The sequence below is a fragment of the Rattus norvegicus genome, chromosome 18, assembly GCF_021556685.1.
Source record: "Rattus norvegicus strain SHRSP/BbbUtx chromosome 18, alternate assembly SHRSP_T2T, whole genome shotgun sequence".
NCBI classification, from domain to species: domain Eukaryota; kingdom Metazoa; phylum Chordata; class Mammalia; order Rodentia; family Muridae; genus Rattus; species Rattus norvegicus.
The window spans coordinates 16,078,196-16,221,378 of NC_141551.1; the positions used below are offsets into that span (position 1 = coordinate 16,078,196).

Consider the following 143,183-nt stretch of genomic DNA (forward strand, 5'->3'; position numbering starts at 1 on the left):
GTTTTTTGCACTTGACAAAGCTGCTGCACACATGAGGTCAAAGAGGCCGTGACTGCATCCACAGGGCAAATGCAAAATCAAGACAGTCAAAATCCCAGCAGGGGTCGGGGAAGGGGTTACAAAGTTACAAACTTACTTATCAAAAGGGGTGTGTGTGTGTGTGTGTGTGTGTGTGTGATAGTTGGGCTGTATATATCATTTCTTAGTCATTTTATCAGTTTATAAAAATCCAAAGTTTAAATTGTACAAACTCTCTACCAGGACATACTCAGGTCCATGCTTAAACTATTATAAATTATATAATTAGATCAAGAGACAAACATACCCCATCATTTTGTTTTGCTTTCTCAGACAGGGTTTCACTATGGACCAGGCTGGCCTCAAACTCACAGAGATGTGCTTGCCCCCTTTCCTGAGTGCCGGTATCAAGGCGTGCATCACCAAGCCCAGGTACCACATCCTTTTGGTTTTTTGAAACCGTGTTTCACTATGTGGCCTTGACTGTCTTGGAACTTACTCTGCAGACCAGGCTGGACTCACACTCAGAGATCCACTTGTCTCTGCCTTCTGAGTGCTGGGATTAAAGGTGTCTGCCACATCCAGTTTTATAAATTTTATAAAGTTTTTTAGTAGTTTTTTAAATGTGTATGTTTGTCTGTGAGTTTGTGTGTACCGGCTGCATGCAGAGACTGTGGATGACAGGAAAGGGTGTTGGATGTAATTGTGATGGTTTGTATATGCTTGGCCCAGGGAGTGGCACTATTAGGAAGTGTGACCTTGTTGGAGTAGGTGCGTCACTGTGGGCGAAGGCTTTAATACCCTTGTCCTAGGTGCCTGGAGGCTAGTCTTTTCCTAGCAGCCCTCAGGGGAAGATGTAGAATTCTCAGCTCCTGTACCAAGCCTGCCTGGATGCTGCTGTGCTCCCACCTTGATGATAATTGACTGGACCTCAAAACCTGTAAGCCAGCCCCAATGAAATGTTCTTCTAAGAGTTGCATTGGTCATAGTGTCTGTCCACAGCAGTAAAACCTTAGGACAGTAATAAAAATTTAATAAAAAAAAACTAGAAACAAGTCAAAAAACACTAAACTTCACAAGAACACTAAACTTCACAAGAACATTACCAAGATGTCAAAGCCTGATAAGGGGCTTCAGAGAATGGATGTTATAGATGGTTATGAATCATCATGTAGGTTCTGGGAACTAAATCTGGGTCCTTTGTGAGTGCAATAAGTGTCCCTATTCATGAAGTCACCTCTCTAGTGCCCTTTACTTATATTGTTCATTTTTAAATTTATATATCTCTATATGTACACACTTGGATCCAGGTGCCCACAGAGGCCAGATCCCCTGCAACTGCAGTTACAGGCAGTCGTGAACTCTTTGACAAAGGTGAGGGGATCTGGACTCTGTCTTCTGCAGTAGCACCAAGCATTATTAACCTCGGAGTCATCTCTCCAGACTCTCTACCTTTCTCTTTCTCCCTTACTCTCTCCCTCCATTCCCCTCTCTGTCTCCTCTCTTTTTGTAGAAAAAACACTTTATAGGGATTTTTTTCTGCAGTAGATTACTTGATCCACATACAGATTTGTGCGATTATCACCCAAATTGCTGTGGATGGCTCCATCACTCCCAAACTCTATGTTGCTACTTCATGGCCTCATACAGTTTCACAGTAACTCTGGAAACCCCTGCTTTGCCCTCCTGATCAGGTATCGTTTCTAGACAATTATGTGACTGAAAACCTGCAAAACCAGCCCTCCTGAGTGACATCCCCACAGACTGCTTTTATTATTATTATTTGAGAATCTTACATTGTGTACGCTGATAGCACTCACCTTCCAGTATTCCCATGTCTGCCCCCCTCCTTTGTGCCTCCCCTGCCCCCTGGCCCCCAAAGGAAAAAGCAAGTCCATTTTGTGTCCTAGTAGCCAGCACCACCCAGTCCCTAAGAGAGGATGAGTCTTTGTCTGCATCTACATCACAAGCCAACAACTGAGGACAGCCATGCCCGGTAGAGCCTACTTCACCTCGAGGGGCAGAGCCAGCTCCCCAACACACTGTCAGCCCCTACAGGCTGTTTTATGCATCGACAGTTGCTTTGAAGAGAGTCCTATTGCACTGCACGAACACCATAGTACTATTGTACGAAGCTGATGGACACACATATGGGTTCTTTCTACTTTCCAGTGGTTATGAACAAAACACATTTTTGTGTAAATGTGAGTTTTAATGACTCCAGGTAAATACACAGGAGAGGAGTCGCTGGGTCGTCATGTAGATAGCTGTTTATGCTTGTCAGAATGCAGCAAATAGCTTTTCACTCTAGCTGAACTGTGCTGCATCACCAGCAGCCATCTGAGAAGTTTGTTCTCAAGTGTGACTATCTCATACGTCATTTTCTCGGATTATACTCAGGAATGGCACCTGTAAATCAAACTTTATTTTAAATTTCAGCTTCCAATTGCCCTATTGTCAATAAATACAGATCTGATGTATTTCTGTGTGTGCCATCACTGGAGCCTGAGTAATAGATGGGTTAAGAATCACTTAAGAGGTTAAGATTACAGATGTGTCTGTGACGGCATTTCCAGATGGAATAATGGAATAGTGGGGGGAGGCCTACCCTGAACCTGAGCTCTGCCATCCCCATGGGATGGGGGCATAGACAGAGGAAAAGGAGCAACAGAATAAAGTTGGTGTCCTCTTTCTCTCCCATTCCTGCCCAGTCGTGATGCGGTCCGCCTCATGCTCCTGCTGCTATGCTTCTCTCTCTCTCTCTCTCTCTCTCTCTCTCTCTCTCTCTCTCTCTCTCTCTCTCTGTGTGTGTGTGTGTGTGTGTGTGTGTGTGTGTGTAGCAGGCCCTCATAGATGGAACATGATTAAAACTGAGCCAAAGGGAATCCTTGTTTCTTTCAGGTATTTTGGTCATTGCTGTCCCCAAATGTAACTGATACATTTCAGTTACAGGTAAACACACAGGAGAGGAATTGCTGGGTCACCATGTAGAGAGCTGTTTATGCTTTGTTGTGACAAAGTAACTGATACAATTCCACATCCCAGTATTGGAGGGGGGTTTGGGGTTTGCTTGTTTTTTTGTACCTTTTGTTGAAACCTTGGGACTGACTTTCTTCCGTGACCTTGAGAATTGAACTCAGGGCCTTGTGCATGATCTCCAGCCCCTATCCTTGGGGTTTTCTATGTGTATGTTTATGCTGTCTGTGAATAGCAACACCTTTACCCTTTCAAACCTACATGCAATCTATTTTCCTAACTGAGATCTAGGAGTTCCTGAGAAAGCAATACGCTAGGCTTACACTCTTGCCTTATTTTCCCGGGACTAATACTTCTCAGACTCTATGTTAGCTTGTAGTTTTCTGTCATGGCTTATTTCCATCTAAGGATCGTGTTACCTTGATTTGTAGTTTAGTTTCTTCACATTGTTCTTATCAGAGTTTTTCCCTGTAAGATTTATATTTTTTTAATTAAGTGTACACGTGTTGATATGGTAACATGAGGGCAGTACCTGCATAGGCCAGAAGAGGGAGTCAGATTGCCTTGAGCAAGAGTTACAGAAAATTTTAAGTACATTTCTCTTTTTTCCTGTGCACATGCACATGCACATGCCCTGATCTGAGTGTAGAGGTGAGAAGACATCCTGTGGGTATCAGCTCTCTTTTCATCACGTGGTGTCAGGGACTGACCTGGGTAATTAGGTTTGGCTGTGTTTATGTGCTGAGCAGTCTTTCTGGCCCTATTCTTATTCCTAAGTGGTTACATACTGTTGTCATTACTATATTTACATATTAGCTCAAGTTTGCCAGTGAAATCATCTCAGTCTGGAACTCGTTCTTTCAGGAGTATTAACAATGAATCCTGTTTTCCTGATAAGTACAGTATACTTGATATTAGTCAAAAGGCCAAGAGGTCATAGTTCACAGCCAGCACTATGGATGTGGCTTATTGGTATTGGGGAAGTTTTAGTAATTCTTGTTTTTTTTTGTTTTTTTTTTTGTTTTTTTGCTTTTTTTATGAACTTGTTCCATCTCGTCTAACTTGCTGGATTTACTTAAGTACAGTATTCCTCTATCCTATTAGCTTTAAACTGAACAAAAATTAAAATATATTAATTTTTGAGATCAGTTAGACAAGTACTGTGGAGGAAACCATACTGTGAAACTGTATCAGAGGGAAGGGACAGTCACTTCCTTCAGTGGTCTCGCCACTGGTAGGTAATCAGTCACTTGAACATCGACTTTGGCCTCTTCTATGTTCCTGGTTTTCCTTTCTGCTTTACACAGAAACACAAGAACTAATTGCTTCAATGCTCCACACATGCTAACATGTTCAAACTGGATGGGAACTGCGGAGGGGTCCTGTTGTTCCCATGGGCCAGGCTCACATGCTCTCTCTCTCTGAGTCTCAGAATAGACAAGGGACATTTCCAGTTAGGACAAGACCCCTTCTCCTTGCACAGCTACAGTAGGAACAGCACAGGTCACCTGTGGCTCTGTGGAGCAGAAAGGTCAGCTAGTCAAGACAGCACTTTTCTCTTTCCAGCAGGTTCCCTAACAAGTAATTCTGTTACCCATAACCCTTTGCAATAGGAAAAAGAAATGATGGTTTTACAGTCTGACAACAGTAGGAGGTGGGGTATTGCTCACTTGTTCTGATTCTATTTAGAATGTAGCTAATAATACTTTGAACACTCCTCCATCTTTAGGCACCGTTTCTTTTTTTGTTTGTTTGTTTGTTTCAAAGTTAGGGACAGCTGGGGTTGGGGGATTGCTCAGTAGGCAATGTGCACCACAGAAGCATGAGGACCTGAGTTGGGATCCCCAGTAACATGTGAGAAGCCAGATGTGGGGATGCTCACCTGTAGTCTCAGTGCTAGCAGGATGGAGACGCAACCTCTGCAGCCAGCTAGCCTTGCTGAACCCAAGATTCCAGGTTCAGTTAGAAAACCTCTCTCAAAAAGTACAGTGATGACTTTGGAAGCCACCCAAGGTGACCTCCTGGCCCCACATGTGTATGCACAGAGCTGTGTGTATAACCATATGCTCAGGTGTACCCACCTACCTTCCCCTTCAAAGTTAGAGAAAGCTGGGGTCAAACTACGGCTCACAGTTCTTTAAAACGTCCTTTGAAATCAAGAATTCAGAAACTGAGTAAAGTTATACAGTTGAGCAATATATAAGTGAACTGGCTGGTATATTTTACTCTAGATTATTACATCAAAGAATGATATCTTACTTTTCTGTTGTGATAAAATACCCTAAAAAGAAGCAGCAATCTAATGAAGGAAGGGGTGATTTTGGCTGAGTGTCAAATGGATGGAGTCTATCATGGAGGCCTGGGGGACATGGTAAGAGGCAGGGAAGGTTTGGTGACAGAAGCTGGAGGCTGGGTGTCACACTTTGTCAGTCACACTGCATCTGCACTCAGAAAGCAGAGAGCAAACAGGAAGTGGGGTTAATACAAAGCCTCAATGTTAACCTTGAGTACCCCACTTCCTTCACAGTCATTCCAAAAGGCATCACCAGCCATTCAAACACATCACTATGTGTTCAAACATGCATCCCATTCACACCACAACTACTAGACATTGTAATTTTTGGCGTGTCTGCACATGTGTAGGTAAACATGCACACCCACGTGCACGTAGAGGCCTGTATGAGTCTCTTACTGGACTTCTGTTTGGGCAAGGCTGGTGGCCAGCAAACCCCAGTAATCTTGCTGTCTTTGGCCCTTGCACTTCTGGGGTTACACAAGAGTACACTGCCATGCCTGCCTTTTCATATGGTGCTGGGGCTGTGACTCCTCCTACCGTGCTTACAGTAAGGGCTCCTACCCTCAGATTCATCTCCCCAGTCCTCAGACACTTCAACTTTATAGAAATGAAGTAGAATAGTTACCAGGTGGGTAGGAGGAGATGGGGAGAAGTTTTGTATCAAAATAGGGTCTTACTATGTAGTCCTGGCTAGCCCTGTATTTACAGGGATCCCTGCCTCTGCCTCCCAAGTGATGAGATTAATGGCACGTGCCACTATGTCAGGCTGCAAGTTTTTAATGGGTCTAGTTTTCATCTTGCAAGATGAACGAGTTCTGAAGACGGTGCTAACAGACTCAGGACTCCTCAGCTGCATGCTTAAAGATGGAAAGAAGAACGAGAACAAAGCCTGACACTGAGTGGACACTTTAATTTTTTAAGAAAGAAACATCTAGACAGTGCTACAGACAGTCCTAATGTATCTACAGTGTCATACATAAAAGGACAGCTGTTCACAATGACATTTTAAAGCACTGAGAGAGGAGGGGAGGGAGGACAGAGGGGGAGGGGGGGAGGAGGAGGGAGACTGAGAGCGTGAGAGCCAAGTGCTTTCTGAATCCAAGAAGTCAAAATATTTTCAGAACAGGTCTTAATGTCCTCTCACAGATCAAGGCTTTAATATTCGCCATCTGGGAGCCTAGAAACCAGAACCTTCCCATCCCCACACTCTTCGAGTGTAACTTACCTTGGTGAAAACCATGTCTTCTGGTGACACACACTACTTACTCATCTGGCCCATGGCCACACACCGATTTAAACTCCCCATTTCTCAGCCAAGTGACACACTGCTTGGATTAATATATTTAGACTTCTCTATTACACAAATGTACAACCAGAGGAAGTGTATCAAAAGTGCTCACTTGTTTTACAGGAACATTAACAATCCGACAGATGTTCATGAAGTACGCTGAACTAAACACGCCCCTTTAAAACAAATCTACATTATAACCAATCTTGTGATTTTTCGAAGCAATACACACCTCCCCAATCCTTTCCTTCCGTTTCTTGGCTACACTGTGTGAACTGTTGGTGTCTTGGGTTTTGTGGTCATTCTTGCTCACCATGAGCAGGGGCCCAACTCCAGCAGGGAACCAATGCTAAAGCTGTACAAAGGAGCATAAAAGACACTTTCTCTAAAACATACAGAACATGGCATGCCCAGACACACAGTAAACCGGGCAATACTGGTGGATCGCACATGTAATTTACATTTCCAAAACAGAATAACTTAAATATTAACACGTACCGCTATGTTACCCAACGGAGCTGACTTGATAAGCATAACAAATGGCAACATTTGATAGAGAAATCGCAAAGCCCACTAGTTTTAACTGCTCTGTCACAGCGTGCGAACGCATTTCTACCATCTATCCAACTACAGACAACAATACTTCTATAAGCTGCTCCAGGGTTTAGAACCTAATTAGAAATTTATACGAAACACAATTTTATGCTCAAATATGGAAATGAGTAACATAATTCCAAAACCCAGAAGTATCCCAGCATTCTGCAGGAAGAAATATCCCCAGCGGCTGCATCCGTGATCACTGGCATCATTGTGCAGCATCTCGGGTACCTGAGGGAGGAAGCAACCGTTTAGCTTTCAGAACAGAGCTCAGAGCGTCTGAAGGACAGTGTGGCTCGGGCTGGATAACGTGTTGGTCAGTGTCCTGAACTTGATGGCGACACTCTGATCGGGACCAAGCATGTCCCAGCAGCTGACTAGGACAATGACGGCTATGTTCCACGCAGGTAAACATTCACCCACTGTTCAGGAAGAGCGATGCTGGCTTCCCTGCTTCAGGTCCTGCAGGCAGGTCTGAGGGTCACTTCTGATGCAGAGGTGACTCTCATACCACACAATGCAAGCGTAGCAGGAAGACTGACTGCTTTAGGAGTATTGTGTGGACAAGGGAATTTCACTTTGTCAATAAGGGCATTTTAAGTATAGCAACATGTGGTTTGGGCTGGGCTCACTGTGAGTTTATAGACAATTAAGGGCTTGAGTCTACAAAGGGAGGAGTTTTCATGTGCTTCCTGGTAACCCTGGGAAGGAGAACGGTGTATAAACGGCTGCTGACATGGGCTCAGAGGGCACCCAGTGTTAACCACCATCTCTCTGGCTCCACAATCCTGTCTCACCACTGGAATTAACACCAGTTTTGCGATGATTTTTTTTTTTTTTTGTTCTTTTTTTCGGAGCTGGGGACCGAACCCAGGGCCTTGCGCTTCCTAGGTAAGCACTCTAACCACTGAGCTAAATCCCCAGCCCCGCGATGATTTTTTAATAAAAAAAGATTAATTTTACTTGTGTGTATGTGGGTTTGTGTTTGTGCATTGCCTACAGAGGGAAGACATGGAGGGGGTGAGATCCCTGAGATGGAGCTCCCTGGGTTGAGTCATAGGATGTGGGTGGGTGCTAGGAACTAAACCCATGTCCTCTGGAAGAGTAGCTCTTAACAGCCAAGCCATTCCCCGGCCCCTGCAATGACTTTTTACGGCACACTTCTCTTTAGTCAATGTCCTCTGACTCCCTGGAAACTTACCATGTCGACCAGAGCGACATACATGAACAAGCCAGCAGTGAGGGCAAATATCCACATGGAAACATTTTCTGCATAATGCCCGATGAATATCCCTGTTGCCATTCCAAGATAGGCCAGCATGGCTGACAGGGCATTGTAGAGCACTGCCTGCTTGACGGTCATGCCAGCCTTTAGCAAAACAGCAAAGTCACCTTTAACAGAAAACAAAAGAGGAGGCAAAGTCACTGAAGACAATTTTGACACATCTAAAAGATTTTTCAGATATAAGAAAGTTTGATTTTTCTCCAGGGGAATAAAAAGAAAGAAAATATCCAGGGCTAGAACAGCATGAGCAGGCCCACCAGTTTCACAAACTTAACGACTGCTTCGTGCAGCAGTGTCTGAAGGCTTCTGTGTCAGTGATGGCGTGTGCGTGCACATGTCCCCTGCTGTGTTCTCGTACTGTCTTTAAGGGGGTTGACACTGCAGCTGCAGGCAGGAGCAGCAGTAGATCTGTTATCCTAAGGCTCTCCTGGGCTCTATGAGACCCACTCTGAGAAACACTAAAACACACAATAACACACCGGGAGACAGACGGGGATGGCGTGGACTCACATGCAATGGTCAGCCACTGACCAACACCTAAGGGCCACTGAGTCATGGAATGGAAGAGTCTCACAGGGCAGGAAGTACTGAGAATGGGGAAAAAAGGGAGACACAGGCTTACATAGCATGCGCCAGGTAGACAGACAGGAGGCCTGCTGAATGGCGGGGCGTGTGCCAAGGAACAGAAGTGAAAACTGTCTGATTGTTTATGAGTAAACGTGTACCCATGAGAAGAAACAGGAACTGGGGTCCAAAGATGGAGGAAGGTTTCAAATTGTAGTAAAACGAGAAGTGCCAGTCACCAACTCCTTTCCTTCAGCTCCAAGACTTCCTGCTGTCATTTCCCCCTTTACCCCTGAGGCAGTCCCTTCTTGAACCCTGAGCTAACCTGGCAGTCAGCAAGCCCCAGTCACCTTCCTGTCTCCATTCTCCAAAGCACCGGGGTTCCGAACTCAGGTCTTCAGGCTGGCACACAAGTGCTCTTACCCACTGAGTGTCGACTCACTCGGTCTCTTAGGTCAGGCAATGTAGGCAAGTGCCCTACCGTGGAGCGAATACCACATAAGCTGGAGGTTCTTTTCTAACATCCTGATGTAATTTAAGAGATATCCCTGTATATGCTGTAACTCTGGTTTATTCGGGTTTTGGGGGTTGAGAAGCAGGGTCTTACTTAGCCTGAGCTGGCCTCAAACTATGTGGATGAGGATGACCTTGAACTCCTGATCCTTCTGCTTTTACCTCCCAAGTGGTGGGATGACAGTCACGCACTTGTAGGACCCCAGCTATTCATGTCCCCAGTGTGCCAGCACAGAAAGGAAGAATACAGAAGGGACTCAGGTATACGGGGACCCACACAGGTATTATGCACTCGTAGGGTCAGAATTCTGGCTGGAAACAAATTTGTGCCCAGCGAGAAAGAAGGGCAGTTTGGTGAGCAGACGACAAGAAGGAAGGCCTTGGCGATGAGGGACCACCAGTGACAGCAGCATGGTCCATTCTCACAACAAAGGCTGTGTACGCTTCTCTTACCGAGTTCATGAGGCAGCTCATGACAGAACACAGCGACAGAGGTGCTTAGCCCGCTGGACAAACCCTCAGTGAAAGCAGCACCTGTGTAAATGAAGTCAGCAAAGGTTAGCCAGAAGTTCCGAAAGCTTGTGAGGACACAGAATCGACGAGAACACGGTGACATTACGTTGTGCACAACACCATCTTTCTAGCTCAACCTCCACCTCATTACTTAAAGAAACAAGGTGGGCATGGTGGCCCACACGTTTAATTATAGTATCCAGGAGGCAGAGGCAGAAGGATCTCTGTGAGTTCTAGGCTGGCCTGGTCTACACAGGGACCTCCAAGTAAACCAGAGCTACACAGAGAAAAACCCTGTACCTAAAATAAATACAAATAAAAGGTTATTTTACTTGTGTGTGACCACGGCACTTGTGAGGTCAGAGGACGGCTTGTGGGGTGCTCTCCTTCCCCATGTGGATTCTAGGGACTGCGCTCAGGCATGCGGTTTTGTGAGCAGCGTCCCCCTCCCCGCCCCCAGTCATCTGGGCCTCAACCCTATCTTCATTAGGAGGAATCTCAGGGCACATCTCCCTGGGCCTAGATGCCCCAGGAAGCACAGACATATTCAACAGGGAAGGAAAGCTTCTGCTGTCTAGCAATGAGCTGCCATCTACAAACCTGAGAAGAGACTGCTACCATACAAAACCCTGAGCTGAGAATATAAATTACATCAGCAGAAAGCCCTCTGCAGTCAGAGGTACGTAAGCATTACACTGGACTCAGAAGAATTCATGAGGTCATCAGACTTGTGGACCTTTCCACGAGGAGACTCAAGACAGAACCCCTCCCATTTAAAAAGCTAAGTCTGCTGACCGGTCATCTACCAGCTGCACACGGCAGCTTTCCTCCTGTCAGCCTAGGCAGACGCCAGCGGGCCAAGGCCTGGCTGAAAGGCAGCACTGCCTCTCTGCCCTCTGCTAGTCTCTGCCACCTGCTTCCCAGTACTTTCACATTTGGAGTGTGGAACCCAGGCATTCACGCATGCTAGGCAAGACCTAACACTCAGGTTTAAACCATGATCTCAAGAACTCATGGACAAAGAAGGACTTCTGTGTGTGTGATGCAGGGCTCACACCCAGGGCTTATGCACGCACACTATGTAAGGGCTCTACCACAGAGCTAGAGCCCCAGGTAAGCACGGCCATTGATAAGTGCGTAGGCAACACCTGGGGCGCAGACCTGAGACTGATTTGTAGGCCATGTTTACTAATGTAACGTAGCACTTCATCGTCACAAAGTAGACAAAAAAGTATTGTGATAATTTTAAAGTCAGCATCCTCACATAAACCAACCTATGCTTTTGTTAAGTTTGAGAGAACATTTAATGTCCTATTTCCAGGCTGATCAGCAAGGACCAGCCACGTAGTGGCATACCGATGGCAAGGCCGTCGCTGAAATTGTGCAGCCCATCGCCCATGATCACCATCCAGGCCAACGTGGCAATGCCAGCATCCTTCAGCTCCTCCCGAGAGTAGCGCTGGCTGTGGCTGTGGGGGTGGTGGTTCTGGTGGTGGTGGTGGTGCAGAATGTGGTGGTAGTCGTGGTGGTGGTGAATGAGGTCGTCGGACTGGCCCAGCGTGTCGTGGAAGTGTGAGTGGCACTTGTTCTTGCAGCCCCTGGGCACGTATTCGTTGTAGACTTCTTGTGGGTGTGCGTGGGCTATCATGACCTCTTCCTCTTCCAACAGCGTGGGCTGCTGGGAATCAAAGGGGGAGGGCTCTTGGGAGTCCGCTTGCAGATAGCTTTCAGGTCCTGGGGGTAAACACAGAGAAGGCTGAGACCGAATGAACATTCGCTGGTGTTCCTGAACAGTTCAGGCGTTCCCACTGATGAGCAATCACCCCAGAGCCCGGTGGTCCTCAGGCCTGCAGATGTAGGCTGCAGAGTAGTGTAGATGAGGCACGCCAACGGGCTCTAGTGAGCTCCTCAGATGTGAAATACGTCATGTTTCCAGGACGGGTTTCAAGTGCATAACTGTAGCACTAAAGCCGAGGGAGGGTTACTCGAGCTCAGAGCTCCAGGCAACACAGTGATAGTGAGATCCCAGCTCATAAAATGAAAGGGTTTATTTCAAAGTTTAATTTTTAATTACACTTATTTATCCATCCATTCATTCATTTGGTGTGTGCGGCTTTGACACATGGTCACAGCATGTATGTGGGGGTCAGAAGACAACTGTTTGGGGCCATCTTCCCTTCCATCGAGTGGGCCACCAACTGAACTCAGATGACCAGACGCCCAGCACCCTTGTGCACTGGGCCCTCCGTCTCACTGGTCCTACTTCCTCTTAGTCCCTCTCTCTTTCTCCAGTTAGTTTTATTAATGACCCATTTAAGAAATGATTTATTCATTTATTCTATGTGTATTGTTGTTTAGCCTGCACGCTTGTCTGTGAAAGGGAGTCAGATCCCCTGGAACTGGAGTTGTGGACAGTTGTGAGCTGCCATGTGGGTGCTGGGAACTGAACCCGGATTCTCTGGAAGAGCAGCCAATGCTCTTAACCACTGAGCCATCTCTCCAGTCCATTAATGACTCATTTTTTTTAAATACAGGAAAATTTTCAGAATTGTTAATGCATTTTGATTTAAAACTCATTAGAGTTTTCTTTTTTTTTTTTCATTAGAGTTTTCAAAATGGTAAAAAGCTAGTGGGGTTTTTCTTTTTTTTGTTTTTTTTGTTTATTTATTCACTTTCTCTGAAGTATTTGTTCAATAGTAACAGTAGATGTATGGCACTTTTACAAATTGGAACTGAAAGAAACTGTCTCCTGAGAGTCTCTACTAGACCTGACAAATACAGAGGCAGATGCTCCTATCCTGTGCTAAGTATTCTGGGTCGTTTGCTTTAGATTTGTTATGTGGCCCAGGCCTCACCCTCCTGCCTGGAGATCCTAATGCTGGGATTATTGGCCTCTGACCCCAGGCCTGACTGGACCTTCTGTTCTCACAGGCCCCAGGGATATGTGACTCATTAGAAAACAGCTGCCTTCAACAAGTTTAAGTTGAGTCTAGTGATAGAGTATGGATTTGTGAAAATCCCTAAAACTATACTTAAAACTGTGACCCTCAGTGAGTGGAAAGCAAAGAAACACAAGTCTCTTCATCAGCTAAGAGGAAGTTTGCTTGTCTGTGTGTAACAAGGGTACTTCCCCCCTGAAAACTCTCGACCCATTAAGATTTCCCCAGAACGCGACATGGAGCAAAGCAGCACTCACATGGCCGCAGGACCTCATTTCAGAAGGAAGTGAGCACCGTGTCACTGGGTTCATGCCCAGTTCCTGGAGGCATAGCTCTGGGAACTAGCACTGTGGCTTTAAGCTAAGACCCTCCATACTGAGCTGGTTGGTAACTGACAGCAGGAGGCACTGGAGTGCGCTGGTCTCTCCCTGAGATGCCAGCCATGGGTGTGCTACTCTGCCTTAACTGCATCTGTCTAGCCTACGGTCTGGAGCTGCTGGAGTAAATGGAGGTGGAAAGTGAACTGAAGGAGGATTCCATCTGTGTAGCTAAGGGGAGACCATCACTCACACGGGCTGGGACTCTCGGGTGGGATGGCTGCCTTGGGGCTACCCGTGCTCCTATAAGAAGCTCACTGATTCTCCAAGTTAGGCTCTGGTGAAATCCCTGCTTGGGTCTGTCGTTGATGCCCGGTCCTGGGTAGGTGGGGAAAGCGAGCATTTGTTTCTGTTTCCCCGGGGAAAGAATCCATTGAACAGATAACCACACAGGTACCCTCCAGCAGTGACTCCTTGCGGCAGTTCCTCATGACTCAGTGAGAGGGAGACATAGTGACCCATATTCTTTGGCTTACAGCCAGCACCTGCTCACATGAATTCAGTTCTGAATAAACAAATAAACAGTCCCACATGCACGGAGTGTCTTTAGGAGACTGTCATGCCCGAAGCCTCGTACAGGAGTACCCACACCCCGAGGACCCGGGATCTCTGCTGCATGCGCGTGCCCTCCACTCCCTCCTCATTTCCAAAGTTTACAGTGTCTTCTCTACTCCATGCTCCTTTGCCACCCGTGATCCCAAGCCTGCTAGAGAAAGCCACTCCTTAGACACTAGAGTCCTGCCTCTCAGGTGGCTCCCAGCACACACTGCAGATTCTCTCTGAGCATTCTGGAGATAATTTTTAAAACCACGAGATTCTTTAGGAAACGAACAAATGAAAATGTCACCAAATGACCCCAGATGCCCTGTGTCCCAGCATCATCCAGTCAGAGTTGTGGACACTTACGTTCACCTGTGTCCACCTTCTCTTCGTTTGTGGAAAGCTGAGATTCGTATTTGGACAGCTGCTTCTTGCTCTCCACATCCTCATCATTTTCAGGTTTCTTCTGATTCTGAAACAGCCAACAAAAACAACATTTTGAAATAGCTGATTTGCTTCTGTGGAGAGCTCTGTCTGTGGAGAGCTCTCAGTGCAGCTGGGCCTGAGGCTCAGTGCTAAAGCACTTGCCTAACGTAGGTGGGACCTTGGGTCCCAGTCCTGACCATCACAACCAATCAAAACCCAGTAAGCAAAAGACACAGAAAAGGCAACCTAGACTGAAACAAGAGCCACCCAGGATGGGGCCTCTGTTTGTTGAGCACAGTATGGAACTTTGGCCATAACAGCTGTCAAGAAGGCAACGAACACCCGAGTCAGATTAACCAGTTACTCTCCCCGTGTAACCTCACTCCAGCTACTGTAGTATGGAGTCACGTGGTCAGGGTCAGACACACACACCTTGGGGCACGTGGGGCCTGGCGATGCTGTGGACTTTAATTGGATGCTGGGGTGATTCATCCACAGACTCCACCGGTTATGACTGAGGGACAGTTACAGCCATTTCCTTCAGGTGTGCTTCCCTGGGGCCACTTCTCCGGCTCTGAAACCCACCTTTTTCATACGTTTTTGTTATGCAGACTAAAGTACTTATCCCCAATAAAACACCATTAACATAAAAAAGGTTTACTTTTATTATGTCTGCGTGCCCAGAGAAGCCAGGTAAAGACACTGGAGCTGCCTGACACAGGTGCCGAGGCTTAACCACCAGGTCCTCTGTAAGAGCGACAAAGTGCTCTTAACCACTGGGCCATCTCTCTACTCCTCATGTTTTACTTGAAATTATCATTTAAAAAAAAACTTTGATCCTTAAAAAAAAATCTTAATCTATTTTAACCATCTTCTTTTCGTGTACATTTTTGTGCGGCGATGGGGATGGAACCCAGGTTTTGGAGCATTCCATCAGAATTCCCTTTCCTTCTTTCGTTCTCCCCCACCCCACCCCACCCCGGCTTTGAGACAGGGTTTCCATCAGCAGCTAAGGCCGCACTGCGCTCTGTCTACCTCACCCTCCGTGTCCTGCGATTGGGCGTGGGCCTCAGGGACTGACTCTGGCTGAGCTTTGTGGCCACTCCCAAGGTGAGGCTCCCTGTGTGAGTCTGAGTGACAGTTATTTATTCCGTGAGGGAGACACGCCAAGTCACTACTCCTGCGTAGTGCAGCTGTTACCAGAGGACCAGAGCTTCACTCCGGATGAGGATTATGCAATTCTTCACTTGTAATCATTGATACGTTATATGAGTAAAGCCCACAGGGTGCTATTAGAGTGTGCAACAACAGGACCTGAAGAAGTTTCAGGACGGGCTCTTTAAAAATGCAGCAGTTAGGCTGGGGATTTAGGTCAGTGGTAGAGCGCTTACCTAGGAAGCGCAAGGCCCTGGGTTCGGTCCCCAGCTCCGAAAAAAAGAACCAAAAAAAAAAAAAATGCAGCAGTTAAACCAAAACCTAAGGGTGAGCAGGACTTTGTAGTGAAAGATGGAGAGGTGGTAATCTAGGTGGTTTCTTACGTGTGAGAGAGGGTCCTCAAACAGCAAAGAGCCAGCTCTCTTCTGGAACTAAAAGACACTCACGATAGCCCGAGAGGCCGTTCTCTCTCTCAGGGTGGCTGGGTGAGAAGACTGGAAGCTGCAGCTGAAGGAAGCCAGGCACCACTGAGCATGCTGGGGTGGTCTGTCTAGATAGCACTGGGAAGTCACTGGAGGACGCGGAGCAGAGCTGCAGAGCGCTGCTGCTGTGTAAGTAGAGCAGGTGGAAGAATGGAAATTATGTGAACGGGCTGGGTAGGAGGTGACTTTCCCACTCCAGGAGGGAGATAACTAGGCCTGGACTACACAGCAGCAAAAATGGAAGGGTGGAGGGGGATAGAGAGATTGTGGACATAGTGTCCTGGCTGGATCTAGAGGAATGATGGGTGTCACAATGGTTCTCTGGTTCCCAGCGAGAGCCACACCTACTTAAGGAAAATGCCCTGTCAGTCATCATAGATACTGAACTTTTACTTTTTTACTTTATCTTTATGAGGGAGAAAAGAAATTAAGACATCACACTAAGACCTGAACGCTCTTAAAAATAAACGCAACACTGAAACCTAACACGGGGCAGAACAGCTAATGCTTCCTTCCAGACTTGGTGAGGCTGTCTGGGGTAGTTTCTGCGGTTCCGTGCTGTTTCAGGTTTCCCCTGTTCCAAAAGCATTTATCCTCGTCTGCCATGTGCCAAACCCAACCCGGACAGAGGGAACTGCACAGGACACCGCCACACCGGATCTTCCATGTTTATATTACATTCTACTGCGTGTCTTAAAATAGAGACACTCAGCTGCCCTGTGGCAATCCACAGCTGCACTCTAAGATACTTACTGGCACAGCGCACATTCATAGTTCACTAGTGACCTACAGTTGGTAAGTAAACTGCTATATTTTCACAACAGCCTGCCTGTCAGAAGCTCAGGGTATGGAGTGCCAGGTTAGGTAAAAGTCAGGTGAAGACTGAAACCAGGGCTGATGAGGTATCGCAGTGGAAGACACTTTCTGCCATGCCTGATGACCTGAGTTCTAGCCCTGGGACCCACATGGCATACGGCTACTGCAAGCTCTCCTCTTTCCTCTGTGTGTGTCCTGGCATTCATGTGCCCTCCCCCACATAAGCATAATTAAGAAATTGAAATTAATTGAAATAAAGATATTAACAAATTAGGGTGTTTGGAAAAAAAAAAAAACACTCCGTGGCCAGGGCAGAGGTGAAGCACACCTTTATTCCCAGCACTCAGGAGGCAGAGGCGGAGGCGGAGGCGGAGGCGGAGGCGGAGGCGGAGGCGGAGGCGGAGGCGGAGGCTCTCAGAGGCAGGCAAATCTCTGAGTTCAAGGCCAGTCTGGTCTACAGAGAGAGTAGACAGCCAGGTGCTACACAAAGAAATTCTGTCTCAAAAAAGTAAGTAAATAAACAAACAAACAGGCACAGTAAAAATGAACCAAAATCACACAGGGCAAATTCCGAGTTCCACTAAGTAAAACAATGAACACATTTTAAAATATTCTTATTTTCACTTTTCCAGTTACGTGTCTGTGTAGGCATGTGTTCGTGAGCCTGCAGACACCCGAGGAGGGTGTGGGATTCCCTGGAAGCTGTAGTTACAGGAAGCTGCCTACATGGACGATGGAAGGCAAACGTGGGCCTCAAGACAGTATGCACTCTTAATGTGCCCTCTGGCCCCACGGTCTTACTTTTAAAGCTAAGAATAATTCCAAAGGATAAAAGAGAAAGGGCATGTCTTCGAACCAGTATAGCAATGGAAACAAGCACATCGAACATGACTTTGGACATTAAAATGAAATGGCTGAGCTGGAGAGTTGGCGCAGTGGTTAAAGCATTTGTTCCTCTTGCAGAGAACCCGGGTTCCATTCCCAGTATCTGTATGGGTGCTCACAGCAACCTGTAACTCTAGGCCTGGGGAATCTGATGCCCTCTTCTGATTTCCACTGGCACCAAGCACACATATAGTACACATACATACATGCAGGCAAAGCATTCATACACATAAAATAATAAAATAAATTACATATTTAAAAAATTTTTAAAAAAAGCAAGAAGCTCTTCTTTGTGCTGCTCTTTGAGACCCACATGGCCCAGGCTGGCTTCAACCTTGCTATGCAGACGATGACCCTAAGATCTTAACCTCTCTGCCTGCACCTTCCAGGAGCTAAGAGCACAGGCATGTGACACCATGCCCAGCTCAGGAACAAGTTATTTTTATTTACGTTCCTCTCCTGATAGGGACATTAAACAGAGGGTTCACATTTGTAGTGTATAATTTTTTTAATCTGTTTTTTGAAACAAGAGTCTCCCTGTATTGTCAGACTGCCATGAAATTCATTATGTAGTCCAAGCTGGTCTTGAACTCACGATACTCCTTCCTCCAAGCCCTAAGCATGGGTTTACAGGTGTGTGTCACCCTGCCCAGCTTAGCACAGGACATTTTCCTGAGTGTAAAATCCCCAAGACTGAACACTCATAGGATCGACGCGGCCCTTCTGCTCACACGTGTGCTTGTCTGCCACTGTGAGCCTGACAGTCAGGCAGAGCCAGCTACACTTAATGTTTAGACTTTCTGTGCCAGCTACGCCGGTTGTGTAATTGCACAACTTAATTACAGGTTGCTCAAACTCAAAATGACGGTGAGCATAGTTTCTTCTGTGAGCACAGAAGCTGAATGCCTTTAAAAGACGCAAAGGCAAGTTCTGACCAAAAAAAAAAAAAAAAAAAAAAAAAAAGGCTAATTTACGTAAGGTGTCCATGCAATGTTTTCAAAATGCAGCACCTATGTTCAGAGTAGCTCTAAAAGTATGCAGACTCTTGTTCAAGTCAAGAAACCATACGAATCCAAATCGGAGACGCAGATGAGCTGCAGCACAGGCATGAAGAAAACAGGTCTTGAAAGCATCACCCCACCCCGCTCCACAAAACTCTGAATCGGGTGACGAGCATTTATCTGGCTTTGATTTAAACTGTTTTTGAGACAGGTCTCACAGCCCATCTGGTCTCCAACTGACTCTGGCAGCTGAGCTGGCCCTGAAGTGCTGGGTTACAGTCAGGCGGCCCCATGCTCTTCTGAGAGCCCTTCTGTCAGCCTTCTGACTGAGCTGCCCACGTCCATCAGGTTACAGGGACAGCACTTCATGTCTGGAAGGTATTATTATTTATCAGAAAGAAAGGGCCTCTACTTGGCCCTGGGCTATTTTATAGCACAGTTTGCAAAGGATAAGCAAAGAAGTCATGTTTCCTTTGAAACACAACGGAACCACAGCAATAGACCAATTAACCTAAAACCAACAACATTTCCTGATCATAGCCCCGACACACGCTGATGCTATAGCCACAGCATTTGTGCTCACACCTGCTTTTGCTCTGGTTGTGTGCATGTGTACACAAGAAAATAGCAAGTATATGGGAAAAGAGCAGATTGGAAACTATGGTTGAAGCTTGGTTGGTGGCTGAGTTGACAAAGTGAATGCTGTGCACCTAGGAGGACGTCCCGGACCCCAAACTGAGTGTGGTGATGTGAGCCTGTGGTCCTAGTCTAGGGAGATGGAGCTACGAGGATCTCCAGGGTTTCCTAGCCAAGCTCGGCAAAGTCCAGGCTCAGCATACACTTGTCTCAAATAATAAGTGGAGTGGGACTGAGGAAGACACTGATGCTAACCTCTGGTCTCCATTCAAACCCATGTGCACAGCAGGCAGGCAGGCAGGCAGGGAAGGAGGGAAGGAGGGAAGGAGGCAGGGAAAGAGGGAGGGAAGAAGGGAGGGGAGGGAGGGAGCCAGAGAGGGAGAGAGGGAGAGAGGGAGAGAGGGAGGCAGGCTTCTCCTTCAGGGTTATCAAGATGCAGAAGTTCTACGTGAATACCTCTGGGGTCCAAAGCACCTTAAAGGTACCAAATGCCTCCCACAAAGGTTACAGAGTCTGGGCGGGCTGTCCTAATGACAGCCAGAGTGCCACTCGAAGTGCGTGCCTGACGCATAGCAGGTCCCCAGCTACTGGGTAGTCTTACCTTCTTCTTCTTATCTTTAAATTGCTTGATCAGCGTGAGGACGTGTTCCACAAGAAACATGAAATATAAGCCCCCTAGAGCCGTCAGACCTTTCCACGTGGAATCAAAATAGGAGCTTTCTTCTAGGTTCTGAGCCGACAGGTGGCTGAACAGGGGACCTCTTTTCATTTCCATTGCTGGTTCTTCATGGCTATGACTGTGGTGATGACTTGCATGAGACTAAAGGGAAATGATACACAGCTTTTAACTCGCTGGTTTCTTCTGTCAGAATATGACAACATTTAGATGTTAGCATAGGACATAATTCAGAATTAAGCTATTGGTGGAATACTTTAGTATCAAGGAGGCATTGAAAAAATAAAGAGGACAATGGGCAGCTAACTACCTAGAGCTTAGTGAATGCTATCTGCTATGCACTTAACAGGGTGGGTCTGTTCAGTGTAAGGGCAGATACACTCCAAATTGAATACCATAACTTAGAAATAGATAGTCTCAATGTCTGCCAAGTTACCATGGCCACAATGAACAGAGACTTAACATGCGCAATATCTATGACTTAAGGTCTAAGGTCCCACCTGAAAGGCCCACATCAGGTTCATCGGATCAGCCTTGTGAGCAGCTCAGTCAGCACCCAGGGGTGGGCTCTGCAGGGATCTGAGAACCTGCACACCACATCTGCAGCCTGCAGCAGACTGTCACAGTAACAAGCTGATGCTACTGGACAGGAAACGAGTCGGGCGTGCAGCACCCTCACAAAAGCATGGTGTACCGGCTATGTCCAGGCTACTTCCTGCATCCTGCAGATGGTATGTCTAAACACCTGTCATTTGGTAGTCAGGGAGACTGCCACTCAGAATAGTTTTCATTTTGAATCCAACATGAGATTGCCAGTGTTCTAGAAAGGAATAACTTCCCCTTTCTACCAAACTGAAAAATCTGTAGGCTAATTTTTCTTTTTTTAGTATTGTGTATTGAAGCCAGGGCTTTATTCATTTCCAGAAAATGCTCTATCAATAAGCTACATCCCTCTAAGAGAAATAAAAAAGGGACCCCCAGGGGCTGGGGATTTAGCTCAGTGGTAGAGCGCTTACCTAGGAAGCGCAAGGCCCTGGGTTCGGTCCCCAGCTCCGAAAAAAAGAACCAAAAAAAAAAAAAAAAAAAAAAGGGACCCCCCAAACACTTCCTGCCTGGGATTTATCAAGCCTGTTTATTGAAATAGCCATCAGGTCATGAAGAATGAATTTCTAAACACACAAATTCAACTCTGAAGAAAACCTCTAAGTTTTGTGGTACTTGAAGAGGCATCCACACTTCTGGTCTGTGGCAACAACAGGTAAGCAAGCAGCTCCCACTGTGGCAGCTGTCACAGTGCTTTAGCCAAGCAGCATTTCTTTCTCTCCTTTATGAGTTCAAAAAGCTTAGTCTAACTTGGTAGTGTATAACAGACACAGGCAATAGGGCAAAACAACGAAGGCAAAAGTCCCCCAACACGTACTAGAGTCTTGCGTGTCACCAGATGTCACCAGATATACTGTAAGATCGACTCCAGAATTTCCAGCCTCTGATCAGTACCAACAGCAGGTGTACAAAGGCGGTGCTCACACTGTCAACTGGTAATGATAAGTCACAGCAGGGTGGACCAGACACGGAACTTACATGTGGGAGAAGATGTAACAGAGCGTCACCACTCAGAGTCCCCACGGCCAGCGCCACGAGGAAGCTCAGCAGGAACTTGAAGAACACTCGGTTCATGAGTGGCACCAAGATGACTCCCAGCAGAGACAGGAAACTGATGATGGAAATGGCTATGAAGCCACCGAGCCAGGCTGGCAAACCAATCAGAGCAGAGGAAAGCCATGTAAGTGGTACCTGAGAGGCTGCCCACAGTGGCATTATACATCATGCAAGCCAAGCAGCTGAATCTGGGGCGCCTAGGACCATGTTGCCCTCACCTAATCCTGCTGCAGGCACAGATGGAGACCCTCACACACAAATGGAGAGGCTTCAAGATCAGGGTAAACCTAGTCTACATAGGGTCTCAATACGTAGATCAGGCTGGCCTGGAACTCAAAGATCCACCTGTTTCTGCTTCCAGAGGGCTGGGATTAAAGATGTACGCTTCCATGCCTGGCTATGGTGGAAAAATCTTCAAATGGGGGTTAAAGGAAGAGAAAAACTTACAAGGATGAACTCTCTCTTACTTGGGACCCAATATGTGCTTTCATTCCTAAAACAGCTAAGCTATGAAACAGGAGAGGGAAGCAAACTAGGAACTCACTAATTTCCTTGAAAATAATTTTTAAAAAGTATTTCTTTCTCTCTTCCTTAGCATAGTGTTTTTCATCCCCACTCCGTTTCCCTTCTTTGAGACAGTCATCTCTTTATCATTCATATATATATATGAATGATAGGCAGACAGACAGACAGACAAGGCTAGTTTTGAACTCACAATCCACCCATCTCAGCTTTCCCAAGGCGGGGATTACAGATGCTAACATCCAAGGCTTTATTTACTTAAAAATGTATTTATCTTATGCATATGTGTGTATGTCTGTGCACCACATGTATGCAGAAGCCCTCTGAGGTCAGAAGAGAGCATTGGATTCCCAGGAACTGGAGCTACAGATGGTTGTGAGGCAACAGGAGGGTGCTAGGAGCTGAACCGGCACTTTGCAAGAGCAGTCAGTGCTCTTCACCTGAGCCATCTCTCCAGTGCCAAGACAACCCCCCCAACCCCTTAAAAGAGGCAAACAACTTTTAAAATTTATATTCAGAACATTCAGGTCACAGAACAGCTAAGATGTTATTTCTAGAGTTACACTGAACAATATAAAGAGAAGTACAAGGTAAGTGTAGCTATTAGAAACTGTGCTTATAGAACAGAAGCAACTGTACCTATTTGTAAAGAATAGGTCTTTGGAGGGATTTCCGCCTTCTTCTCACTTGCTGTGTGAATCAGACAAGACCGAGCATCAATTTGATTGATAATGGCTGGACAGAGATAGTTAAACTCTGTTGCATTCAACAGAGCCTGGACGCTCATGCCATGGGATGTCAGCAGTTTTGTTGCATTGAAGCACTGAAGGAAACAGGAGGAAGAAAAAAAAATCACAGACAGAAATTCCCACTGGAAGACTGGAAAATGTAGTCTGACTCATCACCCTTACTCTCCCAACGCTACTTTGTTGATAAAATTAATGCCAGTTAAAATCAGCTCCACTTTCAACACTGTGGAATTTGCTTCTGGTAGTCCGAAGACCATTCGATGTCACTATGATGTATGTCATTCTCCAAGGGAGAAGCCTCCTGGGGAACAAGCTTGGGGGTAAGTGGAGATTCACAAGCCTGTTAACTCATTGTATAAAGTTATTAAGGAAATGAGCTTTAATTTCGAAATGGGGTTCATTAGAGATTGAGAAATAGGTTTTGGGACTAATGCTCTCTGAGTTGGTCTAAACAAGCCCAAGGCATGTTGTTCCTCCTGTTATGACACTGCTCGCAAAAACTCAGCTCTGTTCTGTCTACGTGCCTGGCGGAATGATTCCCTGCAAAGAGAGATTATTAAAGCATACAGATGACTCTTGTAGAGGGCAATGCTGGTTAATGAAACAAACCTGCCCCAGCAGGCAGATGCGTTCAACAGTTTAATTGGATGGCAAGCTTAGTTTGAAGAGAAACTCCTCTGTGCAATTTAGCACCCCCCTCCCAAAAAAAGCTCACCTGGTTAAAAAGTATCTATTTCTCATCTGCAAGCACATTTCCGACTCTCACAATTTTTCACCAACACTACAGTGTTGCCAGGGCTATGACCAGTCCTACAATTACTCCAAGCTTTATGGTCATATACTGACGTAGCTACATTTTGATCATTAAAGACTAACAACTAATACTTTTGCTGTTATTATTGCCTGATTTTGACCAGCCCAAGTGACTTATGTAGCGTTGGAAAGTCTAGTCTAGGAAAGTCACACGATCTGGGACTCTCACTACCTGACATTCGTGGTCCAACTTGTTCTAAGTTCAATCACTTCACAAGTCACCTTTGGCTGTTTCTGCCAAGGAGAGACAGAGAGTGGCTCTTGTTGTTTTCAGCACCTTAACTGTGCTTGTCCCTAAAACTTCTTCAGATCCCCCACTCTTATTACTCATCCTTAAAGACTTTCTCCACAATTAACCTTGGCATCTTCCTATAGTTATAATAAACCCTGTATTAAGAAAACCCAGGGGTTGGGGATTTAGCTCAATGGTAGAGTGCTTGCCTAGCAAGCGCAAGGCCCTGGGTTCAGTCCCCAGCTCCGGAAAAAAGAAAAGAAAAGAAAAGAAAAGAGAAGAAAAGAGAAGAAAAGAAAAGAAAAGAAAACCCAGCAGGCAGCATTATTCTCCTGCAGAGCTGGTCCTCAAGGATGTTTACAACACAGTACAACCCAGGACTTTTCTTCTGAGCTCGTCTTCAAGGATGTTTACAACACAGCCTGCACACAGTGAGCCAATGCCTTGCTGAGAGGGAAGAAAAGCTCCCCTTTTTATAACTACCATTTTATTTTTATCTCACACTCACCCCTGGAGGGGACGAACAGGCGCATTAAAGACTGCACAGCATTGATCTTACCTCCTGGATATTGTCATTTGAGGTTCTGGAATACATGAAGCTCTTCCTGGGCTCACTCACAGAATCGTTGCCTTTCCTCCTAGCTAGTCGGCTCAGCCGGCCCACTCGGCTCTTCTCTGTGATGCTGGGTGGGGTAGAAGGGTTTATATCTTTGGTGCGTCTCCCGGGTTTTGGAGTCTCTATTGTCTCTAGAAAGTGAGTTCCTTCAGAGACAGTGTTGTAAACTGCCGAGGTCACTTCACTAGAGCTTGCACTCTCCTTGCCATTCCTCCTGCCATTCACATGCTCTGCTGGGCGAGATCCTTTACCTTGGCTGGTGTTCGGATTTTTACCTGAATTATCAGAGTCAAGGTCTGGGCAAAAGGCTTTCCGACTGTTTTTCCCAGCGGCAGCATGACCTCGGTGGGAGTGGCGCTCGTGGTCAGAGTGGCGCTCGTGGTCAGAGTGGCGCTCGTGGTCATGGTGTATGTGGACTCTTTTAATCTTATCTATGCCTATGTTCTGAAGTAATTTTCTGAAGCCTTCAACTGACAAGGAGTCATTCTCTCCATAGCGGTAGAAAAGCTGTTGCAGATGATGTCGCTGCATGGTAACTGCCACGTCAACATTAATGCCAGATTCCCAATTTGAATTAATTTTCTCAGTGGTCTGAGAGAAAGCAGCTGTTGATTGTAGTTCATGAAGGGGATTTGTAACCCAAAGGGCAAAGGTCAAGATCATGATTACAGATAAATTTGTGGCCATTGCACCTTCCTAGAAAAGATAGGGCGGGAAAGCCTTTACCATACTTCTAGAACAATTTAAGAAACCTCACGCTGAAGACTGATGCCTAATTATACCGTCATCATCTAAACAGCACTCTCAGTTCTGACAAGGATAGCATGAGGTACTGTGGAGACACGGGGAACAACAGGTTTGGGGCGTTCTGAAGCAGATGCAGCAGAGTTAACGCTGCAAAAGCTACAGGAGGAGGAAGAGAGAACCATGTGCTCACTGCCACACCATCAGCTTCTTCCTGAGAACCATGGCTCAAAGCCACTTCCCCTGCCACCATCGTTATACACATAGAAAAAATAGAAACAACAGTCTCAACTGACAATCCGAATTTTTTTTTTTTTTGGTTCTTTTTTTTCCGGAGCTGGGGACCGAACCCAGGGCCTTGCGCTTCCTAGGTAAGCACTCTACCACTGAGCTAAATCCCCAGCCCCCGAATTTTTAAAAAATGGTTTCATTCTTTTTTGGACACATATCATGTCCCGTATTCCCTACATAATTTTATTAAGTTTGTTGTTGTGTGAATCAGGTAATTTCCAATCCGTCTTCAAACAGACTACACACACACACACACACACACACACACACACACACACACGCACACAGGAGATCTCCACACCCACATTAAGCACTGAATCAGACCTGATTTCCTGACAGTTCATCCAGATTTCCCAATTCTTCTGAGTGACCGCAAATAGTTCTTTGAACAAGTAAATTAAGCTTCTTGAAAACACAGCATTGTTCTTCAGTTGCTACACATTGGCTAGAGAATGTTTTCTCAGATAATGTTTGGAACTCAAGGCCTGACCTCCTTTTCAAGCGAACTTGAAAAGCAGAATTCAGTTGAGCAGAGGCAGTCTAGTCTAGTCTAGTCAGATTTTTGGATGGATGTTCAACACGTCTCTGGTAAATGATACCGAAGGATTTTGAACTGTACAGGAGCACTGGGAAACAGACCACCGTATTCCGAGCTGTTCCCCGGCACACTTTCACATTCATGACCTCATCTGAAAAGCCGGTAATATGTATTTGCAAGGATGAATACAGGGTGGAAGTGCTTGTTAAACTACTCTGTTGCCCAAGTGCTCATTATCATACTAGGTGCACAGGTAAATGGAGGTACACCCAACCATATAGGATCAGAATCCTGCCAACAATCTTTGGGCCCTCACATTTGGAGAATTCACGTTATAGCGAAAAAGAAATCCTTCCCAGGGGGAGAAGAAGTGAGTCACCAGATGGGTGGGGCAGATCTGGCCTTGAGCCAGGATAAGATGCTGAGGCTGGAGACCCGGTCCCCGGATCTCCTCACAGACCAAGTCTGTGTGGAAGAAACAAGCAAGCCACATGAAGAGGCCTTAAAAGAGAGGAGAAACGGAAAACCGCACAAAGCTTGCTTATGAAGGCTCCTGTAATGAGATACGTTAGTAAGCTTCCTTGAGAGCGAAAAGTTAAACCATCGCAGAAAGTTCTTAGTTTGGGGCTCCCAAACCTATATGGGGCCCCCAAGTTGGGAGGGGCAGCTATCCAGGGCGAGTGGGGCGTGAGGCGGGGCCCTCGCAGCATCCCTTCTCCGTCGCCCGGCTGGGTCCCAGCACCCGGTCTATATGGATCCAGCCCTGCGGGGCTCCGTCCTGCCGCCCCGCTGCAGTCTTGCGGAACTCACCTTTCCTGGTGTCCCGCCGCCCGGCCCCGCGCGCAGGTTCGGTTCCCCGCGGGCGGTCCGAGGGGGCTGGGAACCCGCGCAGCTCTGGTCTCTGAGAAGCCTTTACGAGGCGTGGAGCAGCGGCAGAATCATGAGCCCGGCTACCCCTCGGCCGCGGGTTGCCGCGCCTCTTCCAAGCAGGACAATCGGTAATTACCGCCGCCTCCCGCTGCTAGCACCGTGGCGCACGCGCAGTGCAGCTCCGAAGCCCGGTCTGCTAAGACCGATCCGCTTTTCCGCGTGTTCTCAGACGCCACGGGCTCGCCGCGATGGAGGGGCGGGCGCGGGTCCTTTCCTCGCGCCCTTCCGCTCCACGCCAGGACCGCGGCCCAGTCCGGTTCTCTGTGGGCAGCCGGGCGGGATGGAACCGTCCGGGACCACGAGCTCCTTCGAGAGCGCCCTACATACAGTGGTCAGGCCTGGCTCACGCGCGGAGCAGCGGTCAGAGAGATGCGCGTGGCAAGCAAAAGATAAGGGAGAGAACCACGCCAGCGGACGGGGGCGTGACCGGGAGGCGTGGTCTGCGGAGGGGCGTTTTAGCCCCGCCCCGGCCCCTTCGAAATACGGACCGGCTGGCGAATGCCGGAGTTTCCGCGGCTAGCTAGAGTAGTTCCGCTCTGGGGCGGAAGTGCGCGGGAGTGTCTGGGCCAGTGACCATCTGGCATCATGGTTTCTTCTGTGTTGGAGGTGTCTTATGTGTTTTGCTGCCCGAACCGGGCTCGAGGAGCTTTGAGTTGGAATTCCGGGCCCGGAGGGCTCCTGGCCTTCGGCACATCCTGCTCCGTTGTTCTCTATGACCCTCAGGTACGAGGGATTAGGTGGACTTCAAACCTCTAGGATGCGCGCGTACGGGCCCTGCTTGCAGGCCAAGTGCGCGAATCTGCACACTCCAGGGGGTCGAGGAGGAGAGCCCTTCTAGACACCTGGACTCCGCTCTATCCTGCGCCTCGCAGGGTCAATCTAGGGTGACCGTGGCTTGTGATCCCCAAGCTGAAATCCCAATGGTGACACCCTTCTCAATACCTTTTAGAATTGAAATTTAGACGTGGGTTAAAGCATTTGAATTCTTTATTTACCCCTCTGTATAGTTAAGGAACTTATATTGAATTGCAAAGAAATGTTACGGATATTTTAGGTATGTGAATGCAGCTTTTAAGGAACTATGGGGTAAAGAAGAGGATGGGAATCTTAACCCCTGGTTATAAGGCAGGACTTAGCCCATTTTTTTGAACGTCAGCCAGATGATTATTACTTGGCCGTTTTCCTGTTCAACTTCTCAAGTGAGTAATGCACAGTATCAGGTTAGAACCGTTTTCCCCGGTTACTTTAGGATGGTGCAGTTAAGTGTTGCATGGGTCCTTGTGTCTGTTGAAACGCTGAAAACTATATAGAGTTGACTTTCTCACAGTGCTGCATTGTTAAAATTTGATTTGAAATCCTGTTTTCTTCAACTTTGCAGATGTGAAGTTCTATATGAAAAAAATTATTTCCTCTTATCTATTAACATGCTGGTCTTATTATCAACTTGAGATATATATATATATATATATATATATATATATATTCATTTTTGATTGGCAAGAAGAAGCACATCAAACCAAAGGTTAACTTTACATTGACCTTCAGCCAGTGGTTAACTAAGCGTGTAGAAGCCCATCTTTGGGCAGAAATCAGTGGATTCAGTGGATTTGTTCCCGAATAGCTTCCATCATTTTTAAAATGTTTTTAAGGTTTAGTGTTTCACTTTGTAGCCCAGGCTGACTTGCCTTTGAATCCAGTGTTGGTTGAGGTTACCCTCAAACTCACCATCCTCTTGCCTTAGCCTCCCAGGTGCTGAGACTACAGACCTGAGCCACCATGTCCACTTCTGTTATATTTTGTAATGATAACCTGATAGTCATGTTAGAGGATTTTAAACGTATATTTTAACATATTATAGAACCCCCAAAATGCTTCGTTAAGTATTTTTCTGGTTGGGTATTTAATTAAAGGAGTAGGAACACTTGAAATGTGGGGCTGGAGAAATGGCTTCTAATGGGTAAAGTGCTTGCTGAACAAGCAAGATCTAAATTCAGATTCCCCAGCACCCATGTAAAAGCCAGGCATGTCTGTATGTAACTCCAGAGCTCACTGGCTACCCATCTAACTGAAACACATCTCAGGTTCAGAAAATAAGGTGGAGAATTAATGAAGAAAGATGTCAGCCTATGGCACGTGCATGCACACACATGCACACAAATGCACACACAGGTGTGCACACGAGCACACAGGAAATGCTACAATACAGATTTGAAGACGATGTTTATTCAACGTGTTGAGCCTCCCCACCCCCCAAGCTTTCTGTAGGGGTTGCGACGCCACAAAGTTAATGAGTAATTACTTCTCAGCATAGAGGGAGAGACAACGAACTCCATCCAGCCCCAGAGGGCTCATTCGTTAAATATATTAGTGTATGTGTATTTACCTGTTCTTTTATCCAGACCATGAGAAATTCTGGCACACAAGCTGGCAGCAAGTCAGTACTGTTGATAACGAACATGGGAAGGGCTCCAAAGAAGTCAAGTGAGCACATCTTAGCTGTGGGTGAAGTAAGGCTGCCCAAGGGTGGCTGAGGATCTGCTGGGAATCTGTCGGTAGAACTCGCAGGGATCAGATTTAGAAGGACTATGATAGTTGTGGCCTCATGACCTTGTGTCACTGGTCACTCAGGCTAAAGAACCTACCACTTGACTAGCCACAACTTTGAATACATTGACTGCAGATTTTTCTTTCTTTAAGCCATTAACTCGGGCTGGAGAGATGGCTCAGCAGTTATGAGCACTGGCTCCTCTTTCAGAGGATCTGGGTTCAATTTCCAACACCCAGCAGCCTTACTTCACCCACAGCTAAGATTTGCTCACTTGACTTCTTTAATTCCAATTCCAGGGGATCCAACACCCTTATACAGACATGCATACAGGCAAAACACCAATGCACATGAAATAAAAATAAATGAACTAAATATTCAATGTAATGCATTTTGATAGTATTTTGCTAAGGACTGTGACCCACAAGGAAGGGACTACTTGCTTATCTTGGAGAGACAAGACAGGCTTGCTGACAAGGTGGGTTGTATGAGCAGAGCGATGTAGATGAAGATCCAGGGAGCTGAGATCTTCAGTTATTAATAGGATTCTGGGTGTGATGTGTGGAAGACCGGAAAGCTGTCTGGTGAATGGTGGCTGTAGTTAGAGGTGTACGGCTTGAAACGCAGCTCTATTGATTTTGTTGATAGGATTCTGCTGTTTTTATTGCGTCAACAAATGATAACTGATTTTTGCTTCCCGATTTCTTTGTAGGCTACGTTCCTCTAATTGTTTTTTTTTTTCCTCTCTCTAAAGAAAAAGGTAGTTATTACCAATCTGAATGGTCATACCGCTCGAGTCAACTGCCTACACTGGATACGTACAGAGGATGGCTGTAAGTATTAAGCTGAGAGGGTTGATCTCAAATGCTTTTCGATAAAGTATGGTTGGTAGTTTTTCTTTCATTGTTTTTTCATAATTTTGCATTTCCTTCACTGATGTTATATGTTTGGGGAAAAAATTTAAAAGTCTACCCAGTGAAATGGCTGAATAGTGTTCTTACTTGACCTCAGGTAAAGCATGGGTATACCCTGTGCCTTGGCTTTTGATTGAGAAACCTGTGAGCAGGGCATGGGTGCAGTCGACCCATGTCTGTTTCTGCCATAGATAAACTATTGCTTTATTTGATAAGACCTTGTTTCTCCGTTGCACTTGATGGCAAAAGTAAGGGACTGTACTGGATCAAAGGACCCTAGGTGATCCTGAGATGTGTGAGGCCCATGTTGTTTTCATAATACTAAGAAGTGAATTCATTCACAGGCTGTCATGAGTATGCTGTGTGGTTTCCTATCAACCACATGACGTGTGATACTTAACAAACTAAACAAAGAGGCAGATAGGAAATTCAGCTTTTTTTTTTTTTAATTTATTATATATAAGTACACTGTAGCTGTCTTCAGACACACCAGAAGAGGGCATCAGATCTCATTACAGATGGTTGTGAGCCACCATGTGGTTGCTGGGATTTGAACTCAGGACCTCTGGAAGAGCAGTCTGTGCTCTTAACCGCTGAGCCATCCCTCCAGCCCCTTCAGCTGTTTTTTAACATAGCCAGACATTAAAGAGCCTTGTAGACATTCAACATTGTGCTTTTGTTCTTACTAATTTTTTATGGTTCTAGCATTAGAATTCTTTAGCTCCCATGAAAATTTGTGTTAACCTTTGTCTGAGTTAGGGCTTCTATTGCTGCAATGAAACACCATGTCCAAAAGCAAGTTGAAGAAGAAAGGGTTTATTCAACTTCCAAAGTACTATTCACTATTGAAGGAATTCAGGACAAGAACCCAAAACAGGGCAGGATCCTAGAAGCAGGAGCTGATGTAGAGGTCACAGAAGGGTGCTGCTTACTGGCTTGCATCGCCAGTTTGCTTAGCCTGCTTTCTAATAGAACCCTGGTCCACCAGCCCAGGGATGACACCACCCATGAGCTGACACCCTCCCCCATTGATCACTAATTGAGAAAATGCCTTACAGCTGGATCTTACAGAGGCATTTCCTCAACTGAGGTTCCTTCTTCTCCAATGCCTAGTTTGTGCCAAATTGACACAAAACCAGCCAACGCAACATATTTTGTACATCAGTAATTAAATTACTATTGTCAGTGGGGTTACAGTACATGCCACACACAGTGCATGTGGAAAAAGTCCATCCACTTTTGAGGCTTTGGGGATTAAACTCAAGCGATAGGTTTAGTTTAGTGAAAGGATAGCAGGTGCCTTTACCTAATGAGCTATCTTGATTGTGTAATTATTATTATTATTGTTTTTTAAAGACTCAGTTTTACTGTGTAGCCTTGGCTGGCCTAGAACTCACTATGTAGACCATACTGGCCTCAAGTCCCTAGCCCTCCCCCTGCCTCTTTCCTGCATTCTGGGGCTAAAGGTGTGTGTTCCCAGACCCAGCATCATTGTAGTTTTTAGGGGAACTACTAAGCAGTATTAAGCAGTATTTGACTTCTAATGCTGACATACATGGCCCACATTCAGAGCTTCTTAGGGTTGTAAGAGTGTGAAGTAGAACACCGGTTTAGAGTGCTTGACTGCCTTGGATTATCCCCCTCATTCTGACTCCAGGGCTTTCTGTTCTTCTTTTCTTTTCTTTTTTTTTTTTTTTAAGATTTTTATTTATTTATTTAATGTATATGAGTACACTGTCGCTGTCTTCAGATACACCGGAAGAAGGCATCAGATCCCATTACAGATGGTTGTGAGCCACCATGTGGCTGCTAGGAACTGAACTCAGGACCTCTGGAAGAGTGGAGTGCTCTTAACTGCTGAGTCATCTCTCCAGCTCCAGGATTTTCCACTACCCTATTGGTTGCTGTAAACTCTCAAGCCAGTGGAATCCCCCTGTTGTGTTTCTGTATCTACTGTACTGCTGTCCTGTACTCTGAGTTCAGTTCCTTTCCATTCTGCATTATGATCCAGGCACAAATGCAGAATTTGCTTTAATTGTGAGACTTTTCTATGAAAAGAAGCTTAATATACACTACCTATCTCAATTGCCAAATCAGAGTAAGTCTTACATCAAGTCAGTAAAAGCTACTATGTAATACAGAGGACAGCTCTTACCATATGTGCAGAAACACAGCTATAACTATATTAATTGCCACCACTTGACATCAAAGACTACTCAGATGACCTCATAGGATGTTGCTGTGACATATTTATTTTACCTTCCATTTTAAAATGATGTTACATAAAATTGTGATCCTCTAATAAAGTTCTCTCACCAGATAGTTTAGATTTTCTAAAAACTTGATTATTTAAGAAAAGGTGGTAGCTCATACCTTTAGTCCTAGCACTCAGGAGGCAGAGCCAGGGGGATCTTGGTGAGTTCAGGGCCAGCTTGGAGGGAGCAGACAGCCAGAGGCTACACCTGGAAACCCTGTCTGGAGGAACCAAAAAAAAAAAAAAAAAAAAAAAAACCAAAACAAAAAAACCCCAAAAAACAAAACCAAGAAGAAAGGAAATAGCTAGGTAAAGAAAAGGTGTGAATGCAAATATTTACTGAGATACAACTTTTCCAGCCCCGTCCACAGAGCTGGTGTCTGGAGCTTCTGACAATCGGGTGATTCACTGGGAACTGGAGAACAATCAGGTCAGTGGCTGTGTCCTAAGAAACAATGTTTACTTCTCACGACTGAGCTCTCTTTCCCGGTGTGTTGTTTTCTTTATATGAAGTGCCCTCATCTCTTTCTTATTTATGAGCTTCCTTTATTTGCTTAACTGTAACCCATATACTTAATTTTTTTTTTTAAATCTTAAGATAAAATCCAGCACTAAGTCCCACGTGTGACCAAGAAGCTATTTGCAACTGCTACCTGCTGGGAAAGAGAAAATCGATTTTCAATGGGATTTCACTGGATTTTTCGTATATACCCTCAACACAAAACAGACGTATGCACAGATACCCACAAACAGCATACACAGACACACCCTCTGGGGCAGTGTCACTGTGTGTCCTAATACAGCCTTATGAGGCTGGGACCACAGCTGTGTGTAGTCGCCCAGCTGAGATTAGTTATCCTGTGCACTCGGGTCCTGTACCCTTCCTCCAACTTCCTCGTCCATGTACATGAGTTCCTGTGGATTCTCTCCTTCAGACTGGGCTCGTGCGAGCTGTTCTGTCTTTAATAATGACAGACTTTCTGGTGTGTTCATGGGCAGTTGCTGCCAGGTGAATACAGATCTGTAGCTGTAAGTGATGTTCCTTCCGCACACTGTGGGATGACACACACATGGGCCTCTTGATGGACAGATGGACTGTTCCTAGTTTTAGGCAAAGGTTAATAAAAGTGAAGCGAGTCATTGTGCTGGTTTTGAACGTTACCCTGCAGAGAACTTACAAGAGTCTTCCTGCTGTGAGTCAAGGACATGTCCTGAGGGCAGACAGTACTTGAAACTTGAAATCCAAAGTGGTCTCAGCTCTGGCGTGGGAACTACACCACGAACCAGCTTTTTAGTTGCAAAGTGGAGGGTCATTGTCTTGGGAAAACTTTAGGGGTGAGGAGTCCAAGTAGGAAAAGCATTACAGAATGAAGCTGCCATTCCCATCTAAAATCTCCCAGCATCCTGTTGAATTTGCAGGAGGCAGTTTTGGAAGTGTTACTGATAATACATGTGTGCAGGAGAAGGAGAGAAAATCATATTTGAGCATTAGCCTTAGGAGTTTGCGATTAGACTGGTCATGTGGTGCAGGCTGTATTCTCAGCACTTAACAGGCTGAGGCAGGAGAATTATGAGTTCAAGGTCAGTATAGGCTATATAGCACAACATTGTCTCAAATATTTTTGTTTTGGTTGGGCTGGGTTACAGATGAGTGGCAGAACAGCTGCCTGGTGTGAATGAGTAAGGATTCAATCCTTAGCTTTGGGGCAGGGTATCTTTTTCAGCAGGCATTTGGAAGTCAGCGAAGGGAGTTCATCAAGTTACTGTGACAGCAGTGCTAACTAAGCATCGGAGAAACAGCAAGAAAGAAGGGGTCTAAAAAAGGCTCTTAGCACTGACAGGTTAGTTACAAAGTAAATTGGGACTATGATGGACAGGAGGTGAGTAAGTAAAACTTCAGTTCTTTCTTAGGGCCCTGGGAGAAAGGTGCTTCTGCAGAGAAAAATAGGCAAGTAGGAAGATACAGAGCCAAGTGCAGTCATGTCATGGGAGAGCTGCTAGTTGTATGACCAGACTTACTGCTCTATGCCCCCATCATGAGATACAGGAATTGAGAGCCAAGTGGAGATGGGTTTTGGAGCCACCTGCATTTGAATGAGAGCAGAATGCTGCCCCCACTGGGCTCAGTCTTAGCAGAAGAATCCAGGGAGGAGAAGTGAACTCTTAGTTTTGAGACCTGAAGAGACAGACTTGCCAGACTTTTCCTCATTGCTTCCCTAAGCTCCCAGTGGTGAGACAGTCAAGTCGAGGGGAGAGTGAGGCTAGACTGAGTGGGCTCTGGGTGTGAAAGACCTAAAAGAAGGGTGAAAGATGTCTTAGTTAGGTCTTTAGTGCTGTGAACAGACACCATGGCCAAGGCAAGTCTTATAAAGGACATTTAGTTGGGGCTGGCTTACAGGTTCAGAGGTTCAGTCCATTATCATCAAGGTGGGAGCATGACAACATCTAGACAGGTATGATACAGGCAGAGCTGAGAGTTCTACATCTTCATCTAAAGGCTGCTTGTGGAAGACTAACTTCCAGGCAGCTAGGATGGATGAGAGTCTTATATAGCCCACACCCACAGTGACACACCTACTCCAAAAGGGCCACAACTTCTAATAGTGCTACTCACTGGACTGAACATATATAAACCATCATATTCTACTCCCTGGCCCCATGATTCTTTGGGGACCATACCTAAACATAGCAAAAATAATGCAAAATACATTTAGTCTAACTTCAAAAGTCCCCATAGTCTTCCATTTCATTTCCTGGGCCCATTTAATACTTGAACTATACATTTTTTTTTCTAAGCTTGCTATGCTTGTTCAAAACACTCTTCATAACTGGAGAACAAAGTCTCCATTGGGCTTTTTTGAGACTTTCTTTGTCAATATAATTTGTATAAATCTGTTTACCTTAGACTCAGGTAGACTCTTCAGACAAGGGCAAAAAGCAGCCACATTCTTCACCAAAATACCACAAAATAGTTTAGGTCATATACTGAAATTCTTATCCACTGAAACTTCTGAGGCCAGGTCTGCACAGTTCAAATCATACTCAGCAACAAAGTCTTCCGTATTCCTACTAGGATAGTCCATTAAGCCCAACTTAAAGCATTCCACTACTTTCCAAATCCAAAGTCCTAAAATCCACATTCTTCTAAAAAAAAGCAAGGTCAGACCTATCACAGAAATACTCCACTCCTGGTACCAACTTGTGTCTTAGTGAGAGTTTTACTGCTGTGAACAGGCACCATGACCAAGGCAACTCTTATAAGGACAACATCTAATGGGGGCTGGTTTACAGGTTCAGAGGTTTAGTCCATTATCATCAAGGTGGGAGCATGGCAGCATCCAGACAGGCATGGTGCAGGAGGAGCTGAGAGTTCTACATCTTCATCTGAAGGCTGCTAGTGGAAGACTCTATTCCAGACAACTAGGGTGAGGGTCTGATAGCCCAAACCCACAGTGACACACCTAATCCAACAGGGCCACTTCTAATACTTCTAATAGTGCCACTCACTGAGCCGAGCACATACAAGCCATCACAAAAGGAATTGGTGTTCAAGGGAAGGGCAGAGCATCTTAGGGATTGGGTACCCCCATGCATTTCTTTGTGCACAGTTCTCAGTGTACCTCTCAGTTTGTGTAGCATGTGGACTAATGATCTTCCTGTCTCTACCTCCCAAGTGCTGGGATTAGGAATGTACAGCTATCATGTTCTATCTATAGCCTCCTGATCTTGATTTTTCGAGACAGTCAGCCTCAGACTTTATCAGCCTCCTGAGTTCTGGATCAAAGACATGAGCCACATGCCCAGTTTTATAATTCCTTTGTTCTCATAACACATGTGTCATTCCTGATTCAGGTTTTAAAATCAGTCCGTCTCCAAGGCCATGAAGGACCGGTTTATGCTGTGCATGGTATTTACCAGAGCGGGCCATCCGATGGCGAGCAGCATGCCCTGATAGCTTCTGCAGCTTCCGATTCCACAGTTCGACTCTGGTCTAAAAAGGGGTCTGAAGGTAGGTTTGGAGGCTCTAATCTGGGGGAGAGATGAACATTGTGAGATGAGTAGCAGCTCCAAGAGCACACGTGTTCACATTGCCAGCAATTTTAGAATGTTACCATTCTAATATGAATGTGTTCTCTTTGGCTTTTTTCAAAATACCCCTTAACCAAACTGTTTGACTAAGTAAATTCCTCCTAATTTTTAGATGAGCTATTTTGTTCTCTCTAACTTTGTTGAAATTTAACAACTTAATTTCTCCAAATCTCTGAGGCTTGGGGTTGACTTCTGTCCATCTGTCTACTGACACCCTGACTAGTGATACCACAGCTTCCTTAGATAAGCTGAGAGGCAGTTGCTCATGGTGAGTTTTGTTTTTCAGTGAAATGCCTTCAGATCTTGAAATTCGGGGATGGATTCGTTCTGACTGTCTGCCTGTCCACTTTGCCTGATACTGATGGTGAGTGTCCTGCCATTTATCAAAAGAATGCCTAAGGAAGTGTTTGGAGCCTGGACTTTGTATCTGTTACATCTTTTCTCTTGTGTTGGTGATCCAGCCGGTAGCCCTCACACAGGCTAAACTATTCTCTAGCACTGCGATCCCAGCCCTTTATCCAAATGCGCTTATGAAGTAAACTGGGCATTGAGATAAAAGTCTATAACCTCAGCATTAGGGGACGGAGACGGGAGGAGGATCAGGAGGTCAAGGCCAGCCTAGGCTACATGAGAGTGTCTCAGAAACAACAATAACTGAGATGTTGGTAACGTAACAGTTACTACAGTATTTAACATGCAAGTCTACATCACAAAGTTAAGGACAGCTGTCAGGAACTTTGCTAGCTGAGATTTTATTGATTTAATATATGCTCCAAATTGATATGGATGCTTATGGAATTTATCATAGATGTATCTAAGCCCGACTTTGAGAAAGTTCTTTGAAGGTTGGACTGAGTGGAAAAGTGCTTAACTGTGGGAGCTTCTCAAGATGGCAGCTCTTCATGCCCTCATGATGAGTTGACTTTCCTGCCTGTTTTATTTACAGAAATGGCAGTTGGTGTAAGACTGATATTCTCTTTACCCCCTCCTTTACCTGGAGGACAGGCCCACTTGCCAGAGACCTGTCTGGGAAACCCTAGCCTCTTCTGCTCTCTGCCCGTTGGGAGTCCTTCTGTCTGTCTACTCAGTTTCTAAGGCAGGATCTCTCTTTACATCCTGTATTCTAGGACAGATGGCCTGCAAACTTTCTGCCAATTCTGTCTGTCTCTTATCTTGCCAAGGAGTGCTGGGATCATAGATGCATATCACCACATCTGACTTTTTTATGTGGGTTCCACGGATTGAACTCAGGGATTAACGTCAAGCTTATGTGGCAAGCAATTAGCCTGTGCTTTCTCCCACCCCCTCCTTGTTTGTCACATCCCTTTCTCTCCCCTTCATCATAATGCAGAGTGGAGACACTCACTGTCTTAGAGTTTGTCAACAACCACTGACTAGAACCATGGAGAATGTCCAGTTATTCCTGGAGACCTTGTATTGATTGCGATGGTATGGGGAGCAGGAGGCAGTTTCTGGGCCTGTGACAGTAGCTGCAGTATTCTCAGCCTTGCCTGTTTTCCTTCCCAGCGCCAGTGTTAGCATGTGGTGATGATGGCGGCAGAATTCACCTGTTTGTTCAGCAGGATGACTGGGTAACCAGTGTTTGTACTTGACTTTATTAATGTATTCTGTCATGTATTACATCCTCCCTCCCTCTGCCCCACCTTCCTCCATCCACACACTCCTCCATCTTCCTCCCCATCCACTCCTCCTCCTTTTCCCTTCAGAAAAGGGCAGACCTCCCAGGGATATCAACCAAACACGGTATAGCCAGTTGCAGTTAAGAAGCTAGAGTTAGGTTTTGCTTAGTGGTATGTCTTAATTAGTCTACTTCTCAATGAGAACATTTTAGGGATGTTACAGTTCAAACCCGAGCAATCCTCAGGGTGGTCTTCTCGACAGTTCTGCTGGGTGCTCTCTCACATTATGAACACCTCATAACTACTACTGTGGTCATCCGGCCCAGAGTTATTAGAGGAAAACTGATAACTAAAACCCATAAAAATGCCACATGGGGGAGGGAGAGAAGAAAGATGCCATGCTGGTGTTTCCCCTTAGATCTCTGGGTGCCTATGGTACACCTGCTGCAGTACCCTGCGGTCCTGTTTGTCCTCTACACAGAGTGTGTGCATTTTCTGAGCTAAAGGAGAGCGTCCCAGGACTAGGCTTGGTTAGTTCTAGGTCCTTGTTTCCTTTGATTCTGTAAGACATTTTGAAATAGTTATAAAGTCCAGGTAGCCAGCATTGTCAGGGCTGTAGCCAAGGCACACCTTACTGACTGGTATCTTCCTAGTTTCAGAAAATGCTTTCTCTGTGCGGACACGAGGACTGGATAAGAGGCGTGGAATGGGCAACCTTCGGTCAGTATGAGATTTTATGAGGAGTGAACATAGTGAGACAAGTTTATGTTATTTCTGTAACACAGCCTTTCCGGCTTTAGCTTCTAAGTGTTCTTTGTGTGTTACATTGTCTGCTCTCCCAGATAGACAGGGGTCTTAAAAGGAGCAAACACACACACATCTGGAGACTGAAAGACAGCATTCAGAGTGGGAGCAGGTTTTCTTTTCACCTTTGAGTCCTAAGATCAAAGCCACAGGGGCTTGGCTGAGTCCCTTTGTCCACTGAGCCATCTCACTGGCCCAGAAAAGGGATTTCTTAACCTATTTGCTAACTGCTGATTGGGTGGCAAAGGATGAAATAAGTTGATGTCTGCAGAGTGACAACAGTTGTCTTATTAATATGTATATGTTCTTGGAGAGTTCTTTGTAGAACCTCATGGCCTAGCCATGGAGAACCACTGTTATTTGCATATTTATTAACATTGTGTGTATGTTTACCAGTGGCATTAAAAATGAATGCCAGTCAAATAAATGAAGGGTAGGGAAACAAAGTCCAATGTTTTCAGATCTAGAAATATATATATATCATAGACGAAAAGTTTTACACCTAAATTTACTGTTTTAAAAAGTAGTGTAATATTTATTTCCTAATTAGGTAGAGACCTTTTCCTGGCAAGCTGTTCACAGGATTGCCTCATAAGAATATGGAGACTGTATATGAAACCGACATCTTTAGAAACTGAGGACGGTAGCATAAGACTGAAGGAAAATACATTCACTATAAAAGATGGCGGTGAGTAACAGTGAAGGGTGTGATGTAGCAGAACCTCACTCTGCTAGCGCTTCCGTCTCTCTGTCGCCACACATCTGTTTATATAAGATCTGTTATTTTTCATGTTTAAAAGATTTTTATAAACTGTATTAGTCCAGTCTTTTTAATTACTGAAAGGTATGCTTAATGTTTGTCAGTGAGTTAATTTGTGAAATGTTGCAAGCATAGCATAAGAAGACCTAAAGGAAGAGTATGAGCTCTGGTCCTGTTGGTGTACATTCATAAGGGACAAGCTAAGTTATTTGCATTTGAGTGGCATATGTAATTCAGATTTTCTTGCAGTAGATGTAGTAGACTGTTACATAATTACGGTAATAGACTGACTTCTCCACCCACAGATCTATTGGATGATGGAGATATATTCTGATTTGTCGGTCCACATTAGACCTCACTGTCTAGGTGTGCTGTTCTTGGTTAGTCTTGATTACAAAGCTGTTAGAGTTGTGACTTTCCTAGTAGTTAGATAGGGAAAACCAACAAATGATATAGCCAACATAAGTAGCTATGCCAAAATATGAAAATTTTCATGTATTTGTTTTTAAAGTCTACAATAGGAATTTAGTTTTCCTTATTTTTTCATTTATGTTGTTTTTAAAAAACTGATAAATTATTAAGTAGGGAAATAAGGAGGCTGGCTTACCTGTTTTGCTATCAGTCTGTCTGTTTGTCTATCTATGAATGAATGACAGGGTTTCATACATCCCAGGCTAGCCTTAATTCCTGAACGTCCTCCTTCTACCTTCTGAATGCTGTTAGAGGCCGTGCCACACTGCCCTGCCAGTGTCCAATGGGCTGGAGGCCAGGGCTGTTGCAGTGCAGGCTTGCACTCCCTCCCTCCTGAGCTACAGCCCTAGCTTTGCTTTATTTTAATGCGATTAGTAGTTGCTGCTGTTGTTGTTGCTGTTGTTGTTGTTGCTGCTGCTGCTGTTGTTGTTGTTGTTGTTGCTGCTGTTGTTACTGTTGCTGTTGCTGCTGTTGCTATTGTTGTTGTTGTTGTTGCTGCTGTTGCTGTTATTGTTGTTGCTGTTGTTGTTGTTGTTGTTGCTGTTGTTGTTGTTGCTGTTGTTGTTGCTGTTGTTACTGTTGCTGTTGCTGCTGTTGCTATTGTTGTTGTTGTTGCTGCTGTTGCTGTTATTGTTGTTGCTGTTGTTGTTGTTGTTGCTGTTGTTGTTGCTGTTGTTGTTGCTGCTGCTGTTGTTGTTACTGTTGTTGCTGCTGTTGTTGCTGTTATTGTTGTTGTTATTGTTGTTGCTGTTGTTGTTGTTGCTGTTGTTGTTGCTGCTGTTATTGTTGTTGCTGTTGTTGCTGTTGTTGTTGTTGTGCTGGAGATTAATTCAATCCAGGGCTTTGCACATGCTAGGCAGAACACAGCTGATCTACACTCCAGCCCTGGTTCTGAGCTGACACATAAGAGTTGTACCATGTGATGGTTCAAAATGTAATGATGTGTGATTTTGCTCTTTAATTGTGTGTGACAGCCTTTTTTAGGAATATTTTAAAGAGTAAAAATATTCTTCAATATCAATGCCCAGATAGAAAAAAATGTATGAGAAAATGTATTTTTAGTTCTTTTTATCTAATTGGGAAGGTTAATGAAGTTTAGGGGTTTGTTTGTTCTTTTTGTTGAATTTGGATTATTATGTTTTGTTCTAATTTCTTGACATAATTACACAAGACTGGATTTTACAAATGTTCTTTGGACGAGCCATGAAGAAAGGGTCCCTGAGTTGCTTCTGTTTTAGGTGTTAGCACGACGGTTGCAGTTATCCTGGAGACAGTGCTGGCTGGACATGAAAACTGGGTGAATGCCATTCACTGGCAGCCTTCGTTTTACAAAGGTAGGAGGACACTGGGGGATTGCTTTGAGTGTAACTAAAGTTCGTAACTGTGAGGCGTGCTGACCTGTGTAGTCAGTGTGCTGACAGCAACTCTGTGAGAGTCAGTCGGGCTGGCTGGCTGCTGGGAGCTGACTCTGCCATCCTCCTGCTAACTGTGTTTCTTTGTGATATATCTGACACCCTCTTTGGACTTTAAGGGCACTGGCACTCACAAACATAGATGCATAATTAATAGGTTTTTTATAGTTAAAATATTCAAAAGAGGACTGGACGTAGTTCAGGGACTAAGATCCAGCTTTGCTCTTGCAGAGGACCCAGGTCACTTCCCAGCAGCCATGTCAGGTGGCTCGCAATTTAAATCACAACTCCAGGGGATTAAACACCTCTGCACATGCCAACATGGAGATGAGCTACAGACACATTATTAAAAGTAGTTTTAAAATACTGAAAAAAAGAAAACCTTATAAAATTTATTTAAAATTATATGTATTATTTTAAAAGTAGGCATTAGATTTTCTGTAGTTCAAGAGCCCATGTCCCTTTGAAGCTTTTCCTCCGTTGTATGGAGACACAGTGCTAGGTCAATGAGTGTCAGCCCTAGCATGTGATTGGGCCTGAATTCCATGTTTATATAGTCGTGGACAGGAGTGCTGTCATTGACATAACTTGGCACTGGTAAGTACTTAACCTTCTGCGTCACACTGTTGTATGTGCTTGGAGATGCAGCCATATTGGTCCCTGTAGCTCTGGTTCATTACCCTATAAGATTCCATTGTCTGAGTATATCACAATTTGTTTGTCTTAGGGGTAGATCTTATGGCTGTTTGTACAGCCTCACAGTGTAGCCCAGGCTGGCCTTGAGCTTGAAGCAGTTGTCCTGCCTCAGCTTCCTGCTGCTGGGCTACAGGTGTGAGCATCACTCCTGGCTTCGCAGCCCTCCCTGTTCTGGTCAGTGTGCTGCCTACCCTTCTGCGTTGTCCTGACAGTCTCGGGCTCTGCTTCTGGATCATCTAAACACAGCTTTTCTCTTCAGATGGCGTTCTGCACCAGCCAGTGAGATTGCTGTCTGCCTCCATGGACAAAACCATGATTCTTTGGGCTCCAGATGAAGAGTCAGGGGTTTGGTTAGAGCAGGTAAGATATGGGTATTTAAGAAATAAAAATTTTTAGAGTCAGTATATATATACCCCAGCTCTATATTCCAAGAGCTGTAAATGTTCACGCTTTGTGTACGTTGCACATTAAATGAACTGTAACTTACTCTCTATAGACTCCTTTTCCAGTGTGAGAAATGGACCTATTGGTTGATAACTGTTTTTCTGTCTTTGTGTAGGTCCGAGTAGGTGAAGTAGGTGGAAATACCCTGGGGTTCTATGGTTGCCAGTTCGGTGAAAATGGCTCCATGATCATCGCTCATGCCTTCCACGGAGCAATGCACCTTTGGAAACAAAGCACAGTAAATCCAGTACGAGCCTCTTGTGCCTTGTGCTTTCCTAGGAGGCACGTCTAAGCAGAAATGGCATTCATTTCTAAAGATGGTCTGTGGTACTTACGCTAGGTTAGAAGTTTGGGCTTTTCTAGGAAGAAGAATGCAGAGTTGTATAGCAGTGTGAGAGCATTGAATAATGCTATTTATGTGAGTCTGCAGTGTGGCTCAGTGACATTGGCCCAGTTTATGTGAGGCCCTGGATTGTCTGTCCTCTCCCCTCCCCCAATCATGTGCACATGAAAGTCAGGGTCTGGATGCTATATAAGGGATTTTTAAATTTAACAAACGGAAGAAATAAGGATATTTGGTGAATTGTGACTTGTCATATTTTGGACACATATCTCATACCTTCCTATTTTAATATATTTTGCAAATTTTTGTGTGTATGTTGATGTGTAAGTGCAAGTGTGTTGGTGTGCAGGGGCAAAGGTTAGAAGATGAGCTGCAGAACGTGTGCCCTCCTAATACTCTGGGGTGGAACTTAGGTCAGCTGTCAGCAGGCTTGGTGGCTGGTTGCTTTATTTGCTGAGCCAGCTCACTAGCCCAGTAGCTCCCTTTACAGAGTACAGATTCATATATTCATCAGTTTTAGTTTGTGGCCTTTGTACTAATCCCCTCTGAAATTTTAAGTTTTTGTTTTATTGGAGAATTAGTCTTCCAGGCATGTAAATACAGGTGCCAGTGGAAGCCAAAAGAGGGTGTTGGATTTGTTGGAACTGGTGGACATGGGTGTTGGGTACTGAACTTGGTGGTCTGGAAGAACGGTACACACTCTTAACCATTGAGCCATCTTTCTACCCCTTCAAGATTGAGATTCCTTATTTTTCAAATATTTACTTTGTGTGCATGTACGTTTGTGTGAGTGTGTGCTGAGATATATGTGTAGGTGTTCATGCCTGCCTATGCACAGGAACCAGGAGAGCCCTTGAAAGCTGGAGTTATGGACATTTTCAGCATGCTTGGCTTGCTCCATGGCTGCTGAGATCTACGCTCGCCTTCGTGATTGCTCAGCAAGCACGCTTAACCACTGAGCTGTCTCTCCAGCCCAGGGCTGATTTTTATGAACAAGTAGGGAGCTATTCTTGGAAGACTGTACTGATAATCCCAAAGTTCTGTCTATAACACTCAGAACCTGTTATAAACACCATTAGAGCTTAACTGTACAACACATACTTGTATAGTAGGGGAATTAATATAATTTCTTTGCCATATGTCCTTACAAGATATAACTTAGTTTAATTATTGAGCCAGTGCTAGAACACAGTTGGATGTTACAGTCTAATGTAAGTGGTGGGAAACAGCTCCTTTTTTATAGGATCTGGTCTTGAGCGTTTAGCCTTGCAGCTTTCAGCTGGCAGTCCCTGCTTACTGTGCTTACGTGTATGATCATTTTCATTGCAGCGGCAGTGGGCTCCAGAGATCGTCATTTCAGGACACTTCGATGGTGTCCAAGACCTAATTTGGGATCCAGAGGGAGAGTTCATCATCACCACCAGCACCGATCAGACAACTCGCCTTTTTGCCCCGTGGAAGAAGAAGAACCAATCTCAGGTAAGACGTCTTCCTCGTTAACTCAGGGCCTTCCTTCCACTTGATGTTTCCCAGTGCGTAGCCTGCATTAGGAGCATTCACGCTGAGCCATCATGCAACATAACTGCACACCACTGGATCGCTGGCAATGGGAACTACTTGGCAGCAAGTTTTGCATCCTGTATTTCGCTTGTTGAAAAGGACTGGTTTTTGGAGTGTGCACCCGTTTTCATTGTGCTGTGATTTAACCCCAGGTGACGTGGCATGAGATCGCAAGGCCTCAGATACATGGGTACAACCTCAAGTGTTTGGCGATGATTGATCGGTTTCAGTTCGTGTCTGGAGCAGATGAAAAAGTTCTCCGTGTTTTTTCTGCTCCTCGGAATTTTGTGGAAAATTTTAGTGTCATTTCTCGACAGTCGCTGAGTCACATGCTCTATGATGTGAGTATTTCTCTAATTTAGATATAGCACGCAGTAGAGAAGAAGTTAAATCATGCTTCAGGTTTCATAGACTTTTATGGGAGCCACAGCATGGAGTGGTTTAAATGTTAACGTGGGCTGAAGAGATGGCTCGGCAATGAAGAGCATTTGCTGCTCTTGCAGAGGACCTGAGTTTCGTCTTCAGCACCTGTGTGGTGGCTCACAGCCTTCCTTAACTCCAGTTGCAGGGGATCTGGTGCTTTCTTCTGACCTCCACAGGCATCAGGCTCATGTATGGTGCACATGTATACATGTGGGCTAAACACTCTCGCACATAGAAAATAACTCTAAGATAAATAAACAAACAAACAGATCTGTGTGTAACAAAGAGTTTGAGACTCTGAAGCAGCAATATCATGTTCATTGATATGATGAGAACGTGGATGTCATATGTTGTCTCTACAGTAGGTGACTGGATTGAGTGATGGACGAATCCTATCTTAATAAAGATTCCAGTCTTTCTGTAGGGCAGAAGTGGAGAGCTGAACTCATGGGATAGGAAGAGTTAATTGCTGCATCTTTTTTTCTTTTTTAAAAAGATTTCTTGAAGCAGTATCTCATTATGTAGACTTGACTAGGCTTTAATTTGCTGTGTAGACCAGGCTAACCTCAAACTTGTAGAGATCCACCTGCCTCTTCCTCCCAAGTGCTGGGATTAAAGATATGTGCCACCACTTCTGGCCTAATAAGTATATCATATGACAGGAAAATAAGTTGTGGAAGAAAGAGCTCACCAATTAGAATAATGAGTAATTTTTTTTAAATTAAAGTTACTATGATTTGTGTGTATGAGTGTGTCATATGAAGACATTTTATATTTTTGTTTATTTATGTCTGCTTTTTACATAAGATTTGGGGTACTTAGAAAAATATTTGAATTTGGATTTAAAATACAGCTTGGGTTACTTAGCATGTACATGGCCCATGGTTCTAGTGCTGAAGAAAACAAATAACATGAATTATAAGATTATGAAATAGGTAGTGTGTGCCTTTAATACCTGTCTTAGTTAGGGTTTTACTGCTGTGAATAGACATCATGACCAAGGAAAGTCTTATAAAAGACAACATTTAATTGGGGCTGGCTCACAGGTTCAGAAGTTCAGTCCAGTATCATCAAGGTAGGAGCAGGGCAGCATCCAGACAGGCCTGGTGCAGGCAGAGCTGAGAGTTCTGCATCTTCATCTGAGAAGGCTGCTTATGGAAGACTCCATTCCAGACACATAGGAGTAGGGTCTTAAAGCCCACACCCACAGTGACACACCTACTCCATCAAGGCCACACCCGCTCCAAGGCCACACCTCCAAATAGTGCCACTCCTGGGCCAGGCATATACAAGTCATCACAGTGCCCACACTTGGAAAGAAAAGGCTGGCAGATGTGTATGAGTTCAAGGTCAACCTGGTCTTCATAGTGAGTGTTAGGTCAGCCAAGGCTATGTAGTAAGACCTGTCTCCAAAAAAGCCAAACGAAGAAAAAAATAGAACAAAAAAGTAATGGAAATTGAGTGGGAAGACTGTTGGCTTTAGAGGATGGTTCTCTTGTACATAAGTGCCTGTTTGTACTTTATTACTAAGAGTTGGGTCACAGGTAAAAGGGAGGGGTAGGGGGAGGGAGCCAGAGCTGTGGGGGCTGTTGAAGAGGTAACTGGAGACTTGAAGGAAAGTGCTGGAGCGCTTTAGGTGGTAATAATAGCTCATATTGGTTCCATTGGAAGAATGGGGTGGAAAGCATTGTGGGAAAAGAGGATTATGTGGGAGCCGGGAGTGTAAAGGGAAACCAGCAGCGGTGTGGGAAAGGAAGGAGTGAGCAGAGTCATGGGGAACTTCCTGCCTCAGCTTTCTCAGTTGCTGAAGGCAGCTGCTGAGGGGTCCAGAGGGAGCTCTGTGGGTCGAGGGAGAGCAGGGTCAGGGCCTGTCGAGTTCTAGGAAATGAAGTAGGGTTTTCTGGGATTCCAGGAAAGGTTTAGCTCTGGTTCTGTGTGCTAGAATGCAGACTTTGTCCACATGATGAGTGCTAGATTGCCTCTCACTGCCCTTTTCCACAGTGTGTAGGATAGCATGCAGCACCCCTGTCCAGGTCACCATTCTCAGTCCTTTGGAGTCCTCATAGCACTCGTGTCCACTTCCAGCATGTGTGTAAAGCTGAGCCAGTAAACACTCAGCATATGGTTGTCAGCATATGGCTATATGCCATTTCTGATGGTCAGCATATGGCTATATGCCATTTCTGATGGTCAGCATATGGCTATATGCCATTTCTGATGGTCAGCATATGGCTATATGCCATTTCTGATGGTCAGCATATGGCTATATGCCATTTCTGATGGTCCGCATATGGCTCACATGTGAGTGCACGGTCTAGGCAGAGTTGCCTTTTCAGATCATAGTTCACTGAGTTGTAAAAGTAGCTTTAAGTTATTTACATATATATTTAAAATGTCATGGCTACACCTTTTTGGGCTACTTCTCTGTCTTGGCATCCCTTGAGGCTTTTGGGGGGACAGTCCTTCGCCTTACATTTCAGCCTACTGTACCAGTTAGGACCTGCAGCCCACTGCACTGTGGAGGTGGAAGAGCTTACGGAGAGAGCTTTAGAAATGTCTGATGGGGTGGTGGGCAGGACCTGTCTGTTGGGGAGGGATTGCTTGGAGAGCCATCTGCCAGTTCGGGAGTTGGAACGATGGCAGCCACACACAACAGGCTGGAATTGTTCTCTGCATCATAAATGTTACTTTTTTGTGATCCTTGGCCTATCAGTAACTTGGTGTCTGAAATGTACGTATTGTGCTTTTCATTCTAGGAAGACAATGATCTTCCAGAAGGAGCCACTGTTCCTGCATTAGGACTATCAAATAAAGCTGTCTTTGAGGGTAAGGATTTAGTCTTCAAAATTATTGAATGGCTCTAGTACTTAAAACTTAGTTACAGACTTGTGTAATAAACACCCGGGGTTGCCGTGTGACTGTTTTAACTTTTTTCTTTTCTTTTCTTTTCTTTTTTTTTTCGGAGCTGGGGATTGAACCTAGGGCCTTGCGCTTGCTAGGCAAGTGCTCTACCGCTGAGCTAAATCCCCAACCTGTGTGACTGTTTTAAACCCCATATTTTGTGATAACTGCCCTGTTCACATGTTGCCGCTAACACAGGAGTTAGCTAACACAGGAGAACTGCTAACACAGTTCTCACAGAGCTGTCCAGTCACCAGGGAGATTGTGAGCAACTTGAAAGATCAGTTATATATCCCCCCTCCCCCCACCCTTGCAAATAGCTAGGTAAAAAAAAAAAAAATGGATAGAATCTTTATGGAGCTAGTTTGGAAAATACTAGAGTAGAAGTACATTTGTGTAAACACAGCTCTGAAATAACGATTGGGAAGACTGGTGGCGCTCTGATACGCAGCTTTGAGACATTGTCATGGCACCTCTATTCACGTATCCGTGTTTCTCTAAACTAGGAGACATGACCTACCTGACTTCTGAAGAGGAGGAGCTCTTAAGCCCTGCCTTCGGGTATCCCCAGGTGATCTTTCAGCCTGCCGTCCTCAGTGGTAAGACGTGACAAAAAGACAAGTTAATTAAATCCTTAGCACACAGTCTACGCTGGCTGTGGACCTAAAGTAGACCTATGACTTTCACTTTCTATTTGACTAAAGATAGAAAAAAAAATCTGTGGTGTTCAGAATTTATTATAGAAGTAAAAATGTCTTGTAGAACCCCCCACTGAGGACCACCTTCTGCAGAACACCCTGTGGCCTGAGGTTCAGAAACTGTAAGTTGAACTGTCTTTTTGGAGCTGGTCGTGGCTGGAGGGTCCCCTCTTAACTTGACTTTGGCCTTCCCCTTCTTCCTACATACGTTGTCCTCCCTCCCAGTAGAGCTTCAGAGGGGTGAGAGACCCTCACGGGGGTGGGGTGGGCGGGAGGTTATTTTGTGTTTGTTTTACATTGTTGTTCATTACGTAGGTTGGGTAGTTGGTGTGTATTTTCCAGATGGAAAGGTGTAATATAGTTTCTGTTTCTGTTCTTTGCTCAGCTGGACATTCTTATTTTGTTGGTTCCCAGCAACATGTTTCCATGGTGGTTTCTCTGACTGGCGGGCTTTAGGCATGAAAACCCATGTCGAGTGACATGACCCTTAGAAGCTATTGTTTTTCTCTGGTTCCCTGGTTTTTCCCCCTATTTAGTTACCTAGGCATAGTGTGATATCCTTTAAGGAATTGTGTGTTAGGTAGAGGGAATGATCCTTTTCCCTTCAATTTTTTTGCAGTGTAAAAGCAAATATATTAGTAATAAAGAGGACATATGCTTTCTCTTTAAATTTTAGGTATGGACATGGCTATGAGATATTTTGTGTTACTTGTAACAATTCAAAGACTCTACTTGCCTCTGCATGCAAGGTACGGTGTTTGTGGGGTGTGTGCATTTAATTTTACTTGGTTACAGAAATTACTGTCATTGGGCTTGTGTAAATTCAGCAGATATGGGCAGACTCCACATGAAATGACCCTTTTAGGTACCATTGCCTGAGTCTTTTTCTTATATTTTCTTCTCATCTGTCTTTAAAACCGTATTACATTTTAAATCAATTTTAGAACTCATTCATTCTTAGAGTTTATCTTTGAACAGTTTGGGTTTGGGAGTACTGATCCCTGTGCACACACACACACACAAACAATATGCACATGGCATTTCCAGTGCTCACATCACTGAAGAGAATGGCCTTGGCTTCTGGGTAGGTTGCCCAGGTCTTTTCCTTACAGGGGTGTGCAGCGGCCGCAGCAGCAGCTCCGTTGGAGAGTGCAGCCTGTTGCTTGTGTTGTCGTAAGGGGCCTTGGAGACAGTTGGCTGGTATATGTGCGTGTTTGGGATCTCATGTTGTCCCCAGTCTAGGCTTCAGACAGATATGGGAGTGCCTTTGAGAAGCTCCAGAGCACAGTGGCCTGGTCATTATGTCTGTCTACACCAAGCTGCGGAGTAAAGAACATGGGGTTGAGACCCTGTGCAGGACCAAGGTCAAGTTCCTGGCAGATGAATGCCGGAAAGAACTTTGGCTTTCCCACTGTAATGAGGATGAACTTGAACATGTAGTGGAGACGTGGCCCATCCCTGAAGGCTGTGCTGAGAGCTCCTGCTATGCAAACCTGCCCCCACCCTCCTGTCACATTCCGTAGTAAATGGCTTATCCTGCTCCCTTGAAGGAAAGAAATTCCTCATCTGCCATCCCAGGCCTATAGCTCCTAGGAGGGGAGAGGTCTTGTGAGCTTCTCCTGACAAGTGTTACTTTTATAAAATATCTTTAAGTTAGGAGAGTAATTGTTCAACTGGATTTTCTGGTTTATTTTATTTTGTGTGATTTTAGAATTAGCTTGACAGTTTCTACAGTCTCTAGGGATGGCAGTCAATCTGTAGATCAGTTTGTAGAGAATTTTAACAATATCCGAATAATGCCCCTTTTTTTTTTTTTTGGTTTTTTTTTTTTTTTTTTTTTTTTTTTTCCGGAGCTGGGGACCGAACCCAGGGCCTTGCGCTTCCTAGGCAAGCGCTCTACACTGAGCTAAATCCCCAGCCCCATGCCCCTTCTTTTTTTTTTTTTTTTTGGTTCTTTTTTTCAGAGCTGGGGACCGAACCCAGGGCCTTGCGCTTCCTAGGCAAGTGCTCTACCACTGAGCTAAATCCCCAACCCCCCCATGTCCCTTCTTTATACAAGTCTTCACTTTCCCCTAGGGATGACCTTTTAGAGTAATGTTAGATTCCAGGAAAATAGCTGCCGTTGTCTAAACTGCCAGTCCACCTCCAGCAGTGCTGTGAGAGTAATTTTTTTGTATGTTTTGTATGTTCTTTTTGAGACAAGAAAATTTACTTTGTACATCAGGCTGGCATTGAACTTAGAGTTCTGCCTGCCTTTACTTCCCAATTACTGAGACTAAAAGGATGAGCCACCATACCTGACACATTGTGTGATTTTTTTTTTTTAATTCCTAGAACCAACATATTGGTGGTTCATTTCTCCACATATTATTTATCTCAGGTCAATACAAGTTTGTTAAGAACTTATCAAGGACTGGTGCTGTGCATACCGTTAGAACTGAGTCTGGTCACTAGTCTCCACCTGGTGGAAGGAGAACCGACTCTTGGAGTTACCATCTGACCTCCACAAATAACTCCCTCTCCCTGTACCAACACTCACACCCGAGAAACAGATAAAGGTAAAGGGCCTTTTAAAATGATAGGGAACACCTGCAATCTCTGTACTTGGGAGGTAGAGGCAGGAGGAGCAGGACACTAAGGTCAGATTCGGCTACAGCCATAAGATTTGAGGCCAGTTAGGGCTCCCCGAGACCCTGTGTCAGAAAACTGAGAGCAGCAGCAGCAGCCGCCGCCGCCGCCGCCGCCCAATGTAGTTGTCTTTGGTTTTAAGGCATGAGCAATTTGCGCCTCATGGAAGTACTTCCTTCTCTACAATTTTCCTGGATTTATTCTTTTAAGTTTTGTGTATGTGAGTGTTTGCCTGAGTGTGTGTATATGTGCCATATTCATGCATGCCTGTGGAGGCCAGAAGAGGGCAGTGGAGCTCTTGGTTCTGGAGTTAGAATCGGTTGTCAGCCATCCTTGAATTCTGGGAACTGAGTCAGACGGAGCAGCCAGTGTTCTTGACCACTGAGCCATCTCTCCAAGCCCCTCCAATAGATTCTCTAGGTAAGACAACTGATGAAAGTATTTTAACTTAGTTTTAAACCTTATTTTAACTTAGTTTTAAGTAAAAACTAAGGTTTTAACTTAGTATTCAATTGCTATGAAGAGACTAAGGCAGCTCTTACTGGGTTGGCTTACAGTTTCAGAGGGTCATTCCATTTTCATCATGGTGGCAGCGTGGCAGCATACAGGCAGGCATGGTGCTGGAGGGGAAGTTAGAATTCTGCATCTGGATCCATAGGCAGCAGGAAGGGAAAGACTGGGAAGGGTTTGGGCCCTTGACACCTCAAAGCTCACTCCCAGTAACACACTTTCTCCAAGGAAACAAGGCCACAACTCTTAAACCTATCACTGACCAAGTATTCAAATCTATGAGCCTTTGGGGGCCATTGTCATTCAGTCCACCATACCATATGTGAATCCTTTAATGGGTGCTAACCATTTCAGTAGCTGCAGAGTCACTAGTGATGCTGGTTTTATTGTTGTGGTACAACCCATGACTAAGGCAACTAAGAAGGAAGCATTTATGTGGGTTCTAGAGGGACAAGAGTCTGTCACCAGCACAGTGGGGAATGTGTTGGCAGGCATCTATGGCTGCAGAACAACTAGGAGCTGAGCGTTCACATACCGAACCACAAGTGGAAAACAGAGAAATTGAGTCTCTTGACCTGAGCACCCTCCACCGGTGGCATGCTTCCTTCAGCAAAGCTGTACCTCCTCTGTCTCCCCAACAGTCATGAGCTAAGGACCACGTAGTCAGATGCCCAGAATATGGGGGACGTCTCGTGTAAACTACCGGATGCAGTCCTTTCATGGTGTGTGTGTGTGTGTGTGTGTGTGTGTGTGTGTGTGTGTGTGTGTCTGTGTGTGTGTCTGTGTGTCTGTGTGTCTGTGTCCGTGTCCGGGTCCATTCATGCGTTCATAAATGTCTCTGCCTTCTGTCAGTGCAACAGAGTATTCCTGAATGTGTTCATTTTCTTCTGTCTCACAGCACCGTGACCAGTTCTTAGAACCTTGGAACTAGCGGTTCCAGAACAAGGCATTCATTCCACAAATTTTAATATGTTGTGTTTTTATTCGGTTAAAAATACTTTGCAAACTTTTGATCACTTTTGGCCTTTCAACTATTTTTAAATGTATTATTTAGTGTCCATAAACAAAATGTTTTCTAAGTAGTTTCTGTTGCTGATTTTTGTTTGATTAAGTTTGAGATCACATTATGATTTGAATCCTTTGAAATGTGGTGTGGTAAAATCTCATGTTCAGTGGCAAAGAAGGTTTGGTGTGTTTCTTTTGCATAGGCGTGTGGTGGCTGTCAGTCGCGGTCGGTTAAGGATACTGTTAAGGCGTTTGTGCTCATTGCTGTCCTGAGTGGAGTTTGTGGTCTCGGACGACACTTGGGCTATTTACCTTTCCATCTCGATTCCTTCTTCCTGGGTCTTGAGAGTTTGTAATAGGTGATGTCCTCTGTGTTAGTCTGTCGTGGAGTGACTGACTCTCTGTTCAGTGACACTCACTCCTTTGTTCACCAGAGTAGAGACTTCTAAACTGGTCAGCACATAATTAACACACACATGACTTTTGTTATAAAACGCTCAGACATCCTCACTGTGCCTGGGTCCCTGAGGAGCTGTCTTTTCTAGTCCCACTCTTCTCCCACTTCCCTAGAAGTTCATCTCTGTGGATGTGTGGCTCCCCCTGGAGGTTTTGGATGATGTTGTTGGAGGTGTATAATAGACTCACAGAGACACCACACGATTGTACATGTGTTCTTTGGTTTATTTCTGCTCCCATGGTGCCCGGTCTCATCTCTGCCCTGCAGGCGGCTCAGAAGGAACACGCAGCTATCATTCTTTGGAGCACGACATCTTGGAAACAAGTGCAGAGTCTTGCTTACCACACTCTGACCGTCACACAGATGGCCTTCTCGCCTGATGACAAGTTCTTACTGGCTGTTTCCAGAGATCGAACCTGGTCTTTGTGGAAGAGACAGGATGTGACCTCAGCGGAGTTTGGTAAAGCAGCCTGTGTAGGGAAGGTTGTCAGTCAGGCAGTCACTTCTTTCTGTCCACGTTTAGCAGCTGCGAAATGAAGGGAAAGGTAACAGTGTGGGGACAGCCTGTGATGGGCTGTAAGGGCTCAGTGCTCTTGGGCAACTGGAGAGCCCTTGGCTTTATTTAAACCTTTTTCTTTTTTAAGATTTAATTATTATTTGTAGAGGGTTGGCATGGTCAGACACAGATCATTCCTTACAGTGATGTGAAAGTGACAGGCCCACAGTCAGACCACATTTCAGGTTTTGAATCTTGATCTTCTGATTAGCCATGTGGTGTGTACGTGGGTGGTGGACCCACAGCTGTCATGGTGACAGCCACTACTCCACAGCAGACTGTGTGTAAGCTGGGACGTCCAGCGGACTGGGTATTTTTTTTTTCTTTTCTTTTTTTAGGAGCTGGGGATCGAACCCAGGGCCTTGCGCTTGCTAGGCAAGCGCTCTACCACTGAGCTAAATCCCCAACCCCCTGGACTGGGTATTTTTGACTCAATACTATTTCAATTCATTATCCACTCATCAGGATAGAGCACACTGTGCGCTTGCCATCTCTAGTGACTTCCTGATTCGCAGCGCTTCATGTTACAGCCTGAAGTGCTGGAGCAGGACTTCTCAGCGGGTAAAGGCACCGAGAGTGCACACATGGAAGGAGAGAGCAAGTCCTAAGCTGTTCTCTGACAAGTACTCACGCATGCATGAGGGTGCACACACCCACTAAACAAACAAACAAATAAGCACATGTTAAAAATAAATGCAAAAAGAAAAGGTTGAAGTACTATAAATGATAAAGGTGTTAATTTCTCGTATCTTTTTGGATTATAGATTAATAAATTTATTCTCTTCTCCATAGCGGTTACATAGTCCATATGTAGGTTAGATGTTAGCTTTAAACCGTCTGCTTATATATTATGAGAAAAATATGTCTTCCATCCTCTCTTGGTAGTATTTTTTTCCCATAATATGCAACTGGCTGTTTCTGGAATACAGTTAAATCATCCCAGCCTTGTTTTAGAGCCATAAATGAGCCTTTAGTTAATGTGTCAGAGACGCTTGTTGTCAGTCACTAGAGAGTGGAGGGAACTGTCTGCACTCAGGCTTGTGGGGGTGGGGGGTTCCGGCTCTGCTGCAGACTGGGCGTGGCTAGGCGAAGTGGCCACTGAGTTATGTTGGTGCCCAGCGGACCTTGCTGCAGGTTAGAAGGGGAGCTGCCTCTCCTGCTTCGTGAGCAGTGTATATATGGTTTGTTTTTTTTTCAATTTACAGATCCGTTTTTTAGTCTTTTTGCATTCACCAACAAAATCACTTCTGTGCATAGTAGAATCATTTGGTCTTGTGACTGGAGTCCTGATAGCAAGTACTTCTTCACTGGAAGTCGAGACAAGAAGGTAATTTTTTCCCAACCAAAGATAAAATTTAGTATTTTTACAAATGTGAGATAATGTTTTTGCAGTTATATTTAAGAGCACATTATTCTGCCTTACTCGTGATGTTTACACAGTAGTTCATGACTTCCCCATTATATATGTACATTAAAAGGGTTTTCTTTTTAAGCTCTATAAATATATTCTCTGAACATGAAGAGAACTCTTGGTCAGTGTGTGTTATCAGGTGGTTCCAGTGCACAATGAAGCAGCGTTTGGTTAAGAGGGAACCCAGGAGAGCAGGCGGGGCTGGAGACTGCACATCTGGTTTTCTGGGTGATAACACTCAGGAATGAGCTTTATTTGTGCTGTGGAGCCAGGACCTCATCAGTGCTGGGTTCGGGTACAGCACCTTGCTTGGGATTTGTTTATTTTGGTTTGGGTTTTATTTTAACACAGGTCCTGGGAATCAAACAGGTTTTCGTGTTTGCGTGACAAGTCTTTAAAGACTCAGCCATCTTCTAGCTCCCATTTTTTTGGTAATAAAGGTTATGACCTTTTAATTCAGTGAAAGAAGAGGAGCAGAACAAGACTGAAGCTTGAGAAACTCAAGAAATTAGGCGCCCTCTGTGCTTGGACTCACCCTTCCCTTTGTTGCCTGAGGGCTGCCCTCCGCTCCTGTTGCTCCCTCTGCTTTCACACTCTTGTCTTTTCTGAGTGTCCTAGTCCAGGGCTGGTAGGACTAGTGTTTCTTTTCATCACCCTTCCCTTTGTGAAAACAATCTAGATAACCGGAACAGAGTTGGCTTGGGCCTGGTGCAACCAGATTAAGAACAGCAGCATTGGCCTGCCAGTGTCCTTCTCCCAGTCTGGCTGCTTGTTCCCTCCCTGGGGAGCACAGATCCCGGGCTGGGTGCTGAGGAAGCAGGTCCTGTCTGCCTAGCTCACAGGGATATGCTGGCTAAAACAGACCAAGTGCGTTTGCTGCAGTTTTAGAAATGTGTGCTTCTCAGAGCCTATTCAGAACCATGCTTTGGTCCTGCCTTTTTTTTTTTTTTTTTTTTTGGAGCTGGGGACCAAACCCAGGGCCTTGCGCTTGCTAGGCAAGCGCTCTACCACTGAGCTAAATCCCCAACCCTGGTCCTGCCTTTGTAACACTGTCCATTTTTCTTCCTTCTCTGTTTCTGTGTTCTAGTCAGATACCCTTGAGCCCTGCTGGGGCTCACAGGGAAGCCTTATGCAGGATATATTGCCAGCATTCTGTCCTCCTGATAGCCAAGTTGACTGCCTAAGAATTAGGTAGTGTAGAAGAGGAGACCCACTTCCTCTCCAACAAATATGTAGCAAGTCATGAGGGCAGCAACTGTAGGCAGGACATGCTGGGTGGGATTTCACTGCATTGGAACCATATTATGTATTAGAACATAAGACAACACTCTATGCTCTCTGGTACACTTCTGTATCTGAGATCTCAACCTGCGTCTGCCACGCTGTGGCTTCTATGACCCCAGAGTGATCATTGTCTCCTGGGACCAGAATACAGGACTAGAAACCTTGCAGAGAGTGCCTCACAGTGTGATTTGTGCTCTAGGTGGTGGTCTGGGGCGAGTGTAACTCCAGCTATAACCCCATGGAGCACCCCATTAATCCCTGCTCCTCGATCCTGGATGTGGGCAGTTGTGTGACAGCTGTCAGTGTCTGCCCTGTGCTTAACCCAGCCCAAAGGTCAGTTCTGTGGGGCCTGGTCGTTCAGTTGCATCTCACGTTCTGTTTGTTTTGGTGTGTGGACTTCAGAGTCGCTGCTGCTTTCAAGGTGCTTGTGCTTCTTATAAGAAGTTTTAAGTCTTAGAATTGTGTGATTGTGGTCAAATGGGAATAGGAACGAAGGTTCTTACTTCAGATTGTGTACTGCCTTGCTTTCTGTCACAAGCAGCCTAGGGGAGGAGGAGTCCGTGCACAGCTAGGAAACCCTAGCTTGTCGGCTTTGGCAGCTCAGTTCAGGTGGACCTCCATGCATCTTCCGCAGAGAGGAGCTGCAGACAGCAGAGCAGCTCGGGGTGGGTGTGAGGGTGGAGAAGCACTCAAGAGCAGGGAGAGATGAGAGAAATTCATGCTAAACCAACCTCTGCCATCTCCCTGCTTGAAAACAGATACATTGTGGCAGTTGGATTGGAGAGTGGGAAGATTTGTATATACTCCTGGAGCAAGACCAATCAAGAAACCAAAGACTGGACTAGCTGTATAGAAACAACTCCAAGGTATTTTCTTTCTACTTTGTTTCCATCTGATTAGATAGAAACGGGTGTTCTTTGGTGGCAAATTTTATGAACATTTTCACATAGTGGGACAGGAATTTCTGTCCCTGGTACTAAAGCCAAGTTGTACCTCCTAAAATGACATTTGCTAGTGTGTGGGACTCAGTTTTGATATTCTCAACTAGACCGCTGGGTTTTGTCACACTGCAATTACAGACATTATCCATTGCTTTCCTGTTTCCTCTTCTTTCCTTTCCAAGATGGGGCCTGGGAGCTCTTCTATGTCCTCAGTTCTGGGATCACAGGCCGCACCATCACACCTATTTTTTAACGTGGTGCTTAGACTGGAACCTAGAGCTTCATGTGTGGTGGGTAAGCCTTCCACCAGCTGAGCAGTACCCCCATCCTAGCAGAGGCCACTCTAATCTGCCTCATAGCACACGTCACTGCCTCAGAGCACACGTCACTGCCTCAGAGCACACATCACTGTTCTAATGCCTGAGCTCTCAGTAAGTCATCGATATCTTTCTGGGTCTCATTTTCTTGGGCTTTTCAGTCCTCTGGGCCTGTACTGTTTAAACATAGTTTCAAATGCTGTCCTACTTGAGTGTCCGCTGCTGGGGAGATTAGAGAGAGCAGGCCTTCCACAGCCATTAGTGCTCACTGGAACTGCTTGTTAAACTTGTGTCAGCCTTGTTGTTGCAGTTGAAGTAGCTCATGCTTGGCCTCCTACAAAAGGAAGCAGCCGGGGGCATCCCATCCTCAGCACGGACACTCCTGCCCTGCCTCTTTCCTTACTTCCTTCTGCCTTGTTGTACACAGGGTTCTGCCTTTGGCTTGGAACTCAGACTTCTACCATGGCTCCAGTGTGGAAAGCCAGTTAGCACGGCAAGATGTAGAGTTCAGGGTTTTCATTTGGTGATTATTTCCTTGTGGTTGTAATGATAGGCAGGGTTTGCAACATGAAAGTAATTCTAGACTTAATATGCTGTGTTAGTTGGGTAGCTGGTATTCTAATTACTAAATGCTAGCTTTTGTTAGTAGTGCACTCACAGAAATAAAAGCAGGACGTTCAGATTGGCTTCCCAGGGGCCATGTCCTGTAATTAACTGATGAGTTTTCCGGTGCTGGAGTTTCCACCCAGGGTCTTAGGCATGTTAGGAAAGCACTCTACCACTGAATACCATCCACAGCCCCCAAAATCTCTTATCTTCCATTTTTCTTCCTTACCTACCTCTCCCCCCCTGCTCTTTGTGTGTGTGTGTGTGTGTGTGTGAGTGTGTTTGAACATGTCCCCATCTCCTTGTACAGAAGTCTGAACAGGACCTCTGGGAACAGCAGGAGTCCTGTTCTATTCCTCTCTGCCATATTCAGTTGAGATAGGGGTCTCTCACTGAATCTAGAGCTGGGCTTGTGGCTAGCAAACCCTGCAGTCTTCCTGTCTCCAGTCTACACAGCCCTGGGCTTATGGGTGTATGCAGCTAGTCTGGCTTTTCCATGGCTCTTGGGGATGTCAACTCAGGTGATCCTGTTTGCATACTGATCCATTTCTCCATGTCCCTCCCTGTCTTTTAAATGTGATGTGTCAACATGCTAGGTTTAAAGAAATACAACAACTCCCTCAAAAGCAAAAACCCATCACTTTATGTAAATAAGTTCTGACCTTCAGAACAACCCCCATGGGAGAAATGCACGATTTTAATTGATCACCACTTCCAAAAGTTTGTTTAATAGGATGAGAACCGTGTCCAGTAGGTGTTGTCAGTGAGTAGTAGAGGGGCTGGGGCCTTTCTTGGTGTTGAGGTTGTTATCACTGCTTTTGGAGCTCCTCTTTCAAAGCAGTGTCCCAAACCTTGATAACATGACATGAGAAAAATTAATAATGGTCTTTTCAGTGTTGCTCATTTATATTTTGCCTTTTTAAAACTCAGCACCCGGGGTTGGGGATTTAGCTCAGTGGTAGAGCACTTGTCTAGCAAGCGCAAGGCCCTGGGTTCGGTCCCCAGCTCTGAAAAAAAACAAAAAACCAAAAAACTCAGCACCCATCTTTATAGACCTCACTAGTTATAGCAGATTTACTCGTGTCCAAGTGACTCATGGCTGCTTTAATAGTCAGGTACTCAGTCATGGTCTGCATAACACGGAAGGAAGCGTCTTTTCTAGAAAGTTCTCAGAAGGCATGGCACACAGCAGCGTAGTTTCTGTAAGTTACGCCGTCTTAGGTGTCCTCGGGATTGGACGTGACTCCCTGCTCTGAAGCAGATCAGCCTATTGACCTGCTCCTGTATGGGGGCACCTGAAGTCCGAGGGAGCCTTAGGAGGCTCTTGGTCCCTGAAATTGTCCGAGGTGAACAGTTGCTAGGTGGGTGGTTGCCTGTCCGTCTCCCATGCTCTTTTGAGTAACCCCAATAAACTCTGGCTCACTGCGCCTGACTGGGCTGAGTCCTGTCTGGGAGCTCTGTCCTTGTGTCTTCTGCACTGCAAGGACCTATCCGCACTCGGGCTGTTTCTTCAAGCCCCGTTCTTCAGACTTGCACCTCATTCATGCCTGCTGACCCCCTGGCGTCTCCAAAGGTGAGATCTGTGTCCTGTGCTCTTTCACTGTTTCTGCCTCCTCCATAGGAGTCTTGCTCTTGACTTTATCCATTTTGAGCGTGTGTTTACAAGTTCGACACAGAAAGTATCGTACTTTTTCCAAGTCGGCCTTTTGGGAGACGCTAGGGAACAAGGATCTCTAGTACAGTTTATGACCCTGCCTGACTCCCTGCAGTTCGATCACCTGAGATCATGACTCTCACTGTGTTCATCAAGGGGTGCAGAACATCTTTCTTTACCCGGTGGTAAAAAATGTTAAAGTTCATTCACCTCTTAGCAATGTAAGCAGAAGAAAATAACCTGAAATATATTTTAAAATTAAAATAGATTCAATAATCTTGAAATTATTGAATTAAATCTTGAGATTAAAATGTTATCTTGAAAGACTAGCTTTTAGGAAACTTTACATTTACGTATGTAAGGCTGTGCCTATGAGCATGTGCATGTAGTAATATGAACAGAGGTCAGAGGTCAGCTTGCAGAAGTTGGGTTGTCACAGGCATTGAACTAAGGTGGATGGCCTAGTGGAAATACCTTTACATACTTAGCTGTCTTGCTGGCCTCTGAAAGGATCACCTTAATAATCACTTCAGTCATTCTACTGATGAGTAAAACATTAGACAGAAATGTACCATTTTTGTTCCTTGTGCATTGTCATTGGCCATAAGGTATTAGTCTGTTTTGAAAGTAAATAGAGTAAGATATTTTCAATACAGGATACAATTCCTGGAGTATTAGCCTTCCACCCATGTTATAACCACTGCGTGGGCACCCTGGTTACATCACTGTGTAGGCAAACAGTGGCGTGTTCTATAATCATGACTTGTGTTGACCCTTATGATCTCTGTCTTGGTTGCAGCCAAAGTCACACGCTGGGTATCAGAAGGTTATGCTGGAAGAGCTGCAGCGGCAGCACTGAGCAGAGTGAAGAGGGGACCGAGTGGTTGGATTTTGCAAGCTGTGGCGAGGACCATACTGTGAAGATTTATAGGGTTAACAGATGTGCACTGTGAAAACTTGACCTCACCCTGCCTGTCTTGATTGTCTTAAACGTTTGTTATGTAAATAGATCGCCCTTTCCTTACCTTAGTGATTGAATGAGTTTCCCTGTCTACTATCTGATATAGGTCACGGGCTCTTTCCCTTGTTTTATCGCATGTATGTAACCTCCCAGAACCTTACCCATGCTGTCAGAGACGCTTGGGTCTACCTCTGTGTGTTTCAGATTAAGAACACTTTTAATTTGTGCCCAAATGTGTCTGATTTTTGCATTATATTGAGTCTTTAGCTCTGTCCGTGTCTGCTTTGTGTTGTGACTAATTGTAGAGAATGGGCACCTGGTAAAGAACCAGATTGAAGAGCATGGCCCTGGACTCTGCTTGTTCTGGTGAGGGCCTTGTGGGTGGGATGTCAGTAGTGGGGACACCTGTGGAATAGGGTGAGTACCCGATGCAACAGCAAGTCGCAGAGATTGACGGAGGTTCCAGACTTACTTAAACCCTCTCGGAGAGCACCCTCCCTGTTAAAGGCCTGAGGAGCAGTCATTAGACTCTGCCTCTTAAAGGTTCCCCTAACTGTCAACATCACCATGCTAGGCAGTAGCCTTCAGCGTGTGCACTTTTAGAGTCTAAACTCAGAGTCCAAAGCACTTGGGATGCTCTTGTTATTGCCTCCTTCTGAGACTGAAGATAGAGATAACAGAGAAGCCCGAAGGGTTTGACTTTTATTTTACACTCCCTGTAAATAAGCACACCACACACAGTATGCTGTCTTGGCCTCTCTTCCTACTAGCTGCCAAGTACTCCAGAACTTGGCAAGCAGTTGCAGGCTTGAGCTGTAACCATTCCATTCCTTTACTTAAAGGCACTGAGATTCTCCTTTTGAAGGGCTTCGGGTATCATTTTCGGATATAAAGTAATAAGTTAGGGGTTGGACAATAAGAGCCATCTGAGTTTAGGTGACAGCTGATGTCATGAGAGTGAAGGATGTGCGTCATCAGGGTGTCCTCAGGAGGAAAGGAAGGGCTGGAGACATTATGATGAGGAAGGCTGGTAACGGTGGGACTTTGGGAGAGATGTGGGAGCCTGCTGCAGGCCCGGCAGTCCACGGCGTCCTGAACAGAGGTCGTCTGGCGAATGGAATGAGCAGAAGGAAGAACATCCCGGACTATCCTTCCCCTTACCTTCCCTACACGCCCAGCTCCCAGCACGGATCAGTGTCCAGCACCAGCGAATGAAATGGATGGTTTTGTCTTGACATCTGTCCCAGGCAGAGGAGAGGTGATTGTCCCTCCAAGTACACACGTACCTTGGACACCAGGAGTCCTGCATGTCCCTGCCGTCTGTCTTGGGTCTCATCATAAGAAAATGGCTCTGTTACTCATTCCGAAGGGAGAGCAGGAAGATAGGACTTTGCACCCGAGGACTGAGTCTCCTTGGCAGTGTTGGGAAGTCCTGGCTGGGCTGCTGTCAGCAGCTCTCAGTTGGGCGGGTGTCGGTATCCCCTGTCCAGCTGGTTGTACACTGATACATCACTGGCCATGTGTGGTTCCGTGTTCCGGCTCACGGCTGGGGTGTGTGAACTCTGCTGGACAAACAAAATGGGCACTAGGCTATGAACAGCCTAGGATGGGGCCCTAGCTCAGATGAGAAACAAGGCAGGCTGAGGCTGAGGAGACCGGTTACCAAGCTCCAGGGCTTGTCATTGGGAACAAGAGGGCAGGGGAACTCCAGCTTAGTTAGTTCGGGTGAATGTCAGGAGACTCACAGGAGAAGTACAGAAAATGGGAGGAGTTGGGGTGGGTTGTTAAGGGAAGGAGGTCAGCTGCATATTGGATGTACTGTAGCCAGGAAAGGGTGGCTTGGAGTTCCTTCTGAGACTGATTTTCCCGTTAAAGAAAATATCAACATGGGTAAAGACTGATTTGGAGGCAGGGATGAGCTCGCGGGAGACGTGGAGGTCAGCCATGGGGTATTTGGCATAGCCATTAAGGTAAACTTCAGCCATGACTCCTAATGTTCAGCCCATGGATCGCTGATGGAAAGCTGAAAATGAGTTTTAAGGTTGATGAGCACAGTGCCGCCTCAGCTGGTGGATTCCATTCTGCAGCTCCACTCTCTGCAACCTGCATGTGTGGAGACCTCCTGCACACATTCGCCTGTGTTTCCTTAAGGAAAGCAGAGGGAAGGGCAGGGGGAGTGGAGATGGAATGTGGGTGTCGGGGCGTCTCAATCCTGGTATGACATCCTTTAAGTGGACAATCCTGGGTTCCTATGACTTTGCTTACTTTGTTGTGTCTGTTGTAAGTCTCCCTAGTGAAGAATCTCCAGGGGTAGGTGTTGGGAAGGCTAGAGAGAGACTGGGCCATAGCAGAGTTAATATGAAGAACGACAGAGCCAAGAGAATAGAGGAGGGGAGGTTATGGGGGCACATGGCCTGGCAGCAGTCACCAGGTCACGGATGTCCTTCCAGGAGATCTTGTTCCCATGGGTGTGGTGCTTCCTCTTCCTCTGTCCCTGATCTGCCAGTGAGAGAACCATCTTCTTGGTTGGGTAGGGGTGGTGTCAGACCTGGCAGGAACCCAGATAGGCTTAGGCTGTTCTTGTGGGAAACCACAAGCAAAACTCTTCCCAGTTGTAAGGAGAGGGTCGGGTCCCTTCCAAATTCCATTCAAAGGATCACGCCATTGTACTAGGACGGGGGCGGGGTAGTCAAAGCCTTCAAGAGTTGTGCATTAGGGGGTAGGTGGTTGCCTTTTGTTCTAGGAGTTGGGCTATTAGGGTTCGATGTGTTCTTTCTATTATTCCTTGGCCCTGAGGGTTGTGGGGAATCCCTGTATGGTGGGCAATTTCCCAATGTGTGCAGAAGGTTTTGATTGAGAGCTAGTGAAGGCCATTATCAGTGTTTATCTGTGGAGGAATGCCCATGACGGCAAAGGTGGGGGGCGTGTGGTGAATTAACCTTTAGAGTGTTCACCTGTTTGGGCTGTGGCCCATGTAAAATGTGAGTACGTGTCTATAGTGACAGAAACATTTCTGCCTACCAAATTGGGGGATATGGGTGACATGGATTTGCCATAAAGCATTGGATTTGAGACCTCAGGGGTTGGTGCCCATCGTTTGTAAGGCTGGGGTGGTAATGAGGGATGCACAAGAGGAGCGCGTTTTTATTATCCTTTGAAGTTGAACAAGAGGGATGTGGGGGAGGTGGGCATGAAGCTCCTTTATATTTGTGTGTATGTGTGCATGAGTGGAATTGGTCTGCCTGCTCAGTGGAGGCCATGAATGTCCCTGTTAAGGCAGTTTGGTCATCAAGAACAGGCCTCAGATATCAGGCCTGGCAAGGGACTGTGAGATGGGACATGCTGGATGTAGACGGGGGAGGCCCTTTCCTGCTGGAGGGTGGAATCCTGTGTGATAGCGGGGAGAGTGGGTTGACATCTAGTTTGACAGCTAGGGGAGCAGACTGACAGCATAGACACTGTCTGAAAGGAGGTTAAGGGGGCCCTTCTTTTAGATAGGTAGCATATAACTCTTTATATTGGGGGAGTGATGGGGCAGCTCTCTGAATCAGAGAATAGGGGTTCACCCTCAGGGGAGTAGTGTATTACTGCTGCAGCTCCCCTCTTCCCCTCATTGGTGAATATTGAGGGGACTTCAACTATGGGCTTTTTTGAAAATAGTTTAGGGGGGGCAGCCATCACAACAGAGGGAGGGCAGAGGTCCATTTTTCGTCAGGATACAGTTGTTAATTTGTCTTGGGAATCCTATAAGCAAAGCAGGATTTTTGATTAGCCATTGAGCCTTAGGAAAGGGAAAAGGGGGTGACAAGAATGTCAGGTTCTTATCCTAGGGTTTATAGGTCTCTGTCCATGGGGCGTCATGGTCACGTGATCCAGGACAGGAACTGGGTTGGGAGGAGATGAAATGACTGTTGGTCTCACATGTGAGAATACCAGAGTTTCTGAATCTGTTTAACATTCCCAGTTTTTGTCTGGCGGCATGTTTCCACTTGCCCCATAACCGTGGTCTCAGACCTTTGCATTTGTATGAAGCTGGGAGCCTTCAACTGTACGTGACAAACTCCAAGGAACACAAGTCCCTGTGTTGATGGCTCCTGTCATACTGTAGCCTTGGCCCTCAGCTCTCTTAACCTCCCGCACCACACATCCATACTCGCCGGGCGTCAGTCCTAGGGATGCTAAGCCCAGAAACGGAATCTGCTTCAAATCTCCAGGTGACAGTGAAACAGCCGCTAGCTTCAGAAGCCCCGTGACACAACTGGACATTGACTTGAGCACACAATCACAATACCATCAATACCATGTTTTGATGTCTTCCTGGTGTCTTTAAACTCTTTCAAGTGTCTCTGTGGACCAGCCCTGTCTACACAACAATGAGAGTTCAGTATTTGAGTTTTCAAGGCTACTTTGAAAAGCCTGTGGAATGGGTAGTGAGGCTCTAAGAGTGGGCGTGGTGATTCACACCTGTAATCCCAGCGCTTGGGAAGCCTTTATTCCTGTATTCAATAACTGTGACCTCAGAGATCACATGGCAAAAGGCCTCATGTGGATACACAGAGAGCGGTTGGAGCAGGAAGTTGGTCTGTTGCTGGTGGTATCCTGATCCGAGAAAGGAGATTCTCAGAATAAGGATCACAAGTAGTTATGGGGACACCAAAATCAGTGTTTGAATAACAAGGGTGATCTTCACACAGTGCACAATAACATTATGCCTACATCTTGGTGTTGGTTGCTTTGTTTGTTTTTTCCAGTGTATATTTCTGGCTTCAGGTGATCGTAGGAATGTGGATTTTTGTCTGGGTCTTCAATTCTATTGATCAATGTGTCTATTTTTATGCCAATATCATGCTGTTTTTATAACTATAGCTCTATAGTACAACTAGAAATCAGGGATGGTGATATCCCCAACAGTTCTTTTATTACTCAGTTGTGCATTGCTTTTAATATGGTAGCCATTTCTACTATATTAATCCTACTGACTCATGAGCATGGGAGATCTTTCCACCCCCTGATATCTTCTTCAATTTCTTTAATGTCTTAAAGTTTTTATTATGCAAATCTTTCACTTGCTTGGTTAAAGGTATCCCAAGATTTTTTTCTTTTGAGGTTATTATGAAAGGTATTATTTCTCTGATTTCTTCCTCAGTCCGTTTGTCATTTGTGTATAGGAGGGCTACTGCTTTTGTGTGTTGATTTTGTATCCTGATGCTTTGCTGAATGTTTATCAGCTGCAGAAGCTTCCTGGTGGCGTTTTTTTAGGGACTCTTGTGCATAAAATCATGTTGTCTGCAAACAAAGATACTTGGACTTTTCCCTTTGTTCTTTGCGGTCTCTCACTCTTCTTCCAGGACTAGGCCTAGGTTAGCAGACAGAAGCAGCAAGCCTCCGAGACGACAATTATTTCAGGCGAATAAAAGTTACCTTTACAGTTCTTAGCCATTAGCCATCTCCAGCACTTCGTGTGCCTTAAAAAAATAGATTTCGATTCTGTGTATGAGGATAGGTGCAAGTGACTGCAGGCGTGTCAGAGGTGTCAGATCTCCCCAGGAACCGAAGTTACAGGTGGCTGTGAGCTGCCATGGGTACTGGGGATGGAATTCAGGTCCTCTGTAAGATCAGTCAGTATGCGCTTCTAACCTTAGAGCAATCTCTCCAGCTCTGTACGTGCCGTCTCTTGGTTTTCCCCCCACCTCCGCCTCTGAACTGCTGAGATTTCAGATGTGAACCCCCATCCAAGCTCCTTATGTGTGTGTCTGGGGCCCACATTACCCAATCTTTTAGCTTTTCAAAATGACTTTGAAAACTCAAATACTTAAACCTTAGTCATTGGTGTATGGACTACTACTATCTAGGGAAGTGAAAACATTTCATTATACTTTATTAATTTTGTGTGCCCGTGTGAGCATGTTAGTGGAGTTTAGAGGGCAGTCTTCTGTAGTCAGTTCTCTCCTTCCACCGCCTGGATTCTAAGGCTCAGACTTGGTAATCAGGGTTGGTTCCAAGTGCCTTTCCAGATGAGCCATCTTGCTAGCCTTAAATTTAGGGGCATTTTACGGAGGTAGGAAATTTAGCTTTAAATACATAAAATACAACTGATGGATGTTGGGATTCAGACCGGGGACAAAATATCCTGAGTTGCATATTTTAGATACTAAAGAGGACCTGGCCTCCAGATTCTCCCAGCATCCCTCAGTCCCTATCTGTTACAGGGAATGGGCTGGCATACCCTGCCCGCAGGGGCTGGGCTTCCCCTCCCCCTTTCTTTCTTTCTTTTCTTTTTTTTTCTTTTTTTTTTTTTTTTTGGTTCTTTTTTTTTTTTCCGGAGCTGGGGATTGAACCCAGGGCCTTGCGCTTCCTAGGCAAGCGCTCTACCACTGAGCTAAATCCCCAACCCCTCAGAAACTCTTTCTTATATCACCCAGATGTTTTGGTCCCCCTCCCTCCCTCCTTCCCTCCCTCCCTCCCTCCCTCCCTCCCTCCCTCCCTCCCTCCCTCCCTCTCCTTTTTCTCTCTCCCTGCATGTGTATGCTCTTTCTTTCTCTTCCCTCTCCCCTTGGTCTCACTCCCTGGAACCAATGAACCCGCCCAGGAGCAGCTTCCCAACAAACCTTCCTTTATAGACTCTAACTTGACTTGAATTGGTTCATTACCCTGGCAGAGTTAACTTAGCAGTGGGCAGAGTAGATGGAGTAAACATTGTACCAGAATGTTGAAGAGCCCACGAAGCCATGCGTACATAGCATCCGCCACCATTGCCAAGAGAGGGAGCGTTGTGTTAGGTGGTTGGACGAACAGGTTTACATTACAGGAGTAGTAACCAGCCTTTAAAAGGACAGGCTCTCCCACTGCAATATGGGTAAAACCTGAGGAATCATGCAAAGTGAAACAAACCAGCCACAAAGACAGATACTATGTGACACTTATTACAGCTCCAGAAAAAGTGTACATAGAGACAGAGTGCTGTGAGCAGACCCTGAGGGAGGAGAGCTGTTTGCTGGGCACAGTGTCACAGGTGAGAAGGTTCCAGAGATTATTGTACAGTGAGTATACAGAAGTATACTACAGTTGGTGCGTGTAATGACCGGTATTATATTTAACCATAGTTTTAGAGAATGTTCATAGACACATCTCTTTCCTGGGTGTTAAATGGTATGCCTTAAAAGAAAAAACCCTGGGCTGGAGAGATGGCTCAGCGGTTAAGAGCACCCGACTGCTCTTCCAGAGGTCATGAGTTCAATTCCCAGCAACCACATGGTGGCTCACAACCATCTGTAAAGAGATCCGATGCCCTCTTCTGGTGTGTCTGAAGACAGCTACAGTGTACTTATATATAATAAATAAATAAATCTTTAAAAAAAAAAGAAAAAACCCTAAATAAAATATATCTGGACACTACGCTAAACAGATGTCTTCATTCTGGGCATTGAGGTCATTGTACTACCTTTATTCAGTATGTCCGAGTGAGTTTAGTTTGCGGCTTCTGTCTTTCCACAGCAGACTCAGGAGTCTCATTAGACATGTTTTGGGGGCTGGGGAGTATGCATTTGTTGTCTGTATAAAGTTAACTGGCACCCCTTTACATAACTACGTTTGCTTATGTACTGTTATCTGGGCTCTCAGACATTTACACACTCGTGTGTGATGGCTGTCAGGGCACACCTGAGTTCTCAGCTATGCAAGGCTCCTGAGGGCAATAGATCTGTTGTCTCTAAGTCGCGCGTCAGAGGATTCTGATTTATATATTTAAAAATCCCCCACATAGTCATCTACATGTGAAAAGTATGAACAGGCAAGTCCATAGATGGACTGAATACCAAAGGGTATATTTTGTTACGCCTTCCCCTTCTGACAAATAGTGGATGGCCCTGATGGAACCCCCGATATGGCAAACAAGAAACCTTCGTGACAGTGACCATGAGGCTGGAAAGGGGAGAGAGAATGGATGCCATGCCGCGGAAGGTCTAGAGAACTCTGAACCCCACAGTCAGGTAGACCCAGAGTTTTGGAACCATGGCAAAGGCATCCTCCAGAGATGCCTAATTCTGGGGGTTCTCTCAAGGGCTCCCTGTATGGAGTGGCCACTGACTATTCGCTGTGTATTCTTGACAGTCACTTGGGTGACCTCTGCTTGAGCATCAGTGGATGCACTGGGCTCACCCTGGCTCCCCCCCACCGTGGGCGAGCTTTCCCTCATCTCTGTTAGTGAAAGGAATATTAGGATATCAATCTGGTTTTCACTTCAACTGTATCTGAAAGAAAATGCAAAAGGTATTTTTCCTTTATACAAGATAGACTATTTCTCAAATAAAAGGAGTCAATTTAGGCAGCCCAGAATGGGTAGGATATTTCTTAACTCTACCAGATACCCAGGCTTAAAGAGTTTCCACTTTCTTTCTCTTCACTTCCCTCCCCCTACTCCCTGCCCTGTTGAGATTCTAATCCAGGGCTCCCAAAGGGGCTTTACTGCTGCGCCTCTGTCCAAGAACCTAGCAGGGCACATTGTCACCCACTGATAGAATTAGGGGATCTATTTGCTTAGGCAAATAGCCCAGCAGGAAGCATCCTCGAATGTTACCGGGTCAGTCGCTTTGCAGAATGATTAATGCCCTTTCCCCTTCTTGGTGGCAGAGTTCAGATGCAAAGAGCCCAGTGAGAGGCAAAGAGGTGAGGTGTCCTAGCACAGAAGGAAGAGAGGAGGGGTGGATAAGTAAGGGGAAATCCAGTGCCTGGAGGAGCTAATCTGGTGCACCCATGTTGGCTATGGTCTGCTAGTACACTTAGGTTTTGTTTTGAACACTACGTCGGTATAAATTTAGATATAATGGACCCTTGTTCCCAATCTCTTCATGGTCCAAGCTGCCCTTTCAGCTTCTGCCCACAGAAAAGGTCTTTCCAGTGCCTCTGGGGAGGGAGCTTCCTGGTTTGGTTTGGTTTTTCTTTTGATTGTTGTTTAGTTCATTCTACTACAGCAAACTGCTGGGCTTTGGACAGAAGCTACTACATTGCTCAACTGGCCCCTTTTGATTGCCTAACTACCCCAACACCTACCTGGGCAGCTTCTCTTTTAGGGCGGCACATGCTACCTAGGTGGACATACAGAATTACTTTCATAATCTAGAGTGAACTTGCTCTTATAGGGAGCACCCACCCAAACCTCAGATAACCTGTTTGGAGGTTTGCTTCCTGAGGATAGGCCTTGACCTCCAGCTTCCTCCAAGGCAAAGGCCTTCTGGGTATGCTGGTGAGTGGGGAGACCTCTATCCTGCTTCTCCCTCTGAGTTGGCTCTTACAAAGCAGCTCTGTTCTCAGTGACAACTGTCCTCACTAGGTCACCATGAACCAGGTAACTAAGTTACACTCACCCTCACAGGCCCAGAGCCCCAGTGGCCTTGTCCTACAGTTTCCACTTTATACCAACTCTCTTGGTGCCTGTGTTGTTGCTCCGCTCTCTTCCCCAAGCTCCTGAGGTGCCCTCCACAAGCCCGCCATGTATCTTGTGTCTCCAGCCTATCTTTTTGAGACCTGATTGGGAATCTCCACTTAAATGGCTTTAATAGAAGCCCATATTGTTTCTCTGTGCCTGAGCCCAGCAACACTCCCTCCCTTCCCCACCCTTTCTATTCTGTCTCCCAATCCCACAGAGCTGAGTCATCCTGAGCAAGTCTTCAGGACCCCATTCGTCCCTGAACCCCATTACTTTTGCATTGTCTGGACCTCATAACCTCACAGTTCTGGACACTCCTGTCCAACCTTTGAGGTAGCCCTAGGCCAGGAGTCACACTTACCATTAGGCTTCCCTACCACCATCGCCTATCCCACTGTATCTTTGGTCCTTGTCCAGGGTTGTCCGGGAGGAGGTGGCTGGCCTTGACCCAGATTTCAAACTTGGGCGTGGTGGCTTCCCATCTGATCGCCCAGCTGTAAACTTCTGGGCCTCAGACTGGGTCCTCCTTTGTGTAGGGATGTGAGCCTCTTTCCAAGTACATGCAATTCCTGAAGACAGTGTTCCGCAGAGGTGCCCTCCAAATTTGGTTTCTCACCCGCACCTTGCCTGAGTTCACTTTATCATGACTTCCCATGTTACCAGGGATTGTGCAACCAACCACCTCCATCCCCGTTGTCTCAGATTTAGGTGGCGCTTGGCATAGTTGTCACCTCCCAGCCCTTGACCACTCTCCCGCCACTCTGAGCTGTTGGGTTTGTCTGGCTCTCCCAGCAGTGCTCTGGCACACATTCGCTATGCTCTGAGCCGTCGGGGTGCAGGAGGTCACACCAGAGCGTCCGGCTCTGAAGTTGCATAATCGCTAGGAGTTTATCAAGCAGCTCAATGGTTTCCTTTGAACCGCGGGGAGTGCAGTCGACCACAGCAGTCCAAGTGGACTTGCTGGTCTGGAGCGCAGGGGGCAAGGATCCCAGGTTCTGGGCCAGTAGGACTCGGAGTCACATATGCCCAGGGGAAAAGACACGCACTCCGTTGTTCCTGCCACCTGCCTTACTGGCACCTAGACATCCCAGGACTCGCACCCAGGTGTCTAGAGTGTCGCTTGGTCAGCGTTAGGCTGTGGCGGTCACCGCAGAGTGCGCGACCGAGTTCTGTCCCAGGTGGGCAAAGGCCGCACCGAAGTGAAAGCTTTCAGTGAGTCAGCGAGCTGCAAGGAGGCCGGCCCGCGAGGCACCGCCCATGGGTGGGGACCCGAGTCACCCAGGGCTCAGCACTGGCGAAATCGCCTCCCTTGCTCACTTCCCGGGCTGGGCGGTCTAGATCCCGTAGACTTCAGACGCGATCCATGGCCTGCGGGGCGACAGAGCGGGGCCCTGAGCCCCCGGCCTTCCAGCGCCATCCAGAAGCCAGCGCACCGCGCCTGGCCCACGGCTACGGGTTGCGCAGCATGAGCGAGCTGCGGGACCAGGAGTTTGGCCGCCTAGCAGGTGAGCGACTGACGCAGGGACACTCAGGGCTGGAACGTAGGTGTGGGGAGCGTTGTATCACTTGGGACGCACTTTGTACTTGATTTTAGCTAGAAGGTGAAGCAGAGATGGACTCCTCGGGAATCGAAAGTTTGGGAGGGATTGTGAGCGCCTGCTCGGTGTCCCCGCTCCGGCGCAGGCTCCCCACTGTCCCATCCGCAGTAGCAAGACTTTTTGCTGTAATTGTTGCATAGACTGCTCCGTGGTGTGAGACTAGCCTGGACTCTCTTTAGGCTTCGCCACACACTGCAAAGAGAGCTTAGGTTCTCTCTGTCCCCCCTCTATTGCCGGGAGAATACCCGACCCTAAAGACGCCACCGTAGCCATGGTCACACAATTTATTGAGCAGAGGTATTTCTCAGATGCCTCACCGGGCCAGGGATACACAGGCAGCTACTGCACGGAGTTTGGAAAAGCGACTCCGAAACGGAGAGCCCAGGGATTGCGATCAATCATCTGACTGGTCTTGCGTGGCCACGCCCCTTCCCTTAGGGATGTCCTCTCTGCCCCATAGTCTTTTCGAAACATTATTTTTATTAGTACTATTACTGTTGGCATTAGTCATGTAGTCCGGGTTGGTCTTGAACTCTCTATTTAGTCGAGTCTTGCCTTGAACTTTTTATCTTCTTTACTCGGCTTCTGCAACTCTGCGCTTACAGGCGTGCCCCAAGTTCGCCTGGCACCAAGCCTCATTTTTCTCTTTTCTGCAGCTAGAACTGTGCTCTCTATCTGAGTTCTAGCTTGCTGGGAAAACTGGAAGGATTAGAGAAGCAAGCAATTTGAGCTTTAAGAACAGGCCGAGCCCGTGAGCCGGTGAGTTGAACTGGATCACATCCTTTGGAATCGGAAGGTAGAACCTGTTGATTGAGTTGGAAATTAAGCTCAGATTAACCGCAGGTGTAGCAGAGCCCAGCCCACTGCTGCAGGTAAGGATCTGACCAGGAAGGGGGCGCTCCATCAAATCCACGGTGGAGCAGGAAGTTTATGGTCCAGGGTTCATAGATTTGTTTGGTCCCTCGAGGTTTCTGCCCCGTCCTATAGGGCAGAACAGCAGCGCTGTAGTCCTTTCTTAGTTTGGAATAGCAACTGTTTTTCTTTTGTGGTCCTGGGGAGCTGTGACCTCCTCTCTGTGTCCCTGTTCCTACTCTGTAGAGAGAGCTTTCCTACCTACTTCTCCCCTTGTCACTTGTCTTCTCTCCTCTTGTCACCTGCTGGGGACAGCCCTTCAGCTTCTTTGCAGCCCTCCTTCCTCCCTCTGTACCCTGCCTTCGCTAGGGAAATTTCCCGTCAAGCAGAAAGTCTGGTATAAATATCCACACATGAAGAGAGCAGCAGGCCTCCTCTTTCTGAAGCCAACTCCAGAGCCTAGTGAATAGTGATTTCAGTGAACCCTTCCCTAATCTCAGATCCTCTCCAATCCTGATCTCTCACACTCTCAACACTACCTTAACAGTAAAGGTCTGTTCAGGAGTCCTGGCCCCACTCCTTTCTCTCAGAGAACAACACCCAAGGTTGGCATTAGCTTGTAGCCAGTCTTCCTTTAAATCCTTTAACACCCACAGTGAAGGGATATAGGTTCTCTCTCTCTCTCTCTCTCTCTCTCTCTCTCTCTCTCTCTCTCTCTCTCTCTTTCTCCACCCCCCCCCTTTTTTTTTACACAATCTCACTTTATATTCAGCCCTAGAACTCACTGTGTAGCCCAGGCTAGCCTCAATCTTGTGTCAAGCCTAGGGTTACAGGTGAGAGACTCTATACTCAGATGGGTCCTTTATTTATTTAGTGAATTCCTTGGGTGCATTGTGGTTGAAGTAGACATGCCCCCCTTGGGGTTGGAGAGAGAGAGAGAGAGAGAGAGAGAGAGAGAGAGAGAGAGAGAGAGAGAGAGAGAGATTTTCACTGTGTAATCCTGCTGGCCTGGAATTTTCTATGTAGATTAGGCTTGCTTTTAACTCACAGAGATCATCTGCCTCTTTCTCCACCATCCTCGGCTTGAAGTACATTTTGAGTGTGTGCACTTTTGTAGGTGCATGAGAATGGGTGGAGACAAGAGGATGACAACAGTATCTTCCTCTGTCACTCTCTACCTTATTTCTTGGGACAGGGCCTCTCCCCGGCATAGAGTTTGCTGATTACCTAGGCTGTCTCCAGCTCCCCAGTTGTGGCACTGCAGGGGTACACCACCCAACATGCCTACCTTTTTAAATGCCCGTCTAAGGGGTGGGACTCTGCTCAAGCTTGGGTAGTGAGTGTTCTACCCATCAAGAAATCTTCCCACCCCCGAAAGAGACTTCAGGTTCATTTTCCTACCTGAAGAATATTCCTTTTTTCCCCACTGAAGCAAACAGATTGGAGAACTTTCCAACACAACTTGCCAAAGTAGCCCAACACCCACTCTCGTCCCCTCCCTGGAGATTTTCTGCAGGGTAGAAAATGTACCTGCTTAAATGTGGCTCTAAGCAACTAACCGTGTAAGCTGTGGGAGCTGAAATGCTTTGCTTAGCTAGCTGGAGAGGGGTTTCCTGGCCTTAGAGAAGGGAGTGTGTTGAACATCCAGTTGTGGCCTGAGCAGTCCTTGCAGTGTCATCAGGCGCTGACTGACAGACAGATAAAGGTGCAAGGCCTAGAGGAGAACCTGCTCTCCCGCTCTGTCCCCCTCTCTCCTCCTCTCTGGCGCTCTCTTCTCCTCCCCCCTTCCCTCTCCCTCCTTCCCCCCTTCCCTCTACCTCTTCTCTATTTCTCTTCTATCTCTGTCTCTGAATATTAATTAATTAGAACCAGACAGCTAATGAGACATCTAAGTATGGAGAAGAAAATAACGGTTGTTTGAGTTCTCTTTTTTGAAGACCTAGTGTAGCTGGCTTTTTGGGTCGGCCACTGGCTTTTATTCACTCTGACAACTGTGGAGTGTTTGCTGTGCTCCAGGCATCCCGTTGAGTACTGTCAAATACCTACTAATCAGTCACCCCACCTGCAGGTATCAGAGCGGGGGCCCAGAATGGCTGGGGTGGGGGCAAGATGCAGTTTGACCTGTTGACTTGGATCTGCCCTGTTGACCTCGTAAGACCAGATCTCTGCTTCACCTAACTCAGTTGCCTTCTTTTGCAAGATTAGCTGTTGAAATAAAGCCAGACAAAGCAGGCTCTTCCTGATCAACTTCTTAGCCCCTTGGAAGGTTCTGGGCCACACACAGTGCTCCTCAGAGCCTGGGTCTCACCAGGCATTGGCTCTTCACCCAAACATCATTTAAAAAATTGTAATTAAAATTTTAAAATGTATTTTATGTATATGAGATTTTGTCTGGCCTATGTGTCCATGTGTCTGTCACATGCATGCTGGTGTCTATGGAGTCCAGAAGAGGGCATTAGATTTTCTGGGCCTTGAGTTTTAAGCCACTGTGTGGTGATGGGAATTGAAGGGGAGCCGATGTTCTTAACCAATGAGCCGTCCGTCCAGCTCTCATACAAACATCTTAGTGCTTTGACTATCGAATGACCAATGCCTTTCTTTCAGTTTGCTGAACATTTATTTCACAATCTACAGTAAAAGAATTATTTTCAGGGCTCAGTGGTTAAGAGCAATGACTGCTCTTCCAGAGGCCCTGAGTTCAATACCCACAACCATCTTTAATGGGATCTGATGCCCTCTTTTGGTGCGTCTGAAGACAGCGACAGTGTATTCACATATACAATAAATAAATCTTTTTTTAAAAAGAATTATTTTCAAAACTTATGTTTTTAATCCATTGAGAGTTTTATATAATATATTTCAGTTATCCAAACTCTCTCTCTCTCTCTCTCTCTCTCTCTCATCTCAACTCAGTTCAATTTGTACTGACCACATACTTGTGGGTATAGGGCCATCTGACACATTATTGTCTAGGAAAGCATTTTAAAAACATTGGGGGAGATTAAGTGATATATTTTAATAGTGTCAGATTAAAAAAAATGACAAATGAGATAGAAAAATGCCCAAGGAGCCTCCCTTGGTTCCAACTACAGTTGTTTTCACTGCTACCCCTGGACAGTGGCTGTCACCAGCGTGTTTCTAGCAACTAACTGTGTTTACATATGCATTTATGTTTCCTATGAGGGTGAACTGTAACATTTCTCACTTTCAGACCCTGTACTTACTTGAGGGTGTGGAGATAAGACTAATAATGGTGATGTTCAGAGGAGGTGAATAAGTGTTCCAGAATTAGGTAACACAGGCACACAGCAGTCACTAAGTTGTACACCTGCAGAGGATGGACTTTTATGGTATATGGGTTATATCGCGTTGAAACTATTGTGAAATAAACCAAAATATACCCTGCCTGCATGACACAAAAATTGTTAAACAAATTAAAAAATAGATCTATTGATTCTTTATGAATTTGAAATGGAATCCCAGAATTCCATTTATGTGAGTTCATTGTGTATGTGTGTGTGTGTGTATGAATGAGTGTGTGAGTGTGCGTGTGTGTATGTGAGTGTGTGTGTGTGCGCGTGTGCATGTGCATGTCTGTGTGTACCTGTGTGTGTATGTGAGTGGGTATGTGTGAGTGTGTGTGTGCATGTGCATGTGTGTGTGTGTGTGTGTGCATGTGCGTGTGTGTGTGAGTGGGTGTGTGTATGTGAGTGGGTATGTGTGAGTGGGTGTGTGTATGTGAGTGGGTATGTGTGAGTGGGTGTGTGCATGTGCGTGTGTGTGTATGTGAGTGGGTGTGTGTGAGTGTGTGTGAGTGTGTGTGTGCGTGTATGAGAGAGAACAAGCAGGCTCACAAGGTGAGCACTTATTAAAAGCATAAGTCCACCTGTGGTCTTGTTTACTTGAGACAGGGTCTCTCATTGCGCTGGCAATGGTGGATTAGAGCATGATGTCAGACCAGAGAGCCCCGAGGATCCCCCTGCTTCTGCTTCCTCAGTGGTGGGGTCATAAGCATGGAGTCTGGAGATCAAAGTCAGTTCCCACACTTATGTGGCAAGAACTTTACCAACTGAGCTCTGGCTCCATCTCAGGTCACTTCCTGTCTCGTGTCAGTATTCTTGAAGTAGTGCTGACACAAGGCAGGACTTTGAAGAGTGGTGTGAGCTGAGCTTACCTGAAAGAGATGCTACTGGACATTCCTTTTCAGTCTTGCGATTTTATAATGTTGCATTGAATAGCTTCACACACAAGTCATTTTGCAAAACCCTAGGTATTTATGAGCTACACCTGCAGAAGGAATTGTTTGGGGGTAAAACAACCTCATTTAAGGTTGGACTGATGTGGCCCAAATGTTATTCCATGAAGCTGCACTAATTCACCCTCTTGTCGGCCTTATGCTGTTGGCTTGCTGCCCACACCCTTGCTCCACGGGGAGGCACTACTCTTTTGACCTCTACCAATCTGATAGGCAAATCATAGCATTCTAGTTTGTCTGAGTTTGTCTTTTGTCTTCAGAGGCAAGGCTGCAAGGAAGGCTTTTTCCCTTCATCTTCTCTGAAATTCTACTGGTGAGTCTAGACTTGACAGTGGAACAGTGTGGGGAAGAAGGATCAGGACTCACCTTTCTGGGAAGCACAGAGCTGCCAGGACAGGGTATGCATGAGCTTGAGCCTGCTGTTTCATTGTTTGTCACAAAACTCTGCTGGACACTTCCTGTGTGGGATGCCTTTCCAGGCTGGTAAGAGGGCTGCTTATCAAATAGGCTCTGGGCTTATATTAAGAAATACCTGTGAAGAGGTTCAGGGATGCCTGCTGTGTTGAAAGGTGTTGAGACATGTGAGTGAGGTGGTGCACACCTGGAGTCCCAGCTCTGGGTGGCGGAGGCAGAAGGATCAAACATTCAAAGTCACCCTTGACTCCAAAGAGAGTTTGAGGCCATCATGGGATATGTGAAATCCTGCCTCTAAAACACACACACACACACACACACACACACACACACACACACACACACACACACAGAGAGAGAGAGAGAGAGAGACAGAGACAGAGACAGAGAGAGAGAGACAGAGAGACAGAGACAAAAGAATGGGTTCCAATGTGTTCACACTAGTCAGATTTACATAATGTGACTGGAAGTGGAAGAGTGGTGGAGAACAGCCTAAAAGCTTTGTTTGTGACTTTTTTCTTTGTTTGTTTGTTTGTTTTGTTTAGGAACTGTCTATCTTGACCATGCAGGAGCCACCTTGTTCCCCCAGAGCCAGCTCACAAACTTCACTAAGGATCTCATGGAAAATGTCTATGGTGAGGAACGTTACATACACTGATTTCTGATTAATCTTGTTTAATTTGTGGTTATCCTGTTGGATTCATGGAGGACATGGGGAACACATGGAGCACAGTCAGACCAGATGGAGGGTCAGGCAAACACCCTGGGTCATCATGTATCATACACATGTGTCTGAGGTAGAAAGTCCCGGCTCAGGGACACACGGACCACTTTCAGAATGGATTGGTGCCAGGAAGGGAAAATAAGCTTGACGGTGTTGTGTCTGATGGTGCTAAGACACCGTACAGTGCAGACAGTAGGGGATCATGAGGAACATCCGTTCATTCACTCTGTACATTCCTCCGAGTCACCATGGTGTGAGGGTTGTAGTGTAGCAGAACATTAGAAGACATAGTAAATAGCTCCTTTCTCGCGGGAGACTCGGTCCAGACCTGGAAGACAAGACCTTAATCAAATGATCTCCAACTGAATGTGCTTAGAGACTGTAGGAAAGGCCATGTGCAAAGGCGGCTGGCATCTTGGGCAGGAAAGTTGGAGGGTTTGCAGGGTGTACATCAAGGAGTCGGGAGGGGAGAAGATGTTGGATGATGGGTCAGAATCCACTGGGACAACGGGAGGAGATAGAAGCCAAATACCATGCCGGAAGCTGTAATGCCATAGCCAGCATCTAGGAGCACAGAGGGGAGGAGAATAGCAGAAGCCCATCACCTAGTTAGGGTGATGGAGCAGGGCCATTACTCTAGGACAGACAGACATCCAACAGCAGCATAGCGTGCTCGGAAGATTATTCAGAAGAGGGAGTCAGATACCTTACTAGCCAGAGATGTGATGGGATTTATCATGCTATTAATGAGCAGCCGATCAATACACCACTCACTGGGCACTTGTCATGTATTAGGTGCTGCCTGGATGTGTGGCGTGTATTATTGCCACCCATCGCTATGACACTAAGAGCCATAGATCATATTATTAAGCTTATGTAGTGAAGCTGTTTCCTCCAGTTTGAACGTGGTCTCCATCTTGAGCCAGAGCAACTGGGGTCGCCTGCATGAGTCCCTCACAGGGTGGGGCCCATTGATAGTCTCTTGTGGGAGGCTCGAGAGACTCAGTAGCATCCCCAAATTCTCCAAAGGTCACCCTCCCTCAAAGTTTATACAAGAGAAAAGCAACTGACTGGTTTGGGGCTATTCTGTAGTTGGTAAAACTGCCTGTAGCTTGCCTGGGGACTTCTTATGGTGTCCCTACCTTTGAGTGGTCCACACTCATGTGTCACCTAAAGACATTCTCTAGTCACCAAGTTGGCCTTGGATGGAATCTTTTCTTTGGCCTCGATGCCATCTTCAGTGTTTCTGTGTCTTCCTAGGAAAAGTCTCATGGCATCTTGATTTATAGGCGAGCCAATGGAGGTCCAGAAAGGGCAAGCAACTAACTTAATGGTACATGCTTAGAGAGTTCTAGATCTAGGGGAATAGGGCCTAAGGTCAAGTCTTCACACCCCAAGAAGCTCCTGTTCGTGACCATCCTGCTATGCTACACATATGCACAGGGGTTTAAGTCTGCACTCTGGGCAGTCAGGAGACCTTTATCTCTGAGGAATTTCTCAGAGAAGGTGCCAGTGAAGGACTCTATCTTGATTTTTCACCTATAATTTGCAAAGAGCCCTGAAATTCTCCTTCTGCAACCTTGGCAAAAGCCATAACTGTGGGAAAGTAGTTATCCTGAAAGATGACTGGCTGCTTTAAGTTCTAGATGCTTCTAAAGACACAGACTAAAACAATCAGTCAATCCAAGGGTGTGTGCCAAGTCCCACAGGTGGCAGCTGATGTGAAAGGTGATGTGGTGGCTGCAGTGGCCAAGCATCCAGTGTGACCCTTTGATGTCACAGAAGGAGAATATGAAGCACACGGGGCAAACCTGCCTCAGTGAGCATGACTTGTCCTCAGTGAGCACGACTTGTCCTCTGGGGCTGAGGGGGCCTGGCCCAGAAGTCCAGGCCTTTCCAGATATCAATGTTACTTAAACAACTTAAAAGAGCAAAGGTTCATTTTTGCTGACAGCTCAAAGGGTTATCGTTTATCATGGAAGGGAGGACTTTGGTAGCAGGAGCAGAAGACGTCAGCTCACATCCCAGGCAGTGAGGAGAAAATGAAGGGATGGGGCTGTGAGACCTCAAGGCCCCATGGACTCACTTCCTCCAGCAACAGTCTACCTCCTAATGGTTCCACAACTCTCCCAAACATTACCACCAGCGTAGGAATCAAGTTTTAAACACGTGAGGCTACGAAAGACACTTAACAGTCAGATCACCACAGGGGTCCCAACAGTTTTGAGGGCGATCATGACACTTGGGGAGTACAGAGAAGAGCAAAGTTTTCTCAAAGTCAATGAAAGGTGAGACAGGGTGAGCCTTCGGTGTGGCAAGCTGGTGGTGGGGACTTTTCACACTGCCCCCTTTCCATGCTTGCAGGAGGATGGCAGTGTGTTCCTACTGAGCCAGAGGCAGCAGAGGTGGTGGGAATGACAAGGCCAGCCAACGGAGGACTAGTGCAGTGGGGGTGTGGCTCTGTCTGGTGGCTGGAGGAGTTACCTGTCAGAGCTCCTAGCCACCCAAGGGGAGTTTGCAGAGAAAGTGCTGGGGCCCGTCCTCTTCCCAATCCTCTTCCTAGGTCCCGTGTTGTTTTCTAAATAAGAAGAGTGGTTTTCTTTCTCTCTCTCTCTCTTTCTCTCTCTCTCTCTCTCTCTTTCTTTCTTTCTTTCTTTCTTTCTTTCTTTTTCTTTTTCTTTCTTTCTCTCTTTTTCAAGCGCTCTACCACTGAGCTAAGTCCCCAGCCCCTGTGGTTTTCTTATTTAACAGTTTTATTGAGTTACAATTGACACATTATAGCATTTACCTAGTTTATTTGTGCAATTCAGCCATTTAAAAACGATTTTAATTGTTTTATTATTTTAAGTGCATGGGTGTTTTGTTTGCATGGCGGGTCAACCATCACTGTAAGTCAGCTAGACATTCTTCTTTCTCCATGAGATTCCCCAACCATTCACAGTTAAAGCCCACTAACTTAACACTTGCCCTCTCTCTAACGGGCTCAGTGAAATATGAATTTTATTATATGAAACTGCACTTCATATAAATGCAGTCATATGGCCTGCAGCTTCTGGTGACTGGATCTTTTTGCTTAGTGTGTGTTTTTAAAAAGTTATTAGTATATATTAATTATACATAATAATAGGTTTTCATTATGTCATTTTCATCAAAGTATATATAATGTATCCTGATCATACTTACCCTCATGATCGTCTCCTGTCCCCATCCCATTTCTCCAGATTCCCTCCTTCTTCTCAACTAGTTCTCCTCAACTTTCATGTCTTTGGAGCTGGGGTGTGAGCCAAGGAGTTTAACTAGGTTTGAGGGCTTATTTGTGAGATAACGGGCAACTTACTGGTAGCTACTTCACTGACAAAAACGTCCCTCCTGCCCCCATCAACCATCAACAGTGATAGGTCTTCAGGAATGGCCAGGTCCTTATGAGCCCCTGTGATGGAATGACCATAGACCAATCTCGTTCAGGTCTTACGCTGGTAATCACCTGTGCTATGCGGAAAGCAGCGGCCACACCAGGCCTGGCAGATCGGATCCCGCAACAGTCTTCTTCTGGCCCTTACACTCCTTCTGGTCTCATTTCCATGATGGTTCCTGAGCCCCAGAAGGGTGGTATTAATGACCCATCTGTGGCTAAGTCACTTTCTCTGCAGCAATTGCTCCCCACTGCAAAAGAAACCTTTCTGACCAAAGCCAAGAGTGTCGCTAATCTATGGGCATGGATACCAATATTTAGAAAGCAGTTTGACAGAGACAGTGTGTGTCTATTTATCAGAATAACGATAGCAGCTTTTTTTTTTTTTTTTAAACTAGGCTCTATTAACATTGCTAGCTACAGGCTTTTGCCCAGGATTGCAGTCCCTCCCGTAACCTCAGTCAGAAAGCAGTTGGCTGTCTACAGAGTAGTCATGCCTTTATTGCAGCGGTGGGCAAAAATGTCCTCCCAGCACCCTGCATTGTACCTTCTGCGCTGTAAAAAGCTTAGCATATTTTTGATGTTCATTCATATCATAGCCAATAGTTTCTTCTTTTTTATTGCTCACCGTATGGGGACTGCTGTATTTTGCCTGTCTGTTCAGAGTAGCTGGCCATTTCTGGTGTTTCCAGAAATTGGTTTTATGATTAGAGCTGGTACGAACATTTGCACAATCTGTGTGAAGATGAACATTTATTCCTTTTGAGTAGATACCGAGAATGGAATTGCTGGACCATACGGGAATGTTACGTTTTAAGTTCTTGAGAAATGCAGGGAGAAGGCTTTGAAGGGACACAGGGAGAGACCACAGTCTGACTCTAAGGCCTTGTATTTGCCAGGTAATCCTCACAGCCAGAACATCACCAGCAAACTCACCCATGACACGGTGGAGCAGGTCCGATACAGGTGAGCCAGGGGGATGCCTGCCTAAGCTGGCTGCCGCCTAAGCTGGCTGCCTAGGTGAGCAGACGTTCTAGTAGAGATCTATATCACTCAGAGCGTCTGAGATGGTCTCAGAAAGAATTCAGCCAAGAAGCAACCCATGTATAAAAATGTCCTCAGGTCAGAAGACAGAGGGCAAGGGTAAGTACAATATGTGTTGGTAAACATGGTAAATGGTGGCTCTGGGTGGGTGCTGGGGTGACAGGAGCGCCCCATGCTCCCCATTATGTCTTCAGGAAGAAGCACGTGTTCTGGTCTTCCCATTGGTGGATTGTTTTATTAGGCCTCTTTGTGTATTCACTTATTGCTTTGAGACAGGGCGTCCCATAGCTTGCCTCTAACTCTCTCTGTAGCAAGGCTGGCCATGGACTCCGGATCCCCCTGCTTCCACCTTCCAAGCGCTGAGCTTGCAGTGCCACGTTGTTTTAACGAGTTCTTGCATGGTGGAGAGCTCTTTAATGGTTCTCTGCGTGTTATCACTGGTTTGTAATAAATAAACTTCATATTGTGTAGGTTACTTAGATCAACAAAATTCAAATGATTTCAAATTTGAAAGTGCTATCATGGTATCAGTAGTAAAAGCAACATTGGAGAGTTGGCTCAGAGGTTAAGAGAGCTAACTACTCTCGCAGAGGACTGAGGTTTGGTTCGAAGCACCCACAAGGTGGCTCACAACTGCCTATAATGAGTTCCGGGGAGTCTGATGTCTTCTTCTGTCTTCCATGGGCACCCGCACACACGTGGTGCACATATATACATCCAGGCACACACCTAAGAAAACAATAAACAAATGAATAAATATCTTTTAAAAATTAATTTATTAAAAATTGCAATAGAGTAGGGGAGGTAAAAAGGTGAATGCATATAATAATCAGGTTGTTATAGGCTTAAAACATTTTTTAGGCTGACTTACTTTATTTGGTGTGTACGAGTGCTTTGCCCACATGTGTATATGTGCTTCACGTTCATGACTCACATACACAGGGGTCAGAAGAGGGTGTCAGCACCCTTGGAACTGGAGTTACAGATGGTTGCGAGCTATCAGGTCGGTGCTGGGATTTGAACTCAGGTCCTCTGCAGAAGCAAGAGATGCTTTAAACTGCTGAGTCATCTTCACAGGTCCCTTATAGATGTCTTTAATTAGAATTTATTTATTAAGAAGCTTTGATCCTGTACCTGAGGCCACCCTGGAACTTACTATGTAGACTGGAAATTTTTTTTTTTTCTTTTTCTCTTTTTTTGGAGCAAGGTCTCTTGTGTCCTGGACTGGCTCTGATGTCACTAGACCGCTGAGGATATTCTTGAATTTATCATCTCCTTCCTGCCTTCTGGGTACTGAATTCTGGGTACCATTATGTAAGACTGGGGACCGAATCTAGGGCTCTTGTGTTCTAGACACACTTCAGCCTTGGTCCTATGTCGTAGATTTCTGCTGTTTCCAAGCAGAGATGGGACTCCAGAGGCAAGAGGTTTAAATTTGATCTTTTCAAGAATTCATGTTAGCCAAATGGAATGTTCAAGGCCAGTCTGCATACATGACTTGCTCTGCCCTGCCCTTTACACAACAGTGGCCGAGTGGCCCTGGAAGGTAGAGCGGCCCTACTGAGTAGACCTGAAACATCTCAGGAACCTTGTGCTCTGAAACAGAGAGCCCGCGGTGACACTGCGCTTCTTTCCAGGGTCCTGACTCACTTTCACACCACCCCAGAGGACTACAGCGTGATCTTCACAGCCGGGAGCACGGCTGCTCTCAGGCTGGTGGCAGAGACCTTTCCGTGGGTGTCCCGGTCCCCAGAGAACAGTGGGAGTCACTTTTGTTACCTCACTGACAACCACACCTCTGTGGTGGGAATGAGGACGGTGGCTGCCACCATGAATGTCACATCTACCCCAGTCAAGCCCGAGGACATGTGGTCGGCCGAGGGGAAGGGTGCTGGAGCCTGTGACCCCGACTGTCAGCTTCCACACCTCTTCTGTTACCCAGCTCAGAGTAACTTTTCAGGCACCAGATACCCACTGTCATGGATAGATGAGGTCAAGTCTGGGCAGAGGAGTCCTGTGAGAGCGCCTGGGAAGTGGTTTGTGCTGCTTGATGCGGCCTCCTATGTCAGCACTTCCCCCTTGGATCTGTCAGCTCACCAGGCTGACTTCATCCCCATCTCCTTCTATAAGATCTTTGGGCTTCCCACAGGCCTGGGTGCTCTGCTAGTCAATAAGCGCGTGGCTCCTCTGCTGAGGAAAGGCTACTTCGGAGGAGGGACTGCAGCCGTCTACCTTGCCGGGGAAGACTTTTACATCCCAAGGTCATCGGTGGCAGAAAGGTAACCTTGTCATGGGGTGTCCTGTGTCCTTCCTTGAGGCAGGCTGGCATGTATGACCTATAAGATTGTACAAAGGAAACCCAGGGCTGGAACCCAGGTTAAGGGAGTTTGATGTCATCGGTAGGACAGTCTCGGGTGGGGCTCAGATCTAGGAGGTAAAGATCAGTAAGAATGGGCCATGGGTGACTCTGAACTCTCTGCCCTGTGTGTAGCTGGTATGTAGTTTCTTCACAGGGCGGAGCACTGGCGAGAAGTGACAGTGATCAGTAGTAATCCTAAAGATGCTACTCTGAACACATGAGCACACAGTTCTCAGCAAACTCGATTTCCCAGTACCCAGAGTGCACTCTGCTTAGCTCCTCAGCAAACCCAAAGCCGAAACCTGAGGAGCAGCATTGGCGACAACCTCTGGGAGTCAGACTGAGTGTGGTTACCAAAAATGTAGGGCAGGCTGCCACTTGCCTTAAAGATCTGGGGCATTTTCCTCAGGCTGCATGGTGGGCTATGTGGCTCTTGCTCTGGGCCTTCCTGATGGGGGAAGGTGGGACCCAGAATGTTGAGTGTGTGGCAGGTTAAAATGGCCACTGACTAAGGAACTAGTTACCTCCTTGGTATGTGAGAAGGCCTGAGGAGAAGTTGGCTCAAATTCACACTCCACACACAGCATCCAGGTGCAGATTCAGGGTCTCTCACTCTCATGGTAGAGTCAGTGTTAGTTACACAGCTTGTTACTAGGTCACAGGAATATGGAGTGGTTCCCCACGCAGCAGCTGACCTCTGAACTTCATGCTCTTTTATATAAACAGTGCACATCAGAGCATGTTAGGAGGCTGTCGGAAGAATCTTCCATTTAGGACTTCTCCAGATGAATGTTCTAACGTAGGGTTGTGAGGCTGTGTGGTATCACTCTCTTCCGGTCCTAGCCCTTGGGAGGTAGAAGCAGGAGGATTTCAGTTCAAGGTCATCTTTAGCTACATAAGAAATTGAGGCCAGCTGGGGTTACAGGAGACCCTGTCTCAAAAGAACAAAACCCAAATAAAACCACCCTCCAAAAAAAAGAGAGCAGGCTAATAAACACCCCCTACCCCTAAACTAGGAATGCTAATGTAAAATCTTTCAAACCCAAGTGTAGTAGTTCATTATTTAGAATAACTAAGTGAGGAAAAAATAGCATTTGTGATAATAATGTGTCTTAGTTACTCTTCTATTGTTGTGAAGGACGCCATGACCTAGGCGGTTTATAGAAGAAAGCATTTAGCTCCGGTCTTGCTCACAGTCTCAGAGGGTTAGTTCATGATCATCATGGCAGGAACCACGGCAGCAGGCAAGCAGGCACGGCACAGGAGCAGTAGCTGAGGCCTTACGTCTTAGCCACAAACACCCAGCAGAAAGGAAATGGGACTGGGCCTGACTTTTAAAACCGCAGAGCCCACCCCCAGTGGCACACCCTCTCCAATGAGGCCACACCTCCCAATCCTTTCTAAAAAGTTCTCCCACTTGGGAACCAAGCATTCAAACATGTAACTGTGGGAGGCCATTCTCATCCGAAGCACCAAACAATGTAAATAAAAAACAGGACAAAGACCCAGCATGATTAAATCTGGTTAACTAGGGAACCTGAAGCCTTGGAGAAATGGCACAGCTCTAGGGGACTGGATCCTGGGGCCGGCTGGATCAGACCATATTCCTTTGGTTCGGATGGAATCTTTTGGGCTAGAGTGTACTAGATGCCCAGAGAGAAGAGTGTATTACTTGCCTTTTAAAGCCCGTCTTCTCCACAAGCCCTAGGCTAGAACTGGGAATGAAAAGCTCAACGCACAGGCACAAACGTTGTAGAAATTATTTATCCTACCTTAGATCATTCCCAGATAACACACACACACACACACACACAGCCTTTGTATTTACAATCAGCCTTAAACAGCACAAGAGCTGGGCAGGAATCTTCCCTCCATGCTATTAGAGTCTACTTTCCTATCGATAACCCCAAATTAGCGTTTACTACTTAATCTGAGCTGCTCTGAACTCCAGTTGGCCAGCCCTCAGGGCCATACTCTCTTGACTCCTAACTCACGGTGGCTTCTTCCTCCTCCTGCACTTTCCTCTTCCTGTGGTCCCTCTCTGATCCCCAAGCCCAGGAAACCTCAACCCCACCTATGTCTCATTTTCCCAGCTATTGGCTGTTGGCATCTTTGTTTACCAATCAGAAATAACTTGGAGCCAAGGCAACCTGCAGACTTTCTCATCTCTGGGACAACCAGGCCTTGGGGGACCACACATTACAATAGATATCAAAGGACTAAACGTCAATGCATAAAGGGTGAATGAACCGTGTCTTCAGCCTTACAGTCAGGACCCAGCTACTGCTGTTGCCTGCCTCCCTTCATCTGAATGTTTGTGAAAGTCCCCATGTCACCCTTGGGTGTTGTCCTTCCCCAGGGGTCACACTTTTTTTTTTTTTTGAGACTGGATCACAAAACCCAGATTAGCCTTGACACTGCTCTGCAGCTGAGGGCGACCTTAAACTTTTGGTCCTCCCATCCAACCCCGGTTATGTGGGTTCTGCTGGAGTCATGTTAGAGCCATCCAACATTTCTGCCTCAGGTCACATCTGCTTCTCTGACAAACTCCTGCCACTGTCCGACTATCCTGCCACTCTGGGTAGTGTGTTGGGCTTCTGTGAAGGATTCCCTTTGTCAAATTCTGTTTCCCTTGGAAGTCCTCACTCTCCTCTGACTTAGCCTCCATTCAAACCTTCATTAGACAGGGCTCAGCCTGGTCCCGCCTTCCCTGCGTTTGTACTGTCCTGCCTTGGCGTGAAGACTGCTTATTTTCTCTGCCTGCGCTTGCTGGGCCTTGTTCCCTGTTTTATAGAAGGTGATGCTGTGGGAAAGGAGCCTGCCTATCAGGTCACCGCTGTGCGCCAAGCACCTGGAACGGTGCCCGAGGCACAGTGACCCATCCCATGAGAAAGAAAATGCTGATGAAATGTAAACACAGCAAACATTTTGACAATAAGGAAGGCTCATGTCTTTGATATTAATGAGATCTTCATATTTAACACAAACCTGTGCTTCCGTGCGTTTTGGAACTACAGACTTGCAAAAGAGGCTCTAGGGTCTTTGTGGAATCCTCGAAAGCGATGATTTGTCAGTGGTGCCCTCTTGTGGTCAGAGCTCGGTATTTCAGGGGTTCGTGGCCAGTTTTGTCCAACTTCTTGAGATTGGCAAAGTGTATCTCATTTATGTTTCAAGTCTCATTCGTGTCTTTTAGTGCCCTCTGTCACTGCTGCAGCCCACGCTAGGAAGTCTGAAGTAGTTTGGAAGGCTTCAGAGTTGGTCAGGGCCACAGGCAGCCAGGTGGGTCTTGGCATGAAAAACTCCTCCCGTGGTGGGGAGAGCCAGTTTTGCAAGGCCCTAGGAGGAAGTTCTTTTTTTTTTTTTTTTTTTTTTTTTTTTTGGTTCTTTTTTTCGGAGCTGGGGACCGAACCCAGGGCCTTGCGCTTCTTAACTTCAGCCTATGTCCAGCTGTCCTCATCTAGCACAGAAGGCACATGAGTGTGTTGGCCAAGGGTCGATAACTTGTTTTTTACAGGTTCGAAGACGGCACCATCTCATTCCTTGATGTAATAGCGTTGAAGCATGGATTTGATGTGCTGGAGCGCCTCACAGGTCAGTCAGTAGACATATTTTCCCGGGTGGACTAAGGCTTTGTTGCCTGTGTCCTTTCAAGGTATAGGCGTGGGCTGCTGAAGGTGAAGGAGACGAAGTCTGGGGAAATTCGTGGCACGTGCTAAGTAGCTGGAATCTGCACGCACGGAAGTCTGACTCTACATGTCTTCAGAACTGCTATGAGTGTACTCAGGAGGGTTGGGAAGGGTTGAGTTTTGCCTTTCCAGGCACAACCACATCTTAACAGGGAACACTCAAGAGACAAAGAGTAATAACTGTGTGGTGGAGGCACAGTCCTGTGACCTGGGTGGGGTGTGTTACCCACCCTGAGGTCTTACCAGCTCTCGCCTGCTCGGACTCTCTCTACGGCCTCACAAGGGAGCTGCTAGCAGCCATATTACCCCACAGTGGAGTGGCAGCTCAGGAAGACTGACTGCCTCTCAGTCTGGCAAGCTGGTACCCGTGAGGGTTAGAACGTAAATCCGGGTCTTATTAATACCTGACCTCAAGGTCCCAGGCATCAGCTGGGGTGCTATGCTCTTGGAAATTCTTTCCAGAGCTTCTAAAACTATGTGGCATGGCAGTTACCATTCATTTTGTGTGTGTGCACATGTGTGTGTGTGCCCATGTGTGTGCATGTGCACATGTACATGTGCATGCATCTCTGTGTGTGTGTGCGTGCGTGCGTGCGTGTGTGTGTAAGGGCAAGCTTTATGTTTTCTCTTTCTCCCTGGCCTGAAGCAGGTCTGTTGTGCTCTTTCTGTTGTTGTGCTGTGTACTCCGGGCAGCTCTCCTGCCACCTTCTGCAGATTCTCAGCCACCACCGCCCGTCACACTGTACAGAGCTGGGATTACAGATTCCTGCCACTGCATTTGACTTTTACACGGGTTCCAGGCATCAATTCCAGATCAGCGAGTTTGTGTCTGCTCATCAAGTGCTTCTGCTCATTTGACCATACTGATGTTCTTATCCCATCTGCACAGTGCTCACCACTGGTCATGTACAGTGCTCACCACTGTCCATAGTCAGAACAGTTTTGATCATCTCAAACTGAAGCTCTATTCATTAAACAGCATCTGCTCATTCCCTTCTCCCCCATTCCTGAGTGACTTGGGATCTACTTTCTGTCTATATGAATTTGCCTATTCCAAGCACTTGTTTAAGATCTAAGAGACATGATAAACAGTAATTTCATTTGCTTAGCTTAGCATGCTTTTATTCATCGGAGAGTAGGTCTACTTAGTTGCTATGCATTATGTTAAAACAGTGTAACCATTAACAACGAAAAATTAATCATTAAGGGCAAAAATTGATTAAAATATTATATTTTTCCCCTACAGGCTAACAAAGGCTTTAAATAGCTGAATGTTTGAGTGAGTTTATGTATATTGCTACAAATATACATGTATATGAATATATCTATGTACAAATTTAAAATGTATACGATGATATATTTAAAAGAATATAACAAGAATTCCTCTGGGAATATTCCACAGAAAAAACAAAGACAAACTTATTCAGTGCCAACTTTGGGGCTGAAGGGCCGTCTCAGTGGTTAAGAGCATTGGCTGCTCTTCCAGAGGACCTAGGTTCAATACCAAGCACCCACCAGGCAGTTCACAACGGTTTATAACTCTGGTCCCAGGGAGTCAGACTTCCTGTCAGGCCTCTGCAGACATTACCCCCATGGTTCACAGGCAAAACGTAAAATAAAAGATGAAGAGTACATCCACTTCATCATAAGGAAGGCTGTATCACGAGTTACGAGTGGGAGGTCTGGGTTGACCCTGTGTAAGGGGCACGCATTAGACACGTGTTAGTGGCATGTATGTGAAGTCTGTGTCTAAGGCGTGCGTGTCTCCTGTGCTCTTGTCCCCAGGTGGCATGGTGAACATACAACAGCACACCTTTGCTCTGCTGCACTTTACCCACTCTGCCCTGTCCTCCCTCCGCTATCCCAACGGGGCCCCAGTGGTGCGCATTTACGGTGACTCTGGGTTCAGCAGCCCTGACGTCCAGGGTCCAATCATCAATTTTAATGTACTGGATGATGCTGGGAAGATCATCGGCTACTCCCAGGTGGGATTTGATTCTTTCTTTCTTTCTTTCTTTCTTTCTTTCTTTCTTTCTTTCTTTCTTTCTCTCTCTCTCTCTCTCTCTCTCTCTCTCTTTCTCTCTCTCTCTCTTTCTTTCTTTCTTTTTTTTTGAGAGAGAGAGAGAGAGAGAGAGAGAGAGAGAGAGCAAGCGCCTCACTGTAGCCCATAGCAATCCTCTTGTCTCTACCTCCCCAGTGCTGCAATTACAGGTGTTAGCCACTATACCTGGCTCAAGTCATGAGGTCCAGCTTTTCCTATTTTTTTCATACCGCCCCTTTTATACCAGCGATGTTCTTGTCTAGACTTGGAAGTCTTTCTGACTCTTGAGATTTCCTTTTCTTTTTAAAAAAAAGATTTATTTATTTAATGTATACGAATACACTGTCGCTGTCTTCAGGCACACCAGAAGAGGGGGTGGTAGCTCATTCCCGTGAGGTAGCTATGTACTAGCATGTAGTAGCATGGTGCTACTCTGGAGGCTGATTGAGCCCGAGTTTTGGACCAGTCAGGGCACATTCCAGAGCCTCTAGGGGGCAGCAGAGAGCAGCAATCCTAACTGAACCTCAAGTTGGAGAAATTTGAAAGCAGACACAGACGACGCATAACACCCATAGGATGCTTGAGAAACAGGCTGGGAGCCAAGCTGGCGCTGCCCTCGCTGGGGTCTGGTCTGCTGTGTGGTCACAGCCTGTGGTGGCCAATGTGAAGGAGTTGACGATGACCCCAGCCCTGCTCACTTTTCTTCTGGGGCTCAGTGGAAACACACGGGCTCTTAGTTCAGACTTCGGTCTGAATTTGATATGTTCTCAAGTGTGCTTCTGTAATTCAGCTGGATAGAGTCTGGTTTCTAGAACGCTCTAAAATTCTGAGTAAACCTGTAGATCCTTATCTCAGTTACTTTCCTTGTCATGGCGATAAGATACCTGCCTAAAGCCATTTTAGGGATGGAGGTTCTCACAGGTTAAGGGATATGGGGTGAGGGATGGTGGCTGACAGATCCACGGTGGCTGGGGTTTGTAATGGGGCACCTCATGCCTGCACCATCAGAGGAGGGAAGAAGGGCTGGGTTATAATATCAAAGGCTCACATGCTAGTGGCCCACTTCCTCCAGCGAGGCCCCAGCTACCAAGGGTCCCATGATTTCCCAGAACAGCACCAACAGCTGGATAATGTTCAAGCACGTGAACCACAATCCTATGTGAACCTAAAGTTGGGGAAATTTGCAACTGGACATAGATGTCGTATAACTGTGAGGCAAGCTGCTGCTGCCCAGAACAGGACCTCACCGTGGTCACAGCCTGTGGTGGTCGATGTGAAGGAACACTTTATATCTGTCACACAGCAAAGGCCCAGACTCACATCACCCACCATCTGTTTGTTAGGAAAGAGATGCTCAGTGCTGTTCCCAAATTCTGATCCAGGCAATCATAGCACAACCAGACGTTTCTGACATTGACTTACTTTGTGTCACCTTCTCCCCAGGTGGACAAAATGGCAAGCCTGTACAACATCCACCTGAGGACTGGCTGCTTCTGTAACTTGGGGGCCTGCCAGAGGCACCTGGGGCTAAGTGAAGAGATGGTTAAGAAACATTTTCAGGTCAGTGCAAGACCCTGTAGTCCACACAGACTGCGGTCAGCGAGGCTGTGGCGACTGGCCGTTGAGCCTGGTGGAGGCCGTCTCTTCAGGACCACTTTGCCAGGCCCACTGTGTGGATAGACCGAAAAGAAAAGGGGCTGAGGAAATAGAAAGAACTCAACGTTATTAGCTCTGTGGAAGTATGCTCTGGTTCGCTGTTTTGAGAGTAATTTTTAGTCACATTACTTTTATGTGTGTGGGTAGAGGTCAGAGGACAGTTTGCTGGACTTGGTTGTGTCCCTCTACCGTGTGGGTCCTGGAAATCAAATCGAGGTTTTTCAGGCTTGGTGCCAAGTGCCTTTACCCAAAGGATTTTCTCGATGGCCTGGGATTGAAAATGTAACAGAAGAGCGTTGTTGGTAGGAGGCATTCGGCTACAACCCTTGCCCATTCACCCCTCCTTGGTGCAGCCTCTTAGCTTCCCTCCAGGCTGAGAGGCTGTGGTTCCAGGATCCTCACCCTCCCTGCTTCTCCTGGGGTGGAAGTTTTCACCCTGGGAACACATGGACTGTTTTGAACCATTCCACAGTTTCTCAGTTTTTTGTTTTGTTTGTTTTGTTTTGTTTTTGTTTTTGACAGAACATCCAATGCAAATGACTCCCCAGGGAGGAACTACTCGCTTTGCTCATGGTTTCAGGGGGTTCAGTCATGGTCACTTGGCCCCAGTGCTTGGGCAGGACATCATGGCAATGGGAGTGTGGCAGAGGAGATGCTCACTTCCTAACTGGTGGGGCAGTAGGACGTGTATAACAAGACAGGTCTTTAAGCACCCTGCAGCAGTGACCTGCTTCTGGCATCTGGGTCCCACCTCTCATTGTTTCCATAAGCTCCCAAAATAGTGCCCAGGAATGGGTGGCCAGGTGTCAAACATGAGCTTATTTGGGGGGCAGGGTGTTCTAGTTTCAAACCATAGCAAGTGGCAAAGAGCCCCATGTATTTTGCAATAGTTGTTAATTTGAGTTTCTTTGGATATGCATGTGCTAAATCCCAGTTAATAGTAATAATAATAATAATAATTTATGTTTATAACAATAAGTATTATTATTAATGTAAAATATGTGTATACAAGATATGTAGACACTTGGGGCATGTTGTGCATGTGGGAGGTTAGAGAACAACATTTTAGAGTTGGTTCTTTCCTTCTACCTTTGAAGATTCCAGGGTTCGAACTCAGGTTACCAGGTGTGTGTGGCCAGAGCCATCTCCAGCCTCTGAGCTAGATTTAATTTTAAAAAAGAGAATGGGCACACTACTGGTAGGTCAAACATGCCCCAGTTAAGATAGTCAAATATCGGGGTTGGGGATTTAGCTCAGTGGTAGAGCACTTGCCTAGGAAGCGCAAGGCCCTGGGTTCGGTCCCCAGCTCCGAAAAAAAGAACCAAAAAAAAAAAAAAGATAGTCAAATATCTATGAGTATATGGGCAGCACAAGCTGTACTTGTTAAAGGCTTATAGAAAGGGGTTACAGGGACTGGAGAGTTGGTCCAGTGGTTAAAAGCACTGACTGCTCTTCCAGAGGACCTAGGTTCAAATCCTAGCACCCACTTGACAGCTCACAACTGTCTTTAACTCGAAGATCTGACACCTTTACACAGACATGCATGCAAGCAAAACACCAATGCACATAAAATAAAAAGAAATACCATATATATATATATATGTTTTGAAAAAACTTTATGAAAATGAGAAGTTGGTTGGTTGGGGAAGGGGGAGTGGATATGAGAGAAGTTGGGGGAGGAGCGTGATTATGTTCAAAATATATTGTACAAAATTCTCAAAGAACTAATCAAAATGAGAAAAAATATCATCTCTATCTGGGAGAGAAAGGAGAAAGAAAAGGGAGACGGGGAGAGAGAAAGGAAGGGGAGATGGAGAACCGAAAAGAAAGAGAAGGCAGCGAGATGTACAGAACTCAGAGCTTGCAGCTCTGGCCATGGTTTTGGATGGTGATGGAAGGCTATGTCTCATGTCTGTGAGTGTTAATCTGGAGTAAGGAGATGTCCTGAGCATCTCATGTACACATGGCCTGTCACCAACACCAGGCAGCTGGGCTTGGAGATGGAGTGCCCCTTCCTTCCCATCCTGGCAGGGGCACTTGAGCTCGCCTGGGACTTCAAGGACCATGGCCTGGTATTGTGGGTCTTTCTCCTCTCCAAGGGCTGCTGCCAGGATGGCTGCTTCCCTTTGATACTCTGTTTGAGGGAGCCCAGTTGGTCTGTCTCAGCCCAGGAACACTGTGAAGTGGAGTTCTTGGTGCTTCTGAAAACTGTGGTCTGTCTGATGAGCCCTCTGGGAAAATGTTCTTCATGAAGCATTGCTGCTAATCTCTCTAAAGGCCCTTGAGCTTGGTATTAGGTCCAACTCACAGCCAATTAAAGTGAGGCCCAGGCAGTGGTTCCCTGGGTCTGCAGAATAGGAATGGCTTCTCAGATACCCAACAATCCTGTCTTCTTGAGTTTATTTTAAAATAAATGCAATTTATTTTTAAAATTTTTTTCCAATTTGTCCATGAAGAAAGAGCCTGGCTGATGTATCTGACTAATTCTAGGCTGGTCATGTCTGTGGAGATGATGTTGACATTATAGACGGACGACCCACCGGCTCTGTGAGGATTTCCTTTGGATACATGTCCACACTAGAAGATGCCCAGGCCTTTCTCAGGTTTATCAGCACTATCTACCTTCGCTCACCCGGTGGCCAGCCTGTTCCTCAAGCCAGCACCAGTGACACTGGAGTCTTATCCTCAAAGAGTGACTGTCAGTCACCTCAGGAAGGTCCCTGCGCAGACCCTGCAGTTTCCAGTGGCTCCTATCCTGACATCAATACCGTGGACTTGGACCTGTCTCAGAGCAAAGCCAGTAGCATCCAGCCGATCCCTCAAGAGAAAGTTGCAGGTATCCTGAATGGGGACCTTGGGTCCCACATTGTCACCAACATTTACCTCTACCCCATCAAATCCTGTGCTGCGTTTGAGGTAAGGGCTTTACAGAAATGGCTGCCTTGTTCTTCTCTCTGAGCACTGTTCCTCCCTCTCTCCGGTTCCTCATAAGGCATATAGAGATGATGGCTGTTTACCAGCCTGCTTTCCAGGGTGGTTCTGTGGGAGCCTGGAGGTAAAATGTCTCCCACAGGCTCACATATCTCACTTCATTCCCAGTTGGTGGCGCTGTTTTAGGAGACTGTAGGATCGTTGGGAGGTAGATTCTAGCTGAAGAAAGTGGATTTTGAGATTTACAGCTCAAGTCGGCTCCGTCTCTTCATTTCCTCCTGGTCTGTGGAGATACGAGTGAGCAGCTCACACTTCTGCCATCACAGGCTCAAACCATTCCCACCATCATCCCTTCCCTATCATGATGGATTGTACCCCCAACCCAGAAGCCAAAACAACCATTCCTCCTTTCCACTGCTTTCTATTCCTCCTGACATTGCTTCCATAATGTCAGTGTGTCACACAGCACACCCTTTTGCCCAAACAGCTTTTGTTGCAAATAATTATGGCAGTGAGTCATGGGTTCAAGACTTCTGGCTTCACCATTAATACTGGATCCTCATTGGAACTCTTCCTGCATAGCCTGACTTCAATCCAATCCTTTTGGTTGTGAATGGCATTGGCATACAGGATCTTGGCACATAGATATGCTTTGTGTTTAATTTCTGCACAAAGCAAACAGTGCAGGTTTGCTGGTTAATGTTTATTACCAGCTTGGCATGAGCTAGAGTTACCCATGGAAAGGAAATATCACTTTGGATTAAGAAACCCAGTTATGTTATGTGAATATGTTTTTGTTTTAATCCCAGATGTGGGATAAGAGACTACTTCACGGCAGGTGATTATGATTTGCCTTGTGCACTAGCAGGGGTGTGGTTTTTGCTCAGATACAGATAGTTTAATTCTGGGGACTCGGAAGAGAGTGTAAATGGGAGAGCCCTGAGAGGGCAGTGGCTGCTGCTCCTGCTGGTGCTGCTGCTTTTGTTGTTGCTGTTGCTGTTGCTGGTTTGCTGGTTTGCTGGTTTGCTGGTTTGCTGGTTTGCTGGTTTGCTGGTTTGCTGGTTTGCTGGTTTGCTGGTTTGCTGGTTTGCTGGTTTGCTGGTTTGCTGGTTTGCTGGTTTGCTGGTTTGCTGGTTTGCTGGTTGTTAGCTGGTTTGCTGGCTTGCTGGGTTGCTGGCTTGCTGGGTTGCTGGCTTGCTGGTTTGTTGGTTTGCTGGTTAGCTGGTTAGCTGGTTTGCTGGTTTGCTGGTTGTTTGGTTTGCTGGGTTGCTGGTTTGCTGGTTTGCTGGGTTACTGGGTTGCTAGGTTGCTGGGTGCTGGTTGGGGATATCCTGATGACAGATTGGACTTGCTCCAAGAAACCTGACATCCCTAGTCAGCAGGAAGTAGTCTAAAGGGGTCTACTCTCCCTTTCCTCTCTAGCCTTCTTTCTCTCCAACCTAGAATAAGCTCTTTAGTCCCCCAAACTACTCTTGGTCAGAGTATTTGTCATACCAATTGAAACTAGGACAGCAAGAAAACTTACACTTTTGAAGTGCGTTGCTGAAAATAATAAAAAATAAAATGTTGTTTTTTATTCCACACTAGATTCAGCACCGTAGTGCCCCAAGATATCTGTTAGATATCTTCACCCATTCATGGCTTTCCTCCATCCCCTATCACACTGCTGAAGGCCTCTCTCTGAGCCTGGTAACAATCTCTCCACCCATCTAGTTCCCAAGGCAGGCGGCCACCATGCCAGAAATATACATCCCAATTCCATGGTGGCCTAGTGTCTCCAACCACCACATTCTCTTAAACTTAAATCGCCACATGAAAGACCACACAACACAATAACCTCTGATCCAATTGATAAGATATAATTGCCGACCTAGACATACAAAGCCCTTTACACATCCATCCCTTAAGAATATTCATGGGGCTGGGGATTTAGCTCAGTGGTAGAGCGCTTACCTAGGAAGCGCAAAGCCCTGGGTTCGGTCCCCAGCTCCGAAAAAAAAGAACAACAAAAAAAAAAAAGAATATTCATAACAACCTGTAAAAGTGCGGAGAGGAATCTAAACATCCATCTCCATTTTCTCTCAGCGGCTTCTCCTGCCTTCCCATTTCTGTCTCCTCCTCTTCCCTCCAACTTTTCTCCCACCCATCCTTCCTTTTTGACCAATGACAGGCCTCGTTCTATCTTGTACCTGCCTTCACCTGTATGACATCATCCTACAGAAGTTGGCCAATTCAGTGACCATTTCAGTATGGTCACATATGTGCACTGTAAGGATACATCTGGACCAGCATCCACTACAGTGGAAGGCTACACAGAAGGCAGGGTCTGTAGACCCCTGTGGGGAGGGATAGTAGCCTTGTGGTAAGACAGAGCATTGCTACTGTAGACTCCTGCGTTCTGAATGTTTTGCATGCACATTTCTTTCCAAGGGTGGACACTGGATTGGAGCCTGAAGGGAAGGTCTTGAACTCCCACACTTCAAAGCACTGCAAAGCTCCCTCTGTTGTGTGTCTTCCTCCTCTCATCCTTTGAGAGGATGTGTTGAATTTATGCAGGCCATCTACATTTGTGTAATGATACGAAAGTCTTTGATGTAATGAGATGAATAATTTCAAGGAGCCCCAACCTAAACCCTCTGCTTTCATTTAGGTGACTAAGTGGCCCGTTGGGAGCCAAGGGCTGCTGTATGACCGGAGCTGGATGGTTGTGAATCACAACGGCGTTTGCCTGAGTCAGAAGCAGGAGCCACGGCTCTGCCTGATCCAGCCCTGCATCGACCTGCAGCAGAAGGTCATGGTCATCAAAGCAGAAGGTGTGAAGTGGCTCATTTCCACACACTAGGGCAGAAGGTGTGAAGTGGCTCATTTCCACACACTAGGGCAGAAGGTGTGAAGTGGTTCATTTCCACACACTAGGGCAGAAGGTGTGAAGTGGTTCATTTCCACACACTAGGGCAGAAGGTGTGAAGTGGTTCATTTCCACACACTAGGGCAGAAGGTGTGAAGTGGTTCATTTCCACACAGATGCCACTAGGGCAGCTTCCATTCTCAGACTTAAAAACACACAAAACGGAAACCCGATGGCCTCTCTTCTACCAAATGTTGGCCTTTTCCTCAAGTAAATGAAACCATGTTCAGGAGAGACAACAGAAGGGTGGTTTTCTTTTTATTTGGGGGAATTTGTCAGAAGTAAGGGAATGAGGGCCTGGGATCTTAGGGCTCTCTGTACTTTCATTCTTTATCCTTACCCATCATGCTTTGTGTTTTATGCTTTGTTCTTTCCTCTTGATTTCTTATTGTGAGCCATCCACACATAGGAGAGCTCTGTCCAGTGACTGTCTAAGATGATGGGAGATTATAAATATATAATTTATATTGTATAATGTAAGTATAATATATAAATATAACACACATATATTTATAGTACATTATATATTTATATAAGTATATAATATTTATATAAATAAATAAGATAATATATAATATAATACAATATAATATATTTGAAATCCTCTACAGCTCTCCTGGGTCGTTTTCCTCCCCACTTGTAGAATATCTTGGTTTCTACCCAACTGTGGTTGAACTTTTATGATGTCCTACAACCTTGTCTTCCTGACTTTGTTTTTTGCCTGTGTTTTTTCTGGTCTCATGGTTGAGTTTTTCTTAAATCAATAGGTAATATTTCTGAGTATTGATATTCAGAATATTCCAAAGTGAATATTGACACGGACCCTTTGTTCTACTGTAAGAATTTTAATACATGTGCGTATTTGGGTAACCGCCCCCTACAGTTCAAGTACAGAATCTCGTCATCCCAGGGAAGCCCATGTGCCACCCCTGCTGTAGCTTCTCTTTCAGCACCCTTAATGTCAGATGAGCAAAGTGTCTGTGGAGTCAAGGACATCTATAGTATGTGAACTTCTTTCACTCAGCATGACCCACCCAAGTCCTACATGTCACATGACAAGTAGCTGCGTGTCACCGAGACGTGTGTCTAAGTGTGAGTGTCGTAGGGTGCATTTGTCCATTGGTTCTCCTGGGGCAGCTCAGTTGCTGCTGGTTTATATCTTTATTCATTTACTTAGTATTTTTAGATAGAATGAGTCTCTCTTGCGCAGGCCTCATGTTCTTCAGTGTCTTGAGTATCACCCTAGATACACCTTGGCTTCTATACCATATAATGTGCCGGAACCCTGATAGAATCTGCAGCTACCAATGGACTGGAAGGCCCCAAGTGCTGTGGCTGCCTCACAGTCCGCTCTGCTCTGCTGTGAAAGAGCTTCCGGGAACTACGACTTTCCTCCCCAACCAAGGCACTTTGATAGCATGGAGCAAACAGTAGTAAGCCCTATTGGAAATGGCTCACCTTCTGCCTTTTCTCAAGGGCACAGTGCTTTTCTCTTGTGCTGTTGTCCTTTCCTCTCTATTCAGGGTCCAACTCTCCATTAGATAAGGAGGCCTTGGAGGACTCTTGACACAAACTTTCTTGGATATCCTCATCTGTTAATTTGTGTGATATGTTAGTGGATTATCTTGTCTGGAATTATCCTTCTGCCTTGAGAAAAAAGGAGTATGTGGTGATATGTCTTAACACTTTGCTGGGTTTGCCTAGATAGTATCATGTTGAGTATTCTTGTATCTGTTTCTTATTACTGATGTTGAAGTCTTTCTTTTTTCTTGTATGCCTTTTGTTCAAGTCCATGTACCCAGGATATTAATATGTTATTATTTAATTGCTACGTGTGTATGTTAGTCCTGAGTATATATAGTGTATATAGCAATTGAAGAATGCTGGAATCCCTTTCCAATCCCATACGTGCAACTTTTCAAAAGCAGTAATGATTGTTGATGCGTGACGGATGTGATTCTGGAAATGCACACTCTCCACCAGTATCTTTACGGTATCATCCTCCCTGTCTGTTTCTCCCATCCAAGTGCCAACCAGGCCTGGCCCTGCTGAGCTTCCTAGAGCAGACGAAATCAGATGCGTTCGGGGCAGTACGGCCACCTACTTGTCTTTTTCTAAAGGCTTTTAGGTAGCTTTGAGAACAATGTCTTCAAAACGAGGACTCCTAGAGCAGAGGAATCTATTAAAGAGAAATCTGTAAAGGGCCCTGGGGACGGGTGGGTGTGATGACTTAGCATAGCTGTCACACCAGGAAGCTCTTTGAAGCACTCATTGTGGTGCTGATAGTGAGGAAGAAAGTGCTATCAGCTTCTCAGAGCCAGCCGCTCTCCTCATCTCACCAAATCCCAATGTCATTAAAATTAATGTGTTTCATAACCCTGGGCATTCACTTGCACAGTCATCTGCTTTCTGTGATGCTCAGCTCGCCTCTACCTTCTGTTCATTAGGGATGGAGCCGATACAGGTGCCTCTTGAGGAAGACGGTGAACGGACCCAGATTTGCCAAAGCAGAGTGTGTGCAGACAGGTGAGGCTCAGAAGCAGGTGACACTCACGGATCCATGGACACAGTGGCCCAGAGGGAGGAGAGAGCTTTGCCCCATACAGTAATCTCCTTATACCTTCTACGCTGTCTGCACACACTCCCCCGCAACCACGCAGGCTTCCTACCTAAACGGCACACTCCATTTTCAAGTCTGTACCTGCCGTTCCCTCTGCCTTTCATGCTCTTCCCTATTTATGACTCCCAAGGGCTTACTCCCTGCCCTCACCTGTCTTATTCTCAGCAGTAATGTTTTAGCATCTGTATCCCTTGTGACCTAAATATGACCTATACCTAAAAACATGGAATAGTAAATTTTCCAATAATGAAAAAACCTGTCCAAGCAAATACCAACCAACCTCCTCCCTCAATAAAATATGTGACAGTTCACTAGAGATTTATGTACGATAGGCAGGAGCCAGGTCAACAAAATAAATTTTTCCTTAAGCATGAGGAAAAAAATCTGTGCTTAATGTATACCCTCATAATCCCAGCATGGGGGAGGAGGAGAAGGTGATCTTTGGGGGTTTGCTGGCCAGCCAGCCTAGCCACATGGATAAGCCCAGGTTACAGGAGAGACTCTGTTACAGCAAGTATGGGATTGGAGGATGACTCAGTGGTTAAGAACCTTGTTGCTCTTCCAGAGGACCTGGCTTTGGGTCCCAGCGCCCACATGATGGTTTACAACCATCTATAACCGCAGTCCCAGGGGCTCTGACTTCCTCTTCTAAGTTTGGTAGGCACCAGGTGTTGCACATACATGCACTCAGGTAAAATGCTCACATTTATAAAATAAATCTTAAAAAGAGACATAGTAAGCAAATTGACATTTTGAAAGAAATAAAGACAGATGGCTCCTGAGGAATAATAGCCAAGTTTGACCTCTGGCCTTCACACATACACACATGTGCTCATGGACCCGGATAGAGATGTGCACTCGCACATGTAAACATGAATACACGCTCAACATCCCTTACCCCATAACTTCTAGACTATGAATCACTTATTAGTCAATGCAAACCTTTGGATGGAAAGAAATACAGGTATGTTCAGTACATAGTAGGACTGCATAAAGAGATGTGTTTCCCTCGTCGACTGCCGTGGGTTCAGTCACCCAAGTCATGATGCAACTTGCTAAAGTTACATCTGAACCAAGTCCATGTGTTTGTGTAAGTTACGTTTTTTAGTGCTGTGATTTAATACTTAGGAAGAGCTACTCAGTGGGGGAGGGCTAATTTTGGCTCAGGGTTTGAGGGTTCAGTCCCCCATGATTGGGAAGGAATGGTGTCAGGAATGGCTGCTGGCTATGACAACTAGAGTTCAAGGGTGCTTGATCATATCTTGATAGATAGAGATAGAGAAAGGGGAATGTAGCTGTTGGGGTAGTCTTTTCCTATCTCCCTTTTAGGATACAGCCTATGGGGTTGATGCTACCCACAGTCAGGATGTGTCTTCCTTACCTCAGCTGATCTTATCTGGAAACATCTTCATGGAAACTCTCACAGGCATGCCCAAAGGGGCCCTCTAATCTCCTAGTGTTTTTTAAGCCAATCAATGTGTCAGTCAGAATCATCCACAGAGCTCCCAAGAGTCAGGCAAGGATCCCTCTGAGACTTTTCCCTCTAGGAAAGAAGGAAAAGGTGTTAAAATAATGTTGATGCCCAACTGAATGTCTGCCATCTTGGAGGCTGAAGTGTTAAGCAGAGCTACATCTTCCTGCTAGTAGTATTTGTACCAATTTTTTTTTACAGTTTTAACAATTTAAATATTCATTCTGGTACATTTTTTTCACCGGGACAATGAATTTTAGGTAAACGTTTTCCCACGTTGCTATAAGCAAAACTTCTGACAGAAAGAAATATATTCACACACACACACAATTATGTTCCTTATTTATTTATTTATTTATTTATTTATTTATTTATTTATTTATTTATTTATTTGTGTGTGGGTGCATGTGCCATAGCATGTGTGTGAAGGTCAGAAGAAAGCTTGTAGTCATGGGTTTTCTTCCTCTCCCATGTGGGTTCTGGGGACTGACTCAGGTCATTGCGCGTGGCAGTGAGGGACTAACCCACCGAGAGGTCTTGCCCTCCTAGAACATGTGCAGCTATTTACTTGGTTGTACATACATTTCACTTGGCTGCCTCTTAGATGGACACAGTGTTAATACCACTTCCCAGACGTCTGGAGGTCAGAGGCACTTCTGCTCAGAACCATGGGTCTGTGATGATGGCTCCCATTTTGATGTGGTCTCTGAGAGCACAGAGGCTAGAGCTGCAAACTGGCTTCTCAGTCCCAGGCCCTCCCAGAAAGGAGCCTGCTATTTTCACCAGGAAAATTAAAGTTTTCAGCAGCATATAATTTGTAACTTAAGATACCGTGACCTTAAGTCTTCACCATATACACATTTAAGAAGATTCTAGAGTACTTTCGAGTTTTATTTTATTTTCCTGTGTCTGAGTGTTTAGCTTCCATGTGTGTATGTACACATTGTGTTTCCCTGGTGACGTCAGAAGTCAGGAGAGGCATCACTCCCACCACCATCCCCCATCCCTGAACTGGAGCTATGGACAGTGGTGAGCCACCATGTGAGCTCTAAACACTGAAGTCAGGTCCTCTAGGAGAACAGTTGCTCTGAACAACTGAGCTACTTCCCCAGCCCCAGAGTCTACGGTTTTAAAACACCAGATCAACAGATTTACCTACACATCATCACCTCATAGTCACAGCATTAATTTTTGTGAAGGAAACACATCAGCTCATGTGATCTGACTCTGAGAGAAAACATTCCATCAGAACCGTTGTAAACGACAGGGCACGAGGGCTGGAGAGATGGCTCAGCCTGCTCTTCCAGAGGCCTTGAGTTCAGTTCCCAGCAACCACATTGTGGCTTACAACCATCTATCCTGGGATCTGATGCCCTTTTCTGGCATGCATATGTATATATAGATAGAACACTCATACATTCAATCCATCCATCCATCATCCATCCATCCATCCAATCCATCCATCCATCCATCCATCATCCATCCATCCATCCATCCATCATCCATCCATCCATCCATCATCCATCCATCCATCCATCCATCCATCCATCATCCATCCATCCATCCATCCATCCATCCATCCATCCATCATCCATCCATCCATCATCCATCCATCCATCCATCCATCATCCATCCATCCATCATCCATCCATCCATCATCCATCCATCCATCATCCATCCATCCATCCATCCATCCATCTTTTAAAAAGACAAAACAAAACAACAACAGAAGTCTGATGTATGTACTCCCAGTGTCAGTAATTGATACCAAGAAGATCTTTCAGGAGGGTGTGTAAAGCTTTAGATTGGCCCTGAAAGCCTCCCATGGGCCCTGCATTTCAGATTTTATTTTTGTATTTGGGAGAGATCTCTGGAACTCTCTGTCTGCTTCAGGCTGCCTGGTAGTGGGGACTTGGCACCATTTTATTTTGTGTTATCTTATTTTAATTTGCTTATTCGATATTTGAATAATTGTTCAAAGAGTTGCTGTATAAAAATTCACTTACTTACTTACTTACTTACTTACTTACTTACTTTATTTATTTATTTATTTATTTATTTATTTATTTATTTATTGGCCAGGGTAAATACTTACGATTGTGGAGAAAATGTTTCAAGATGGCTGTCCAAGTTTTGTGGCCGTCCATGCCATTTAATCAAGCAAAGTCCACACTTCCAGCGAAATGCAAAGAAGACGCCTAAACAAGGTAGTGCACTGGGATGGCGTGTTAGGTTACGATGCGTGTCACACCCAGCCCAGAAGGTGGATTCGGAGGGCAACTGGCTCCTGACTTCGTCTTGTGACTGTAGGACACACTGCAAAGTTCTAAGCTGGGAGCTCCGTGACCTCCCTTGAGGGTTGGGGAACGGCTGCCTCATAGTAAGAAACATGGGGACATAGAACCACAGCTGACCCCTGGACGCAGCATCGGTGGTGGCACAGGGGAGAGACCAGGCCTGTGACATACAAATGGAATCGGACAGAATGTGGTGGGCTCGCTTCCAGGATACCATTCCAGAGCAAAACTTCCTGGGTCCAGCTGGCATTACACCAGTCTTGTGGTTGGAGATTTTAGGAGGGAAATTAAGTTTTATTATTCCCCAGAGTAATTTTACATTTTTACCTAAAGTTTCAAAGGAGTTTAAATAGTGGCAAAAGATAGTATCTGCAGAGCACTTTCTTTTTATGTTATGTGCACAGGCGTTTTGCTTGCATCTATGTCTGTGCACCTCGGGAATGCAGAGCCCTTAGGTCCAGATGTGGAGATCAAATCCTCTGGAGCTGGAATTAGACAGCTGTCAGCCACTGTATGAGTGTCGGGAAGTGGACCTGGGTCCTCTGGAAGAACAGCTAGTGCTCTTAAGCCATCTCTGCAGCCCCGCAGCACAATGTCTCTGACGTTATTTTGAGCTAAAACATGTCCAGGATTCTTTCTGACTTGTCCATAGCTATTTCAGCGCTGTGATAGTCATCTTGGTGCTATAGCAATTTAAATTTCATGAGTTTTCATTGAAATGCATGTGAGTCTGTGAGCTAATGTCTCTGTGTGTATATATGTAGCGTATATATGTCTTTATAATGTGTGTACAATGTGTGTATGTTTGTGTGTATGTTATGTATGGTATGGTGTGGATGACTTGTATATGGTATGTGTGTGTATGATATGTGTGTATGGTGTATGTATGTGTATGGTATGTGTATGTGTAGTATGTATGCATGCATGCATGCATGTGTGCCTTGCTTGAGGCAGAATTTCTGGCTCACTGCTGCATACACTAGACTAGATGGGCCTCAAGTTCTTAGTGTAAACACAGGCTTTTCCACCCGAGCCCTAGTTCTCGAATAACGACCCAGAGTCCTATCATATAATGCCTCTGAGTCCAGGTGGGGAACCTTTCCACCTCACTATTTCTGCCAGATGTCCCACCTTCTAATTTTGCCTCAGTTTATTGGCCATCAGATTTTGATTGACACGTGATGCTTCCATAAAGCACACAAGAGGTTATCCCTACATCCCAGGGATTCTCCTGGTCTGTCTCCCATCTCACCTTAGGTGTGCAGGAATTACCAATGCCCAGTATGGCATCTAGTGTTCCGTACATCCCGACAATCTGAGCTTCTGCTTTCCTGCCCGCCTGGCCACCAGTTTACCTACCGAGCCATTTCCCCAGCCTGTGTATATGTCTTTTGTTTTGTTTTGTTTCTGTGTTTTCAGGTTCTGTGTAGCCCTGGCTGTCCTAGAGCTAGCTCTGTAGATCAGGCTAGCCTTGAACTCAGATCTTTGCCTGCCTCTGTCCCTCTGTCCCCCAGGTTCTGAGATGACAGGTGTGCCACCATGCCTGGCATTTTAATCCTTTCCTTTTCCTTTCCTTTCTTTCTCCTTCAGAGAATCTTGTCAGAGTTGTTTTATGCATACAACTCTCTTTCTGGCTACCCTCTGACATTTCTATAAAACTAAAAACAATATAAATTAAAACATTTAAGAAGACTATGAAGTTTGCTTAGACCATCTGCGTTAGGAAATTTCCCTTGGACTAATTTCTTATGACTTTAGCAATGTCTAGTCAATCTAAACAACACTAATCTATACTATAGCTTCTATAGTATATAATATAGCTATAATTTAATAACTACTGAACATAAAGGGCGAGCCTCGGAACTCTAGCTGGGCTTTCCCACATTTGAGAGTCTGTCATTTGCAGATAGACCTGGGAATGCTCAGCACCGCTCACTTCTGGGAAATCTCACGAATGCATGACAAGCAGGAAGAGGGGATCTTGGTTAGCACACTGTCATTCAGACTTCTGAAGTCTGTGACCAGATCACAGGATCTAACATCAATTGCCTTTCATGTCTGCCAGTTGACAGCTTAATTAGGTCGTGCAGTTCCCAGGCCCGAGAAGGACTGGCTGTCACCTGACCTGTGGGAGGATCTTTTGCCCTGGCCATGGAGACTTTTATTTCCCCATTCCTGGCTCCAGGGTTTGAATGGGACTTTTGTTTGCTATGCTGGAGGTGGTCAGCCCCCAGGGCAATGTGCATTGGGAGCCCTGTGGCCTCTCCTCTGTGACAGGGAAGAAGGCCCTTTGTCCAGCATGAGATGGTACCTCCCTTATTAGGCAGACCAAAGAGCATAGATAGAGTGGGATCACATTCTCTGGAGACCACTGTCTCTGCTTGAAGATGCTCCACAGGTTCTGACCTAGCCAACCCTTTATCACCAGCTTAGACGCACCACAAGTTCTTTCAATAGTTTTTTCCCCTTTTCAATAGCTTTGAATCTTCTGTTTACTTCTGCATAAGTACCACTTGTAAGACCACTGGCTGCTGGAGTATCCTCTTCTGTTTATTGCCAAAGTCTGCCTGCCTGCCTGCCTGCCTGCCTGTTTGTCTTGTTCTCTCTGGTTAGATCTAGAAGGTCTTTGTGGGGCTATAGAGATGGCTCAGTGGTGAGAGTCACTGGCTACTCTTCCAGAAGACACAAGTTCAATTTCCAGCGCACTCGTCATGGCTCACAACCCAGTCACTCTAGTCTCAGGTGATCCAAGTCTTCTGGCCTCCACAGACATGCAGGCAGACACCCATATGAATTCATTCAAATACACATGCACACGTGCACATACACACATGTATGTATTCATGAAAATAACTGATGGAAGCCCTAAGTAAGCCTGCACACATCGTGAGCCCCTCCATCTTGTCCAGGGCAGGCAGGGCTTGCTCTAGCCCTGTCGTTTTGCTTCCAAGCATTGTCTCTGAGGCTGAGTGTGGTGAGACACGGCCATAACCTGCGGAAGTAGAGGCAGGAGGATCGGGAACCTGGGACCAGCCTGGCTGTGTAATGAGGCCTTGCTGCAGAAACAATATTTGTGAGAATAAATTCACATCAGTATTTTATTATTTTCTTCGCTGGATTATTTGATACAGAGTATGCTAGGACCTTGTTTTTCTTCTTCTTTCTGCCTTTGGAGAGGTTTGAGCCATGCTTAGAACACTCTTGCTTTTCTGTTGTTGACATTTTCCCCGTGTGGAAGGCATCTGCCTTTAGAAACCGCAGGGCTTGAAACTGAGAATGGCCAGCATTTCCCAGAAAGCAATCCTTCTGTCTGTGTTTCCTCTTCAGGTCATCCTCCCGGCACTGCTGTTGCCCTGTCCCTGGTGAATGAGGCTCAGTATCTGTTGGTGAACACATCAAGTGTTCTGGAGCTTCAGCAGCAGCTAAACGCCAGGTTAGACCCTTTCCCTGAGGCCAGGGAACAAGGAGAATTATTTGCCCCTGGGGGGGGGGGCTGGTACCCACCTGGAAAGGAAAGACCTGGAAGGTAGTGAGTCCAGACCCTGCAGTTACAGTGAGAAATGAGATCCAGTGACATCAGTGAACGCTTAGGGCCAATTCTTGTTTGCCTTCCTTCCTTCCTTCCTTCCTTCCTTCCTTCCTTCCTTCCTTCCTTCCTTCCTTCCTTCCTTGTGTGTATGTGCATGTGAGCACTCGTGCACATGCATGCATATAGGTATGAAGGTATTTACGTATACAAGTGGGTGTGGAGGCTACAGCTCAGTATTAGGCTTTTTTTCAACCACTTTCCACCTTGTTTTTGAGACAGGATCTCTTACTGAACCTAGAGCTCATAGGTCAGGCTAGACCCCTGACTGTCAAGCCTCAGGGATCTTCCCAACTCCACCTCTCCAATAGTAGGATTACAAGTGGGTGCCGCCAAGCAAGGCTTTGAGTGCTGGGGACTGATGCTGTTCCTCACGTGTGTGCCGTAGTTTACCATGTGAGCCCCTCCCTCAGTTCCTGTTAATCACTCCCAGTGTTCTCATTTACTTCCTGTGTCAATCCGCCTACTGTTGCTGTATTACTTCCTATATCAATCTGCCTACCATTGCTGTAGCAAATATTTGGGGCAATCAACTTGTAAAGAGAATGCATCAGTCATGATTGGGGACTCTGTTGCTTTGAGCCCGTTTGGCAGGAGTACAGGGTGAGAGAATGGAGAAGAGCTGGGGACACCCACAGGTCCCTTTGAAGACGTATCCCCAGTGACTCACACTCCTCCCAGTAGAGCCACCTCTTAAAGTTTTACCATTGCTAGTAAAGGATGGGGATCCAGCCTCCACCATGGGCCCCTGAAGATGTTTAAGGTCAAGACTATAGTGTGCTCCCTGCTCTCTCTTGACCCTCTCATGAAACATGGAGGACCCCCGGCAATGGTTTTAATTATTCTATTTCTACACCTTGTTTTAATTTGTCACCGGCTTGACCTAATTTCATTGCCCCCTCTCCTACTGTCTCCCGTCTCTTAGGATTCCTGCCCTACTTCTCATAAGGAGTGCTTACAAAAACGTTTTGAGTGTGATTACAGGCAGGTTTTGTTTGTCAGATACATGTTCAGACACAGCCAGTGTCCCTGGATGCTCACTGCCCCTTACCTACCTGAGGGTACAGATGCTGTTAGGATACCATCTCAACTCTAGGAAATTCTGACCACACCCACTCCTCATTTTTCCTTAGAGAAAACTCCAATTTGGTAACTAGGGAATTAATTAGGGAAAGTCATCAGCTGTCCCATCAGGGCCATGATGGGCACAGGCTCCTAATTCTTCCTCCTCAGGCTTGAGAGGTGGGTACATGATCCCAGACACTTTTTTTTTCATGTGCCCTGTAGACTTCTGCATACATGTTCACACCTTGAGCAGCTGCACACACAGCTGAAAGGAAGCTGTGGGACTCTCCTTGACTTTCCCTCAAGACTGGCTGTTGGAGTTTCTAGTCTTCTGAGAGAACACACTAGGGTTCCCTGGCCGAGGAGCAATTTGTCTTCCTCAGGTGCAGAATCGTGGCCCAGCTTTGAGGTTTCTGGTGTTCTGAGTTTTCTCAGTATCAAGGGTCTTTCTTTCAGACACCCAGAGCAAGGGATAATGAACCTGACATTTTCTGGCTTTGTAATGTGGACGATCAGAGAAGACAGGCTTGGTGGTAGCCCCGGCTCCTACCAGCAGGGGGTGTTTCCCACCAGCTGGTTTAGAGCAAGGCTGGCCAGCCCCAACATTGTCACAGGCAAGAAACTCAGCCAGGGCTTGGTGTTTCTCAACGTTCTAGATACAGATTGGTGGGCTCCGCCATTTGCACGGTAACAATAGTTTTCAGACAAGAAGCCTTTCTTTTTACAAAACACAAAGGAACTCGTGACAGCTTTGAGAGTGAATGTGGTGAAGCTGGGCTTGGATCTCAGTCCCTGGCTCGTGTACGATCACTGTCATTTAGAAGGGATTTCATAACCCTTAACCTTCCTATACCAACCCACCGGACTTCAGCTCTGTCCCCAGAACATATTTTACCATGATCAGTGAATGTCTCCTTCCCTTTCCTCAGGTACCAAGCTAGAAATTCTAGAATTTGTTCAAACTACGCAAAATGCAAAAAGCCCTAAGCCCAGCACAGTGAAGTTTTACAGGTGTGTGTGCAAACAGATCAAGGAGGGATCGCACCCCACTTACACCTCATCCGGGCCAACCCTCAGTTAGATTTCTTTCACTGTAAATAGTTTCACTCATTCTTTGATTTAACGGAGTGTGTGCTCCTGTGTTGGGGGAAGTTTTAAGAGCTGTTTGTAGAGTATTCCTCTGAACGAACTGGGGTGTGTGGAAACACAGAAGGTCATTTTGTAGAAGTAAGCAAAACTTTCAAACAGGAATTGTATAAACCAGGCCTAGGGATGCATAGATGTAATCATACACGTGGGGTGCTGAGGCAGGGGGATTGTGTATTTAAGGCCAACCCCAGGTAACATAGGGAGATCCTCTCTCATTAAACAACAGAAGAATCTTATCCTCTATGGTTATAATTTTATTTACTCTATTTATACTTTCTGTTGTGTTCTGCATGAGAGAGTACAGTCTCTGTGCAAAGCAGGTCTTTATAGTTCAGCCTGCTGACAGCTCTTGTCCTGTCTGTGTCCTGTCCCATGCTCTAGAACTGGTATTTTCTATAGTCTAGTTCTCTTCATTCTGCTCATCTGGCTTCTTCATCTACGACTTAAGTACCCTTTGCCTCCTGTATGCTTCTCCTAGGAGGTGGACCCATATCCTAGGGAGGGGCCCTGGCTGTGTCTAACAGATGGGTGTGTCGTGAGAGACGTTTGTTCTGAGCATCCAGGCCTCAGGCCTGAGGAGAATTGGTACAGACAGGCACGGAGTGCAAAGTGTGTAGGATTGTTGCAACCGTGTGGGCATGTGCCACCTCCCTCCACTCACCCTTCTTGGTCCGTCTAAATAGTGACGAACGTGGAAAGGAGGAATCATTCTCTGTGAAAGATCTCATCTCCCGCTTCCGTGCCAATATTATTACCAAGGGAGCCAGGGCTTTTGAAGAAGAGCAGTGGGATGAGATTTCGATTGGCTCCTTGCATTTCCAGGTAAGTTTTAGGAGTGGTTGGCTTTCCTCAAAGGCTGCCAGTGACTGTTGTTCTCAGCTCCAGAACTAGACAGTGGCAGGTGCCCCCCTCTCTACTTACCGTCCTCTATGGATCATGTTTGGGCTTCAGTCTGTTTTCTGTGAACACTTGTGTGTACGGAAGCACGTCCTCCTAATGATGCTGGACCTTCCAGTGCAGCAGAGCTCCTAGGGGGAGACCCAGGAGCCTAGTGACAGCCTAAGGCCTATGACCATTGCTACTGCCACCCCTCCCTCTTTTATCCATCTTCCTTCTCCTACCTCCTTCATCTACTTTCTCCTCTCCTTCCTCATCCTTCCTCCTTCTCGTTCCTCCTCCCTTTCTGGCTTCCGTCCTTAATGGCATCTATGGAAGAGATTATAGTTAGAGGCAGGTCCATCGTCATCCATTCACTGTCCCCAAGCCTTAGTCTTAAACACTCAATAAGTAGAAGGGAAGCTCTAATCTAAATCTCTATTCCTTACATGACCGACAAACTCACGAGGTCTGCCCTGAGCTTTATGATCTCTCTGCCTCTCAGTCTGCCCTTCCTCCATCCAGGGACAAGCCAGTCTCCTGCCTCAGGCCTTTGCCCTGCTGTCCCTGCTACTTACCACGCTGCTACTGGACCTTGACTCAGAGGTCGCCTTCTTAGAAGCTGCCCAACAGTACAATTCTACTTGGCACACTGCCTGCATTAGCCGCGCAGACCACACAGGGTGTAGACCGTGTCTCCTTTTTCCTAGCATGCCTCAGAGACCTAGAGCATCCTGGCTGAGCCAGTTCCCAGTAAGTGATTGTTGGAGGAGGTGGACAGGAAAGATAAGGACGAGCTGGGGGCTGTATGGACGGCTCACTGCTGGACAATGTTCTATACTAGACATGAACTGATCCTGGTAATTGTAGGGGTGGGGGTAACCTTGCAGAGGTGTGACCTGCCTGTCTTGTGACCTTGTGCCCAGGTTCTGTGCTTAAATGGAACACCAGTCTATCATCCCCGAGAGCAGTAACAGTTATCTAAATTGCTATCAGTGGGTCTCGGATCTGGGGTGGGGGTACCACAAAGGGCCTGATGATCTTTCTTATTCTTGAACTCTGTGAGATCTTATCTGGGCAGCTATCATTTTGAAAACCACTTTCTTTTCTCTCCTGTAAGCCTGGTTCTGGCAGCAACTCTCCTGTTGTTTTCCTGTAAGCTGACCTCCTCGTCTGTTCTTACTCTGTCACTGAATCTCTGCTGTTTTAAAAGCATCTGTTCTAATGCAACCTGCTGGGCGCCAAGGTAGGCTCTAAATCTACCTTGTGAGATATTTGGAGAGATAGAGGGAGGGCCTGAGGGAGGAAGGAAGAAAGAGGGAGGGAAAACTAAACTATGCCAGGAACACTGTCAGAAACCCATCTGACAACAGCGGCAAAGAACCTTTCCGTGAGACATCTTAGAATGCTTTGTTTTCTTTAGGCAACATTCCTAGTGTGTGGAAAAAAATTAAAGTCAGGCTATTAGTGCTCTTTGGACCCCTAACAGTCCATCATGGCACCGAAGACTGGACAGAAGGAGTGAGGCAACTAATCACACTGAGTCCACAGTCAGGAAGTGGGGAGCGGTGGATGTTGGCCCTCAGCTGCCATTTTCCTTTTTATCAGTCTGCAACCCCAGCCCATGGAATGGCAGTGACCGCATTTAGGGTGGGTCATCCCACACCAACTAGCTAATCTAGAAACTCCCTCATAGATGGGTTCAGAGGTGAGTCTCCTAGGTGAGCCTGGATCCTGTCAAGTTGATCTACCGCAGGAGAGACCATGACTGCTGAGTTTTCCCTTTTAATTCTTCCTATGTCTGCATGACTCATTTTCAACAAGAATTTATGACAGTAAATAATTTTTTTAAAGATATGAAAAAAGGCTTAATGCTGGGTTTGGTGGCACTTACCTTTTAATCCCAACTCTCGGGAGGCAGAGGCTGTGAGTTCAAGGCCAGCCTGGTCTACTTATTGAGTTTCAGGGCTACATAGAGAAAGCCTGTTGTTTACCTCTCCCCCTGCAAAAGAAAGAAGGAGAGAAAGATAGATTTTTGGATCATGCCTTTAATCCCAGTACTCAGGAGGCAAGGACAGGAAGATCTCTGAGTTCAAGGACAACCTGGTCTACAGAGTGAGTTCCAGGACAGCCAGAACTGCACAGAGAAACCCTGTTTCAGAAAAAAAGTGGGGGGGGGGAGGGGGAGGGAGGGAAGGAGGGAAGGAGAGAGAGCGAGCTTAAAAAGAAGCTATGTAGGGGTTGGGGATTTAGCTCAGTGGTAGAGCGCTTGCCTAGGAAGTGCAAGGCCCTGGGTTCGGTCCCCAGCTCCGAAAAAAAAAAGAACAAAAAAAAAAAAAAAAAAAAAAGAAAAGAAAAAAAAAGAAGCTATGTATATCAGTGTGTCTGTGCATAAATATCTGGAAAATGGCCTTGCTGCCATCCAAGTTGCTGTTTTCTGAGGATCTTTTCAACAAAATGACCAGATTTTGGCCCAAAGTGTCTGTCTGTGAAGAGAAGTTGGTCAGGGCCTGGGTCTGGAGGCTGCTGCTCCCCCTGGCATCCATCCCTCTGTGCCCTAAGAGACACTTTCCCAGGAGAAGCTAAGAGGCTTCTGCATACTGGCTCTTGGTCTCAGGACCTTCATCTCCAGAAGTTAGAGCTTCTACCTGAGTGTGGAGATGTGGAGGTCTAGGCTTGGCACCCCTCAAGTAGTGTCTGGACTTCTGGACAAATCCAACTGGATAGGGCAGTCCGTCTTAGCCGAGCGCTACAGTGAGCACCTGCTGGTCTTTCCACACTCCTCTCTGCCACTCTCAGGGCCTAGACATTATTTCCGACTAGATGGACGCCCGCCAGCTAGAGTACCCATGATAGAACAGGCCAAGGCCCAGCTACATTAGTGAGTGCTTGAAATTTCAGGGAACAATACCCACAAATGAGAGGCACATGTGGCCATGGGGAAACCTGGTAGCTGACCCGGTGGTCCCAGCTGCTCAGGAGGCTGAGGCAGGAGGATCACTTGAGTTCATTCAGTCAAAGCCAGCCTGGGCAACACATTTTACATCTTATGTATGTAGCAAAAAGAGCAATCTTATCACCGCTGATGTGTTAAAGTTCTGTTAATATTTATGTTTTTCCTCTTGTGTTATACAAGTGATAAGGACACATGACTAACGGCTGCTGAAGTTCTCTCGTACACATAGCTTATGTCAAGTCGCTGATTGTTGGCTTAGGTATTGCTGTGTGGGTATGCAGGCATGTGTATCTGTAGACACATGTAAAATACATGTATCATTTGCTTTCTGCTTCAATTACAAAATACAAGTATTTCCCCACGCTTTGCTTAAAGTATATTTTTCTTATATTTTATTTAAAGGCCTTTGTAATTTTTTTTTTTAAAAACAGAGTCTTATGAAGCTCATGCTAGCCTCAGATTTGCCGTGTAACTGAAGATGAACTTGAGTTTCTGATCCTTCTGCCTCCACCTCCCGAATGCTGGTATTATTGGCGTGTATCACCACGCCTGTTCTATGCAGTGTTAGGGATGGAACTCAGGGCTTCATGAATTTCTGGCAAGCACTTAGCCCTCTGACCCCCATCCCCAGCTCCGTGTAGGTTAATTTGAATCCTTGAGGTAAGATCCACATAGATGTGTTATCTTGAATACCATGCGATCTCTAAGATATAAGTTTTCCATATTCTCAGCAATCAATACGAGGACAGATCCCTGCTCATGAATCTGTGTTAATGCTTCTAGTTCCTTTTAGGTTAAATTTCTATGTGTATAATTGGTGCTCAAAGCTCACAGGGCCCCGTGCCTGGCTCAGTGGTGGCTTCTCCGTCTCTAGGAACTATTAAGATGGTCTTCCACACCTTTCTGTTTCTCCACAGCCCTCATGTAGTAGTAGCCTTTCAGCCAGCAACTCCACACAGGCCATTCCCAGGAAGTGCTGCAAAGAGGGGTCACTTCTGTGGTTAGGGGTTGGCCGCATGTCTGTGACTCCCCCACACAAAGCATCATGGCCTCATCACATGTCCCCTCTCCCTGCCAGGTTCTGGGGCCTTGTCACAGGTGCCAGATGATTTGTATCGACCAGAAAACTGGCCAGCGGAACCAGGATGTCTTCCAGAAGCTTTCTGAGAGCCGGGGGAGAAAGGTGGGTACGTGTAGGTCCGTGTGCCCAACACGGCACCTCGTTTTCATCTCTGTATGCTATATGCACATAACTGCACTGTTATGAGTGTCGAGTAGTTTTCATCTGTGGAGAAGCCGTTACACTTCCCAAAGCCAATGCTGCCTTTCACCAACGTCCCAAGCTTGCCTTGGGGTTCTCTATTATTTTCCAGTATTTCATCCAGTGTTGGTCATTGTTTTATTTTAATTATTTTAATGCTTTCAGATCTTATTGAAGATAGAAGGAATATAAACATAGCAGGGCTGGGCAGTGTGGCTCAGTGGTAGAGTGTTTTGCTCACCTAGCATGTGCCGAGGTCTGGTTCCCATCCCCTACAACCTCACGAAAAAAAAAAAAAAAAGAATTCCACTAGCTCGATCTCTATTTTCTTCACCCCAGAGATCTTTTAACAAAGTAAGTTAACTCTGTGGATAGATGATCTGCTGAGAGGGCTCAGTAAAGTTCATGATACTAAACCCAGGGGTTCATCTCCTCAGGGGGTTAAAATGACTCTATGCTGCTGTTGTAGATACTCGATTATAAAATCTGAGCACTTAATATATAGTATTCAATATATATTACACATAAATGATTCATTAGAAGCATTTATTTTTAGCTCTGCATTTTCTGTTAGGCCTTTGTGAAGAATTCCAGTTAGGCTGCATTGAAGTACTCTTGAAGCAGGGTATGATACTCCTCCAAAGAGATCAAGGGCATCCATGGTTACACAGAGAATTCAAAGTCACCCTGAATTACAATGAAGTCCCGTCTCAAATAAATAATAGATAAACAGGCTGAGGAGATGGTGCAGTCTGCAAAGTGCATGCCTTGCAATCTCAAGAGTCGTAGTTTGATCCTCAGAGCTCTCCCTCTCCCTCTCCCTCTCTGTCTCTCTGTCTCTCTGTCTCTCTCTGTCTCTGTCTCTGTCTCTCTGTCTCTGTCTCTGTCTCTGTCTCTCTCTCTCTCTCTCTCATGCATAAAAGAACTGGACACTGTGACACACGTTTGTAATCTCACAACTGGGAAGGGCAGATCCAGCCAGCCTGCCCTACCCAGTGAGCATCAGACCACGAGAGACTGTGTCTCAATAAACAAGGTGGGCAGCATCTGAGGAACTGCAGCCAGGGTGTCCTCTGGCTTCTGTCTGCATGTGCACCTGGGCACACACAAACACATCACATGCCTCTGCCTTCTGAAGCACATGTTACAAATGACTTTAACTTTTAAAATAACGTGGCTTGTCTTGGGACTGTTGCTTCCATCACAGGTGAACTTTGGCGTGTACCTGATGCACTCGTCCTTGGATTTATCGTCTCCGTGTTTCCTGTCAGTGGGATCTGAGGTACTCCCTGTGTTGAAAGACTGTGGAGTGTCCTGATTCACCCTCTTCCCAGCCATACCCACGTGTTATCTTCTGACATTTCTTCTCCCAAGAGCATTAAAGTTTTTCTTTACAGTGCTGTCTACCATTCTTGAGAACTGCAACTTGCGAACTTTGTCTTAGAACGAGTGCTGCTCTTTGCCACTGGAGTTGAGCCCTCTCTTACTATGTGCCCTCTGACCTCTCAGCTCACTTGCACTGACACAACTCAGCAGAACGCTGCTGTGCCCACACCAAAAAGGCTCCCTCATATATCCAAAGAATGATCAGTTGTAGTCAAATTAAATATTTCATGAGACTCTGGAGATTATTTTTTTTTAGTTTATTGGGTACATTGCAAAATCGCAAGAGATCAGCTGGCTGGCAAGAACTGGAGTATACTGTCTTCCTCGTTTTCAAGCTATTTAGTGGCGAAGGTTCAAGCATGATCTCATGTTACTCAGGCTGGCTGGATCTTTCTGCCCTCACCTGGTCACATCCAGCTTGACTTATGTATTTTGAAGGTGTGAGCTAGCGTGTGTGCCGTGTGTGTGTGTGTGTGTGTGTGTGTGTGTGTGTGTGTTCACACTTAAGGTTTTTATGTCTTAGTTTTTTTGGTTTTTGTTTTTAGACAGGATTTCACTGTGTATCCCAGGCTGGCCTAGAACTTGTCATGTAGATCAGGCTAGTCTTGAACTCATGGAGTCTGCCTGCTCCTGCCCCCCAAGTGCTAGGTTTATAGGTATGCACCAGGTCTGGCTTATGTCTTTTTGACAGACTGGGTCTTTTCTGATATATAGTATCTTTTTGTAACTAGCATTTTCCCAGCCGTCTAATAAGGCCTGTTGATGTAGCTACTTCTGAGAATTATGAGCCTCTTCTCATAAATAAATATAAATTCTGAAATTCTTAAAAAAGTATTTAGTCCAGCAGTTTCTGAAAAGACTATATATGGTGGCTATGTTGGCTTTATTTCAGGTGGCTTTTGTAGGATGAAGTGAGCTTATTCGTCACAGGGACCTGCCTCACTGGAGAGGGTGCCTTTGCACTCCCAGGTGTGTGTTCTCCTCCACATTGTCACACTTGGCTATGTTTCTGAATGACTAACATTAGCAAGTACTCTGCCACAGGCCTCCCACATCCGGCTTTAATTCTCTCAGACACCCTGTGGGGCAGGCACTGATAACCAGAGAGGTGAAATGACCTGAGAAGGTGGGAGAAGCAGTACACGCAGAGCCCAGACTAGAGCCCAGTCTGTCCGTCCTCTCTCTTCGCAGTGTGGTAAACTGCTGAGTCATGATTGTGGGCAGCTCTCTGAGCACCTCAGGTGGATTACATCATGTGATCGTCTTGAAAAGGATTATGAGAAATTTACTCTCCTCATCACTGTTTATAGACGAGAAAACCGAGGACAGGATAAGTGGATCGATTTAGGTTCTAGGACTGAGATCTGAGGGGCTTGGATCTAAAGAGGCTGGTATCTGAGGGAGCAGAGATCTGGAGGTGGGGGCTGGGTTGTGAGGGGCTAGAATCTGAGGGGGCTGGAATCTAAGGGGGTTGAGATCTAAGGGGACTGAGATCTGGAATCTAAGAGGGCTGAGATCTGAGGGGGCTGTTATCTAAAGGGGCAAGATATGGGGCGGGGTTGGATTCTGAGGGGACGGGACTCTGCACAGACGGAGTTTGTGCTCTGTCCATGCCACTCAGGGAAGCCACTGTTGCTTAATGTCAAGTGGTTCTGCTTCAGATATAGGTGAAGTGAGGTAGGCTCGAGCTCCCGTGAGTGATTTTCCCCACAGTGCTTCCCACTGCATGACTGGACAAGGTGAGTGAGCTGGTGGTTCATGTCAGCCAATCACCACATGATGGCGCTTCCAATAGCAGTCCGGGGCAGGGCTAGCCTTGGGGAAGAAAAGGGAAGTCCCGTGGAGAAGGACAGGACAGTGCCGTCGCCTGTCCAAGCATTAGCTTCCCTGCCCTCTTCTGTACACCACTGACTCTGGTCTCCAGGGCCTTCAAGCACGTCCCTAATGGCCTTTGCTGTTTGAAGTGACCTTGCCTTGGTTAGACAATGCGATCAGGACCAACTGTGTCCCATTTCCCACCTTCCCTTCATCCATAGTGAAGTCGTGGTACTTTAAATTGTCAACTTGACTTGACCTAGGTTATCTTGAGGGACAACCCTTGAGCAGACCTGTGAGGGAGCTTCTAGATTAGGCTAGTGGTGGATCTAACCCAAATGTGGGCAGAACTATCCCCTAGGCTGGGGTCCTGGGCTGAGTAAAAAGGAGAAAGTGGGGTGAGCACCAACATTCATCTCTCTGCTTCCTGCCCCCATGCAGTGTGACCAGCTTCCTCCTGCCACCATTTTTTTTTCCCCTCTGCCATGGTTGATTTTATGCTCTGGAACTATAAACCTGGATAAATGCCCTTTCCCTTAAATTGCTACTGGCCTATGTGTTGTCATGGCAACAAGACAAGTGGCAAATACAGAGGTAACAGGTCACCAAGGAGAGAAAGTACAGTCTTCCGAGATCTAGAGGACCCAGGGACCTACTGTTGGATCTTGGATGAGGATCCTCAGGGACCCTGCTGCAACCAAAACCTTCCTAGTTCATATTGTTTCAAATAGTTGGACCTCTGAGAGAGACTTGGCCTATGTCACAGTCAGTTCAGGGAGCCCTAGGAAACAGAAGGGAAGCCAGGCCCCACCAGGCAGCCTCTTTCTAACTCCCCCTTTTGTGCTAGCAGAATTAACTTATAGACATTTCACCTTACAAATCCCCAAATTAAAATTGTTGTAGAAATTATTTAATCCCTACCTGGGACTTCTGCCCCGCCTTTGACCATTCAGTTCCCAGATAAAAGACACACATGACCTTTGTATTTATAAAAAGCCCTAACAGCACAGGAGCTGGATCTCTACCCTCTATGCTGTTAGCATTTACTTTCCTACGGATAACCCCAAGTTGTTACTATGTTTCCTCTGGGCTGCTCTTGACTCCAACTGGCCAGCCCTCAGGGCCACATTTTTTCTTTACTCCTAACTCAGGGCAGCTTCTCCTTCCTCCTCCTGTACCTTCTCCTCCTCGTGGTTCTCCCCAAGACCAGAAAACTTAGACCCCACCTATGTCTTTTCTGCACAGCTATTTGATCTTGGCATCTTTATTCACCAATAAGAAATAACTTGGGAGCAGGGTCACAGGTCTCCCTGTAGACTCCAGGTCTTGGGGTACCCACACTTTGCCCTACAATAGACAGCAAGCCCAAACCTCAAAAAAAAAATTCAGCAAATCATATTCCCTCCAGGAATAAGTGACAGGATACTTTTGAGTCTCACTTAAAAAGTGGTGAGAACCACAGTTCTTATAAAGTTAAAGCTCAGGTTGCTGTGTGTGGTACAGTAGCTTACAATGCCGGAGAAAGTCAAGCCGTGTCCACCACCCGGTGGCAGCATTAGGTAAGCTCAGAGGCTTTTATTTCTGGATTCTGGGAACTAGTTCAAACTGGGTCAGCAAATCTCAACAGTTGAGTGATGGTGTGGGGCTTTTTGGATTCTGAGGAAAACTGCAACACTGGTGATGGAGTCCTTTAAAAGTTACTGCCTGAGTTATTTCTCCAGCATGTTACCTTTGATTCTACCTAGCAAACCATTCTTTTGGGGTCTGTTTTTCTTAGTTCTTGCATTTTTGTTGTTATTGTTCTTTTTGTTGTTGTTGTTTTGTTTTGTTTTCCTTCAAGGATGTAGCTTTGAATTGACTGTTTTGTCCAGTCTGACTGTGTGTGTGTGTGTGTGTGTGTGTGTGTGTGTGTATATATATATATATATATATACATATATATATATATATATATATATATGACTGCGTACATGTGCTCCATGTAAAGGTGTATGCATATATTGTTGGGTTGTAGATCATATATTTGACTATCGAAAACGATGGCTACAGCAGTTCTTCATTTCAGATCTGTGCACAAATTTCTGGCTTTGCTTTTATCGCTGCAGGAGTAGAATCTGGTACTCACTTTCAGAGTTAGGGATGGTCTCGGCTGACTCTGTGTCCGCCCCTTCAGAAGTTGTCAAATGGACACAGTGTGGTTTATTTCGTTATTACGTTTATTTTATTTTGTTTATTTTTGTGTGTGCCTGAGTATGTGGAAGTCTGGGGACAACTCGTGGGAGTTGATTCTCTTCTTCCATTGTGTGGTTTGTAGGGATACGACTCAGGTGGTAGGCTTGGCGGACAGCTCTACCTGCTAAGCTATATTATTAGCTGCGGCTCAAATTCTGAGTCCAGGGTTCAAGAGACTGTAGAGTACCTGTCTTGATCCTTAGAAGGCTGCCTCAGTCTGCAGAGGCCATGTGAGGAATACTGCTCTAACCTTGCATGAGAAAACACACGGAATAGAGATGAACTATCTCACAGAAGTCCTCCACATCAGCCCGCTGACAGGCAACAGACACTCACATACATGGCGGAAGATGATTTTTAATTGCCTGGCTCCGGTGATGTTCTCAGATGGCAACCACAGCGGGGGTGACATTGCTGAGCCCAGCTGAAATGGTGACACAGAATCGAGGGCAAATGGAACGGTTTATTACATGACAGTCATTAACTCGAAACATATTTGTATCTGGAAGTACAGAGCTACCGCAATCAAAAACCAAGCTAAGCATGGTGGTTAGAATAAGAACTGTTCCCCCCCAGGTTCATGTGTTTGAATGCTCGCCCCTCCCAGTTGGTGGCGCTGTTCTGCGGGGTTATGCAACCCTTAGCAGGTGGAGCCTTGCTGGAGGAAGTGTGATACAGAGGGCGGGCTTTGGCAGTTTCTAGGCCCCTCCACTTCCACATCACTCTCATTTTTCCTGCGGATGGAAATTCATAAGAGGAATTTTCCACAGTGAGGAAAACCACAGTTCTTATAAAATTGAAACTGGCCAGCCAGCTTCCTGCTCCTGCTGTCTGTTGCCACGGCTCTCTCGCCATTATGGACTCTCACTCTGGAACCATATGCCAAAATAAACGGTCATTTCCGCAAGTCACTTTTGGTCACGGTGTTTCCTTGCAGCTACAATAAAATAACTATACACGGAGTTACAGTGATTGTAGAAGCAGGCAGCACCTTGCGGCTGGGAAAGTGGCCAAGAAACTGCTGCTTAAGGGTGTGTGCAGGTGAGGAGACCTTTTAGGGGAAACACATTCTGAACCTCCCACTTGAAAGAGCAGGCTACATGCCCACTACTTACCCAGTAGTCATTGCGGAGCCCGGGCAGAATCCCAGCAGCCGACACTTCCACTTAGAGAGCAAGTAGGAGACACATGTGACTGTCTGGCACCCCAGCCTTGCCCACGTTGCTGCTTTCTACATTCCTAGGTTTGCCCCAGGGATGGTTAACACTCACCCTTCTCTATGGCTCTTAGCTCCAAGCTCTGGTGAAACTTTCATTTTTCTGTACTACCTACAAATACAAACTACTTGTAGCTGGTCCTTCCTTATTCAAGTTGGAGGTCAGAGGTCTATTGTTCTTCGAACAATCTCTATTTCTTCAGTCTAAGCTGGTAATGCTTTTGTTTCTTAACATCTCTGTGGATTGCCTGTGAATTTTACTAAGATTTATTTTACATGCCAAACCCTGCTCTTCTGAAAGAGCAACAAGTGCTTTTAACTGCTGAGTCCTCTCTCCTTTTCCCAACACTAACATTTTAATATTTATTTTAGTAAGTTCATTTCTTAAGTTCAAGGACTTAGGGGATTGGAGCCCTCTTCTGGTCTCCACAGGCATTGCACACACATGGCATACAGACTATAGGTATGTAAAATACCTGTACACATACATAATTTAAAACATATATTTAACAAGGACTTTTTTTTTTCTGTCTGAAGGTACTGGGATGCGAATTGTTTTCTTTTTATAATCCTAAATTTAGAGAGTCTAAATTTCTTTTCCTCCATGAAATAAAATTCATTATTCTATGCAGCTAGAAGCATCCAATAGGTACTTTGAAGGGTTTTAGTGTTCTCCTTGGATAGCTCCTTAGCTTCAGTTCATATAATTTATCCCTTTCAGATGAAGGGCAATCATCTTGTCAATTGTTTCATTGTCCTATAGCATAGAACCCATTTTTTTTCTAATTCTCAGAAGTCCTCAAAAACATTTCTCCTAGATTAGACCTGGTTTCCTGGCATGTGGTCTCAGGCCAGAGCTTTCTGAGGGTAAGAGGAGGTCTCTTCATGTCTGTTCTGAAGTCACACACTCTGCTTGTGAGGGCAAGTATCAAAGCTACCTCTGCTCAAAGAGTGGGGAGCTGCTATGGCAGTGTGGTCATCAACTCCAGCAGGCAGTAGGCAGAACACTGTGTTAAGGTGGAACACTGTGGGTTCCAGGTCAGCTGGGGTTGCATAGGAAGACTCTCTCTCCCCAAATCAATCCAATCGAACCAACCAACCAACCATCCAACCAACCAACCCACCAACCAACCAACCAACCAACCAACCAACCAAACAATCAACCAACCAACCAGTCAGTCAATCAAAGACTAGAGAAATAGGGTTTATCTTTTGACAGAAGTGGCCAAGTTATGAAACCATGAAGGGAGAGATGGAAATGAGGGAAACCGAGGGATGTGGGGAAACAGGAAATATGAGTGAAGTGGAGGGATGTGAGGCATGTGAGGAAAATCAGTGAATGTGAGGGGGTGGGGAAATGGGGTGTATGATGGGTCGACTGTCTTGTTTTGTATGTCAACTTGACACAAGCTGGAGTTATCACAGAGAAAGGAGCCTTCCTTGAGGAAATGCCTCCATGAGACCCAGCTGTAAGTCATTTTCTCAATTAGTGATCAAGGGTGGGAGGACTCATTGTGGGTGGTGCTGTCCCTGGGCTGGTGGTCTTGCGTTCTATAAGAAAGCAGGCTAACCAAGCTGGTAAGTAACATCCCTCCATGGCCTCTGCATCAGCTCCTGCTTCCTGACCTGCTTGAGTTCCAGTCCTGACTTCCTTTGGTGATGAACAGCAATGTGGAAGTGTGAGCTGAATAAAACCTTTCCTGCCCAACTTGCTTCTTGCTTATGATATTTGTGCAGGAATAGAAACCCTGACTAAGACAATGGGTGTGGGGGAGATGGGGGCTATGAGCATTGTGGAGCGAATGAGGGGAATATGAGGTTTTGTTGGAATGAGGGGTGGATAAGAATGGTGTGGCAGAAATGGGAACATGAGAAGCAAGAGAAGACTTTTTCCACTGCCATCTTTGCACAACTCTCACACCACATTAACTACAAAGACTTTGCAAAAAGATCCTTGAATTCATATACTTTCTCAAAAACCTGCCCCTTCTACATACTTATACAACGCACAAAAGGAAAAGAAAAAGAAACAAGAGAAAGAAGCTGCCTTAGTTCCTTCCTTGTTGCTAAGATAAAGCACCTGGCACAGCAACTTAAGGAGGGAAAGTTTTCTTTGGACTCATAGTAAAGAAAGGGTCTAGACTTTTATGGCAGGGAAAGCAGGCAGCTGGAGTGTGAGGTGGCTACGTTGTTTCCACAGTCAGAAAACACAGGGATGGATGCCTGCGCAGCTTGCTTTCTCTTACTTAGGGCTCGCCCATGGTGGTAGCTTCATCCACAGCTCAGGGTGGGTCTTCTTTTCCTCACTCAAACTTTCCTGCAAACATCGTTCTATAATGCTTCAGAGGCATGTTACCATGGCGATTCTAAATACAGTCAAGTTGACAATATGTATTATATTAACCATCACGAATCCAAAAAAGTATGATTCCAGTATGGTGCATCACCTTGTTAGAGAGACTGGGGCAGGAGGATCATGAATTTGAGGCCAGGAGGAGCTTCATCAATGCCTCTACCCTTGCTTTTGAGATGGAATCTCTTTACTATGTAACTTTGAATGTCCTGGGACTCACTATATAGATTAGGCTGTCGTCAAACTTATAGAAAGTTGCCTGCCTCTGCCTCCTGAGTGAGGTGTGCATTATACCCAGCTAAAAGAGCCACAAAGGAAATCTTCAGGATAGGGCCCTACATTGAAACACACACACACACACACACACACACACACACACACACACACACACACACACACACACACAAACTTGTGGGGAATCTACAAAGAATGCATGTGAAAGATTCGAGTGAGGCTGCTAAGTGAAGGGCAAAGGTTTCTTTTCTCTTGAAACCAGAGAAAAGGGAGAGGGACGTACTATGGAGGCATCATGGGTGTGAAGAACGGCTGGATATATTGATTATTAGGGCGACCGAGAGGGATTAGGTATCAGTAATGTGATCTGGGAATGGAAAAGGTAGTCAGTTCTCTTTGGAAACGTAAGGGGTCGCCCGTGAGCAGCAAGGAGAACGGTGATCTGCTGCATGGTATTGCCAGCCTAGAGGAAGAAGGCAGGCTGTCAAGCTACATGCCAAGTCCCTGTTGCGAGGGAGGCCCCCTAACTCCCAGTCCGGTTCTTCTCCGCATCTTCATCATTCCGGGGTCTGACTAGAAGCACCCTTCTTTCTCTGTCGCAGAAGGTCAAGTTAGACCTTACTGAGGAGAGGGGTGATAATGGACAGGTTCAACTATAACTCTCAGGCAGCTGTCCGGGCCCAGTTTTGGGGTCGCCGAGCCTCTCTTTGCAGTCTTCCAATTCTCACTGCAGGTTCCCTGGCTCAAGAAATGCTGCTGGGATTCATAACCTCCGCCCCCCGCCCCCCTTCTTAGCTTCTTTTCACTCCGGCGCAAACCTCCCTGGAATCCTCTCCAGGGCTTAGGATCGCTATCTCCCAGTCACAGGCCTGCAGAGAGCTTTGCTCCCGGGTCTCTGGGTGCCCAGCAACAGGGAGACCGGCTCTGTCGCTCTCGTCTGGGAAGGGTTGTGCTGTGCCCTGTTCTAGGGGGAACATAGTCTGAAGACTGCCTTGTCCCCAGTCTAGAGCCAGCGCTCCGAGGCTGGTGCGTCCGTAACTGGGCGACCGGCACACGTGCAGAGAGCTCTGCGCAGGGGCGTTCCTGCGCGTTGATTGCTGCTAGGCTCAGGGCTGCCGACTCTGCGCTTGTAGCTCTCTCATTCCCTGTCCCTGCAGCGGTCGCGAAGGTCGGGGAAGCCCGGTCCGGTGGCTGGTAAACCGAGCAGGGGAGGAGCCCGAGGGGGAGCGGGAGGAGGAGGGGGCGCAGCCCCGCCCCCGCCCCGCCCCCCGTGGCCGGAGTCCTGGCTGCAGCCGGGCGCGCTGTAGCCTGCTAGCCCGCGAGCCTGTTAGCGGCGGCGGCGGCGGCGGCAGCGGCAGCTTCTCCGCACACACCCGGCGCCCCCGCCTGCGCGGCCCGCTGACCCCGGGGCCCGTGCCCCACGGGGCAGGGATGCATCATGGCCACGCTGGCTTGTCGCGTGCAGTTCTTGGACGACACCGATCCTTTCAACAGCACCAACTTCCCAGAGCCCAGCCGGCCACCGCTGTTCACATTCCGCGAGGACCTGGCTCTGGGCACCCAGTTGGCCGGGGTCCATCGGCTGCTGAGGGCGCCACACAAGGTAAGATCGGGAGGGATAGGTGGGAGGCTGGAGACGCAACCCCTGCAGCTGTGCCTGCCGGGGTGAGGGCGCTGAAGTCGGGCTGAACTGGTCGAGGCCCTAGGGACACGCGCCCAAGGGCATATGCCACTGAGGCTTAGGCAAAGGGGCCAGGAGCACCCAGAAGCTAGCGCACGACTCTCTGTGCCTGGCGGGAAGGACAGCTCTATGCCCCAGTGCAGATCTTAGGGCGAGCGGGGCCCAGCAGGTGCCATGCCGGCCGGAGGCGGGTTGCATTAGGATCTCCGTGGCCTCTCCGTTAGCTCGGCCTGGTGGGCGGGGTGCAGCTTGGTCGCCCGGGCGATCAACCTGGGTACCCCGCCTGGCCCAGAGCCGAGCGCGGAAAGAGCCCTGGGGACTGCGGAACCCGGTTTTCTTGAAGAGAGCCCTGAAAGATGCCGGGGTCAGAAGCTCTGTTGGGCCTCCCTGGCACTGTGGGCGGCTGGGCGACCCTCGCGACAAAGCACGCTTTCCGGGAACACCTCCCCCTCTTCCCTCTGGGAAGGGGCGCGCACTGCGATAACTAGCGTTCACACTATCCCGTTTTTTCTTTTTTTCTTCCGAGGAGCAGGTGGCCTCAGGAACCTTGGAGAAGCAGCCCCTGTGGGAGGAAGGGCGGGGGCGCGGGCAAGGGGCGCACAAAGCCTCGGCCCAGGAGCCCCAAGTGAGTGTCCCCTGGGAAGAATGGCGTCTCAGTCCACCCGTTAGAGTTTTCTTTTCATGTCTTTTCTTTCTTTTTTAACCCTTTGAAGGAGGCCAGGCGTCTTGCAAAGTGATTGTGAAGAGCCAGGCATTGGAAGCTAATCATTTAGCTCCCCGGGAAAACCTTTCCTCCCGCTTACACAGATTGACTGCACCTTGAACGGTTTCCCTCCTTGATGTATTTTCTGTTTAGGTCCACATCAAAGTTTTGAGTTAAATAATTCCTTGAGAATCAACATGGACAAACATTTGGGAGAGAGAACTCTTAATTTCAAGAGCAAAAGTGATTTTTCGAAAAATCCTTGGGCTTTCGGTTAAGATGCCCACTTGTTTTGAAAGGAAAGTAGGAGGCCGTGCAAATGTTTGGTAGTGGTGCCCTCTTGCTCCCAGTTCCTTAGTGCTCCGTCCCTCCCACTAGTAACTAACCCGTTTGTTTTGAATGAGGATTGGGGCAGATCCCTCTCATTCCTTCCGTACTGGTGCGGAGTGGCTAGATTCTTAGATTCTTTCTGATCATGGAGCACCATACCCAGAGAGACAGAGGCTTAAGAATCGCTTTAGTAAGTTCCTGCCCCATCTTCAGCAGTGGATTCAGTTAAAAGTTTTTTACAGTGTCTTCCACTTCATGGTTATTCCATTCATCACGGTCTCAGATTACAGTGATCTTTTGTTGAAACCACAGAAGCCTCATAATTGTGGCCCTGTGACCTTGAAGTGGTTTCCTTGGATCTCAAACCCTATATCCATGGGTTGACCTTTCGGGCTCCGAACTCAAGTGTGTTTTTACGTTCCCATAGTCTTGATCTAGTGTTCCTGGTAGGGCAGGAAATCCTGATGCTCCTCACTACCCCCTACCAGAAGCTGTTAGTACAGCAGCCTCCCCAAACTTCCCAAGGTATCCTTGTGAAACAAACACAAGAAGAGGTTTTAGAGAAAACCATTAGCTACCCAGGCTCAGTCTTAGGAATCTTCTGGCTAAAGACACCAGCAGTATTTTCATTTGCTTTTGTACACTGAATGTCTTAGCACTCAGGAGCAGAGCAGGCGGCTGACGGTTAGCCAGAGTTCCATCAAGCAGAATTCAGGGCATCTGTGTGTTTAAGTACACAGCACACATATCTTTAGGATGCTAGTTAGTTCCCAGCAACTTTGCGAACAAGATTTAGGACAGTGTCACATATCCCAGACTTATCTCGAACTAGCTCTGTATGCAAAGATACCCTGGAAGTTTTGGTCCTCCTGGCTGTGCTTCACAAGTGCCGGGATTACAGCTGTGTGCGACCACAGCCACCTTAGGCTGGAGACCGACAGGGCTTTGTGGGCGCTACGAGGCACTCTCACCACCTGAACTGGATCTGCAGCTCCTCTAGATCATCTTAGAGGAATAACCTGTGGTAGAAAGCATGCCAGTCAGGAGCACTCGGTGTCTAGTCTATGCTTCCACTGGGGCCCTAGTGAATGATCTCACTTAACACCACAGAGTTCCATCAAGTAGGACTTTTATTGTCTCTGTTTCAGAGGCAAAGACACAGAGGTAGAGAGCAGTTAAGTAACCTATTCTCTGCCAGCAGTAGGGAGCTGAGAGCCTAACTAGGCCTGTGTGACTAGATACCTCAATGCTGCTCTGCCCCATGAGCAGCTGTGTGGGTGAGGGCAAAAGTTCTATACTTCCTGGGCCTTCTCACCCGTTACCTGGGGAAGTTCACCCAATACAGCCACCTTGGTTCTGGGCACTTGTTGGCCTAGGGCAGTTGATGTTTCAGTATAAGGGCTTGAAGAATTCCTGGCCTGGTACAGTTCTCAGTCAGAGGTGGGGACATCATAGTCACCAACCATGCTGTGAGCAAGTAGCTGGAGGGGACAGGAGCTCACTGTCATTCCAAGCCCCTGCCACCAGCAAGTCTTGCCAGGGTTTAGGGAACAGGTTTTCTGGGGCATTTAGGGAACAAGTGCTCTGAGACAGGCCTTTGCAAGAGGGAGAGAACTCTAGGAGGTAGAAGGGGAAAGAATGAGGGTGAACTGACATATACACACTCTCAGTGTTCTCAGCCTTGCCCTGCAGGCCACAGGCAGAGAAAAGCGTATAGGGTGTAAGGCTGGGCTTCAGGAGCTCCTGCATAAAAACAAACAGAAACAGACAAACAAGGCACCTGAGACTTTAAGGAGAGGGTGGAGAGTGGCTCAGTGAAAGTGCCTGCCACATAAGCGTGAACACTTGAGCTCAGTATCCCAGAACTTAAAAAAAAAATGTTGGATACAGTGGTGCATGTGTGTAATCCCAGCACTGTGTGTGTGTGTGTGTGTGTGTGTGTGTGTGTGTGTGTGTGTGTGTGATAAGGGGAGGAGTGTGGAATGGTGGAGTCTGAACGATCCTTGGAACTTGCTGGCTAGCCAGTCTAGCTGAATCAGTAAATTTCAGGTTCAATAAGAGATTTTGTCTCAAAAATTAAAGTGGGAGTGATTGAAGAAGATACCTGACATTAATACCTGGCCTCTACATGCACACACACACATGCACACACACACATGCACACACACATGCACACACACATGCACACATACACATGTACACACAAATGCACACATACATACACATGCACACACATGCATACATACATACAGACACATATGCACACACATGCACACATACACATGTACACACAAATGCACACACACATATGCACACATGTATATACACATGCACACTCCCCATACACACAACGAAAAGAATCTAAGGGCATTTCCTTTCATTCGATAGACAAAACAGGAACTGTAAAGTTTTTGTATAAAAAGTAATATCTAATGTGCCTGTCAAAGTGACAGCTAGGACTCTGCAATGAAAAATTTGAAAATATTAACTTTATATGTATGAGTGTTTTGCTCACATGTATGTCTGTGTATTGTGTGCATTCTAGAACTGGAGTTCTGGACAGTTATGAGCTGCTATATGGGTGCTGGAAATTGAACCCAGGTCCTCTGCAAGAGCAATGAGTGCTTTTAACCACTGAGTCATCGTTCCAGCTCCCACAATTGTAATTTTAATGACTTAGTAGTTTGATTTGGGGACATTTTCATTGTGTACTCAGGGGTAGAGTGACTGGAATGGGACAGCGAATGTGTTCTTGGTACTTCTCTGATCCAAGAACATCCTGGACCCATATCACCTCAGCAAGTTTGTGGCTACTGAGGCTGGGGACTGATGTTATTGCCGGTCCTAGCAAGTATGGACTAAGTATGGGAATCACCTGGTCATATGAGTTTGAAATCCCCAAACTGGCTTCTGACCCGATCTGTCTCAATGGAGCTCAGTGGCTCCACATTAGTGTCTAAATGCTCTCCTCCCAGGAAGCCTGTCCATACCCATACACATCTTACTGGGCTCACCTCGAGTGTCCTCTCTAATCCTTTCTCATGACCTCTGTCTCTGTGGCTATCTGCAGAGCTTCGGGGATCCTGTCCGCAAAATAGCCAGTTGCACCCAGATTTTGCTGCAGGCGCAAGGCCTGAATTCTCAGGCCTCCCTGAGCTGCATGTGTGGACTCAGAATGTGCGTGTGCCATTGATGCTTGGTAATTTCGGTACAAATTACTGCCTAAGTGTACGGGCTACAGGTTAGGCTCATTAGGCTGATAGTTGATGGGGCTCTTACTGTCTTCTGTATCTTGAGATAACTTCCTGCAGGTGACACCCTGGTGTCCCCTTTCTCTGTGTTGCAACTAGAAGCTAAGTAGTGCTAAGATAGGGTGTGCACCATGCTGATTGACAGGTTACTTTTAGAACACAAATCCACCGGTATTATTGCCCTAATGAATTTCCACCTTAATCCTCTTAAGGGACACATCTGTTTGCTACATTACATTGAGATTTTTCAAAGATGAGATCATTAGTAAACTTGGCAAGTGGGTTGTGCTTTGGCGTCTTAGGACAACGCTGTTTAAGAATGTTCTGTGAATGGCTCCGAGTCTAAGCAGGGTTGAATCTAACCACTGCAATTAGCTCACTTGGTTGGAACCTTGCTATTGAGATTGGGATCATGGGATTGAACCCTTTATGGGTCAGCTGGCTTCGCTTCATGCATGGCCACAGACCATGTTGGTAACCCGGCCAGACACCCAGCAGGTGCTCTCATGGCTCCTTGCAAGTATCTGAGTTGGAACAGAATGACAGCCGACTTGGTGGGGGGAGGGGTTGGCGCAAGGCTTCTCTGGAATGAGCTTGTGTTGGAGACTGTCCGGTAGTTAAATGTGTCATTTATCTGTGTCCCCAGCAACTGTGGCAGGTGGACACATAAGGTTCCTCCAGTGAACACATAAGGAAACTGAGTCATAGATAGGTACGCAGGTTGTTTAAGGTCTTGCTGCTTTAAGTGAAGGAGCTGGGATTTAAGGTCGAGCCTTTTTTTACTCTGAAGCCTGTAGCCAACTGTGTCCATTATTAGAAAACCATCAGAGCACGTGCTGCTGTTCCCCCCACAAGGGCGGGGCAAGGCTGCTGCTCTCCCACGGGGGCGGGGCACGTGCTGCGGCTGCCCATGGGGGCGGGGCGGGGCAGGGCTGCCTGCCACTGGGCTGTGACTTCCATCGCCCTGCTCTAGTGAGTCCTCCTACTGTTGATACTCTGTGGGGCCTGTGCCTTTTGTCCTTGGAGTCCAAGCCCGGTCCCTCAGCAAAACACTGGCCTGCCTTCGCCCTCCCCCACACGGGACTGTGAAATGTTACTTCTTACTGGTGGCAGCTTTAAACTGATTAACATGCCAGGTCAACTCAGGAACGCCCTTCCCCCACCTTCTTTTCTTTTCCTTGGGTTCTCTTTAGTGGTGAAACTTTCCAACCTCATGGGACTTGGCTTTCTTCAGCCAGAGGCAGCTACTGTTCCTGGTGGCCTCCAAATGTCACCTGCTGTTCCTCTGACTTCTGTGGCTGACCGAGGAATACCCCTGTTTGAAAGCAACCTTTATTTATTTATTTATTTATTTATTTATTTATTTATTTATTTATTTATTTATTCATTGGTCCATTTACGGTGTTAGGTTTGACATTCATACGTTTTTGGGTTGGGGAGACTGAAGTAAAGAAGAAAGGGAGGCAAATATTAAATCACAGCAAAATGTTAAGCCTCGCCTGTGACAGGGATGCCATCAGCAAAATGGAGGACAGTACTATTTCCCCATCAAATAAATTGCAAAGAAAGAGAGAAGACACGAAGAAATGAAATATAAAGAAGTTGAGAGATACACTAGCCAATATAAGGCTCTTAACTGTAAGCTGAGTCAAATAAATGCATTGTGAATAAATATTTAAGGTTAGTGGGGAAAATCCAACATGACTGGCTGGTTGGTAGTGTATATGATTAACTTTGAAAATTACATATTTACTTACCTATTTTGTGTAGGTGTGTACCTGTGTGCGTACAAGTAACACGGCACGTGTGTGGAGGTCAGAGTCAGCTTTCAAGAGTTGGTTCTCTCCTTCAACCGTGGGGATCCCTAAACTGAACCCAGGTTGGCAGATTTAGCCGTAGGCGTCTTTTCTGGCCCCACATGACTAACTTGAAGGTGAGAGAAAAGTGTGCTTCTGGTTTGAAATGAGAATTTGTGTTGTTCAGAGATATGTTCTGAACTATTTACAGTCCGGATTATAAAAGGACTGGAATTTGCTTCAGGATGATCTAAGACTGAGAGGCAGGTAGGCAGGTCAGTGTCCAGAAGGAACCAGGTAGATCATGTTTAAACTGGAATTGAGGATGTAGACGAGGGTCTGATACTATTTCTTTTTTTTTTTTTTTTTTATTATTTTTATTATATATAAGTACACTGTAGCTGTCTTCAGATACACCAGAAGAGGGCATCGGATCTCTTTACAGATGGTTGTGAGCCACCATGTGGTTGCTGGGAATTGAACTCATGACCTCTGGAAGAGCAGTCGGGTGCTCTTAACCGCTGAGCCATCTCTCCAGCCCCTGATAGTATTTCTTACACTTTTACATCTTTTTTTTTTTTTTTTGTTAGTAAAGAGATGAACCTTCTGGGATCAGAGCGCTATCATTAGGCCATGCAGTTCCCTGAGCATGTGCAGTATGGCCAAGTGAAGCGTTTGTCTCCCACAGTTACGTCTCACTGTATAGCCCTGGCTGGACTTTAACATGTAGTCTTCACCTGTCTGTGCTGACGCCGAGATTTCAGGCCTGTGGCCCCATGCCTAGCCTCCGATGATATTTATTTCTTCCCACCCTGTCAGGTCACCTTACCTGTCAGGTCGCCTTAGGATTTTTCAAAGGCATCATTTCTGTTTGTGTTTGGATTGTCTTTCTGGCCTCAGCTACCGTGATGATGTCGGCAAGTACCTGCTCCATCACCTGCTAGTTTGGTAAAGGAAGTGCTCAGGGAGGGATGCCTCTGACTTCTAGGATAGGCACCTACATTTTAACCGCTAAGTAAGACGTGGTTACGGCTGAAATAAAGGACGCCTTGTATAACGGTAGACCAGCCTCTCACTGCTGCTGAAGCCTGTGGCCTGCCTGCTGGACACAGCGGGGCTTGGTTTCAAGTGAGACCCTGCCACTTCCTTCATTTTGGTTCCAAAGAGCACCTTGGGGTATAACAAATGTCAGGGTTATTTTAACCAGAGAAAATGGAAGTTTGCGTATTTCTAATATTACCTTTAACTTCATTTTTATGAGCAGATGAAAACATTTGTGGGCTAACTATCAAAGAGGGGATAAGATGGACCATTTTGGAAGGAAAAATAAGAATCAATTACCAATGGGAAGGAATACATTTTCAGAAGTTTCAGAATTGTAGGGACAGTAACAAATGGGGTCTACATTGTGTCTGTTTATAGCCCCGGGCTCCTCACTTCCTCTGGTTCGGTCTATGTGAGCCTTACTTTCTTTCCTGTTTCTGTGCCCAGGTTACATATGTGCCCTCCATTTGAGGCTTCCACAATGCCCTTTTAGCAGTTGTAATTTAGAAATCAAAATGTTAGACTCCAAGGGGAAATGTTTAAGGACTAACATTAGGAAAACCACCTTAAACTGTTTGAACAAATTAAACGTAAGAAAACATCAAGGGCTCAATAAAGAGCAGTTCCTCTAGGCCTGTCAGAAAGGAAGCGAATTCACTTCTCAAGCTTATCACCGAATACCGTTTGGCATTCTTGAGACAGAAATAACCAAGAAGGACGCTTCCCTGGTGCTCATAGGGTTGTTCTGCATCACTGCACTCTGATATTCTCTGAGGGATGGGAACGAAAGGGTGGAATGGAGTCTAAAGCAGGAGGGTTATAGGATAAGCCCAGAGTGTTTTCAAAAGACATGTTTAATTAAGAAACTGTATGTGTGCATGTGTACACATGGAAATCAGTGTAGACCGGAAAATGACATCTGATATCTTGTGGCTGGAGTTAGAAGCGGTTGTGAGCCACTCCATGTAGGTATTGGGAACTGAACTCATGAGCAAGCACTGTCAGCCATTGAGATGTCTCTCTGGCCTCACCAAGGCACCTTCTACCCGTTGAGCAGATGCACGGGGCAGTTTAGGCTTTGTAGCAAATGATGTATTGGTTCCTTTTATTGTTGCTGTAACTAAAGACCCAAACCAAACCAAAACCCAAAACCCAAAACAACAAAAAATCCCCAACAATCCCTCTTCCCAACCCCCCAAACATGAAACTAAACAAACAAACAAAATCCAACCAACCAAAACAACAACAACAAAAACAGAACAACCATAAACCCCACAAAACCCAAACCAAACCACAAATGGCAACTTATGGGAATAAGAGGTCACTTTGCCTTACGACCCAGGTTTTACAGTCTATCATGGTGAAGAAGGTGGGCCGAGAGAGGCCATTCCTATCTGTGGTGGAGTCTGCTTACTCATGTCTTGGTGGATCAGGAAGCAGAGAGGGGGCCTGGCTGTCTCCTTTTTCTCTTCTTTTTGATGTAGTGCAGATTCTTCTACCCAGGGAGAGCCTCGCCCCATCCATGTGGGTCTCTCTTAGTTAATCTTCTACACTAGTCCTGGTTAAGCCTAGTAAGGGAGTTTTTCCCCTCTGTTCTGTAATCACCTGTGAACTTGTTTTAGCTATGACTTAAGGTCATCTTTTCCCATCCTGAATTTGTTACAAGGGTGAGTCCGGTGTCAGTGGGGACAATCCATGACTCATACACATGAGCATTCAGTAGCATTGGCTTTGAAACAGCTGGCACACTTTTTTTCCTTTCCTTTTCTTCTCCATTTCTCTTTCTTATTTTTCCTCCGCTGTTCTTAAATGACAGCAAAATATAATAATAATAATAGCTCTCCACCCTGCACAATCTGGCTTTTATCCCTTGTGGACAGTGACAGACTTCTTTAGGGGAGTCATTGCCCCATGGCAGTTTGAAGGACAGGGGATGGATGTTGTAGGAAAGCAGTGTGGATGGCTCACTTAGACTGTCCATTTGATTGGATTATGGAACACCTGAGGGATTAGCGTGAGAGCCAGCAGTCTCACACTCCTGCTGCTGCCACCGAAGATCCTGTTGTCCCTACTACAACGGACGACAGACTGTGAGCACAAGGCAACCCTTACCTTTTCCATTGCTTCCTGCCAGGTGTTTGTCTGCAACATAGAAAAACCCTAATATAAAGGGTTGGGAGGGTGTGGTGTGCCCAGGCCAGTGAGAATGGAACATACTGTCAACCCAGCCTCAGGACCGGTCACTCCTTGGGACTTGGGACATGCTTCTGTCTCCCACTGTCTTGTCTTTCTGTACTGTCTTGATGACAGCCCTGTGCTCTGTGTGGTCTTTTGTGTTAGGTTTTGATGTCAGGCAAAGTGGAGGCTTCCTCCTGGCCTTGGAGTAGCCAGGAATAAGCAAAGAAGAAAAGGCCAGAGAGAATCAGATATGTTTTACTTAACAAGAATACAAGGGGCTTATATGATCTTCTCCTGAGGAAAGAGGTGTTTAAAAATGAAGGTCAGGGTACCTCTTTCCTCTGCATCCAGAAGCCCTTTGTTACTCAAAAGCCCTTGAGTGGCCAGTCCACTGCTTTAAGGGGCTGAGTATTTTCTCTCTCTCTCTCTCTCTCTCTCTCTCTCTCTCTCTCTCTCTCTCTCTCTCTCTCTCTCTGTGTGTGTGTGTGTGTGTGTGTGTGTGTGAGTGTATTGTGTATGCCTGCACATGCTTTGTATCCTCATCGTTACACTATAGATCTATATAGCTGTGAATCGGAACTGTGTTTGTGAACGCACGTGTTTGTAGAGAGGTTATACTGGCCAAGTTAGAGCTCTTGAGAGAAGAATCAAGCGGAGGATCCAGCCTTATACAACAAATAAGATACAGAGTGGGCATGTGTCTAGGCTTGGAGACAGCAGAAAACTGTAATAGGAAAAAAAATGCTAATCACTGTTCTCACCACCCAAGGGTACTGTGGCTAACACTTTAACATCTCCCTGTAACTCGAACATCCACGAACACAAAGTATAAAAATATATCTGAGCATGTGCTAAGTCATCAGATATGTTTTAGGCACGTACTCTTTAATGTCAGCATGGTAACCTAGTCGGTTCCTGAACCATGATCCATGTAATGAGTGCTCCCTGACCATGAGGGAGAGCACTCCATTTCCTGTAATGTTTAACTCGACCCAAACTTGTGCATGCATGCTGGAATGAACCACTGAACATTGAGGTAGTTGGCAATAAAGAAATAACAAGTAATTCTAGAATACATTTACTTACAGAGAAACAAATATATGTGCTTGGATCTGTTTATTTCCTTAATTAAATTCCTGAGTTGAAGGAGCAAGATGTCATCTTCGAGGGAGGAAATTCTGCACTGTAGGCAGTGGAGGTGGTTGGAAAAGTGGTCTCTGAGTCAGGGTAGAGACGGTAGTGTGACGGGCAAGCTGTGAGGCTTGGGGACAGATTGCCCTCCTTTGCTCCCAGCTGTTGCATCACCTCTAAGAAGGGCACAGAATGACTGATAGAAGCCTGAATAAATGATGTGTGTGTACCCCACTGCTCCCCCCTATTCAAAGGACACCATTGTACCTTTGAATGGTGGTCTTCTCAGCTGTACACTGAACACTGCCAAGGACTCTCTAGTTCTTACTTTGATCCGTATCTATGTCTCCCACCGAGGTTCAAAGCCCAGCAGAAAGACGCGTACCTCAACTCTCTTCCTTAGAGTGCTGAGGTCCTGATATGTAATTGCCTCTAGTAAATATTTTTAATATTTGAAAGAACAATAGTAAATGGGAATAATAATATGTAAAATGCTTGTACCCGCGGTAGGTCTGTGGTCTTCATGAGCTTATAGTCTCATACCTTTGTCAGATCTCTGATCTACCGACACAATTACTATATCTTATGACTTCTCAAACGGAAGCAAGTTTTCCACATTGGATTTATGCCGAGTCCTCAGACAAGGAAGTCCCACTTACACAGAAGGGCCTGTCAGGTTGGTGAGGCGAGGCCGCGTGACCCTGCAGGTGTTATTTCCTGTTGCATTTGAGCTGGTATTCTCACCACAGAGAGCCGTTCAACACGGTGTGTCTCAGCAGAACTCTACTCTCTATGAATATAATATAATATTATACATCTGAAGGTGTGTCATTTTCAGTGATGGCATGATACACGCATATGTCATGACGCTGGGACTGCCCGGTGGCTTTCCTCTTTTACCCCAAGACTCATATGCAGAGGACTTTGCATGAAGGACACTTGGGAGACTCCCTGGCGGCTGCCTTTGGCCCAGGTCAGGAATTCTATGATGGAGGACTCAGGCTAAAGCCCATTCTCCACAATGGATAAGCATCACTTCTTTACATTTTTCTTAATTTATTCTTCTCTCATACACAACATCCAGATCTCAGCTCCTCCTCCCTTACCCCTTCCAGCTCCCCCTTCTACTCTCCCACAAGTTTAGCCCCTATCTTCCCCTGGGAAAGAGTAGGGCTCACAAGGGCATCATAACATACAAGAAGATACAATAAGACCAGGCATAAACCCTTATATCAAGGAGGCAACCTAGTAGGAGGATCCCAAAAGCAGATAAAAGAGTCAGAGACATTCCCCACTATCACTGTCAGGGTCCCCCCCCCCCCGAACCAAGCCAATGGCTATAACATATGCAGAGGACCTAGTGGCTCTGTGATTACTGTTTCAGTCTTTTGAGCCTCCATGAGACTTAGTTGATTCCTTGGCCTGGAAACACTACTTTAAGTCAGGTTGTCCTCATTGCTTTGGTCCTGAACGCTGGGTCATATTTCTGCCTATGCTGAGTGTTGGGAGGGAGAGGACCAAGGGGGGTGGTGTTTGTATAAGTGATAAGGGAACCCTCCCCTGCAAGGCCATTGTGGCTGTAGCAATCGTGATTCGTGGATTTGAGGAGGCGGGGTTGTAGCCATGTAACTGTTCTGTATATTTCAGTATTTTATTTATTTTGTTTGTTTATTGAGATGGGGTCTCATGTGGCCAAGACTGGCTTTGAACTCACTATATAAGCACAGATGGCATTAAACTCCTTGGCCCCCTGCCTCTACCTCAAAATCACTGGGCTCACAGGCATGTACCACCACATCCAGTTGTCACATTTGGATATTTTGACTTCTGCCAACCACAAAGCTGCAGGTAGGATTTTGTTACCAATGATAGCAGTCATTTTGATGGCACCAATCTTTGAGGGGGACTTCCTTCTTTCTTAGATCTTAGTAGCAAACCTGTAAGTGTCCTCAGGCTGACTTCTGACAGTAGCCTCTGTAAACCTTCCAGAATCCAGCAATACCCAAGTGGGTGCTCTGTGGGCAGCTGGGGCCTGCAGTTGGGACAGCCTGGCCAGTCTTCCTGTGCATCCTCTAAGCACATCCACATATTTGTCAAGGAGTGAGAGAGGAGAGTTGTTGGGTAGTCCTTTCCAGAACAATAGAGAAGTGAGTGTTTTTTTTTCTTCTTCTTTCTCTCTTTCTTTTTCCTTTTTGTTCCCAGAACTGGATGCATTTTTGTGGACAGTGATTCATCACTGAGTATGCCAGTAATAGAACCATGGTATGTCTGCACAGTTTATAAGGCACTGGGGCATGGGTTAGCCTGGCTGGTCTCTACATAACTCCTTAAAGCAGGCAACATGGTACATTTAGGCCTCCATTCCAAAGATAAGAGAACTACAGAACAGCAACGTTTGTGACTGATGCATGCAAACAGCCTCTCACAGGAGACAGCATCTTAAGGGAAGTTGCCTCTTAGAGAAAACATCTCCTCACAGAAAAATGGTCCCTCATAGGATACAGCTTCTCAAAGAAAACACCCAGTCACACAAAACAGCTTTTTACGGAAAATGGCCCCTTACATCAAACAGCTTCTCACAGGAAACAACCTCTCACAGGAAATAGCCCCTCACAGGAAATGGCCCCTCACAAGAAATGGCCCCTCACAGGAAACAGTCTCACAGGAAACAGCTTCTCACAGGAAACAACCTCTCACAGGAAATAGCCCCTCACAGGAAATGGCCCCTCACAAGAAATGGCCCCTCACAGGAAACAGTCTCACAGGAAACAGCTTCTCACAGGAAATGGCCCCTCACAGGAAATGGCCCCTTACAGGAAACAGTCTCACACAGGAAATGGCCCCTCACAGAAATGAACCCTTATAGAAAACAGCCACTCGAAACCAGTCTCTCACAGGAAATATCCTCTTACAGAAACAGCCTGTCATTTCTCCAAGGAAATCACCCCTTACAAGGCAGTCAAACTCGAACTTGACCTGTACTGTACCTTATGTCTTTCTGATGAGAAAGTTCTATCACAATCTCTCAGAGGTAAGGGTGAAGGAAGTTGACACCCAGAGACATGTGCAGAGGAAAGATAGTGGGGGACACATTTAAGCTGAGTTTGCAGGATGTTATGTGCCATGATGGTTTTTCTGTGGGCTATAGGATGTGTTGAAGTTGGAAGCTTTCTTTTGTCAACACTATGGACCTGCAGAGTGTCACATTCTTCCATATATTATGAGTTTTTGTCAGGGAGACAAGTCTCCAGCATAATAAAAAGTGGCATCCTGACTGGAGGAGAGGCAGGCCCTCAGGGCTACAGCAGTGTCAGACTTGAGGAAAACCCGTGAGGAATGAGGGTGGGGTTCGAGTATAGAAATGGAGACTGAATGGTGTTCCTTGCAGGTGAAGTGGATGCAGACAAAGCGTGGGAGTCAGGATCATGCCTGGTGGCATCAGAGAAATGAGGACAACTTGGTTGGAGGGAGGTGCCCGCAGCACTGGGCTGTGAGGAGACTGTGAGGACTTGAGTGGAGAGCTGTGCAGATTGTCAGTACAAAACAATTTCAAATGTTCCTTTCATTCCATCAATAAACACACAGTGGAAAAGGGAAGGGAAGGGAGGAGAAAAACAGCAGGGTGGGAAGAAAAGTAATACAAGGATCAAGTGAAGGGAAAAGAAGGGGGGGCGGTGGATGGATAGACAGTCATTGAAAGGCCACATGGCAAAGCAACGTGAGAAGAGAGAGACAGAGACAGGGCCATACCTCAGGCATGCACAGGGAAGGTAGGAGCTCTCGCTGCCCACGGGCAGGGCTGCTTCTATTCCCCAGTAAGTTCATTGTGCAGGTATCAGCTAGTGAGGACCCCTTTCTGGTGTTTTCCTTTCTTTCTCCATCTTCTGTGTGACTCTCAGGAGAACAGCACAGAACAGCATGGAGGAGTATTAAAACGATGGTGGTCCCTCTGCATCTGGTAGGCTTGTGTGCCCTGTGCCCTACTTCCCCCACCTTTAAGGGCTGTGGGGATTGAGCCCAAGGTCTCACACATTTTAGGCAAGTGCTCTACCACTGAACAACAGCCCTACTTCTCTATGTTTATCCTCCTAAGGTTTCCAGCAGCATAATATCCCTCATAAGGCTCTCAAACAGAACAGTCAGACCAGGACCTCACCTTCGATGCGTCTGACATACCCATGTGGCTTCCAGCCCCAGATGTGTGAGCTACGACAGACTGTGCCCATTCCCATGTCCACAAACATCGCAGCAGATCTAATCTCCCTATTTGCCCTGTCTCCGCCATGTTCCTACTGCCAGCACAGGACTTGACAATGAGTGCAGTGATGAATCAGACCCTTCAGGTGCAGCCCCGCCCCACGTGCCTATTTATCTTCTTCTTTTTTTTTTTTTTTTTATTAACTTGAGTATTTCTTATATACATTTCAAGTGTTATTCCCTTTCCCGGTTTCCGGGCAAAATCCCCCTCCCCCCTCCCCTTCCTTATGGGTGTTCCCCTCCCAACCCTCCCCCCATTGCCGCCCTCCCCCCATAGTCTAGTTCACTGGGGGTTCAGTCTTAGCAGGACCCAGGGCTTCCCCTTCCACTGGTGCTCTTACTAGGATATTCATTGCTACCTATGGGGTCAGAGTCCAGGGTCAGTCCATATATAGTCTTTAGGTAGTGGCTTAGTCCCTGGAAGCTCTGGTTGCTTGACATTGTTGTACTTTTGGGGTCTCGAGCCCCTTCAAGCTCTTCCAGTTCTTTCTCTGATTCCTTCAACGGGGGACCTATTCTCAGCTCAGTGGTTTGCTGCTGGCATTCGCCTCTGTATTTGCTGTATTCTGGCTGTGTCTCTCAGGAGCGATCTACATCCGGCTCCTGTCGGTCTGCACTTCTTTGCTTCATCCATCTTGTCCAATTGGGTGGCTGTATATGTATGGGCCACCTGTGGGGCAGGCTCTGAATGGGTGTTCCTTCAGTCTCTGTTTTAATCTTTGCCTCTCCCTTCCCAGCCAAGGGTATTCTTTTTCCTCATTTAAAGAAGGAGTGAAGCATTCACATTTTGATCATCCGTCTTGAGTTTCGTTTGTTCTAGGGATCTAGGGTAATTCAAGCATTTGGGCTAATAGCCACTTATCAATGAGTGCATACCATGTATGTCTTTCTGTGATTGGGTTAGCTCACTCAGGATGATATTTTCCAGTTCCAACCATTTGCCTACGAATTTCATAGACTCGTTGTTTTTGATAGCTGAGTAATATTCCATTGTGTAGATGTACCACATTTTCTGTATCCATTCCTCTGTTGAAGGGCATCTTGGTTCTTTCCATTTTCTGGCTATTATAAATAAGGCTGCGATGAACATAGTGGAGCACGTGTCTCTTTTATATGTTGAGGCATCTTTTGGGTATATGCCCAAGAGAGGTATAGCTGGATCCTCAGGCAGTTCAATGTCCAATTTTCTGAGGAACCTCCAGACTGATTTCCAGAATGGTTTTACCAGTCTGCAATCCCACCAACAATGGAGGAGTGTTCCTCTTTCTCCACATCCTCGCCAGCATCTGCTGTCACCTGAGTTTTTGATCTTAGCCATTCTCACTGGTGTGAGGTGAAATCTCAGGGTTGTTTTGATTTGCATTTCCCTTATGACTAAAGATGTTGAACATTTCTTTAGGTGTTTCTCAGCCATTCGGCATTCCTCAGCTGTGAATTCTTTGTTTAGCTCTGAACCCCATTTTTTAATAGGGTTATTTGTTTCCCTGCGGTCTAACTTCTTGAGTTCTTTGTATATTTTGGATATAAGGCCTCTATCTGTTGTAGGATTGGTAAAGATCTTTTCCCAATCTGTTGGTTGCCGTTTTGTCCTAACCACCGTGTCCTTTGCCTTACAGAAGCTTTGCAGTTT

At 46.2% G+C, this 143,183-nt stretch overlaps 4 protein-coding genes across 13 annotated transcripts in view; 3 read left to right on the plus strand and 1 right to left on the minus strand.

The window, feature by feature from the left end:
- Positions 1 to 6,608: 6,608 nt before the first annotated feature.
- Positions 6,609 to 27,114, minus strand: Slc39a6 (solute carrier family 39 member 6). The gene is given in 10 exon segments (NM_001024745.1): positions 6,609 to 7,406; positions 8,377 to 8,567; positions 9,991 to 10,071; positions 11,407 to 11,784; positions 14,273 to 14,378; positions 19,909 to 20,127; positions 21,565 to 21,734; positions 22,804 to 22,987; positions 24,518 to 25,270; positions 26,958 to 27,114. Coding segments are annotated over 9 exon segments (2,226 nt in total). The 5' UTR covers positions 25,262 to 25,270; positions 26,958 to 27,114; the 3' UTR covers positions 6,609 to 7,253.
- A 522-nt stretch (positions 27,115 to 27,636) lies between these two features.
- On the plus strand, positions 27,637 to 61,594 carry Elp2 (elongator acetyltransferase complex subunit 2). Its single transcript, NM_001034145.1, is given in 22 exon segments — positions 27,637 to 27,800; positions 30,377 to 30,455; positions 33,150 to 33,220; positions 36,643 to 36,799; positions 37,166 to 37,243; positions 38,407 to 38,471; positions 39,173 to 39,239; positions 39,874 to 40,011; positions 41,793 to 41,888; positions 42,922 to 43,022; positions 43,222 to 43,353; positions 44,779 to 44,928; positions 45,162 to 45,350; positions 48,189 to 48,258; positions 48,840 to 48,932; positions 49,096 to 49,153; positions 49,708 to 49,780; positions 53,899 to 54,091; positions 55,393 to 55,514; positions 57,082 to 57,215; positions 57,641 to 57,748; positions 61,200 to 61,594. Coding segments are annotated over 22 exon segments (2,466 nt in total). The 5' UTR covers positions 27,637 to 27,662; the 3' UTR covers positions 61,354 to 61,594.
- Positions 61,595 to 71,712: 10,118 nt separating this feature from the next.
- Positions 71,713 to 117,342, plus strand: Mocos (molybdenum cofactor sulfurase). 5 transcript variants are annotated; one of them, NM_001395671.1, is given in 15 exon segments: positions 71,713 to 72,290; positions 78,450 to 78,539; positions 82,940 to 83,006; positions 84,722 to 85,363; positions 88,958 to 89,034; positions 90,915 to 91,114; positions 92,614 to 92,730; positions 95,317 to 95,742; positions 98,408 to 98,570; positions 101,113 to 101,191; positions 104,839 to 104,963; positions 108,381 to 108,486; positions 111,537 to 111,675; positions 115,764 to 115,868; positions 117,154 to 117,340. In NM_001395671.1, coding segments are annotated over 15 exon segments (2,589 nt in total). In that variant the 5' UTR covers positions 71,713 to 72,148; the 3' UTR covers positions 117,265 to 117,340.
- A 9,145-nt stretch (positions 117,343 to 126,487) lies between these two features.
- Positions 126,488 to 143,183, plus strand: part of Fhod3 (formin homology 2 domain containing 3) — a 440,137-nt gene continuing 423,441 nt past the window's right edge. For 5 of the 6 annotated variants that reach the window (NM_001415720.1, XM_087591989.1, NM_001415719.1 and 2 more), the window contains 1 exon segment: positions 126,488 to 126,785. In NM_001415720.1, the coding sequence (NP_001402649.1) occupies positions 126,621 to 126,785 (165 nt within the window). In that variant the 5' untranslated portion in view covers positions 126,488 to 126,620. 6 annotated transcript variants of the gene reach the window in all.

Excerpts from the sequence above, each read along its gene's own strand:
- Mocos (XM_087593034.1), top strand. The coding sequence starts at position 72,149 with ATGGCCTGCGGGGCGACAGAGCGGGGCCCTGAGCCCCCGGCCTTCCAG. Across the intron at positions 85,364-88,957 it reads AGGTCATCGGTGGCAGAAAG|GTTCGAAGACGGCACCATCT; the intron begins GTAACCTTGTCA and ends TGTTTTTTACAG. Across the intron at positions 89,035-90,914 it reads TGTGCTGGAGCGCCTCACAG|GTGGCATGGTGAACATACAA; the intron begins GTCAGTCAGTAG and ends TCTTGTCCCCAG.